The sequence below is a fragment of the Aulostomus chinensis genome, chromosome 8 (assembly GCF_037954235.1).
Source record: "Aulostomus chinensis isolate RoL2024-O1b breed Wild chromosome 8, RoL_Achi_v1.0, whole genome shotgun sequence".
Taxonomy (NCBI): Eukaryota; Metazoa; Chordata; class Actinopteri; order Syngnathiformes; family Aulostomidae; genus Aulostomus; species Aulostomus chinensis.
Genome location: NC_141327.1, coordinates 8,881,588 through 9,024,778, shown reverse-complemented (window position 1 = coordinate 9,024,778; position 143,191 = coordinate 8,881,588). Strand labels below are relative to the sequence as shown.

General features: G+C 41.7%; 7 protein-coding genes and 1 long non-coding RNA gene across 16 annotated transcripts; 6 read left to right on the top strand and 2 right to left on the bottom strand.

The window, feature by feature from the left end:
• Positions 1-7,984: 7,984 nt before the first annotated feature.
• LOC147257012 (uncharacterized) lies at positions 7,985-21,932 on the bottom strand. Of its 2 annotated transcripts, none has more exons than XR_015117545.1 (4): positions 18,683-21,932; positions 18,401-18,478; positions 18,242-18,328; positions 7,985-12,089 (listed from the first exon to the last, which is right to left on the bottom strand). It is a non-coding gene; the product is annotated as an uncharacterized LOC147257012 (long non-coding RNA). The 2 variants fall into 2 exon arrangements; XR_015117544.1 differs by having other exon boundaries at positions 21,791-21,932.
• A 5,817-nt stretch (positions 21,933-27,749) lies between these two features.
• LOC147257011 (E3 SUMO-protein ligase CBX4-like) lies at positions 27,750-36,384 on the top strand. Of its 2 annotated transcripts, XM_086210745.1 has the most exons (6): positions 27,750-27,820; positions 28,487-28,765; positions 28,938-28,981; positions 29,394-29,459; positions 31,537-31,603; positions 33,449-36,384. In XM_086210745.1, the coding sequence occupies exons 2-6, from the start codon at positions 28,697-28,699 to the stop codon at positions 34,859-34,861; spliced, it is 1,659 nt and encodes a 552-aa protein (XP_086066871.1). In that variant the 5' UTR covers positions 27,750-27,820; positions 28,487-28,696; the 3' UTR covers positions 34,862-36,384. The 2 variants fall into 2 exon arrangements, with proteins under 2 accessions (XP_086066871.1, XP_086066870.1); XM_086210744.1 differs by lacking the exon at positions 27,750-27,820 and having other exon boundaries at positions 27,927-28,765.
• Positions 36,385-40,467: 4,083 nt separating this feature from the next.
• cbx8b (chromobox homolog 8b) lies at positions 40,468-43,751 on the top strand. The gene is made up of 5 exons (XM_086210074.1): positions 40,468-40,715; positions 40,854-40,897; positions 41,173-41,238; positions 41,355-41,421; positions 42,169-43,751. Exons 1-5 carry the CDS (start codon positions 40,647-40,649, stop codon positions 43,021-43,023), a joined length of 1,101 nt encoding a protein of 366 aa, XP_086066200.1. The 5' UTR covers positions 40,468-40,646; the 3' UTR covers positions 43,024-43,751.
• Positions 43,752-44,901: 1,150 nt separating this feature from the next.
• Positions 44,902-49,872, bottom strand: c8h17orf67 (chromosome 8 C17orf67 homolog). The gene is made up of 4 exons (XM_086210073.1): positions 49,750-49,872; positions 47,209-47,309; positions 46,199-46,330; positions 44,902-45,069 (listed from the first exon to the last, which is right to left on the bottom strand). Exons 1-3 carry the CDS (start codon positions 49,802-49,804, stop codon positions 46,214-46,216), a joined length of 273 nt encoding a protein of 90 aa, XP_086066199.1. The 5' UTR covers positions 49,805-49,872; the 3' UTR covers positions 44,902-45,069; positions 46,199-46,213.
• Positions 49,873-52,083: 2,211 nt separating this feature from the next.
• dgke (diacylglycerol kinase, epsilon) lies at positions 52,084-66,347 on the top strand. 4 transcript variants are annotated; one of them, XM_086210743.1, is made up of 12 exons: positions 52,084-52,431; positions 52,553-52,773; positions 54,409-54,568; positions 54,658-54,777; positions 54,846-54,989; positions 55,071-55,228; positions 55,304-55,352; positions 55,487-55,600; positions 55,710-55,781; positions 60,500-60,627; positions 60,842-60,953; positions 62,671-66,347. In XM_086210743.1, exons 1-12 carry the CDS (start codon positions 52,429-52,431, stop codon positions 62,884-62,886), a joined length of 1,497 nt encoding a protein of 498 aa, XP_086066869.1. In that variant the 5' UTR covers positions 52,084-52,428; the 3' UTR covers positions 62,887-66,347. The 4 variants fall into 4 exon arrangements, with proteins under 4 accessions (XP_086066869.1, XP_086066868.1, XP_086066866.1 ...); XM_086210742.1 differs by adding an exon at positions 62,089-62,146 and having other exon boundaries at positions 52,084-52,773; positions 62,671-62,815; XM_086210740.1 differs by having other exon boundaries at positions 52,084-52,773.
• Positions 66,348-66,595: 248 nt separating this feature from the next.
• LOC147257007 (target of Myb1 membrane trafficking protein-like) lies at positions 66,596-91,619 on the top strand. Of its 3 annotated transcripts, none has more exons than XM_086210738.1 (15): positions 66,596-66,733; positions 70,101-70,185; positions 70,674-70,752; positions 70,867-71,016; positions 71,726-71,860; positions 72,249-72,491; positions 73,400-73,516; positions 75,279-75,412; positions 75,512-75,554; positions 75,984-76,113; positions 83,490-83,556; positions 86,535-86,610; positions 86,723-86,782; positions 86,873-86,912; positions 86,993-91,619. In XM_086210738.1, exons 1-15 carry the CDS (start codon positions 66,661-66,663, stop codon positions 87,124-87,126), a joined length of 1,566 nt encoding a protein of 521 aa, XP_086066864.1. In that variant the 5' UTR covers positions 66,596-66,660; the 3' UTR covers positions 87,127-91,619. The 3 variants fall into 3 exon arrangements, with proteins under 3 accessions (XP_086066864.1, XP_086066865.1, XP_086066863.1); XM_086210739.1 differs by having other exon boundaries at positions 75,981-76,113; positions 86,873-86,906; XM_086210737.1 differs by having other exon boundaries at positions 75,981-76,113.
• A 2,257-nt stretch (positions 91,620-93,876) lies between these two features.
• get3 (guided entry of tail-anchored proteins factor 3, ATPase) lies at positions 93,877-102,449 on the top strand. Its single transcript, XM_086210736.1, has 7 exons — positions 93,877-94,049; positions 94,709-94,856; positions 95,109-95,257; positions 95,343-95,493; positions 95,600-95,707; positions 100,910-101,107; positions 101,368-102,449. Exons 1-7 carry the CDS (start codon positions 93,907-93,909, stop codon positions 101,494-101,496), a joined length of 1,026 nt encoding a protein of 341 aa, XP_086066862.1. The 5' UTR covers positions 93,877-93,906; the 3' UTR covers positions 101,497-102,449.
• Positions 102,450-106,159: 3,710 nt separating this feature from the next.
• LOC147257005 (bestrophin-2a-like) lies at positions 106,160-113,482 on the top strand. Of its 2 annotated transcripts, none has more exons than XM_086210072.1 (10): positions 106,160-106,360; positions 106,460-106,676; positions 106,771-106,865; positions 107,845-107,991; positions 109,011-109,165; positions 109,353-109,430; positions 110,938-111,090; positions 111,173-111,253; positions 111,709-111,863; positions 112,114-113,482. In XM_086210072.1, exons 2-10 carry the CDS (start codon positions 106,525-106,527, stop codon positions 112,913-112,915), a joined length of 1,818 nt encoding a protein of 605 aa, XP_086066198.1. In that variant the 5' UTR covers positions 106,160-106,360; positions 106,460-106,524; the 3' UTR covers positions 112,916-113,482. The 2 variants fall into 2 exon arrangements, with proteins under 2 accessions (XP_086066198.1, XP_086066197.1); XM_086210071.1 differs by having other exon boundaries at positions 107,758-107,991.
• The last annotated feature ends 29,709 nt before the right edge of the window (positions 113,483-143,191 follow it).

Here is a 143,191-nt window from a genome sequence, read left to right as displayed (position 1 = left end):
TTAGTTCCACATAACAAAAGACACAGAGAAACACACAAACACCTTTTTCATGATGAAATGTCACTGCTCAATTTAACTTTCAAGTTGTCTGAAACCCTCAAGAAGATATTTGCACTCACAGTAGGAAAAGCACAAGTGTTACAAATATAGGCACCGGCGTAAGTGTGTCAGGTGGAAACTCCTAGCCGCTACCAACATCTGCCTGTCAAGAAAACTAATAACAAATATATTAAGATGTTGAATTAATTTCTATCCATCCATTTTCTTCTGCTTATCCTGTTAAGGGTCATGGGGGGGCAGGAGCCTATCCCAGCGGCTTTCGGGCAAGAGGCGGGGTACACTCTGGGCACCAGGTCGCCAGTCCATCGCAGGGCCAACACATAGAGACAGACAACCATTCACACTCACAGTCACACCTATGGTCAGTTTAGAGTATCAATCAGCTTAGTCCCATTTGCATGTCTTTGGAAGTCGGAGTACCCGGAGAGAACCCACACAGGCACAGGGAGAACATGCAAACTTCACACAGAAAGATCCCATGCCCGAGCCAGGACTTGAACCCGGAACCTACTTGCTGTAAGGCCACAGTGCTAACCACTGCACCACCGTGCCACCTGTGTTTATATATTGCACCTCCATTGCGGAATGTCAGAAAGGCAGCATTATTTGGTTCAACTATTTGAATGGGAGTTACTTTTTTAATTGAAAATAAATGAAGCCCATGTTTGCTGTGAATAAGTTGTATTGAAGTGATGTCGCTATGCTATGTAGAATGTTGTTGTAGCATGAAGAAGTGCTGCAGGTAAAGCTGGTCACAGTGTTCATTTGTACATTGCACAGTTACATTTGTCCACATCAGCAGCTCAACTTCTTAAATGACCTTGTGATAAAAGCCAAAGTAAAATAATGGAAAAAAGATCACTCAAGACGGAGAACTTTTCCCTGTCTGTCAATCTGCCAATACAATGTATTGTAAATTATTTGGTGTATATTGTACAATATATTTCTCTCAGACACCTCTAAACACACACAAGCACGTACGCACATACACACACAGACCAATATGACTAATATATCAGCAGGCTCTCTGGGAGGGCAGGAAACCCAAGGAAAGCTCAGACATGTGGAGCAGACACAGACAAGACCTCTAGTCCCACACCACCCTCTCTCCCTCACTATGTGTGGGTGTGGGTGTGGGTCTCCAGTGAATGTATGCTGCCAGCTTGTACTTGTTTCTCTCACTGGGTTGTATGGACTTACAAAAGACCTCTAAGTTATGAATCTGCAGACAGCCCTCCCTCTCTGGCCCCTAATCAAATCTCCACTCCACCTCTTGGCTTTCATACAAGCAGCACATTCAGCCATGTGTCCACGTGCAGGTGTGTGTGTGCCATTACGTGAGCATGCATTTTTTGTGTGTTGATCCCAGTCTTTTACATGCTTGTTTTTAAACAGATATTTATCTCTATCATTTTCTAACACTTTTTTAATGTTCCACACCAATACAGAGATGCGCACACAAAGGTTTGCACAGCTAAGCTTAAACTCACTTCACATTTTAATTCTAACTTTTTTATTTTGTGCCACATTAGGACATCTCTGGTGTAGGGCAAGGGGTCCTGATAAGTTTAGTGTCCAGAAAAGATCTCCAATCGGACAAAAGTACACGCACACACACACACACACACACACACACACACACACACACACACACACACACGCACACGCACACGCACACACACTAAACCCCCTCTTAACAAGCTTTTCATCGCCAAATGAGCTTGACCCCTGTTAATAGCCACCTGTTTTGGGCCTATGAGCAAACACTATGTTGTTTAACATGATTATTGCACTTTAACTGGGGAGGGGGGTGCATAAAAGGAAGCTTTTAATGATGTGTTTCAGGCTCTGACTCCATCCAGCAGCACAGAGAGGACACCACTGAAACGAAACAGCAGCAGGAGAGAGTCCTGGCGTCTTGTAAGTTTGTGTGGATAGGACCATGAGATATCTAAAGGATCTTTAACACATGAAGGGAACCAGGAGGAGGGCTGGATAGGTGAGCAGATTGTTGGAGGGAGAGGACAGTTCATTCAGTGAAGCCAGCACCAATCAGAATAGCTTTTCTCTGTCCTCAAAAAAATTCCTTCCGACTCTTGTAGCACACCCTCCTCTTCTTCTCACTCCCCATACATCTTTCCTTCTTCCAACCCAATACTTTCCACACATCTAAGGGATAATTCCTATTTGTCCTCACTCTACCTCAAAATCAAATCTAATTTCTTTCAGGTCTATTCTTGCTAATATCGCATTAATGCTTCAGTCCCATCTCCTTCTCCGCCTGCTCTCTTTTTTGTTTGCAGCTCCTTCATTCCAAATGTGATTCAAGTGTAACTTTAAAAGCTCCCACTGAATCTAATCAGATTCTTTCTCACCATCTCTCACAGTAATGTGGGTTAAAAGATCTAATACTCTCTTTTGTCTCTGTTGATTTATCTCACTCTTTGATATCCACCCCTCTCCTATTTATCTTTCTCTATAAATTTGTCCATATGAAGTAGGGATATGAGTAAAAATCCAGGTTTGAAAAAATGGGGACATGGGAGGACAGGAAATGTGAAGCTCATATTGTGTTACAGAAGAAGATTATTTTATTTGCTTGAATATTATTATAATATCTCAATTCGAATGTTTAAATCCAAAAAGACTTGCTCTGACTGTACACAGCTGACATTACTTTCAAATTCTCTCTTTTTTGAATTCTCCCTTGTTAAAATCTCTCTTCGGTCTCTGTCATACCCCCCCCCCCCCCCCCCCCCTCAACACACACACACACACAACACCCCACCATTGGGTAACCAGGGGTGCAAGATGTCTGGTCAGAGAAAATGTTCCCACATATCAAAAGACTCATGGGCTCGCTGAGTGGAAGCAGCCAAGAGAAGGGAAAGGTCAAGTCGAATTCAGTGTGTGAGGACAGAGAGATGAGGGCAAAGCTGTGAACACCATGATTAATTTCAGCAGCAGAGAGCCTGGGAACTCATGCCATGCCACTTTGTTCTTTACCTCCTCTTTGAAATACCCATTCATTGTGTTTCTCTATTGTGATTTTGCTTCCTTCATTTTATTGACTTTGTTGATGCTTATACCCAGAATTTAACTTTTTGTCCATTTTATGCCTCTCCTCCATTCATCAGTGTATACAGTCACAAAAGACTTCTTTCATGCATTCTGTAAGAAGTGTCTGTAGGACTGTATGAAGGAGTGGAATACATGGTAACCTTCAAAATAAAACTGAGAGATTATTATTTAATTCAGACCTCCAACTATTAGTCATTAGTCAGTCAGTACAGGTCATTTCAACCTGTTCTCCGTGTTTGGGTCATGGCATATTGCATGAAAGGATACAGTAAATGTTTTGTGATGATTCAATGAGGGACCTTGTCATTCGGATGTTCAGTGTTTGTCTCATTCATTCTATGTATGTATATTTGTGTATTTGCATGTATTAAATAAGTCTTGTATATGGATTGTCATACATGAAGATGAAAAGACCCCAGGAAGGATAGCGGCTGCTTTACAAAAGCTAATGGAGATCTTAATAAACTAAAGTTGTTTGTGGAAAATTGTTCACACAGTTCTGTCCTCTTCCAGCAAAGAGGACCGGTGTATTAGTGCACTCCACAACAATTGGGCAGCCTGCTCTGAAGAAGTAGTATTTAACCTTTCCAACTAAAATACACAAAATTAAAATTTTTAAAAAAGGGCTTAAAATGGGAATTCCTGTTCATGCTGTCATGATCAAACCAGAATACTGGTTAGGTTAATGCTATGATACATACAGAGCCCTGAAGTGGCAATAGAGGCAGCAAAAGAGAGAAATGTATAAATATTCTGTGGCCACAACATACAAGTTTTTTACACAATTTGATTTGTACATTCAAAAATTGCTTAGTCCCACAATTTAACTAATTTGTGTCTAACAATTTAATTTAGTGTGTGGCCAAGAGATATAACTTGTTTTCGCAATTTGATTTGTAACTAAAATGTTAATTGTTACAACAAAATGATCCATTTGTAGTCCAAATTTTAAATTATTCCCACAGTTTGGGTTAATTGTAGCCATAAAATTTATCTTAAAAGTCTACAAAATGTATGTTCTTCCTATGGCCATTTCAGGGCTCTGTAGATGCATACTTGTAAAGTATAACATACTTGGATTGAAAATTATTTTCAAGTCCTGAAGGTGATATTTGCTTGAAAAAAATGAGAAAAAAATGTCATTGTTTATATTGGAACCCTGTTCATTTCAGTTTATTACATTACAAATGACGAGTTGCAGCTGCTGAGGTTCTCAGACATGCCCATCCATGTTCACCAGGCCAGCTCATTATATCGGTGAGATTTTATCCCTGCTTTGGCATTTTGGCCTGCCTCACCTCCACCGGTGCCATTAGGTCAGCTGCAGGGTCATCAGCTGGTGGCTGCCGTTCATGGATGTTTTGCCCCCTGGACCATTATCATTGGTGGGGGGGGGGGGGGGGTAGTGGCTTGCTGGGGATGTCTCCCCACCACCCCCCGCAGCTGTGTTTACTGAGGTGTTGAACCCCAAACAATGTCTCTCTTCTGGAACTACAGCCAATAGCTTCTTTTTTCTGCCTCTTTTCCCAGCTCCTTCACAGCTTTCCACAGGTTTGACCCCTGTAACATGTCCATCATGTTTCTTTTCACTTGTCAAGGTGAAAGATGTTTAAAAAGGCTGATGAAAGAAAAAGTGCTGCTTGTTCATGCATTTGCATAAAAAGTGTCAAAGTGATTTTTAAATAACCCAGGGAGTAAATATTGTAATCTAGCAAGCTTCGGGGGTTAAAATCTGCTGGAAAGAGATGTCATTTAAACCAAAAAATTGTTATGTTCTTAGTGGCCAAATGAAGCCAACTTTTGTACAGTTGTTGGGTGTAAATTCATTGGGAGTGTGGTGCTGGACCTGCTCCTGCACTTGTGAAGTGTCATGAAGTAACTTTTGCTGTGATTTGGCGCATACAAATAAAACTGACTTAACTTCACTTTTGTCTGCTTGGGTGTGAAATCAAGACTCCATTCACAAGCATGAATTTTGAATGTAAAATCTGCCACTGCTTTTATTACCTGCTGCGTACAAGCTTGATAGATGTAGCAATACTAACTATGAAATGGTAGGGGGGCATTATGAATACTTCAGATAGAGAGCTATAGTACAATCCTCTGTCGAGCAGAGTAAGGGCAGAAGATGGTTTGTTCATTTGGCAGCTAAGTGGCCCAATGTGTTATTGACTAGCTCCTTGTGGCAACCTGAAGGATTCAACTGCCTCCCCACGAGCCTGGCAGACTATCTGTTCACCCTTCCTTCCTGCTCTCCCATCCCCCACTTCGGAAGCTCCAGGGAAGTAGTGACGTGGAGGCTCCTTGCACTTAGAGTGGAGAAAGAACGACTGGCAGGAATAGAAAGGGTGTGAGGTGAGGAGGAAAGACAGAACAACAAAAACAAGAGAGTGAAGGAGCCAGAAAGAAACAAAGATGATCTTCCCTCTCCCTGCGCTCTTTGACGATGATGCTGGGAAAGTCATTTCAGAGCAATGAGCCAGAAAACACAGAGCCACCGCTGCCATTCATCCTCCTTAGTGTGACTCACCAGCAGCCCACAATTACATTCGTCTCCCACAGAATAGCTTAGGCTGGAGCCACTGCTCAGCTCCTCTTAAAGAAGTGCCCAGGCTTAATGCAGTGACCCATGCTCAAAAAGTATGAAAGTTTGAAAAGGAAAAGTGGATTGTGCAGCAATAATTCATGAAACTACACCTCCCTCCTGCTTTGCATATCTGCATTTCTATTTTTTTCAGTTAAGAATAAAACAATAAATGAATACACACACACACACACACACACACACACACACACACACACGCACAAACAGGTATAAAATCAGTATTGACCACGTCACCATTTTTCTCAGTAAATAAATTTCTGAAGGTGGCATTGACATGAAATTTTCACCCGATGTTGGTAATAACCCATGCAACCCACACATCCAAAGAACTCAAACCGTAGATGGCCATAAATTAAATTGTGTTTTAATAAAGTGACACAGGGAAAGTATTGTACACATTTAAATTTAATACTTTGTACAAAATGCTTTGTTGGTAATAACAGCTTCAAGGGACCTCCTATATAAAGAAATTGGTTACATGAATTGCTCAGGTTTGATTGAGGCTCATTCTTCCCCACAAACAGTCTTCAAATCTTGAAGGTTTCTGTGAGCCCCTTCGATGAATTCTGATATTCAGTTAAAGTTCACCAAACTCCTCCCGAGTTGTTTTGCCTCTGCCATGGCTGCACACTGCTAGGAAACCCACAAACCAGCCACGCCCATAGGCCTCCTTCTTCAGCCTGACAGCTTCCCTCACCTCTGATGTCCACCAGCAGGTTCAGGGATTACCACTATGACTGGCCCCAGCAGCCTTTCGGCCGCAGCTCACAATAGCTGCCCCGACAAAGGCAGAGTTGAACAGGGTCCATTTGGTGTCTCCCGCTGCCCCCAGGATGCGATCAAAGCTCTGCCGGAGGTGGGAGTTGAAGATCACTTCCACCAGGCCATCTGATCCAACTTACCACCAGATGGTAATCAGTTGACAGCTCAGCTCTCCTCTTCACCAAAGTGTCCAGAACATAAAGCCGCAGGTCAGATGATAAGACTACAAAATCAATCATAGACCTATGACCTCTGATGTCCTGGTGCCACGTGCACCAATGGACATCCTTATGTTCGAACATGGTGTTAGTTATGGACAAACTGCAACTCGCACAGAAGTCCAATAACCGCACACCACTGGAGTTCAGGTCAGGCCTGCTATTCAGCCCAACGTCCCTCCAGGTCACGCTGTCATTGCACACATGAGCGTTGAAGTCCCCCAGTAGGAAAATGGAGTCCCCCAGTTGGGGCACCATCCAGCACCCTTCCCAGGGACTCAAAAAATGGTGGGTATTCTGAACTGCTGTTCGGCACATAAGCACAGACAACAGTCAGGACCCTTTCGTCCACCGAGGTAAGCCCCAACGTAACAAATAGCCCTTACACAGCCTGGAGTTGTGTTTGGGGTCATTGTCCTGTTGAAAAATAAATGATGGTCCAACTTTAGCAAACCAGATGGGATGGCATGTCGCTGCAGGAGGCTGTGGTAGCCATGCGGGTTCAGTGTGCCTTCAATTTTGAATAAATCCCCAACAGTGTCACAAGCAAAGCACCCCCACACCATCACACCTCTTCCTCCATGCTACACATCAGGAACCTGCATATAGAGACAATCCATTCACCTTTTCTGCGTTGAACCAAAACATGGCGGGTGGAATGAAAGATCTCAGATTTGGACTCATCAGACCAAAGCACAGATTTTCACTGGTCTAATATCCATTCCTTGTGTTGTTTGGCTGAAACAAGTCTCCCCTGCTTGTTGCTTTTTTTTAGTAGTGGTTTCTTTGCTGCCATTCGACCATAAAGGCCTGATTCATGCAGTCTCCACTGAATGGTTGATGTAGAGATGTGTCTGCTCTTGGAACTCTGTGTTGCATTTATCTGAGCTCTATTCTGAATTGCTGTTAACTTGTAATTTCTGGGGCTGGTGATTCAGATGAACTTATCCTCAACAGTGATTCTTGGTCTTTCTTTGCTGGCGCGGTCTTCATGTGATCCAGTTTCGTCATACCGCTTGATGGTTTTTGCAACTGCACTTCGGGACATATTCAAAGTTTTTGCTGTTTTCCAGACTGACTGATCATCAGGGTTGGCACAGTGGTGCAATGGTTAGCACTGTCGCCTCACAGTAAGAAGGTTCCAGGTTTGAGCACCAGGTCTTTTTGCGTGCATTTTGCATGTTCTTCGTGTGCATGTGTGAGTTCTCTCTGGGTACTCCAGCTGCCTCCCACAGTCCACAGACATGCAAGTGGGGACTAGGTTAATCAGATACTCTAAATTGACCGAAGGTGTGGCTGTGAGAGTGAATGGTTGTTTATATGTGTTGGCAGTGTGATTGACTGGTGACCCATCCAGGGTGTACGCTGCCTCTTGCCCAAAGGCAGCCAGGATAGGCTGGGAATTTGATTTTAGCTAATGTAAAACATGGATTTTCTATCAACATGCAAATTTAGACCACAGTATGAGTAAGTAACTTTTATAATTAGAAAGTTATACTCATCACCACTTTCATACATTATGGCTTGGGAATCCTCATCTTTCTGGCATTGGCTACTCTGCAGGAGCACCTCCCAAATGAGATGTCAGACTTACACTTGCATTGAACCAACGAAAGAATGGCCTTTGGGGCTGGGAGGACCTCTGTGGTCACTGGTTTGAGCATGTCATCTGAGTGTTTGAGGTATCCATTTTTCAGAGGATCCAGCTGTGAAACCTACAAAGCAATGGCTGCCTGTGCACACACTCTTGTTTGGACATAGACTCAAGATATGCTTAGAGTTCCAAGTGTTGGAGGGATCTTGTCACTTTCTGCCCTATGTTTGCAGAAGAGATTCCTACACACTTAAGGGATTGCCTTGATGTTGATCCCCTTGGGTGAGTAAGCCGCACATACAAAGGATTTCAGGGCTGACAGCATTCCTTCTGTCACCACTGCTTCATCCAAAAGCATCTGCAAAGCTTTGACTGACAGGACCAGGCTCAGACACAGGACACAGATGCAGGGTTCACAGCAAGGGATTTTATTGTATGATGCTCTGAGCAGAGAAATCAAAGGGCTTTGAAAATTAAACTAATCTACTCAGAGCAATGAAACAGATACAAAATGAAAATCGCTCCAATCAAGGAGGAAAACACAAAAGCTATCAAATATCATTGATAAATGAAAATCACTCCAACTGTGGAGGAAAAGAAGACAGAATGAAGGAAACTCAAAAGCACTCCTGAAAACTGGAGGCCTAAAACTGTGAAAGTTAGCCAATGAAAAATCACCCCAAGCAGAGGAAAGAAAAAGGGCTGTAAACGAAACTACTAAACCTGGACTAAGGTATAAAACTTACAACCAGAGACTCTCTCAGAGGGATGCAAACAGAAAACAACAGGCACGGCTGCGTAACTTGATCAAGGCTGTGGCAAGGGCTTTGAATCTCTGGCTTGGGTGAACGCACAAGGATGAAACACACAAGAGACAAAGACTATTTAAAGACAAAGTAAGGGGACACAGGTGGAAACAATCAAGGCAGACAATCAGACTGGCACAGGAGGAAGGGCAAGTGACCTGAAACGAGAGGAGAGTCAATATTTCACAAGAAGACAGGAAGTGACAAGACAAATAACCACCGCCTCACCGCGGTGTGACATTGACAATACCTACATCTGCTTTGAGGCATGCATAGGAAGGTTGCCTTGCCTATGCATGGGAAACTTCCTGTGCTGTCAGCCCCAGTGAATGCATGGAAGGCTGGCAAAGCTTTTGCTCTTTCTTTACCTAGAGCTTGCCACAGTGGCTCAATCTGCACAACACCAGAGGCCATAGAAATGGATGTGTTCTTCAACATGAGATCATAGTTTGCTGTGTCTAGCGCTAAAACATCTGTATCTGGTGAGAAAAACACCAACTGTACATTATGTTGGTTTCAATGTGAAGCCAATACAGCTTGATGGATCAGTGGTGTGTCTGTTTCTTCATGGTTATTTTCTTCAAAAACAAGGTCTTTGTTCCTCCTAGTGAGCCCAGATACAGATGTGATAACCAGCTTTTCATACAGAATCAGCCTTGCAAACAGGTCCTTGGTCTCCTTCAGATCCACAGTATTGTCTCTGAGTTTCAAGTCAAGTCAACTCAATTTTTTTTATACAGCGCCAAATCATAACAAAAGTTATCTCATGACACTTAACAAGTAGAGCAGGTCTAGTACCACACTCCTTCAATGAATTTACACCCAATAATTCTCCATGAGCAAGTATATCAGGCAACAAAACCTTCCTTTTAACAGGCAGGAATGTCGAGCAGATCCAGGATCACTGGGGATGGCCTTCTGCTTTGACCGGTTGGGGGGAAAGAGAGCAGGAGAGCGGGGCAGAGATAATGACAGATCATGGAGAAAGACAGATATACAGAAGGAAAGAGAGGGACAGAGATAAAGAGAGAGATAAAGGGAAGAGACTGATGGACAGACAGGGATGTGAGCAGGTGGTGCTGAGGGTGGCAGCTTGAGCCTCTTCAGGTCTGTAGCCTCCTCCGGCAGCACCCAGGATCTGGGATGTGGGGAGCCCGAAGGCTCCGGAGAAGAAGATGAGTTAGTAACACAAATAAGTATGATTTATATATGCCACATATAGGAGGACAGAGAGGAAAGAGAGGAGGAGAGAGAGGCCCAGTGTACCATGGGAGATCCCCCGGCAGTCTAAGCCTATAGCAGCATATCTAAGGGCCAGCCTAAGCAGCCCTAACTAAGCCTGATCAAAAAGGAAGGTCTTAAGTCTGCTCTTAAAGGTAGAGAGGGTGTCTGCATCCCGGACTGAAACTGGGAGATGGTTCCACATGAGGGGAGCCTAACAGCTGAAGGCTCTGGCTCCCATTCTACTTTTAGAAACTGTAGGAACCATAAGTTACCCTGCATCTTGGGAGCAAAGGGTTCTAGCTGGGTAATAAGGGACTATGAGCTCTGTCAAATATGAAGGTGCCTGACTGTTGAGGATTTTGTTTGTTAGAAGGAGAATTTTGAATAGTATTCTGAATTTGACAGGGAGCCAATGCAGAGAAGCCAGTCCAGGAGAGACATGGTCTCTTCTACCAGTTCTCGTCAACACACGGGCAGCAGCGTTTTGGACCAGCTGTAGAGTCTTTAGGGACTTACTGGTGCAGCCTAATAGAAGGGAATTGCAGTAATCCAGCCTGGAAGTGACAAAAGCATGGACTAATTTTTCTGCATCTTTTTGAGACAGGATGTGCCTGATCTTAGCAATGTTACCAAATGAATGAAAGCAGTCCTAGAAATTTGCCTAATGTGGGAGATAAAGGACAGATCCTGATCGAAGAGAATTCCTAGGTTCCTTATGGTAGTGCTGGGGACCAAGGTAATGCCATCCAGGGTACCTATCTCATTAGATAGGGTGTTTCTAAGATGTTTTGGGCCCAGCACAATAACTTCCATTTTATTAGAGTTTAATAAAAGGAAATTATGGGTCATCCAAGTTTTTATGTCCTTTAGACAGGCCTCCAGTTTAGTCAGCTGATTTGTTTCATGTGGATGCATTGAGAAGTATAGTTGCATATTGTCTGAATAGCAGTGAAAATTAATCAAGTGTTTCCTAATAATGTGACCTAGAGGGAGCAGGTATAGGGTGAAGAGGATTGGTCCAAGCACAAAGCCTTGTGGAACACCATAACTGACTACAGTGGTTCCAGCGGGGTTATCATTAGTTAGTACGAACTGTGATCGACCCAGTAAATATGACCTAAACCAATTGAGTGCATTTCCTTTCATGCCAATGACATGTCCCAGTCTCTGTAGAAGGATATGGTGGTCAACAGTATCAAAAGCTGCATTAAGGTCTAATAGGACCAACACAGAGACGAGTCCCTCATCTGATGCTAGTAGGAGGTCATTGGTAACTTTAACTAGTGCTGTTTCTGTGCTATGACGAATCCTGAAACCTGACTGGAAATCCTCTAATAAGCTGTTGCTGTGGAGAAAGTCATAGAGTTGTTCAGCAACTGCTTTCTCCAGGATTTTGGAGAGAAAAGGATCTTGTGGTATACACGTCATTAGATATTCTGGGTCATTGTCAGGCCTGCTCAGCCAACAACTCTGGTTCACTTTTCAGTTTCCATCTTTTCAGCAGGCCCAAACATGATCCAGTGTATTAAGGTGTGTAGTTCAGCTGCGACATTGCGTTTGCCGCTAGATACCTTTATGACATTTTTCTCTCTTGGTCTTGGTTAAAGTTGCAATGTTTTTCTTTATTACCTGTGCTGCTTTGTAGATTGTCCTCATTATCCTCCTCCTTGTCAGCTGTCATGGTAGTAGCCATGTCCTCTTCACATGTATCTGGGGAGTAGAGGACTGCTGGCTTCTTTCTATTTGGACAAACAGACACCAGGGGCCTCATGTATCAACGCTGTTTACACAAAAAAACTTGCATTAGCTAGGATCGGCACTCAGTTGCACAGTTTCACACCAACTCCAGAGGTGCCGTAGAAGTTGGCGGAAAGCCGATTCTTGTGTTGACTGCACTTTGGTCCATTGGGGACACTGTGTGGCGGTGTTTGGTGACTAACATTATTTGACAACCGCACATACATCGGGCACAAAAAAGCCATCAACACACTCACCTGTTGGCATTACTTAAGCAGCTGTAACAGAGCTTTCACGATTGTGCTGAATGTGCAACTTTCAACAATGGCAGCACTTGCGCTGTTGGAGGACGTGGTGCAATAAGACAGGAGCGACATTTCAGTGAGTGGGAGGACTTGCTCCACAATTCTGACCAGTGGCTGATGAGCCGGTTCCGGCTACCGTGGGCCATCCTCCTGCAAATTTGTGAGGTGCTGCGACCGGCGCTCCAGCACAGAACCGCCTGGAGCCGAGCTGTGTCAGTGCCAGCACTGCAATAGCAGTAGCTGGCGGACCATTCCGTGGTGAGCCAGTCGACCCCCAGCCGGGCCATGCCCTTGGTGCTGGACCTGATCATCTGCCTCTCCCGCAGGTACATTAAATTCCCTTACTGTGCGGTTGAACAGGCCAAGTTTTAAAGCGCAATGTGAAGCAATAGCTGGATTCTCTTATGTAATCAGAGCCTAACCCTAACCTTATCGGAACTGTTGACTGCAGTCATATCATAAAAGTGCTGTCCCATGAGGAATACGCTTACATTAATCATAAGGGTTTCCACTCAATCAATGTGCAGATCATCTGCGATGCGCAGATGAATCTGCTCAACATTGTTGCGAGGTGGCCCGGATCAACACACGACTCGCACATTCTGTCCAACAGCACTGTTGCAGGCAGGTGCGGTGATGGACAGTTAGCTGCTGGGTAAGTAAATGCTTACTTATATTATGTTATTCAAGAAACTTCACTTGTACCATTCACTTAAACCAAAAGTGTGCAACACTGTGCTTCCACTGCAGGTGACAGTGGCTACCCCCTGAGAACCTGGCTGATGACCCCTCTCCACAACCCCCACACTGACCGAGAGTGGAGGTCCAACAACCTCCACTCCCGCACTCGGTTAGTGGTGGAGAGGGCATAAACACTACAATCAAAGTAGTACCAGTTATCAAAACCTTACTCTTAGATTTGCACCACTATAAGCACAATGTCAGCCACACACTTTTTGCAAAACAATACACATAATACAACAGCAGGTGAGTTCCTCTACCCTCTGTCTTCAAAGAAAATTAGTTCAAAGAAGAGGAGTAAGGGTGAGAGGGGGAATCTATTGAGGTGGAGAAGGAGGTAGAGGGAAAGGAAGAGGAAGAGGAAGAACCCAAGCTGGAGACCCAGGAGAACCAGCTGAAAGGAGACAAGGAGCAAACCTAGCAAACATATATACATAAATCATACTCATATGTGTTACTAACTCGTCTTCTTCTCCGGAGCCTTCAGGCTCCCCACATCCCAGATCTTGGGTGCTGCTGGAGGAGGCTACAGACCTGAAGAGGCTGAAGCGGCCACCTGCTCACATCCCCTTCTGTCCATCCATCTCTTCCCTTTCTCTCCCTCTTTATCTCTGTCCCTCTCTTTCCTTCTGTATATGTCTTCCTCCATTATCTGTCTTTGTCTTTGCCCCACCCTTCTGTTCTCTTTCCCCTCAACCAGTCAAAGCAGAAGGCCTGGATCCATTCCTGCCTGTTAAAAGGAAGGTTTTCGTAACCGCTGTTGCAGGATGTGCTTGTTCATGGAGAATTGTTGGGTGTGAATTCATTAAAGAAATGTGGTATTAGACCTGCTCTACTTGTATGTGTCATGAGATAACTTTTGTTGTGATTTGGCACTATACAAATAAAACTGACTTGACTTGACTTGACTAGAAATACAAGCAACACAAGTTGGCCATTTCCTTAACCATGGGTTGTCACTGAGGGAGGCTGGACTTTGTGTTCAGCCAAATCTGTGCAGATTCACAGCGCCATCATTCATTGGGACATTCAGACAAGAAAACAGGTAAGAAATAATCTGTCTACAGTTACAGTAATCAGCTGCTCACAGTACTGTATGCATCATATCAGCACTTTTGATACCCCTTCCTGTGACATTTCAATTATGTATCTTTATCTACATAGGATTGAGGGTCGCTTAATAGAATAAGCGGAAGAAAATGGATGGATGGATGGATGGATGGATTGAGGGTTGACAACAACAGTGGAAGGGCGCCCATATTTACTCAACAACAGGAGAAGGGAATCATAAACATGGTGTCAGCCAACAATGCCATCAGACTCTGAGAGATTCAGGCTGAAATCATTTGTGACTGTAGAAGAGGTCATGCCATTCAGCAGGCTCCACCTCCTCTCATGGGGAGGAACCATCCTGCACACCTGATTCTGGTCAGGCCTGATTGAGGTGGAAGTCTATATATACACCTCCCAGGTCCTTTATTCCAATCAGCAGCACCATGAGCCGCATGGGAGGACCCCCTGCGCCTGCGCCTGCGCCTGCGCCTGCGCCTGCGCCTGCGCCTGCGCCTGCGCCTGCGCCTGCGCCTGCGCCTGCGCCTGCGCCTATTGTTGTATTGTAATTGTAATTGGATTATTTTAAAGGAAAACCATGACTATGACGATCCATCTCTCCTTTTATTTATGGCAATAAAAGGCTTCAATGGAACATCATCCTTTGCATTATTGTTGATGTACCATGGTGATGTTCAACTTCCTGTGAACCCCCCCCCCCTTCCTGCGGAGAGATTTAACAAGTGGTCCTTCGAGCTGGAGTTCGTGAACATTGCCATGGCAGAAGGGAAGTGTTAGGGATCCTCCCTCCCATGCTCTCCATGGCCCTCCTCAGGCTGATTCCAGCACAGGTGCTGCCAATCAGCCATGCCTGCAGGCAATCGCCGGGCCAGCTATAAAAGGAATCCAGGACCTTCAACCCGGGCTTGATCGTACTGACCCCACGTGGTAACTTTGCCGACAAGCTCCTTTGCTCTCCTCGCAGTTTACTATTTCATTGTTCGCTTGCTTCTAGCCATTCGTTTGTCACTCATCCCATTTGACTTTGTTTTTTTCCCAAGATTCCCCCTGGCTCCCAGCTGCCTCTGAGAACCCCTCCGTGATTTCCTCCGCGTCTCTCGTCTGCCTCCTCTACCCTCCACGACTCCACGCCATACTCCTGGACCATTCCCTATCCTCGACCCTCGCCTTCACCCCCATCTCTGTCTCCTGGACAAATCCCAACTCCCTGTCTTTGCCTTCCCTCCTCTGGACCTTCGTGCCCTCTGTCGCTAGCGGTAGGGTTCCCTTCTCCACGGACTGGTTAGTACACGCACATGCAACATTTCACAACGCACACCCACGCATACACATAGTTAAATTACACATCTCATTCTTATACAGCTACGCACGCCATTCCCCCCATTTTTTAGGTCCGTAAGTTGTTCCTTCCCCTTTTCCTCCATCCAATAAACAGCCTTCGGGTGGTTTAATCTGGCTCCCTGTGTTCTGTCTGTCTGTGGTTGTGCTACCTGGGTCCAGACCCGTTTTGGGTCGCCTTATTCTGAGCGTAACAGGAAGTCGACTAAAGTTCTTCGCCCTCAACGCAAGACTATTCCACCAAAGTATTTAGAGGATTACGAAGTAAGTTATGGAGATAGAGCCACCAATACTGAATGCACACACCCCTCACGTGAATGCTTTCAGGAAAATCAGGATGAAGAAGATGAGGAATATGAGGATTTTGATAACAGTCAGCCCCATATTAACAAGAATGAAAAGCCACCAACTTCCAAACCTGACACTAGAGGGCAAGAGAGCACCCCTGAACTCAGCCAAGCTGATATTATTAGACAATTTTTTTGAAACTTTGCAAATAGTGAAGCAACAAGGTGAAGTTTTGCAGTGTCTCATGCAACGAGATGCCTCTACTCCAGGAAGTAGTTGTTCCTCCTTGATTAGTCAACCTGGACAAACTTACCCAAATGAAATTAATCTGACACCAAAGAGGTCACTCCAAGTGTCACCACTCACAGATGATCCTGCCATATTCCCTCCTGTCCAGCTTCAAGACCCACAAAGGGAAGAAATGGCATCAAAGCAAATACGGTCAGCACCCCTTCCTCTTATTCTACAAGACCATCCCTTCCCACCAGTGCACCAAAGACGGACCTTCTTGGATCGAGCCTCTGCCAGCCAGTATCTTCTCGGCACCTGTCTCACACTCCTCTATGCCAACATATCACACAGTGTCTCAGTATCAATCAGTCTCAGCACGCCCTTCACCTTCCCATCCTGCAGCGCAGCTTCACCCCCTAGTTGACCATCAAGCTGCTTTTCCTCACGCCCCTGCCCCTTCTCAGTCCAGATCCTTGTACCCCCATAGAGGAACTTTAGCACCATCTGTTGGTCATGTTAACATAGTCACTGAATGGATCAAGAAGAACAAGAGGTCCTGGCGCTGTGCTCGTCAAAATGTTGCAGCTAATTGCACTCTAGCTAAAGACTGCAACCTTTGTAAGAGGAGACATCTCCAGGTTTTATGTGAAATCAACAGGAGGTCTGATGCAAACTCTTGTCTTGTCACATCCTCCGCGCACACCCTGTACCTTGATCGTCCAAGTCATGCAGGTCATGTCCTTCTAAAATTGGTGAATGTCATCCTGCGAAATGGTGACTATACCCTCGAGTACTTTGCACTCCTGGATGATGGGTCAGAGCGAACTATTCTCCTGCAGTCAGCTGCTCGTAGCCTTCATCTGGATGGAGAACCAGAGAACTTGGCCCTCAGGACTGTAAGGCAAGGAGTGGAGATCCTTCAGGGCACTACAGTATCCTTCATGGTCAGTTCAGCATCAAGTTCTCACGAATTTTCTATAAACCATGCCTTTACAGCAGAAAGACTGGCCCTCTCACAGCATACACATCCTGTCCTTTCTCTACAAAGAAAATACAAACATCTACGTGGACTACCTTTGCCACTAATACATCAAGTAACACCTCACTTGTTGATTGGCTCAGATCATCTCACCTATCGCCCCAGTTCGATTTGGCCCATTAGGGGCACCAACAGCAGTCAAAACTCAACTCGGCTGGACTTTGCAAGGACGAACAACAGACATGGTGACCTCCTCATCTGTGGCCAGTTGCTTTCACATTGCAAGTGATTTTTCACCTAATAAGTTATACCAGGATGTAGAAAGGCTCTGGCAACTGGATGTTGTTCCTAGTCGGAATGAGAAGGCAGCCACCCGGTCCAAGCTTGATAAGCAAGCCATGAACATGCAGGAAGCAGCTACGAAGAGAGTCCTGGTTGATGGAGTAAATCACTATGCTACACCTCTGTTAAGGATGACCAAAAACTATGCCCTTTAATGCTCCTCTACAGGCTGTCATGGCTAGGCTACGTGCCACGGAGTCCAAGTTGGCCAAGGACCTGAGGAGAGCAGCCGCCTACAAGGAGGAAGTCTCCAAGCTTGAGCAAGCAGGATATGTGAAAAAACTCGCTGCAGAGGAAGCTGAAGGCTCGCCAGAGGCATGGTATATACCTCATCATATGGTAATCCATAATTCAAAAATTAGTCTTGTTTTTGACTGTTCATTTGAATATAAATGCCAAAATTTGAACAAGTCTTTATCACCTGGGCCTACTCTGGGATCTTCCCTCCTTGGAGTTTTATTACATTTCCGAGAGCATGCCGTGGCCATAAGTGGGGATATCAAGAGCATGTTCCATCAGGTGCGGCTTTTGAGCCAGGATAAGCCCCTCTTACGTTTCCTTTGGCGTGATCTGAAGGATGCCCCTCCATCCATCTATGAATGGCAGGTCCTTCGGGACCACATGTAGCCCCTGTTGTGCAGTCTTTGCACTTCAAAGACATGTTGAAGCCAGACTCAGCCAAATGATCTGGTGCGCCACTCAGTAGAAAGAGCTTTCTATGTGGACATATGTCTTCAGAGCTTCCCCACAGTGGCTATGGCAAGACAAAATCTGGATCAGTTGAGGTCAGTACTGGCCTCTGGTGGATTTGACCTCCGTCAGTGGACTAGTAATGACCCCAGAGTAATTTGTCACCTACCTCCTGATGCCAGGTCCACTAACAGCGAGTTCTGGCTTTCAAAGACAGCGTCCCTCCAACAGAGTGCACCCTTGGTCTGCAATGGAACTGTCAAAGTGATAGCCTCGGTTATCGGGCCAGGTAACAGTATCAGCCACAACCACGATGCAATATATTTACCATGTCCTTGCCAGTCTTTTTGATCCTTTGGGTTATCTTACTCCTTACACCACCAGAGTGAAGGTTCTTGTTCAGAGGCTGTGGGACAAGAAACGAGACTGGGATGACCCCCTGTTACCCTCTGATCTCCTGGCTGCCTGGAATGCCTGGAAGGATGAATTGTCTGCCCTACCAATGGTAACTATGCCTCGATGCTACACATCTCATGGTGTGAGCCCTCTTAAGCAAGACCTTAACATATTCTGTGATGCATCAGAGTCAGCGTAGGGTGCGGTAGCATACCATCGTTCAGAGGATGAAAGAGAGCAAGTTCAGGTGTCCTTTCTGCTTGCTTGGTCTCAAGTTGCATCGAAGAGACAGCAGTCAATCCCGAGGCTGGAGCTCTGCACTGCATTAATTGGTGCATGTCTTGGTGACCTTCTGAGAACAGAGTTAACTCTATGTATCAGATCTACCACCTTCTGGTCAGACTCAACCACTGTGTTAGCTTGGTTGCAGACGGATTCTTGTCGTTTTAAAGTCTTTGTTGGTACTAGAGTATCTGAAATACACAGCTGATAACCCAGCCGATGATCTTACAAGGGGGAAATCCTTGACAGAGATCCAGCAGCCAAACCGGTGGAGCCAAGGTCCCCAGTTCCTTCACCATCCTCCTGACATCTGGCCCAAGTCCTCAGATAGTTCGGACAATGACAAAGATCAACATCAGCTTGAAGTCCGGCCTTCCTTCTGTGGAGAAATTGCGATCGTGAGCTCTCTCCCCGACTTTAACTCCTTTAAGACCTACCAAGCCTCTGTTAAAGTAGAGCCCTCTGCAGATTCTCATGTAGTTCCGACAGCAGATGACTATCGTAAGGTGGAGATTGAGGTCCTGAGGAAGGCACAGATGGATAGCTTTGGAGAAGATCTCATTTGTCTTAAAGCTCAGAGACCCTTGTTGTCAAATAGCCGTCTACTCACCCTTGCTCCAGAAGTCTGTTCAGACACTGGCCTTATTCGAGTGGGCGGCAGGTTGAGGCAGAGTGAACAGGAACCTGATGCCATTCATCCCATAATTTTGGACCCCAAACATGTAGTTTCCAAGCTCCTCATTCAGGCATATGATGAGAAATTGAACCACTGTGGCCCTGAAAGACTATTTGCTGAGCTCCGAAGGCAATTCTGGATTCTGAGAGGAAGAGAGGCTATATGAAAGTACCAACATAGTTGTGGTCAGTGCCAACGTTGGTGTGCAAAACCAGTTATTCCCAGGATGGGCAACCTTCCAGTTGCCGGTCTCCAGCTAAATAAGCCTGCTTTCTATTCAACAGTAATGGATTGTTTTGGACCATATCAAGTCAAGCAGGGACACAAGATAGAAAAGAGATGGGGCATCATCTTTAAGTGTTTGACCACTTGCTGTGTTCACCTGGATCTCCTTTGTAATCTTGACACTGATTCCTTTCAAATGGCCCTCCGCCGTTTCATTGCCCGTCGGGGGACCCCATTTGAACTCTGGTCAGATCGGGGCACTAATTTGAAGGGAGGGGAGAAGGAACTTAGAAACGCCTTCACGGTGCTATGTCCATCTCTCAAAGCAAGCCTGGAAAAACGGAGAATTCAATTTCATTTCAACCCTCCCCATGCTCCCCATTTCGGAGGCGTCTGGGAAAGGGAAATTTGTTCTGTCAAACAGGCCTTGCAGGGTTCCCTCAGCACCCAGATGGTTACCACAGAAGTCCTGCACAACTTGTTGATAGAAGTTGAGAACATCCTTAATTCTAAACCTCTTGGCTATGTTTCTTCAGATGTGGCAGACCCTGATCCTGTGACGCCAAACCTTCTTCTTATGAGGTGGCGAGATTCTTCTCTGCCATTGGTTTCCTATCCAAGCTCTGAGTTTCTTAGTCACCGGCAGTGGCGCCACAACAAAGTGTTGGCAGATCACTTCTGGTCTCATTTCGTCAAGCCTTATCTGCCACATCTCCAGGGCAGACAGAAGTGGCAAACCCATCAGGAGGATTTGCAAGTTGATGCAGTTGTCATGATCATGGATCCACAACTTCCAAGAGCCCTATGACCTGTCGGTCACATTTCAAAGGTATTCACATGTGAAGATGGACGTGTCAGGGCAGCTGAATTGATGGTGAAGGAGAAGTCCTATGTTCGTCCAGCATATAGGTGGATTAAGCTTCCTGCAATTCCGGAGGAATCCCCCGATCATTCTTCCTAGGATGACACCTTTGGGGTGGCAAATCCCCATAGGATTTGGGGGCAGCTGTAGAAGAGGTCATGCCATTCAGCAGGCTCCACCTCCTCTCATGGGGAGGATCCTTTCGCACACCTGATTCTGGTCAGGCCTGATTGAGGTGGAAGTCTATATATACGCCTCCCAGGTCCTTTGTTCCCATCAGCAGCACCATGAACCGCATGGGGGGACCCTCTGCTCCTGCTCCTGCTTAGGAACTGGATTTAATGGTTGTGCAAGCAAATGTGAGTTGCTGAACTTTAATGGTCTTTAGTCATAGTTGTTTGCCTAGTCTCTACTGATAGGATGTTATGTGTATGTGCACAGTGCATGTAATTTACTCACTGTAGAACTATGGAAATGCAAGATTTAAGACCACATTTGGATGAATTTGTTCTTTGTTTGTTATTTGTGTTTAGTACTCTTTGTCATCAATTAGGATTATTCTTCTCCTTGTAGAGTACTAATTCGTCTCAATTAGGTACCTAAATTGTGTTTGTGTTTATTGTTGTATTGTAATTGTAATTTGGATTATTTTAAAGGAAAACCATGACTATGACAATCCATCTGCATGCAGTATTGTGGCAATAAAAGGCTTCAATGGAACAACATCCTTTGCATTCTTGTCGATGTACCATGGTGATGTTCAACTTCCTGTTGATTGGCTCAGATCATATAAATATCCTATTGCAACAATTACTACAAAACTCAATATAGATGAGCAGAATGTAGTTTAACTTAAGAGTACTGGCCTTGTTTGATTGCTCTATCGCAGAGCTGTGGCAAGAACTTTTGCTACATCTTAAAATACATGGGTAATGATACAATTTTATCTTGTGATCCAATATGATATATTTGCAATACTCAACATAATTCACTCTAACTTTCAAAATCAATGTACCCAACCAACCAAAACCATTTCCTATGAAATTTTATTCCCAATTTCTTTGAACATAATTGGGCTGAAATATCAATGCAGTATGATGAAAGAAAATATTGCAATATATTGCTTTATGGATTATATTGCAAAGCCCTTATACACTGAAATGTACAAAATGACAGAAGAAAACATGTTTATCAGTTATACAGGGATATAATTCAACTATGTTGAATAACACCATCTCTACTCTTCCTTCTAGGTAGAACATCTTGTAATTGAATACCTGAATTTTCTTGTTGCTAGTACAATCCTCCTCCATTGTCTCCTTCTCTCAACAAACAAAATGAAAATTCCTTTCCATTTCCCCCAATCAACCCTAGGTAATGTGTGTATGATAAGATGGAAAACAGCGTGTTGTTAAGCTGCCAGCTAATCAGCATTTACAAATAAATCCCCTCCCTCCACCTCCATCAGACTTTCAACACAGGCCCCCATCTCTTCATCCACCAGCAATGTTGCTGTAGTCAGCCAGAGAGATAGATGGCGTAGGATTAATCACCCCCTGTGGCTGCAAGCTGCTCTCAACATTTACACCACATGATCATACACCATAAACACACACCAGGAATTGGGAACCTGTACTGTCACCTTTCTCATTCTCTAGGTTTCAACTCCCTTACCTCCCTGACACTCCACCACCTCTCTTACCATCACCTTGGAGGGATTCAGTGGGATGTACCTATATGCTTATGACTAAGGAGGTTGGCATTTTCTCAAAGAGGGGAGGGGGGAGCCAAGGGAGCTGGGAGGGAGGCAATGTTTGCATTCTGGCTCGCTTCAAGGTTCCTCTCAGGCAAGTTCCTGGTATAGACACACACACAGCTATGTGTCCACCAGCAATTACTCCAGGAGGGGAGGGGGGTGCCAGAGGAGCTGGGGGGAGGCCACTCCAGTATTAACATTGTGGCACACTTCAAGGTTCCTCACAGGCAAGTTCCCAGTCAACACAAACACACCAAATGACTTGATCTTCCTTTTAATACCTGAATTTATAATTCAACCAGCAACTGAAAGCTGATCAGCTGTTCAGGGACCATCCCTGTATGGGGTGCCGTTTGTAAAGCAGCCCATTGTAAAAAAAACAAAAAAACAAAACAGTATTTGGTCACATTTAGCTTAAAACATTTCAAAAAGTGGTGTGAATTTTTGGAAGTCATTTTTTTCCACATTTACAACAACATTTGTAAATTTAGAAAAATTTTACATTGATAAATCTAAATATTAAATGTTAAATGTAAATGTTAAATCTAAATGTAAATGTTAAATATAAACGTTAAATCTCAATCTAAATGTTAAATCTAAATGTTAAATCAGAATCTTCCGTGCGAAGCTAAATACTTAGCTAACATGCAAATTCGCACTTCCGGTCCCTTCTCTGTGTTGCGCGGGATCCTGTAAATGCTGTACTGACTACAGCTAGCCACCAGGGGGCTCACTTTGGCTAAGTGGTACACTGCACTATATGCGCTCTACTGTGTCGCTCGCGCTCCGCGTAACAGAGAAGGGACATTGAAAACTCAGTCTTTCAAATGAAGTTTCTGCCAACACGTTTTTGTTATTTTAGGTAGTTATTATCGTGATAACGTCACCCTAAGTCCCCCCCCCCCTCCCAAATTGGTTTTAATCCATTTTTTTCTATCGTAGAATTAACAATCCAACCTTCCGGCAGTGTGAATTTGCATGTTAGCTAAATATTTAGTTTTGCACATAAGATTTAGATTTAAAATTTAACATTTAGATTTAATATTTAGATTTAGATTTAACATTTAGATTTAGATTTAACATTTAGATTTACATTAAACATTTCGATTAAACATTAAACATTTCGATTAAACATTAAACATTTCGATTAAACATTTAAATTTAACACTTAGATTTAACAATGTAAGATTTTTCTGTTAACCAATGTTGTTGTAAATGTGTGGGGGAAAAAATGACTTCCAAAAATACACATCACTTTTTAAATGTTGTTTTTCAAAATTGCAGCTGATTGTCAAGCAGAGCAGGGCAGCCACAAGAGCCACTGCATTGTGTGTGTGTGTGTGTGAGAGAGAGAGAGACAGAGAGAGAGCGAGAGAGAAAGAGAGAGTGCTGAAGCTATGTCAGTATCAGACGCATTGTGAAGATTTTTATGCTGTGAGTGACTGCTACCTCACACACACGTCACACACCAACACAGGGTGGAGAGTAACATTCTTTGGAAGCAGCTCCGGCACTTCTTAAGATTTCATCTTGCTTTCATGGCCTTCACAAATACAAATCTCCCAAGGAGTGATGTTAATTTAACATTCCCCTTCTATTCATTTTTAGGGCAGGTTTGTGTGTGTGTGTGTGTGTGTGTGTGTGTGCGCGCGCGCGCACGCTTTGGAGCGATAACCATTTGTGTCTTGTCCTTTCAACAGGTAAGAGAGCACATTGACAAACATAAAAATATGAAGGTCTTACAGAGACCCCAAGGAGATAATGAGGAGATAGTGAGTGAATATTGATATAATTTTGATATTATATAAGTGTGTGTGTGTGTGTGTATATATATATATATATATATATATATATATATATATATATATATATATATATATCTCCATTGTCTTCCACTTATTCCTCTTAAGGGTCACGGGGTGGGCTGGAGCCTATCCCAGCCGCTATGGGCGAGAGGCGGGGTACACCCTGGACAGGTCGCCAGTCCATCGCAGGGCCAGTACATAGAGACAAACAACCACACACATTCATACCTATGGTCAATTTAGAGAATTCAATTAGCCTAGTCCACGCAGAGAGAGAGAGAGAGAGAGAGAGAGAACTTCAGAGTATCAATTTAAATCTTAGAAAAAACAGCTCAGGTGTTCACAGATTTGAGCCTTACAAAAAAAGATGCTTTGTTGTCTGTTGTTGCATTGTTGTGACCCACACCTGATGTAAAAAGACACAGCAGAAAATGAAACCTTTCCACTGTTCTGATAACTTAATAACAGGAAGCTCATTTCCTCTTAACTTGATATGAACTGAAAGCGTCAAAGGAAACCAAAAGACATTTCACTTGTATTTGTACGACTCATGTCTCCTCATACCAGACTTGTGCTGAATGTGACGATAAAATAGAAACATTTGGCAGTCGGTCTTCCATTATATTATCTGTGTAAATTGAGGTCTATGTTTTTTGAGGAGGTATTTCAATGTATCAAGTGACATTAGGGCTTTCCTACTCGTAATAAATATGTCCTTTATAGGGCATTATAATTAAATAAATAAACTCAGTTTAAAAGACAATCATTGAAGACAGAAGATTGTTTTAAATGCTTTTCCCGGATTGATCATAGATTAAGAAACATCATGCCAACACAATTTTCATTTGCTTTTATCTGTGTGGATGAGAACCATTCGTCTATACTTTCACTCTTTATAAGCAAGTAAAAACTATATTTCACATCCCTGACAATGAACCATATTTACAGACTCATGCACTCACCAGTCCTCTGTTTTGGCTTAGAGAAAAGAGCAGCGGTGTGATGGATCCATTAAAGAAAGGATTGGGCAAAGGCACAACAATGTCATAAGGCAAGGTCACAAACAGCAACATTCAGTGATTGGGAAAAAGTACAACATACTCACCTCACACACGATACACCACAACTCATAAATTCTGTTACTCTGTTGAAGACACCTTGTTAAGACAGTGACTATTGGAGCTGAGTATGTGCAACTTTTTCTTAAGCTAAGAAACTCAGATGTCTGCTTTCTTCCCCACCTGCTGCTCCTCCTTTTGTTTTACTGCACACAGAGAAATCTATGGCAAAAGTCTTATTTGATAACTTATATAGAGGAATTTAAGATCATCTCTGTTTAAGAGATCAAAAGACATGCAACTGCGGACAAGGCTAACTGGATACTCTGAATTGACCGTAGGTGTGAGTGTGAATGGTTGTTTGTCTCTGTATGTTGGCCCTGTGATGGACTGGTGACCTTTCCAGGGTGAACCCCGCCTCTCGCCTGTAGACGCTGGGATAGGCTCCAGCCCCCCCCCTCCCCCCCGCGACCCTTAATAGTAATAAGCGGAAGGCAATGGATGGATGGATGGATGGACATTCCTCTGTATCAAAGACTCCAAAAATCTCTGAATTGCATTCTCACTGGAACATAATAAACAGCATCTTTTTTTTCCTTTCACTCTTCCTGGTGAAAATAATCTTGTCACCCTCAATCACAACAAGAGCTCCATAGAGTTCATGTGTACCATTATCTTATCTAAATAGCGAAAGATGAAATATGTAACAACGTCACATACCTGTATATCACACCTACCATGCCTTGAAGAATATCAACTGCTCTGTCAAGAAAATATTGTTTCTTGAATGTCCTCCATTTCTCACTGGACAACCCAGGGCGATGGAGGAATGAGGGTTTTATTTTGCGTGCGATTCTTGATGTGTAATTTTGTCACTTATCTGTTGTGTAAATAATGATCCTGTACGTGGATGTAACAATTTTATTTATCTCTGGTGTTTGGGACACCCTGTCTGCAGAGTGCCTTCGGATGAAATATAAGAGCACATTCTTTTACCATAACATATGCATGTGATGCATCACATTCCATGGATCCCTGGGGAAGTGCCTTGGGTTATCTATGTTATCTTTTATATCTACACAGCATATATAATCAGTTGACTGCTGTGAGGGAGTCATGACTGTGGGCTGGTATAGGTGACATCGTTGGAGGGTTGTCAGTCATTGAAGCACACTCTATTGACCTCTCTGCTCTTCTTGTGGGAGGAACGCAGCTGCTCTGCGCCCTTATAGTTGCTGAGGCTGCTACTTGCTGCGGCCGACCAAAGCAGTACCCCACCCAGACTCTGAACCAAATGATAGACGGTCAACGAACGTTTGAAATGATATTTAGAGCAAATGCGATACACAGGGTGAGACATTTCATGTGATATTTCAGCCCAAGGGCACTCACTACCTTAAGGAAAGAGCCAGTTGTGCCTGTCCGCAATAGCCTCCATTTAACCCTTCCACTGCTAAATTTAATTTCACCAGACGACATCTATGGTCCTCTTGATATTCAATAAGCTACGTATTTTTTAATAGGTAAACATGGTGCCTGCGCCGTATTGCCGGCCCATCCAAGGTTTACCCGCCTCTCGCTCAATGTCAGCTGGGACAGGCCCCAGCCTCCTCGCCACCCTTAACGGATAAGCGGTATAGAATATAAATAGATGGATGGATGAATGGATGAGGGTAAACATGGTATGTAAGTGCGTGCGTGAGTATATGTGATTGTGTGTGTGTGTGTGTGTGTGTGTGTGTGTGTGTGTGTGTGTGTGTGTGGGAGAGAGAGAGAGAGAGAGAGAGAGAGAGAGAGAGAGAGAGAGAGAGAGAGAGAGAGAGCCTGTAGGTGAATGTCGGGCACCCCAGTCAGAAATAACCCGCGTGAAACAAAACACAGACCATTTCACTAAACAATAACATATTGCCTGCATGTTTATGTTCTTGTGCAACATGCAGAGTTAATTTGTGCATCACATGATACCTTAAACCACGCCCCAAAACATGTATTTTAAGTTCTAACAAATAAGTGTCCTGAGCCCACAAAGATGTTTTTTTTCATGCATTTTCTTTGTGACTCTTTATTGGAGGTAGAGTCAGCCAAGTATGAAAAATCGATCCATCCATTTTCTATACCGCTTATTCCTCTTAAGGGTCACGGTGTCACGATCCTTGTCTCGTGTTTCCTGTTTTATTTTGTAGTCATGTCCTGTCTTCCTGACCTCCCTCCTGTCATTACCTCATGTGTCTTACCTGGGTGATTGCACCGCCTGTGTCTTGTTTCCCCTCTTGTATTTAACCTGTGTGTCTCCTTAGTTCCGGGTTGGGTCATTGTCATCATTTGTCGTTTTTCGCTGTTACGGTAGTCGTCGTCCTTGTTGTCTGTATTCTAGTTGTCACAGTTCACTCACGTCTTTTGCTGTCATTGTCGTCATCATCTCAAGTTGTCAAGTCTCAAGTTGTCAAGTCGTCTCAAGTTTCCAGTCTCCCGTCATCCGTCACCAGCCTCTAGCCTCCAGCTCTCCCCGTCTCTAGCCTCCAGCACTCCTAATAAACGTCTTTTTGCACCATCCCTACTGTCTGCATTTGGGTCTCAATCATCCCACAAACCCGAACGTGACACACGGGGACGGGTCGCAGGGCTATCAGGACCAATTAGGGGCTCAACATTTTGTTTAAGGATACCTCGACATGGTCACTGGGGGAAGTGAGTATTGAACCAATAAACCTTCGGCTGCTAGACGGCCACTCTCTCTCCGAACCACGCTGCTTCTCGAATGAAAAATGACAACAGCAGAACAGTTCGAAATGTGAGACAACACTAAAATCTCAACTGCATCTTCCGGTTTAATCCACGTCTTCTTTTTCTGCTTTAAGCGTTCAGTAATGCAACATTGCTTTGATTTTAGCCAAAAAATAAACACTTACTGTTTGGCACTGCCATGAATGACCCTGCAGTGTGGATTATACAGAAAATGCATTTGGGAGTCTGGAAGCCTCAAACTAAATATGCATTGCTAGATTTTTCTGCATCTAGGGGTCAAAAAATACTGATGCACGAGGGGAAAACGTCTTCGGGTGTTCAAGACACCTTATTGTGAATACTTGAAAGGCAAAATACGCCTTTTTCGGTGAATTATTGTTTTAATATGAACCACGTGCTCCAAAAAACTCAATATAACCTGTCATCCTCCTATTCACACCAAATAGGCTTATGATAATGCCTTACCAAGGTCGTGATTAAACTTCCTCCGACGGTCCCTGAAAGCAGCATGGAAAACTGGTGTACCACCGCCCCCTGGTCTGACGTCACGCCAACGGCTATTTGCGTTGCGTGAATTGTTGTGTAGCTGTGCCTCAATTTGTCCTGCAGAGCCAATCTCCGAGAGGAGTAAGGCGAGGGAAGAAACACATTGAAAACAGAGGTGGAGGAGGCTCTTGTCTTCCATCAGAGAGGGAAGACGACCGCACGACCAAGCAGCACGATGCAAGAATGAGGTGAATCGGAAAATAAAACAAAAAAAAAGCAAGGAGAGAAAACAAAAAGCAAAACAGAAGGCGTTTCTCGCCTTTGGATCGTAAAATGGAGCTGCCCGCTGTAGGAGATCACGTCTTTGCAGTGGAGAGCATCGAGAAGAAGCGCAGCAGAAAGGTTTGTCTCATGGAATAAAGGAGCATTTGGCCCATTTTTTTCTATGACACGTATTGATGTCACGACCCCCCCCCCCCTCTCCCCCCAAATGATTTTGAGAACACTGTGCATACATGCGGAGTGCATTTTGCCGCATAAAGCGAATTAATAATCCAGTGTTTTGCATTTACAGGGGAGGGTTGAGTATCTGGTCAAGTGGCGTGGTTGGTCCCCAAAGTAAGTCACCTGATCAAACCCAACAACCTTTATAACAATACAACATTCACACAACGCAAGTATGTATCTGTGGGAGAGAGGCCGCGCACGTACGGGCGGTTACGGATTCTTGCTAAGGGCGATGTGGATTTAGGATAGATTGCAGATCACATTTTTTCCCCCAGTAACAGGAGGACATATATATGGCTGTACACAAGGATTAACAAATTACCTCTTGTTTACAATTCTATGGCTTTTGATTCATCCTCCCTCCAACGGTTGTGCATAAAAGTTATCGTGATCAATTATACACTCGCTGGGGCTGCGTCATGTCTACACAGAAGCACACTTACACAAATGGAATTTTGGGATCATGTCAATGAACAAACAGTGATCCTCGGGCCTGTGTGCACCTTGTCTTCTCTCTGAATAGATACAACACATGGGAGCCAGAGGAGAACATTCTGGACCCCAGACTCTTAGATGCTTTCCAAGACAGGTAGGTTTAGAGTTTGAGCCACCAAAGGTCTTAATTCATTCAATAGGGCAGTTGTCTCTCATCCATGTGTTCAAAGCAGGACCTGTGTGTGTGTGTGTGTTTGTGTGTGTGTGTGTGTGTGTGTGTTCACTGTCAGGAACTAGGTTGCCTGCTCACTCTCAGCATAATCCTTTTATGATAATCTGTCCAAAGTGTGTGTCTGTTATACCTGCATATATTGTGGGCACCTTGGTTGATATGGTTTATTAACTAAATTGACTTATACAACCCTGAAATGTCTGTCAATGCCCTCAACACACTTGTGGCCACAATCAGCACCAAATTAGCTGTATTGTCACAAATGTGTATACATCCACAGTATTTAGAAACTTTTCCTGGCATCAGAGGATTATTTTAAAAATGCTTTGCAGAAAATTAATCCTGCACATGGAGATATTAAAAAAAATAGTTCTTGTTTGATTCTAATGGAGGTGGACTGTATTAACATACTGCATGCTGCATACCTTGTATTACAAGATCAAAGTGAGGCATGATGAGTCCCATCTGGTTACCTGTGGTGTTTAGAATCCATTTTAAAATTTTATTTTTTGTTTTTAAGTCATTGAATGGCCTTGCCCCGTCATACATTACTGACAATCTCACCCGTACACCCTTCTGCACATTCTTAGATCTGTTGATCAGCTTTTGCTCCTGGTCCCCAGAACAAGGCTCATCACAGAGGGGAACAGGGCATTTGCAGTAAAGGCTCCACAATTGTGGAATGCACTTCCATTAGCAATCAGACAAGCTACCTTAGTGTCCTCTTTTAAAACTCTCTTAAAAACCCACTTTTATAGGTTGGCTTTTAACTGAGTTCTCTTTTACTCGTGCTTTTTTGTTTTATTGTCTCATCTTGTTTGTTTTGTTTTGACTTACTACAGTGTGTAAATGAATTGTGTTTTGTGTCTGTGAAGCCCTTTGTAAACTTGTTTTTTGAAAGGTGCGATACAAATAAGTTTATTATTATTATTTTTATCTGGTGTGTGTGTGTGTGTGTGTGTGTGTGTGTGTGTGTGTGTGTGTGTGTGTGTGTGTGTGTGTGTTCGCATGCATGATGGTGGTGGGGGGGTTTAAAGTGTCCCTGTTTTTTTGTCTTCCAGCCTCCCCCAGCAACCTTTCAGGTGCAGGTTGCACCTCACAGCCAAACATCTCTCTACCTCTCTGCATCTTTTTTTGCAATTACCTCTTTCTTTCTAAGCTCTCTAAGGCTCTCTGGAAAGGAGAGATTTTATTGAAACTAATTGCGTGACTCTCAAGGGAGCCAAATCATCTGAATGCCAGGCTATGAAAATACACTGAGTCGTCACTGTAATTAGATGTGAGGGAGGAGAGTGGGGGATGGGACTGACATCACTCCTGTCTGCAGTATCACAGAGTTGCTGCCTTGGACGGACTTGTCTAGAAGGAGATGGACTGTGGAGACAATACATTAAAAGGGGCGGCACGGTGGTGCAGTGGTTAGCGCTATTGCCTCACAGGAAGATGGTTCCAGGTTCATCGTTCTGTGCGGAGTTTGCATTTTCTCCCTGTGCCTCCGCGGGTTCTCTCCGGGTACTCCAACTTCCTGCCGCAGTCCCAAGACATGCAAAAGGGGACTACATTACTGGATACTCTAAATTGACTGAAGATGTGGCTGTGAGAGTGAATAGTTGTCTGTTTATATGTTGGCCCTGCAATGGACCTGCAACTCGTCCAAGGTGTGCACAGACTCTTGCCCAAAGGCAGCTGGGATAGGCTCCAGCCCCCCCTGCAACCCTTAACAGAATAAGTGGTAGAAAATGGAAGGATGGATAGATGGAAATCAAATATTTAGTAGAAAGAAGAAAGGGGAAAACAAATTTGGGTCAAATAGAAAGAAAACCTATTAGTACACCTTTATGTGGTGTGTGTTTTTTTTAGCTTATATGTATGTAAGCAGTAAATAGTTTTTTCCTAACTAAATCTAAGGAGAACACCTGTGACATTGTGCTGTCATGCAACAGCAACTCATCTCTGCCAGAAGGTTTCACTGATTGGCTGCTGCTGTCCTCTTTTACAGAGAACGTCAAGAGCATCTTATGGGTTATCGCAAGAGAGGACCCAAGGCCAAGCATATTCTGGTTCAGGTAGGACAATAGTAAGAAAGGAATATGATTGCTGCTCAAAATCAGGATGCATGAAATGTAGTGTTCTTTTTACACAAAGTGTGGAGGCTCTCAAGAGAAAGCAAAGGCAGATGTATTGTGAAGTTCCTTGTCTGTCAAACTTTGTTGCAGATAGCATAGTTGTTATTTTGCCCTAGAATTCACCTTTAACATCCAGCCAAAATAAACAACAATGAGCAATTACTAAATAGCATGCTCTGGGGATTCAATTACTAAATTGCAAATGAAATATTAAATGGCAACAGTTAGCTGGCAGCCAACACCTTTGGAATGATAAGGCACTGTCTGCACTGACTTTTTGCACACCGATTGGGCTCCTGGGATTGAATGGGTTTTCACAGTCCTTCCCTGGAAAAAAAAAATCAGTAGCTGTACTTTGTAATTTAGGATGGTTAAGATAACCCTGATGACATCCTCATATCTCAGAGTTTAGAGAAAACCTGGACAGAATACACCTGTAGCAAGTAAAGTGGAATTAAGTTGGTGGACACCGGTGGCATTTCTGAGAGAGTTTAAAAATGTATTGCATACAATAAGATATGGTGTACATTACATTTTGTAGAGGACAGGTAACTCATTACTAAAACATCTTGTCTGACATCCTACCTTATTTTTAGTTTAGGATGAAATTAAGGATTTTTGTTCTTACAGAAACATGTTTTCTAACTGCATTTAGGATAAAATCTTAACTTCTATTGGAATCCTAAGTCGGGGTTCCTGATTTAGGAGTGCACAGACACTTTCCTGTATTCACAATTTAATTCTAAAATTGGCAGTGCTCCTGTTAGGTTTGTATAATGAAGATGTTGAACAATGTGAACATCAAAATATGATGTTGGAAAGGCTTTTTTGTGGTTAACATTTTTGCCAGCAAGTAACTGTGTCTCACTAAACCCAGTGTTGTGAGGCAGTAGTCTTTATCTGGCCAGCTGTTCCTCCTTTAATGAAGAGCTGTCTTAATGTGAGCAGTGGAGCATCGGCAAATTGTCAGTTAGGAGAATGGTCTAAAAATGTTTGGAGTTTTTCTATCACCTGAAACAATAATAAAGTGAGGTAATAATGTTCCTTGATCTTACAATAGCTTTATAGAGTAAATTCCAAACACACATTCAGGAATGGCAGGACAAGTGCAGTGATGAATTGAGTTGACAGTTGCAGATCATAGGTCAGAGCTAAGATAGTAAACAGCCATGAGTTGAGCCTCTGCGTTAGGGAAAGTAGGATTTTTCAGATCCTTGGAAATTAAGAAAAGACAGGACAAGCTGTTAGGATTTTTTCCTCTATGTGGGCCCTAGTTCCCATTTGACCCAACAGTTGTAGCAAAATGACTGTGATTTGTACATTTAGCGCATCACTCACTGGTTCACAAATGCCAGAGGAACCATTGGGAGGACTGTTTTTGTTCCTCTCTGAAGGATGTTGATGATACATGGGATCAAGTCAATGATGGGACACAAAGCAGCCAGTGACATTCCTCAAAGCTGAAGTCACAGCCACAGGGAACACTGATGGTCATGCCAGTGGCTGAAAGAGCTACTGATGAACAGCAGGAGAGCTGTGTGAACATGGACCTGGCCCCCGAAATAAATGTTGAAGAGCCCCTGCACAGTTTCTTCAGAGCAGCTCAGAGGCCCCTAAGGAACCAAAGCTTTTTGTTGATGTTCGACACAGATACATGGATGATACTGAAGTCTGTGTGGCCGTTCGTCACATTCCCTATCCCTTTACTTTGAATACTTCAGGAAATGTTCATCAAACTGTATTTTTTGTGTTTTTCTTGAAACCTAATTTCTTTCTTTTTTTTAGGTACCTTCTTTTGCCCGTAGATCCAGTATTCTTGCTGATCTTCATGAGGTGACCCTGGATAAGGATGGCTGTGAGAAGACCCACCCAATCCAAATGCTGTGTCCACAGAGTCAGCAGTACCAGCTCAACAGCAAGAAGCATCACCGATACCAACCACTGTGCAGGGAGCGTGACGCTGAGCAGCAGTCACACAGCAAAACATTTTTCTATCAGCTCAATAGTAAGAAGCACCACCACTTCCAGCCAGGCCTTAAGGTGCATGAGCCCATGTTTGCTAAACCTAGAGAGGTCAAACCTCCTGAGCTATCCAACAAGGGCCATAACCCCCCCCCTGTGCTGCAGCAAAAATGGGTCAGAGACAAGGACTCAGGCTGCCTGACTAAAGTAAAGGACATCACTATGGAGCTGAAGAAGCTTCCTACAGACCACAATGGGCACAAAGAGAAGGAAAAACCCCAAAACAATTTACCACAGCGTAACGGTGTTAGCAACAGTAAACTAAAGATCGTCAAAAACAAAAACAAGAACGGGCGGATTGTTATAGTCATGAGTAAATACATGGAAAATGGAATGCAGGCGGCAAAGATTAAAAATGGCAAAACTCAAACTGGGGAAAGACCTCCACAAGGAGCAGAGAGTGTGGAGAAACACCTGGAGAAAATGAAACTTGTGAAAAAGCTTGGCCTCATGAATGGATTTTCAAGAAAACTCAAAGAAAGACCTATTCTTTCCAGCTCTGGCTTCAAAGGAGACTTTGTCACAGAAAAGGAGCAGTCCCCCAAAATGGAGCCAACTGTAATGGAAACTAACAAAAATTTTGAGGTCAAGGGTCAGGGGCTGCTTACAGCAGATCAGCCTTTACAATTGATAACCAAGCCTAATCTTGTCTCCTTGCATCTGGACAAGGGAGGTCCCTCTGTCCCTGACACAAAAGGAAGTCAAGGTGGACGAAAGCGACACCCCTCTGACTCTGGCAGTGAGGACTACAGGAGTAGCAAGAGGTTTTTGAGTTCTCCTCACACAGTTTCCTCACCCACCCAAACCATCAGCAGCGACCAAATGAGCCACAAGGGTGCCCTCGACCAGCATAGCTGTGGGTACACTGATCAGGAGGAACCTATTGACTTGAGTACAATGAAATTCAGGTCTAAAGCTGCAGCTTCCACTGTGACCCAGACAGATACACACACAAATCTTGATATCCAAACACAGGAAACAACCGACACAGACACTCAGCCCCAGGCTGACATACACAAAACTGTAAATGAGTATGATTCATTGTCTATTTCTGCCAAGGAAAAGAGAAAAGTGGAGACATTCCCCTCTTTCCAGCCCTTTCTTGGAAATATTGTCATCACAGATATCACTACAAACTGCCTCACTGTGACATTTAAGGAGTATGTGACTGTGTAAGACAGCTGGGTATCAAATGAAAAAACTTTTCAGGAATATATTTTTTATTTTCAAATGCTTGAATGTACAAACAAAACCTTGAAGTTTTAATTTTGAAAAGTTCAGAAAAAATCATTTATTTCATTTCTTGTCATAAGCTCTTACAGTAGTCATTTCTGGAGATGTATCACTTGGAGTATCTGATTTCAGTTATTTCCAACTTAGTTCAAAACGAGATAAAAAGAAATGCTGGAAATGTTTATTGAAGATGCACTTGCTTGTAAATATTCTTCCCTTTTCTATGGATGTCATTTGATTCATACATTTAAGTATCTCCATTCCCTGAGCATTTAAAAAAATGTATCTGCATCTGTGGAGAATTTCTAAGGATGAATTTTATTGAACATGGTAATTACAGTGTGTGTGTGTGATAGAGACAGAGTGAGAGAGAACAGATGGACATATAGAAAAGGGTGCACGGTGCTTGGACAGATTATGCCAAAAGGCATGCTTAAATGAGCAGAAAAATACAAACAGATCACCTTCCTGTTTATAAATGTCATTTGCAGTGTCAAAGAGGAGGGGTGGTGTTTTTACATAATAGATGATTAATGTTTAGTGTTTGATATATGCTGTTATTATGTTCTCTCTCATACTGAGCACAAGTCATTTCCATTGAAGAGCCATCATCTGCATCATGCAGCAGTGACACCAAAAAGCATTTTACAATTGAATTCTACAAGTCACAAGCTGTGTAACTCAGCGGATCAGTGCTGCCAGCTGTACCACTCGATCCAACCTTATTTGCTGTGTGCAGTCATTCACATCTGTGCACCAGATCTGTTTTCATATGCAAAGAGAAGAGCATGGTGACATTATGAATAACTTTGGGTAAATGAGAAATTTAAAGTATTGTAAAAGCACATGTTTTTGTCATCATCCAATCTGTTTCTTGTGTCTGGCGTGCACACAACTCCTTGTTTTTCTTCTTTTTAAACAATTGTCAATTCTCATGTGCACTATAGTGAAATGAACTGCTCTGAGACTGAAGATCACTTGCACTTTTGATGTTTTGTGTGCAGCATAAGTGAAAACTTCCTATGATGCCTTTTGAAATTAAAAAAAAAAGTTTGCAAGTGGTCATCTTTGTGTGTGAGTGCAAATATATATGATTTTTGTTGGAAATATCCTGCCTAGTGTGTGAGCTTCCCACTGGGAACTGATGATTGGAAGGGTGCTCAAAAACCACTGATGTGACCTCAGAAGCTGGTCAAACAGAATTTTGGTGTATTTTGTGTTATTACAGAGCCACATTGGCAGCATCTGACCCTGCAGGCGGTCTGGACTGAGATTTCCAAAAACAATTGTGAATCATTCAGTTCACTTTGTACCTGTTCTGTTTGACAAAAGGTGCACTTCTTGCCTCTTCAAGATCAAAATTGTTCATCTGAGAAGAACTTTATTTTTCAAAAGTGCACCAGCAAGACCAGAACTGTTCTTGTAGTGACCTCCATTTTTAGTGCACATTAAAAAAGAGGAAATGTCCCAGTAAAATACGTCAGATCCATCAAGAAAACCATTTTATAACAATGATTATATAAAATATCTTCATATGCTGTTTATTTTATGATGCTCATTTTTACCAGCGTCATTAAAAAATAAATTCTGAGAGCCACAATGGGACGGATTTCTGGTTCAACTTTAACGGTATTATGGAGATTGTTTTCCATCCAGCTCCTGACTCTGCTTCCTATTAATTACATTTCGGCTCCTGTTCCTCTTAGTAATCGAAAGTCGCTTCACAAACCCCAACATGCCACATATATTAGACCAGATGCGTGAGCCGACAATGAAAACACTTATCGTTAGACGCCCTCGACCATTTCCTCGGTTGCAGCCAGCGCATCAACCCAACTGTCCTCCGCAGGCGTGGACATGAGGAACAACAGAGAAAATGGCTGCCCCCCCCCCCCCCCCCCCCCCACCGCTCCTCCATCCACTTTCTTTTCAGACGGAGTCTCTCCTAGCAGCAGCTGCCGCTGAAACAGAGCATCATACAGGTTTCTGACTAAGATGCTGCCGCAGCATTTAAAGTAAAACTAGCAGTCCGTGTACTTCCCTGCTAATTTGTCATCCAGTTATCGGCGTAATAACACAATCTGTTGCAGTAATGTCTTAATGTTCCACCCGCTTTTCTTTTCTTCTTTTTTTATCTGCCAGCTCATGCTGCAAGTGTCCTTGCATCACCGAGTCAGGTCTGCAGATGTTCGCTTTCTACAACACATATGTACATGGAATCGTACACGAGACGCTGGTTATCTAATAGAACCCTGTTTCAGAGGGCTTGCAGATTTGATTTCAGACAAATATAGGTCTGAAAATTTTCCCCTTCCGGCTCATGTGCAGGATATTTTCTTCCACTAATGAAAGAGAATGTCAAGAACGTCAACCTGGAACGAACTATGCGCCTATGAACAGTCTGAATCTATTGGCCCTCTCAAATCCCTTGAAAATAGTATTTTTTTCGAAAGAACATTTTTATTAATTTTATTTTAAAAAAAATTTCGCCTTTTTGATTTTGGAAACCATATGGATAAATGACAGGACTTTTGATTAAGCGTATTAAACAAGACAACGTTTTTTTTTAAATATCTAAAGTTGATAAAGACGCAATGACTGAGCTGGTGTTATTCGAACATCTGGTTGCCTTTCCCTTTCACGCAGGTCTGTTGAAGCTTTTCTCAATGCAGTGTTGTTGGTAATGTGGAAGACACCTGAATGCGCGTTGATTCCAATGGGTCAATAGGAGCCTCCACTCGTCGTTTTACGGATCACTTTAAGGACAAGAGAGCTGATGAACACTGAGAAATGTAGCCTATAAAATAAATTATTGTCCAGTAAAAGAACGAAAAGAAAGAGAGAGGATCCGTGACAAAATTCAACAGTTTAGAAATGAGTATTTTCAATCGGCTTTGTAATGAGAACGGTGACGTGTAATCTTTTCACTTTTCATACATCTTTCCGTGTAGCTGCGTCCGTGCGTGAACAGGGATGTCATCGGTCTGGCTTGGATAAACGTCAACCAACGGTGTTGGAACGGCAGGGGTTTCGCTTAGCGCCCAGACCAACAGTTGCGGCCCCCCTGTCTGGGGCCTACAGAGGACAACGAGTGAATGTTGACATCAGAACGCACGAGGCGCAGACAAACGTGCTCCTTATGAGACTGGTAATGGGGTGCGTCTCTGTTCGTCCTGTGTTTGTCATATAGTTCTACAGTGAATCCGTGAAAGGAATGGATGAGATGAGTAAAACGGATCATTAGTTGACACTTGCCAGCCTGCTCGGAGCTGATTAAATATAGCACTATAAATGTGTCTAGATATGATCGCTCCTACAATGACTTTAAGTCACGAAAAAGTCACTCCCAATTGTGGAACTGCAGGCCTACGAGGACAATGGTTGGGATCATACTAGCATGATGGGAGGATTAAAGTGGAACTTCATTATTCTTATTTAATTCAACAATGACAATGATGACTCGGTTTGATTACTCTCGAAAATAGGCTAACAGGAATAATTATCTATTAAGAGAGATTTAACAAATGTATCAGAAACTTAAATTATGATTTGCCTTTACAAAGGCCACTTGTATTCACCTTAGGCTATTTTGTTGCAACGCATCGGACCTCTGCGGCTCTGTTTTGTAACTTTTTTGTTACAACAGTAAACTTAGCCCTTTTTATGCACGATCACATGTTTGATCGTGCATAAAAATATATTCAATATAATATATCCAATTCAAATTCAATTCAATATAATTTTTTTTAAAGTCATCATCCCCATCATTACATCAGTTTATTTAGGTGCATATACAATGTAATGAATATGTATATGTAATGTGTATTTAATGATGTTCAGAAGAATTCATAAAATTATTTTCATCATGGCAGACCATGAAGACTATTGATATTTACCAAAGGCGCATATACAAAATAAATAAGTGGTTTCATATATTATTATTATTATTATTATTATTATTATTATTATTATTATTATTATTATTAGCCTATTATTATTATTAGTAGTAGCCTATTATTATTATTATTTTGCGTAAATACAACGTATAAGCAGCTACACATTACGTACATTTGTTTACAATACGGCCAAATCGAGGTGTATACTGCGGTTTCAGAACTGATTTATTGTGAAGCAGATCTTTGTGGAAATCGCATATTAAAATCGCTGGGTTACAGGAATTTCGTCTCTTTTTGGTTTGTTGACATAATTTCGACTCTGAAAACAAGAATTTCATTGGCTTCAGTGGTAATTCCTTTGGTGTTCTTTTTTCTTGAATTGCATTGATTGGGTTCTTCAGGCCTATTTTAGGCCGATATTATGCCATACAGACAAGCTATTGACCGGGTAATCTTAGCCAACAAGGAGAAAAGATCTGATATAAAATGTATCACTGAGATTTTATGTCATAAGAAGTAGACGTCTGTATTGAACGGAAACTACCTTCTGACTTGAGGATGACGGTTAAGCTGACTCTTGTCACTGAGGCAGAAAGAAGAATCCTGACTGAGGCATATGTCCGCGTGCATCAGTCTCTTGCCAAAAAAAAAAAAAACAATTTTAATAATTCAAAGCCTCTAAATTTATTGTCGTGGCCAAGGACATAAAGTCTATGTGCTGTCATTTCACTCGACTAGATTATTTTTTAAGATGACTGCACAAACAGCATACGTTTCCGTTGACGGCGGCGCTGGAAATTTATTGTCCCATCTGAAAAACCAATTCACATTCTGAGGAGACCATCTTAATAATTTACATCAATAAGTAAGCTGTTTGTGGGCACATTCGACCCATGAGTCTGCACTACATTGTGTACCTTGCACCAATTGTGTTTTTGCACTGATCATATTTTGTACATATCTCTTTGCATAGGTGTATATATTTTCTATTGTATATATTTTCTATTATTTATGTTTATGTTATGTCTATGTTTCTTCTGCTCAGTCCATGAGTGACAACAACTGCCGGAGTCAAATTCCTTGCATGTAGTGAACATACTTGGCCAATGATACTCATTCTGATTCTGATTCTGATTCTGATTCTGACATACAATCCTGCTTTAAGTGTACAGATGATGTAATACGAGTGAAAAAAAAGTTTACTTTTGTCCGTCAGGTATTTAATTGGTCTTTGAGACGGTCTAATGCAGCAATTTTTTAGGACACAATAAGCATTAGTTTACAGACAAAAACCCCGATTGAAGACGATGTGCTGAAGGGCAAACATATCAACCGAGCAAGTTTAATGTAGTTGACATATTTGCTGGATGGAATAAACGAAAATGAAGGTCGCCTCGCGCACTCTTGCTCAAATAAACTGTCTTTTTTATCGCCCCTGGTTCTTTGTAACAAAAAAAGTCACCTACGTATAAGTAGGCTGCATTTAATACCACATTATTAACTGCTCATCATAATTTCCGCCAAATGATTGAGTCTCAAGGAGACAGCGCGGGGAAGACAGCCACCATTTCCCCTGTGAAAGAATTCACACAGACGCACGCTCCTCCCCTCACTTAGCAACCTGGGCACGTAGCAACGGCTCGGCCAATTGGCGTTTCACTGAAGGTTCCACCGCCTGCGGTTCCTTAGCAACATTGTAAAAAAAATTGCACTGACGTCCATTCTGCTTGGGAGTATTATGGTCTGTCGGGAATTCAGAGTGGTTGGGACTGGAGAAAAATATCTGCCTGACTAGCGTTAGCAAGCTAACGTAAGGTAGCACTGGAGTAAACATGGAGCTATCTGCCGTCGGAGAGAGGGTGTTCGCTGCCGAGTCGATCATCAAGCGCAGGATTAGGAAGGTATGCGATGGATGTGCCGTGGCATTTTTTCATGAAAGCCTAAATAAATAGGAGGTGAAAACACCAACATGGTTCTCTTTAATACTAGTGTTGTCCTGCAAGCTAACGAAGTCATGTTGTGTTTCTGATGGCACGCAGGGTCGGATTGAATACCTAGTGAAATGGAAAGGCTGGTCTCCCAAGTAAGTCTAGTTATAGTGAGTCTTCTGCATGTTTTGATGCTCGCTACTGGCTAAACTGCCGTCGTTTGCTTGCCGCAGTAAACTGATTAAACCTGGGGCACGATAGAGAGACATTAGCTGGCTAGCTAATGCTACGACAAGACACATCATGCGCGCGCACGTGTGTGTGTGTGTGTATGTATGTATGTATGTATGTATGTGTGTGTGTCATTGTCTGTCTGTCTGTCTGTCGTTTCCTCAATTTCATGTTCTTCTTTTTTTGTTCAATCCAACAGATACAGCACTTGGGAACCCGAGGAGAATATTTTGGACTCCCGCTTGTTTTCCGCTTTTGAACAGAGGTAAAATGACTGGGCCGGCGTTCTTGGGTAGTGCCAGTAAATCTCATGTGCGCCAAACATCTGATGTCTGTGCACTTTGCTCGCCTAACACTTAACATGGTAATTGTATGCAACAGAGAGCGAGAAAGGGAGCTTTACGGGCCCAAAAAGAGAGGACCAAAACCCAAGACCTTCCTGCTCAAGGTAGTCACAAGCCTTCCTTCATATTTTATTACTTAAATGAACTATGTAGCAATGTAATCAAGTTAAATTCCCACCCTTGTGTATTCACTTTGGGTTAACTGGATTGTTCAAGTCCATACAATTTGATCACTATTTAATTGAGATGTCAATCAATGGGGGTTAATGTGCAAATAAATTGATGAATACATTGATGGCATATGTTTTCACTGATGATTAGGTGTTGATGGTAAGGTCTCCTCTGCCTGGACTAACTAACTAACTTCACAATCAGTCTGTAGGGCTGTCTTTTCATATGTTTTGTCTTTGTATTTTTGTGACAGCCAACTATAAAACTTGCTTAATCTCCAATACAAATAAAGCAAAATACTAAAATCTCTCTTGACAGACTGTTGTGACGAGGGTAAGTGGCATTTAGGAGCACCTCTGACAGTAGCAACTGATTAACCACCTGTATGTATTATTTGCAGTTCCATTTAAAATCCTCTCAAGTGAGTATGAAATAAACAAAAGAAACAGTCAAAAGGTCTTTTTCTTATAAGATATTTTTCATGTCATTGCAGGAAAAAATGGGAAGGAATAATGGTAGAATTCTATGTAGCTTCTTTGGATTCATGTGCATGCTTGCTCACTGTTACAGGGTCATTTAAATTAAAGACTATTATTTTGACGTGGTGAATAAATCAGTCTTAAAATAAGAAAATGGAGAACTGCTATTTAATAATTTCACTCTTTGTCATTTCCTAATAGGCTCAGGCTAAAGTTACATCCAAGTCCTATGAGTTTAGGAGTGATACAGTGCGAGGGATGCACATCACCTATCCCACTCCAGAACCTGTTGTCACCCCCAGGGCCAGAGAGGGCTTGAGAGCTGTTGTTCCCACTATTTTCCCACCTAGCACCATCAATCGTGGAGAGAGCGTACGTGTAAGACCGCCAGAAGTGATCCATGAGCCCCAGCACGAGGCCCTCACACAAACCAGTCCTGCAGGGCTCATCCACATACCTAAAAAGAGGGGGCCAAAGCCCAAGCCCCGCTATAAGGACAGCAGCTGCAGTGCTGTGGTCTCCGAGCCCCACAAGAGGAGAGCAGAAGAGCATGTGAGCCACAGCCCCCACAAATTGCTCAAGCTTCAGGGTGGCGAAGATATGAGGTTGGTCAAAGTGACTCACAGATATCCAGACAACCGCCATAAACCCCACCACCACCACTATCATCAGCACCACCGCCATACACACATCCGTGGAATGTCAGGTGGAAGCTCCTATAAACAGCTGTATACAGACTGCAGCTTGCATCCACACAGTGTAGACATAGACACACACAGGACTAAAGACAGCTCCAGCTACCTGGCACCTGTACACTTCAAGCACCAGCCCAAAATAAGCCAGAGTCGCCCCCTTCAGCTTCCGCAAATGGAAAAGCCTTACTTCCTTGACAGACCGTCTCCTACCCGACTTGTCAACAACATGGACGAGGTGACATGGCGGCCTTCTCTCTGCAACGTGGAAAAGGTCCTTGTGACGGATGTGACCACAAACTTCCTGACAGTCACCATCAAGGAGAGCAGTACTTCAAAGGGCTTCTTCAAAGACAAGAGATGAATGCTAGATTGATGTGTTTATGCCGTGCTTTGTTTCCTCTGACTTTAACCAGACTCTTTCTAAAATATCCTTAGTCATAGCGTGAAGCAGCAAAGCCGCTTTTTTATGAAATATATAAAGGCTAATTTCATATTGTGTATATGTGTATATATTATAAAGGTGGACATGTATTTAATGTATTGACCAAATCAAATGAAGTCCATTTCCCACCATGCACTGGTTACATAAATGAGGTGCTTGTTTCCTTTGCAGAAGCTGGCTACTTTCTGCAGACAGCTTGTAAATTTTACTATTTTCAATGAGTTAGAATGTATTTTTTTTCCTTTCAGTTTTCATTTGTGATCAAGACTTGGATATGAAATCCATTCTGATGATTGAAAATGTTCTTAATAATTTGAAATGATTAGACTGACAATACCCTGTTCCATTAGCCTATATAGGGTTTATTAAAAGATGTACTCAAGCACTTTGTGTCACTAAGTATTAAGAAACAATCAGTAGCTTTAAGACTTAAGTATGTCCCATTTTAAAGCATGCAAATACTGAGTTTCTAATGTCATAGCATTTCTAACATTAAGGTAAAAGAATAAATTCATGAGGCAAATGTTTTCCTACATGTGTATAACTCATTTTTTCCAATAACATCCTATTTTACACTAACAGAACATGAACATTTCATGTGACAAGATAACAGAATTGGTGTGAAATTGCTTTCTAGAGCTTTTCAATAAATCTTAAGAATACTTTAATTTTTTTGTGTGACAATGTCAGCTGTTCTTATCTTTTTTTTTGGGGGGGGGGGCATTGTCAGAGCCGTTATCTTGCGAGTTAACGAAGGTGTAGTCTATTAATCACGGATCCCTTCTATTTAGTGTGGCACCTATTTAAACCGATCAAGCATGTTCAGGACCAGGGCACCGACCCAAAATTAATTATATTAATCATATCCCCTTTCACCCTGCTAAAAATGATCTTAACCACGGCCTTTGGCCTTGAAGTCAACTTCTTCATAAGGGATTCTCCAAAACCTTGTAACGTTATCGAGGCAGTCTTAAGCAATTTGAACCTTAGAGTCTGTCGTATGCTGTGTAATTTTTCAAGTTGGTTTACCGTGAAATGTTGAATATAGCGAAACAGTAATTTTGTAAGGCCTTCGGCTGGACGAAGTCACATTCAGGCTAAATGAGTCCTTTAATGAGTCGCACCATCTTCCTTCTAGGCTCCATAAACATGTCATCTGAAGACTGTTGTTTAAACTAAATCCAACTTTTTTTTTCCATAAGCGATGGGGGGGGGGGGGGGGGGGGGTAGCAGCTAGTCTGTCAAAGAACTTAAACTTTGCGTGTATTTTATCTATCTATCTATCTATCTATCTATCTATCTATCTATCTATCTATCTACACATACATATATAGATCAGAACTTTATTTCTATCATTGCGGGGAAAGTCCAACCGCATTCCAGTGTCTACAGCATGGTATCTCCATTTATATTTCATTAAATATTTGAACAGGCCTATGTCTCGAACAGATTTTGCAGGAATGTCTCTCCGTTTATCCACAACATTTAGCTTCGTGTATACTCTTGCGCAAAAGCTCAAACTAGGGGCTTACCTGACACAGCTTATTACTGCACTTAAACGCATGAGGACAGACTCAACTCAACTCGTTTCGAATGTTTCATATCAACGAGAACAAGCAGCATTAACTAAACCCATTTGCAAGAATTTTTCACTGATCAAGTTCTATTCCATCCGTCATCGACTAAACCATTATCCATTAATCCTTAAAAGGGGATATTACAGTCTCCTGCCTTCACCTGCTATTCTCTGCCACGGAAAAGAAAAAGAAAAATAAGAACAATGCCACGTGTACTGCTTCACACATGTATTTTACTTTATTTGTAATTGTATCACGTTGAACTTAATTCACTCTGATACATGATATCAATTTAGCAAAAAAGGGAAAAAAAAGTAGCCTAGGGATTAGGCCAGGATTAGGCTTGTCTCCATTTTTATCATGGTGGTGTCAATTCTGTGGTCCTTTTCTGCAGAGATAAGAAATATAAAACAGAACACTATCAAGTAAACTCAAACCTTAATCTTGAGGAAGAAAGTCAATCATTGATCAATTCTACAATAATAAGTCTATAATAATATAATAATTATAAGAATAGGGTAATAATAATAATAATAATTAGTAGTAGTAGTAGTAGCAGTAGTGGAAGTAGTATGAGAGTAATGATCAAATAGGGTTTTATTGTTACACAACAGCATCACATCCTCAAACTTGTAAATTTTGTACAGATGAATGCAAGGTGTCTCTAACATCTCTGTTATTATATTAGTCATTCATTTTGGTGATTTGTGAGTATAGGCAGAGCTGAAAGTTTCCTGTTTTGTGCTGAAAGTGTTGATTGTACAATATATGCTTTGAAAATGATAACCGTAGGAGGTTTTACCTGATGTCTTAAAAAGGGTAATTACTTGGGGCCTTGTCACACAAAAGGCCCCCTGAAATGTATCTAATTTTTTATTTAGAGCATTTTTCCTTTCTTGTCCCTTATAATCATTAAAAGATGGCACAATTCAATTGAATAGCTACGTTTGACTAAATTTTGTATGTCTCACATGTCACATTTAATGGACAGCTGCACCAAATTAAGTGACCAAATTAGCTGTTACTGTCTGAGACAGTACACTGAGGAAGATGAGGAAAAAAGGCAGAGACACTGAGGAAGAAAAAAGATGTCAAGTTTGAGAAAAGTTTGCCCATACTTTTTTGGGGGGATAGACTCTAATAGGGGGGAGTTGCTGATTTCCTCATAAGATCAGGTGAAGAAGCATGCTAAAGGTCATAGTCCCTTTTGTTCTTTAGCTATAATTGTGCACAGCCAAATGGAGAAGCACCTCTCAGGGAAGGGCCTTATCATAACCTGGAGCCTCAGAATCATTACGGTATTTCATGTTGTGAGGCCATGGGAGCTGTTTTACAGGTTTCTGAGTCCTTCTGTTATGCTGAGAAAACATCACAAAACTATCAAGAATTTTCTTTTGAAGCGTGAACTATTAGTGCTGAATTCATTTTTAGCTTAGATTTCACTCTTCATGTAATGAGAATAAAACCTAACTAAGAGAAAGTTTCATGCTCGATCTGTTTTTCTGGTTTGCAGTAACCTTTATCAACCATTATCAGACAGGGTGTCCATAGTTCCTGTCACAGCGTGGGTAGCAGTGAGGGTTGAGCCAGTGTTCCCGGTTGGTCTCCTGAGCCCTCTGATCCAGAGCCTGCATGTGGAGCAGATGCTCCTGAGGAGATATGGGGAGGAGACAAATGAAAGTCAGTCAGAGAGGAGACAATATAGCTGATTTGATTTGCTGCCAACATTTGCTCAAATGAATGAAATGGCAATAAGAGAAATCATGAAGTCAGCAAAATCCTCTGCTTTCTGTTATGCAGACATCTGCACAATCATAGCAGAAGTACAGAGATGAGTGGAGGCATGCTTTGTCTTGTACAGTGATAATTTATTCAGTCTGCTGCTTGGTTTAGAGTCTCAGCCAGCAGATTAATGAAAAATAAGCAATGTGCATCATGAATTTACATTCATTTAGATTGTAGATTAATGTCTTGACTGACAGAATCATTTGTAAAAGTGACCGCTCCCCAGCTCCTCTGGCACCCCTCTCCCCTCCTGGAGTAATTGCTGTTGGACACATAGCTCTGTGTGTGTGTGTGTGTGTGTGTGTGTGTGTGTGTGTGTGTGTGTGTGTGTGTGTGTGTGTGTGTGTGTGTGTGTGTGTGTGTGTGTGTGTGTGTGGTGGTAGTGGTGATGGTGGTATAAATTCTACTCTTGGATGAACCCCTGGTCCAAATGGGGACCAGACTGGTCTCAAAGTGACAAAAACTAATGAGAGTGCCTGGTTAAGTTTAGGGTTAGGGTTTGTCATTGAGTGGTTAAGGTTAGGAATTGTTGTTAATCCTAATAAGGATAACTGTGTGTGGTTACAGGTAATCAGTTAAAGGAATCTATAAAGTGTATACTGTTTGGTGATAGATGGTCAATATTATGTGGTTTGAGTGTGTGTGTGTGTGTGTGTGTGTGTGTGTGTGTGTGTGTGTGTGTGTGTGTGTGTGTGTGTGTGTGTGTGTCAGTTGTTTGCTCTTTGATTTGGATAAAACATACCCTCATTGGCTCGTCAGGGTGGCCAGGCTTCATTGGCCAGTCCTGCCTCTTGCTACGAAGAAGCTGCTTTGCAAAGCTTTCCTTGATGACAGGGTTAGCATCTGAGGGTGGGGTCCAGAGAGAGAAAGAGAGAAAAAGTTTCCCGAAATGTCTTCAAATAGGTGTGTCCAATTTTACTAAAGCAGGGGAGATAAAATACTCAAAAAAAGTACAGTGATGGAAAGAAGTTTTCGGACAATCCATGCATTTGTGAACTATTGCCTTAAGAATCACTCTTGAGTCTTAAAGTGTAATTTCTTTTAATACATTCAAAGCCAAAATACTAAACAAATCCTAAAAAAGCCATTGAAAAATTAAAATTGATTGGTTCCATAAAAATACATAAGAAATTCAGAGTATTAGGTCATTTTGGTAACAGTGATCCATTCATAAAAGTTGTGCTTTTTATTAAAAGACACAGTTTTTGTTGCAGTGCTTCGTGCCTATATAAAGCCACCACTCAAGGAACCTAATGCAGGAAAGATGCCTGAAGACACAGATTTTCAGCCAGGAAGGGTACAGCATGCTGCCAGATAGCCAGGAAGTGCAGATGCAGTCCTTCAGCAGTTGAATACAATGCAAACATATAGATGAACCAAGATCTGGGTGTCCATGGGTTTCTTCAGCAAGAAATGACTGCATTCTTATTTGCATGTGCAGGGAAAACCACTGAATAACGTCACAGGAGCTTCAGCAGCCAAACCAAACTGGTCTGGACTTTTAGATCATGGTTCAAGTTCCTACAAGGCTGTCAAAAAGCCCCTGATCAGTGAGAGACAGAGGTTAGGTCAGCATCGTTGGGCCCCGGCACACAAGAACTGGACAGCCAGGAATTGGAAGAAGATAGTGTGGTCAGATGAGTCCAGTTTCCAGTCTTAGCTTCCTCCTGCTGAGGTGAGAGTATGCATAAGGCCAGGCAAAGCTTTATCTCCAGCATGTACAGTACCTCCTGCCAAGAATGGTGGAAGCAGTATCATGGTTTAGGGACGCATGATGGCACATTGAGCTCTACTAAGTACTGTTCCATTTTCAGAAGCCACATGCTCCCTTCTGCATGTACACTGTTCCGTCACGGTCAAACCTGGATGTTTCAACAAAGTAATGCCCGTTGCAACACATCCAGGACCAGTAGAACTTGGCTGCAGGAGCACAGTATCCAGGTCTTAGAGTGGCGAACTCAATCCCCGGACATAAACCCCATTGAAAATCTGTGGTGGATTATCAAAAGGTGTGTTTCAAAATGTAAACCAAAGAATTTAGAAGAATTAAAAGCTGTAATTCAAGAAGAATGGGACAAGATTACCCCTCAACAGTGTGAAAAGCTCCTGGGGAACATGCCAGCCAGGATCAGAACTCTACTACATGCTAATGGCAGCACTACTAAATATTAATTATGACGTGATGTTTGTTTGTTTGTTTTTAAGCTTTGAACACATTCTCCCTCATTTGTTGACTTCGATACTGACAATGTTGAGAACTGACATGTTGAAACGGTCAAGAATGTAGTTTTGTTAGTTTTTCTCTTGAACAATAAACAAAAAATATCATTTGTATTGCTTTGTGTTTATCTAATGCAGCCACATTTTTTGAAACACAAAAAAAATTCCACAAAAATTTCATGATAATATTTGACATTGTGTAAAATTTTAAGGGTGTCCGAAAATGTTTTCCACCACTGTAAATACTTCAATGGTTTCAAAGATATGCCTAATATGTAACAAATTTTTGTTGACTCTACTATGTCTTCGTTTCTTTTATTTTATTTTTTTACAATCTGTTTACAAGAAAAGCTCTCAACAGAGCAGCTGTTTGTGTGGTGCATGGATATGGGCTGATCAGAATAACAGCCCTCTCACTGAGCCATAAATACCCCCCACCAATCCCCCTATACACACACACAAGCACACGCACACACTACACATTGACGTCTCTCTATGACCCCGACTTGTTTTTGAAAGACGAGTGTTGGGTGGAAGGTAACAAAGTGCTCATTCATCAACATTGCTCCCCAGGGACTCGGGCCTGTGCAGCACATCACGCCAGCAGGCAACCAGCTCTGTCAACACAAGGCCAGAGCTGCTACTGCTGATTTTCTCATAGTGACGTGGCAAAACACTCAATCACAATCTACCTTAATCAGTAAAATCTCATATTTGTTTTCAAGGCAAATGAGAAAATGCTAATGATGACTGCTATTTTATGACTTAAAATGTCTAAATAAGTTACGCACGTGACTTAAAGTAGACTTAGGTTAAAGTAAATAATGAAATGCAGCAACATAGTTATGAGACATTTCCCCGTTGTGATTTAGCATCTTACAACATTAACACAATGCAAATCCCTCCTAGATGACATGATCTATTTACCTCTACCTCTACAGCATCACTATCCTCAGTTGCCTCCCTTGAATGCACTTGCTGGTTCAAGTTTCTTTTCATTGGCATTTTAGATGCAGAAATGTTCTACAATTCCCTTCAGGTCAATTCCTCCAGAGATTCCTACCTGTGAAGATGCTCAACACGACCAAGTAGAACAAAAACACCACCAGCTTCTTCATCTTCTTCACCCTTTTTGCACTGCAGTCTTCCCTGCGCAGAGGTCCAGACCAGGGTTTGGAGAATGAGAATCTCCTCCTCTATCTCCTCCTCCTCCTTTTGAGCATTACCCACAAAGTGTCACATTATGTTACTAACTAACAATAATTTAAGTGAATTAATAATTGTACATAACCATCATATAAATATTATTCATATAGATTCACACTCCAGTTCCAAAATAGATCCAATTCCTTCATGAATACCAAAAGTTAACAGTCTAGGTTATGTTGATTTGAGAGTCAGATAGAAAACTGTCCACAAGATGACAGCACAAGCAGAGTCATAAGGAGATAAAGGTTTATCTTGTAATCACGTTTGAAAGGGCTCAACATCAAATTAATTTGTTTTTCCATATTATTTTTTAGGAAGATGAACTGGTACAGCCTGTGACTTTCAAATGCATGTCTGTGTGCCTCCTTATGTTGTCTGATTAATACCTTTAGCATAGAAAACTTTAGCTCTGTTAATGTAATATTCTAATTGTTAATTGTCCAGCAGACTTTGGGCTCATGATGCTGAGCAGGGCAAATAAGTAATATTCAGAAACAACAGACCATGAAACCACAATGTGTTTCCGTGATTGTGTAGTTCTCACTGCAGCAGATCAGTAAATGAATGACAGATTCAGTTTTGAGATCAACTTAAATTTCTGTAATAAACTTGGGCCCACAAGATGGAAAAAACATTTTCCCTCCTTTAATCCCATGTATATGTGTTAATTATTCATTTATCTCTTGATATCATCCAAGTATTTCCCAAAAAAATATATTTTAATTTTTTATTTACTCTAAAGTATTTTTCCATCAACATGCCTGTCCTGCCCATAAAACAGTTCAAATGCTGATGACTCATCCTGCACTAAGGAGTGTGTGGTAATTTTCCCCCCAATGAAAAAACCTCTCTCAGTATATGCCTCTTTGCCACCATCAGTAATGTACTTTGGCACAAAAGACTTTCCCCTATCATCTTGTATTGTAAAAGAAGCTGTAAAAATGGGGGATAGTTTGTTTGGAGTAGTATCACACAACCACAGCAAAATGAATCATTTTGCTACCATAATGAGAGAAATTTGGAAATTTGGTCTAATAACTTTTGAAAGGATGAGAAGAGCCTCATAATTCCATCAATCCATCCATTCCTACCCCTTATCCTGTTAAGGGTTGTGTGTGTGTGTGTGTGGGGGGGGGGGGGGGGTGCTGAAGCCTATCCCAGCTGCTTCCAGGCGAGACGCGGCGTTCATCCAGAATGGGCCGCAAGTCAATTGCAGGGCCAACATATGTAGTCAGACAGTCATTCACTCTCACAGCCACATCTATGGTCAATTTAGAGTATCAATCAGCCTCGTCCCCTCAGTCTTTGGACTGTGGGACGAAGCCAGAGTACCCAAAAAGAACCCACGCAGCCACAGGGAGAACATGGAGACTCTACACAGAAAGACCTCATGCTTGGGCCAGTGCTCAAACCTTGAACACTCATGCTGTGAGGCAACAATGCTAACCACTGCACTGTGGTGCCACCCGATGATTACATTATTTATTCACATTCAAATTGGTAAAAGGCTAACTTGAGCTTGAATGAACTTTTTCAAATAGTATGTTTTCCTTTCATTTCACGTTCAATGAAAAAATAATCTGCATCAGATACAAATATACATAGATATGGACCCATCAAATTAAAAATCTTTATTCACCGATTTTTATTATGACTCAGACTTTACATTTAATCATCTCTTCCACTTTGGTTTTGCTGAATGTTTTTGCAATCATAAGTGATGTAATTGAGTCAGCGTTGTCAATACTACGAAGGTGGCTCAACTCCATTGAGTATTAGGGTGTATTTGAAGGGAGAGAGTGATTACAGACAGAAGTAATCCACAGCAATAACTATATATATGTGTATGTATGTGTGTGTGTGTGTATATATATATATATATATATATATATATATAATCACCACTAATATATATAAAATTATAGAAATTCCATATGGAATTTCTATAATTGAATTCATATACTGACCAAATATCTATGTACTGATTGTTTTTTCCGTAACTTCCTTCCCTTTTGCCTTAACTTCTCTATTCATAAACAAGAAAGATTTATTATACTATGCAAACATGCCATTTGTAAGTTCATTGTGTTATAATCTAATTAAAAAACTAATAAAACTATATACTAATAAGTCTAAAGCTGCACGCCGTTTTGCGCATGCGCCTGACAATCTAGACTGTTACGCTTGCTCTATGCTCAAAATGAACTGATGAGGTAGCTCGTGGGACCAAAGTCACGCCCTGGCCTGCTTAGAAGGGGACTGTTTTTGTAGAGATCATTTATATCCGAGTTTTCACTGTTAGGGTGCTGGCAAACATGAGGGTTACAGAGGACGCGCGTCCTGCTTTTGCTCAGCGGTGTTATTTCCGCACCTCTTACTGACTTCCGCTCCGTTAGTGTCATTCGATCGCACTCCATTCCTGAAGCATGTACGAGGACAGAGACGACGTGCAGGATGACTGCGGCTCCCGGGAGGAGTGGTCGCTCCTGTTGTGGACCTCCCTGGCCGTCGTGGTTCCGGTCATCATCACGTTATGGTGCAGTACCCAGCGCTCCAAGCGGAAGACGCACATGAAAGATTTTTTTCGTAAGAGCAAGCACGGCTGGCATTACACGGACCTGTTCACTAAGCCCACCTACTGTTGCGTCTGCTCGCAGCACATCCTGCACGGCGCCTTCTGCGATTGCTGTGGCGTCTGCGCCGACGAGCAATGCCTGCGCCAAGCTGATCGGAGTCTGCAGTGCAAGGAGATCATGGCTGCTCCCCGGCCTGAAGGAGCCATTGAACACCGCTGGGTCCGTGGAAACGTACCCTTGGCCAGCTACTGCGTTGTCTGCAAACAGCAATGTGGGACGCAGCCGAAGCTCTGCGACTCCAGGTAGCTGTAATGGTAGTCTCTAAACGTGGAGGAGAACAAACACACATAAATCATCGTGTTTACATGGTGATCTTGTGCGTACAAGCTTTGAGTCACCCACGAACACACTTCATGTGTGTCTGTGAATTCAGAGCGAGTCACACAATATTTTGGCATAATGTACTATATTGGCTGTCAGCGGGATTATGAAACTCATGCTGATTTGCAGAAAACCTGCTGTCGAGAAAGAACCCCTTGAAGTTTGGTGCAAATCAATTGTAGCGCCACCGGCTGGCAACAGGAAATTGCATGTAAATGTGTGTTTTACTTTTTCTGATGCACTCCTTATAATGGGTTCATTTCAAATTTGCCAGAAACGCCTTTAGAACTTGACAATGGGTTACTGGAAAGACTCAAATTTCATTTTTTACCATGACAATCTGGCCAATTTGAAGATTTTGCCATAGAACAGGAAACTGATGCAACTGGACTCCATATGGTTGCATTTTTTCAAAACCTAACACATTTGAGGGAACAGCAACCCACGGTGACCTGCAGATTTGAAAGCCGGCTCATTCTAAATTTTTAGTTTTACTTAGTACACAATCATGCACAGGAACAAAAGTTCACCTTGGTGGAGGTATGTAAAATTTGAGTGCTCTCCAACTTGATTTAGTAAAACTTTGATTCAGCAGTTAAAATTTTAAGTAGTTCCAGTCTTTCATTCTTTCCTTCCTTCTGTCTTTCTGTCCTTACTTCCAGATTGAGTATATACATTGGAAACTGGTCTGGTCCCCTGTCTGTATACATACATCATACATACATATATATACACACACATATACACATATGTGTATATACGTGTATATATACATGTATATATGTGTTTATACATATGCATATATACACACACATATACATATGTTTTTATGAATGTGTATATATATGCATATATATACACACATATACATATGTATATATGCATGTATTTGTATATTTATATGTATGTTCCGATTCACCGTAAATCCCAGAAGATTTAAATAAATCTGTAAATTCGTAGATGTTATGGTAAATTTGCCTGTTTTTTGTCATAAAGGCCCCATGTTGTATCTCCTAAAAAAAAAAAACCAATAATAATAATAATGACAAAACCAAATAAAATTGCCTTGTCTTATAATGCCTTTAGCAATCGAATTGAATTCTTGGACCTGCTGCTTGAACCAGATAAGGGATGCAGGATTCTGAAATGATTTGCAAAACCAAAGTGAATGTGGATTTTTACCTCCTTTCCCAATTTCATTAAAGCTCCTAATATAATGGTGTGAGTTTTATGGGGATCTTTATCAAAGATATTTACATAAGCTTTTAGTGTGATTTGTGTGCAGGATGTCTCCAAAGCACCAAAACATGTCATTTTAAATTTTGACACAATTTGTCTTGCACTAATTTTGTGACTTCTTGCAGTTTGGCAATTTCTGCTGGCCTCATTGCAATTTCAGTTATATTTCCACAATTGTGCGGCCCTAAACTGCATTAAAGAATAATCTTATTTGTTCGAGATAATAAGGAAATAGGTCAACTCCCCCTACACTGCATTTCATTTGAGTATTTGCACATTTTATTTTGGATATGTGTGTGTTCCTAACCCATCTTCAGGTGTGTGTGGTGTCAAACCACAGTGCACGATGACTGCATGGACAGCCTGGTGGACGCAGAGCAGTGTGACTTTGGAGAGTTCCGCAGCCTCATCATCCCTCCTTACTACCTCTATCGCGTCAACAAGCTAAGCAGGAGACACCCTGATGAGTATAGCAAGGTGGGTGGGCTGCTTGAGGTTTGTTTGTCCACCAGGTGTCATGCAAGGCTCCAAGCTGTTAAAGTCATGTTGGTATTGTGTTTCTGCAGCTTGCATCTTCCTACGGCAGTGGATGGACTCCCGTATTGGTCTTAGCAAACACACGGAGTGGTAACAATATGGGGGAGGCTCTGTTGGGAGAGTTTCGCACCCTCCTTAACCCAGTGCAGGTCAGTCAGGTACTTTCCTTCCATCCCTGTCCAATCCTCAGAATTTTAATCTTTTCTGTTTCCTCCAGGTATTTGACCTGTCTGAGCTAACGCCCTCTAAGGCCCTCCAGCTGTGCACCCTGCTTCCCCCTTGTTGTGTGCGGGTGCTGGTGTGTGGGGGTGATGGCACAGTGGGCTGGGTGCTGGATGCCATTGATGCGATGAAGCTCAAGGTTTGACAAGTCTGTAACTGTGGGGTACTTTGGAAATTGTGTTATTGTCTCCACCTACATGTTGCCACTTCTCCGTGACAGGGGCAAGACCAATTTATCCCAAGGGTCACCATCCTCCCCCTGGGCACAGGAAATGACCTGTCCAACACTTTAGGCTGGGGTGCTGGTTATGCTGGAGAAATCCCTGTGGAACAGGTTTTTCGCAACATCTTGGATGCAGAGGAGGTGAAAATGGACAGGTGAGCAAGTGACAGCTCTATGTCTTCATGGCCATCCAGAATTTGCAATCTTATTGCCTTTGTAATGTTTTTCAGATGGAAGGTGCAGGTGGCTTCCAAAGGCCTCTATATCCGTAAACCAAAGGTGACTATAAAATTGTAAATATGTATGTTGTCATATTGTTATTGTCCAATATTTTATCATCGTGTTTCCCTCATGAGGATGATATTTTTTTACTGAATCTGTCACAATAACAAAATATTGCACATCGTCCTCAGGTTCTGTCCATGAACAACTACTTCTCTGTGGGCCCTGATGCTCTGATGGCACTCAACTTTCACACACATCGTGAGAAAACACCCTCCTTCTTCTCAAGCCGCATTATCAACAAGGTCAGAGCGTGAAACAAATCATGTGCAAATGTTTTCTTTGTATTTTTGTATTCATTCTGTATTGTTGAGTAAGTGATTCATTTTAATACCCATGTCTCTCCGTCTCTAGGCTGTCTATTTCTTGTATGGCACCAAAGATTGTTTGGTGCAGGAATGTAAAGATCTGGATAAGAGGATTGAGGTACAATAGATGTGTTCATGTGTTGAAATGTATTCTTACCTCCATCAAGAAGGTAAAGTTTTTGGTGATGTTTGTCTCTCTGTCTGTCTATACAGTATAGACAAAGTAAGAATGTATTAAAATTTGGGGTAGATCACGTGAAGTGTAACCTGGCTACACAAAGAAACTGCTCGGTTTTTCTTGCTTTGATGTACTCCTGCTGATGGGTTGACTAGATCTCTTTCCTGATCTAACAAATGCTTTAATAACTTGGCAATGGGTTAGTGTGAAAACTGAGGTTTGTTCAACTATGTTACCAACGTGACGGACAATTTTGATATTTTAGCAAAGAACCTGGAAAATGTTGTTCCTGGACTCCACTCCATTGACTTCATAGTCAGGTGTTTTCTTAATAGTCATGTGTGATGAGACCCCAGCCTGAAGAGAGAAGCTGAATTGATCATTGTCATCGTGCGGTAGATGATCAACTTTTTGTGTATTGACCCATCAGTATCAGCTCATCCAGTTTTAGTTTACTGTAAATTATTCCAGTAGAATCTCCGTTAGAGCAGATGGAGGTTTATAAATTCCAATAACAAAAAGGGAAGTGGCATGCCTGAGATCTACTTTAATTGCCAACAGCTAAAAATTGCTTTAGAGTAGATACAGTAATTGATAAAGATCATTTTATATTGCTTCTGATATAAATAGCAACACCACGACATATACACCAGATCTATCAAATCTCTACATGTTAAAAGTATTCAACTTGACTTCACTATATTTGATAGATTAAATCAACAAGGATTCGGAAATGACCAAAGTATCTGGACTGCTTTCTCGTACACAGATAGTTATACAGTCCATCTTCTGAATTGTGCTTTGAATAATAATATGCATCACACCTTGCCCCTTTGGAATTCACAGGTGGGATTTTAGAATGGCAGAAGAACATGTCAAGATGATCTTCAACTCCCATCACCGGCAGAGCTTCGACTGCATCCCGGGGGGAGTGGGGGACATTGAGTCCAAATGGACCCTGTTCCGCTCTGCCATTGTTGAGGCAGCTGCTGTGAGCTGTGGCCACAAGTCTGCTGGGGCCAGTTGTGGTGGTAATCCCCAAACCTGCTGGTGCACACCAGAGGTGAGGGGAGCCGTCATGCTGAAAACAGAGCCTACAGGGCATGGCGGGTCTGTGGGTCTCCAGAGGCAGCCGACTGGTTCCGGTGGGCCAAGCAGTGTGCTGGTGTGGCGGTCGCCGAGGCAAAAACTCGGGCGTGAGAGGAGTTTGGTGAGGCCATGGAGGATGACTATTGATCAGCTCCGACAAGGCTCTGGAAAACCATCCATCTCCTCGGGGGGAAAGCAGCAACTTAGCAATAATAGAAAGCCTTCTATCAGCACAAGATCTGTGCCACTTCTGATTCCAGTAAACTGTTTATGGCGTTTAACTCCTTGCTTTCTCCTCCAGTTGCTCAGCCTTCCACTGCACTGACTTCAGACATGTTTGCCTCCTTTTTTACTGAAAAGGTTGCTGCAATCAGCAACCAGTTCTCTGAGCCTGACCAGTCCAGTCAGCACCAACCTTCCACTGCTGCTTCACTCTTCTCCTTTGCTCCCCTGAGCGAAGATGAAGTCTCCAGACTTCAGACATCTCAAAACCTACAACTTGTCCTCTCGATCCAATACCCACCAGCATCCTGCAGACCATTTTGCCCACTATCAAACCTGCAGTCACACACATTGTCAATTCCTCCCTGGAAACTGGCATTTTTCCTGCTACTTTTAAGCAGGCCCGTGTCACCCCACTGCTCAAAAAGCCTAATCTCAACCCAGCCAAGGTTGAAAACTACAGGCCAGTATCACTTCTGCCATTGCTGTCAAAAATACTGGAGCGCTCAGTATTTAACCAGGTCTCTGAACATCTGCGGAACAACAACCTACTTGACTCTTTTCAGTCTGGCTTCAGGTGTGACTGAAGACTGAACTTATGGTCTTTCTAGCTTGTCCATCTGTTCAGCCTCAGGTCAGTGTCCAACTTGACTCGAGCCTACTTGCGCCCACAAACTCAGCCAGAAACCTGGGTGTCATGATTGATGACCAGCTGACCTTTAAGGTTCACGTGGCCTCAGTTTCTCGGTCTTGCCGTTATGCCCTTTACAACATCAGGAAGATCAGACCCTTCCTGACCCAACAGACCACACAGATTCTGGTTCAGGCTCTTGTCATCTCACGCATTGACTACTGCAACTCTCTTCTGGCAGGCCTCCCTGCATGCTCATTCAAGCCTCTGCAGATGATCCAGAATGCAGCAGCACGTCTGGTCTTCAACCAGCCAAAAAGGGCACATGTCACCCCGCTGCTGGTTTCTCTTCACTGGCTTCCAGTGGCAGCCAAGATCAAATTCAAGGCACTTCTCTTGGCTTACAAAACAATCACAAGAACGGCTCCAGCCTACCTGGAATCCCTGATCCAGGTCTACTCTCCTTCTCGGCCACTACGCTCTGCATGCGAAAGACGCCTGGTGCTTCCAGCCCAGCGCTGCTCCAAATCCCTAGCCAGACTCTTCACTTCTGTTGTTCCCAAATGGTGGAACAAACTACCCAACTCTGTGCGTTCTGCTGAGTCCCTTTCTACTTTTAAGAGACAATAGCAGACTCAATTGTTCAGAGAGCACCTAGGCACTTAACCTGACTCTTCTCCTCTTTAGGGTAGAATAAGTCAGAGGGTCCAAGACCCAGCACTTAGTGATTATGTAGCACTACCTGTGTTGTGTGATGTTGTATGTCTGTTATATAATAATAATAAAAAAAAGGGAGGGGGGCGACACTTCTTCTGCCACTAGATGGCAGTACCTGTGACCAAATCACAATTGAAGCACTTTTGCGCTTACTATGGACTTTTCCTTAATTAGGTCTAAATTCTTGCTTGTGTTGTACGTCGCTTTGGACAAAAGCGTCTGCTAAATGAAATTGTAGAATTGTAGAACTTGCCCACACTCTTTACTAGGGCTGTAATCTCCCAGTCGACTGGTCGATTTATTAGTTGATACGTTCTGGCTCGACCAAAATTCTGATTGGTCGATTTTTTTGCCACGTTAATTTCATCAGGAGGAAAGTACCGAAAGCACCCCTGTTTCACAGATAGCGATCTATCTTTGAACACCCCCCTTGTTTTTGCTATTTTGGACTACCCGACCCGCTAGAGACAGACAGACTGAAGAGTACTAGAAGGCCAACGTCTGGTGGTTTGATGAATGTATATTTAATTTTGACGGTTTCATTTAAAGTCAGTCCTCGTACACCATGTCAAAGACATGTGCAGCATGGCAGCATTTCATGAAAATAGATAATGGAAAAAAAAGTCGAATGCAAAGTTTGCAAACAACAGTTTGTATATCACAGCTCCACTACAAACACGACGACGTATCACCTAGAAACGGTAAACCAACTTGTCCACCTTAGGTTGCCCCCTCAGTTTTGAGTATATGAACAGATCAGAATTGATATTTCAATGTTTTAGTCTAATAATTGTTTTGTTTTAATTGTAAAAATTCTTACCGTGGACTTGCCTTTTGTGTTTAAGAGTAAAGTTTTAATTTAAAAGTCCATTTGTGTCTCAGCCGTGATGCTGAGCTCCTGTGTTCAGTCTCGCTCTGTGCGCAGGACAAATGATAGTGTCGGTCAATTATTATAACATGACAAAAACAATTGTTTAAATATTCCTCAACAGGTTTTTTGCTGATAGTTGACACAGTATATTTTTCATATGTAAAATTAGTCGATTTTTTGTCAAAATTTGAAGGCTTCAGTCGACCAAGAATTTCTTAGGCAGTTGTTGTTTCAAGGCAGTGAAACAACTCCACGGGTCCGGTTGATAGTGAAACCTCAGATTGAGGAGGAGCAATGTGTTTTTTTTGTCCCAGCCATGGAACCGTGGATCAGCTCTTTACCCTTGCAAGGACACAACAGGGGCATGGGAGTTTGCCCCAACCAGTCCACACGTGCTTTGTGGATTTGGAGAAAGCTTATGACCGTGTTCCCAGGGGCATCCTGTGGGGGGGTAGAGGTTGGCAAGAGGATGTTGTATGTGCTTTTTGCGGATGACCTGGTCCTCTTACCTCTATCAAACAACAACCTCCTTGAGAGATTTTTTGGGCATGTCAAACCAGGAGGAGGCCTTGGGGCTGACCCAGGAAACGCTGGAGGGATTATATCTCTCGGCAGGCCTAGGAATGCCTTGGGATTCCCCTGGAAGAGCTGGTGGATGTGGCTGGGGAGAGGGCGGCCTGGGTCACCTTGCTGAGGCTGCTGCCCCCATGACCCAGACACGAATAAGCGGAGGACAATGAAGATGAAGATTATAGAATGGGGATGACCTAGCCCAGAATTAATGCTTGAAATAATCCCTATTCCAAAACTCTGGGCTGATTTTTTACATGACTATACTTCATGCCAAAGCTTATCTTCCTGACACTTAAAAGGTACTCCTCAGAAAGCAGATATGAGGGATCCTGTTTCAAGATCATACATCCATTATCAGAAGTTCCCTAACTCTAATATGTTATCATTGACCTGAAACATCCAGATTGGTTTGGTTTTCTTGAGAACATTCTATGTACCCTTATGTCCTCTTTCTGTCGCGCTCTCAAATTGTCATATGTAGAAATTATTACTATACAGGGAAGAGTCATAGCAATCCTAATTACATAAGTGTGTCTGTCTGTGTTCTCACTCCAGCTGGAGTTAGATGGTGAAAGGATCGTGCTGCCTAGTTTGGAGGGCATCATAGTTTGTAACATTGGCTACTGGGGCGGAGGCTGTAGACTCTGGGAGGGAATGGGTGATGAACCCTGCCCCCCCACACGGTAAGACAAACAAGGCATGGGAAACAGATGGAGCTGATTGCTACCATTATTGCTAATCAGCTGTCTGTCAGATTATTGTTCTAACAATAAATGCTGTAAAACAATAAATAACAATAAAATCAGAAAAACTGTTATTTAGTCTTCCATCTGGGGAGGAAGCTGGGTTACTATGGCAACCAGACTTGAGCAGTAACATTTTTGTCTCTTCATGCAGGTTGGATGACGGTCTACTGGAGGTGGTGGGCGTCTTTGGGTCCTTCCACTGTGCTCAGATCCAGGTGAAGCTGGCCAACCCTGTTCGACTAGGACAGGCCCACACTGTCAGGGTGAGGAGATAGCTCACACACACTTCACGTAGTGGCTGTTGAGGAAGACAATAGCTCACCTTATCATCACCTTGTTTTAATGTGCATTTTTGAAGTATCTCAATAAGGGGGGTAGAAATTCCAAAACTAAAAAAAATCCTCTATTTTGCAAAAAACATTTTTACACTTGCTTGAGGTGGATTTTTGACTTGTTTGAAATTAGTTAATGCACAAATTGTGAGATGGAAACACATTTGGTGATTAAGTTCCAATGTAGTAAACAGTAAAAACAGATAGGTATGAAATAATGAGATCAAAGTATTCCTCTGTTTCATCGTGAAAAAAATGATGCATACAAAAACATATGCATATGTTCTCAGGGTGACTACTTGTTTTGATGATGGTTTGTAACCTCCACTTCTACATTTTATTCCAGCCATGTTAAGCTACATTGCCTATACCGCCATCATCCAACAAAAACTATTGGAGTTTATCTACTCCACCCACTTCATGGAAATGCACATAATTTATCTTTCTTTTTTCTTTTCACGTTGAGATGAAAATCAGGCTAATGAAGAAAGATTTTTTTCTCACTTTCATTGATCTCATCAAACCATTGAGCTGATTTCAGCTCATCTGATTAAGTTTTTCTACAGTCATTTCAGATGTTTAGGAAAGAGTCCACAAGTAAACAAATGCCACCGCATGGCACTACCTAGTCCATGGTTTTGAAAAACATTCCTTTGCTGCATTGGCATGAACTTATTTTTAACTTTAGGTGTCCTAGTGCATGTTATATTCTCCTTAAACTGGAGAAAGTTGGAGTATGTCTCATAGATTTAAGGCAAGTGCAGGGGACCAGTGGGCGGCGTGGCTCAGACGTAGAGTGTCTGGCTAGCAATCGAAGGATCGCTGGCTCAGTCCTCATCCCGGGTGACCATTTCCAAAGTGTCCTTGAGCAAGATACTGAACCCATAATTGGGTTGAGAGTAAATTGTATCCATTTACCATTAATCATTTGTGCTGATGATATTTATTATATGAACAGTTTTTATTTCGAAAGCAACAAATTATAACAGAAGTGATTTCATGTAGACCACACTCCCTGTACATTACAGGTGAAGCAGATTATGTGAGTACTCTTGTTTTGTCTTAGCCTCTCCCATGTGGTTCCTGGTGACTGGACTGAGAATACACTTTTCACTGAAACTTGGGTGAGTCAGTCAACTTGGTGAGGGTTGTGTGAGGAAATGTCCCATGTCCCACATGGAAGCAACATCTGGGCTGCTTACTATTCCTTTAGGTTAAGCTATATGAAGTGTTTCACAAAGGGATCTATAGGTCAGTTGAGGTTGATGATAGTAACCTGTGTTGTACAGTCAAACAGAAAACTTCTGTGTAGCAATGGCAACAAAGTTCAGTCAATCATATTAATCGTGCTGGTTGCAATTCCTTCTGAGCAGCCTGTAAACAAAAGACAAAAACAAAACCTACAACAAACAGCACACATGCCAATAAGTCTAAAGAAGGGCTTAAAAATCGAAAAGAATTTAAATGAATAAAACATGTTCCATGACCTACTGCACATTAGAGTCTTGACAGCAGAGAGGTTTTTTTTTTCTGCCAGCAGGTATGACTAAACAAATTCCCCATGGCAGCAGCGACAATTCAGATGTCAAGTTGCACCAGTTTTTGCATTAAAGATATATGACCAAATTGACAATGCCTCCCTCCTCAGCTGGTCCTGAAGAACTCCACGATGCCGATGCAGGTGGATGGGGAGCCATGGGCCCAGGGCCCCTGCACCATCACCATCACCCATAAGACCCAGGCCCTCATGCTGTACCACAGCGCCGAGCAGACAGATGATGACGAATCAAGCACCTCCGAGACAGAGAGCCCACACCCTAATGACTCCCCCAGGCCCCTGGGGCAAGCCTCAGTTTGTACTTGATCCACTGCCCCACATATCATGTGCTCTCTTTTGCTTTCACCTTCTGTCCTTTCTTTGGTTCAGAGTGAAATGACTTCTCATTTGTTACAATACCAATGATTTGGAGTCACTCAGATCCAGTTGATCACAGGAAATGTTAAATTTTTCCTGTGTAATTCCTCATTGTTATTCAGAGGGGTTGGGAAAGAGCTCAGGCAACCCCCTTCCCCAAACACAGGTGCAACTACCAGAAGCAGAAGGATGTTTTGCAGAAAAAATAAAGTTTGACTGCATGTATCCCTTGTGCCATATACAGTGAGGTATGTATGTATATGTGTGTGTGTGTGTGTACACATTTATACAGATACACACATCTCTCTCTCTCTCTCTCTCTCTCTCTCTATATGTATGTATATATATGTATGTATATATATGTGTGTGTGTATATATATATATATGTGTGTATATATATATGTGTATATATATGTGTATATGTATATGTGTGTATGTGTATATATATATGTGTATATATATGTGTGTATATATATGTATATATATATATATATATGTATAATATATATACACACACACACACACACACACATATATATATATATTATGTATGTATGTATGTATGTTCCAACAAATGAGCTGTGTGGACTCACACACAAACCTGCAGCCACACGGCCCTTTACTTAATTGGTTTGACACCCCTGATGTAGAGGCTTGGCTGAGGGGCAAGCAAAGCTTACTGCCCTGATGAGATTTTGTATATCATAAGAACACAATCCGCAAGAGTATTACAATAAACAGAAAACACATTTTCTACAGGAAATCAGACTGCTCTTGGGATACAGTGGAACCTGGTTAAAATATTTAATAATTCCTCCATTCAGGTTTTCCATGGATAGATTTTTAGTGTCTACCTAATTTTTTCCAAGATGAAGCTTTAAAGTGTTTGTGGGATGTAGCAAGATGTCTGTTTAAAACTACAATGTGTTGTCTATCACTGGATGTTTACTTAATGATGCACTGTCTCAAAAAGGTTGCCATACTCTCGACTCGTGTGACAATTCATGAAATTCTAATCTATGTTCCTGCAGCTATAGGAAACATTCTGATTAATTGATGGGTTGAAGTTACTGCCAAGTCCATGTTCTTTCTGCCGGAAATCTTATTTTACCACTCATCATATGTCTTCCTGTTTGTTTATTTTTGTTGCACTGGTTTGGCAATTCAATTGCTAAATACACTATGTAGGAATTGGGTGATGTTGAGAATAATAACTGTTGATGAGATTATGTTGTCCCATGTTTGTTCTTATTTAAATATGCAATGGACAACATTTACGCCTGTGCTCCTGCGTTTGGTGATGACACACATAACGTGTTATCAGCGTGTTTCTGCTATTGGTTCAGAGATCCTTAGCGGTTTGCCAGCTAACTCGCTGGAATGTAAATGTTATGAACATTTTGGACCTGATGAAATATTTCACCACTATTTTGGGGTAAATTTAGACTTTAATGCTGCACCTTTCTGAAAGTTGTTTGGGTGTATTTGTTTTTTTTTTTACCAGCAGGATCATTTGCATGCACATTACTGTGTCATGGTCAGGTGACATTGAACTGACCATTTAATTGTTTCTTTTTATATCTGTTAAATAGTCTATATGGAAGGAAGGAGAAGTAATTCATCCAATTAAGTTGACCTTAAATTGCAAAATATTTGCAGTTGTTGACAGCTATATTGTCAATGTCTGTAGAATGGACAGCTGAAGTCGCTTGATAGCTAGAACCTTTGGAACATGCACATTCTGACAACAAAAGCAAAGGGTCTCAATATCCCCTCTGTTTTCTTGATGAATGTCTTCTTGCTCAGTCATGTTTTCTCACTGTTACCTTATGTTTTTACTGGAGTTGTTTGGGTTGCACTGAATTTGCTTTAACAGTGTATTTATGGGCAGGATTATTAGCCATTTTGGCGGCACAGTTCTAGTTTGTTTTGTGCTGTATTTTAGAGCTATTCATGGTCCCTAGACGTTGAACAACATTGATCCTGTTAATAATCTGAGTATGCATCAAGCACTATCCACCCAAAATTTATATCTCCTGCGTGTCAGAATGACTCTGTATGACAGTAGACCAGTAAGAAGAGTAATCTACACATGATAACATGATAGGTTTCAGGAAATCAGACCTAATGAATGTTGACCTGTGACAGATAGATGTTTAATCAAGTTTGTTTAATTTCCAGAATAGCAAAGCCATATCCCACTTTTGTGATGTTCAGCTTGAGGAGTTATGAGCTCAAGTTGCTGACAACCAAGCCCACTTTATGTCAAGGAAGAATATTAGACAGCCATTGTTCTGAGGACACAAGGGCCAGTCTTAATGACTTCAGAGAGTTACTGATCTGGCTAAAGAAATGTCTGTGTGAAAAAAGATTGATCTTTTTGGTTGTTGTTCAGGATGCCCCTGATTCATTTAAATATATATTTCCTATAATTTATGTTGTATAGATTTTAAATACTACACCATTGTTCCGGTCAGGCAAATAGACTAATTGTCATATTATCCTATTGTATGCACTATCCTTGGCTGAAGTTATTTGCTCTTGCCTTATGCATTTACAGATGAGCTGATGCTTACATTTCACTGTGTTGTGAGTACCAAATGCTTAAAAAGCTATATGTACTTGTAAATGCTTTCCTTTTGGCTGTCAACTATCTGTAAACCCCAGTGACCATCCTAAAGACTGATAAGAATGTGTAGAAAATGTAAAAGTGTCTGACATCTCTTCTTTTAAAATGAGACAGGTGTTGTCACAACTGTAAAGAACAACTGTTTACAAGAACGCTAGTAAAGACTTTAGTGACTTTGCCACTATGGTGTCACACTGATTTTTGACTCAACTGAATGTACTGAAGCAATGTTTTGAATTGTTTCTGAATTTGAGCACATGCCCATAAATATTTTCATATACCAGTATCACTGTGTTTTGATTTAAGAATCAGGGAAGACTGCTCCTATTAACCTCCCTGTTAGATTAAAAGAACTATCACATAAATAACCATATATTTGGATGTGGGTTTTTTTTTTTTTTTACATTTAAAAGAAAGGGGAAGAACTACCTGGATCAAAACAGGCTGGGGGTCAATGAGGTGCTCCTCAGAAGCAGATGAACTTAAAACAAATGGAAAACTTGGCTTTAAATGTTGGTTGAGTCTGATTGATGCAGGCAACCATTTAAAAATGTATGAACCCTGTCTTAATTAGCCCTATGACAGATGTTTACTTCAATTTTTTGCTTTGAGCAAGGCAACACAAAAAGCCAAACATATGCGGACAACAGCAACATGTGCCATTCTGTCTGCAACAAAAACACAAACAATATATTGTCTTTATGTATGTTAAATAATGCACTCACATTTAAACATAGTTGGTCATCCAGGTCAGAGACCCTCAAAACATCAGAGACTATGTTCCCACTACTTCAAATAAACATGAATAAGTATGGGACTGATTTCAATTGTCATTTTTATATTCACAAGCTGTGTGTGTGTGTGTGTGTGTGTGTGTGTGTGTGTGTGTGTGTGTGTGTGTGTGAGTGTGAGTGTAAGCGTTCGTTGTTTGGGACAAGTTGAAATTGTATGTGTGTGTGTTCGTGAGTGAGTGTTCACGTGACCGCGCAAGGAGGCAGTGCAGGAACTTCACACCCTAAAGCAAAAGGAAATAGCGCAGCTTTGGTTTTATTATTAGGTTGTCAAACGATCGGGGGAAGCTTGTACCCACCAGGATGTTTTCATTAGGGGAAAAAATTGAGTTTCTTATGGGAAACGCCTTTGCGACGCCCGTCGGTCAGAGAATCGGTAAGTCGCAGATACTTTTTACAAACTTAAGAGCCCCTGGATTCATTCAAAATATCATGTTAATTTGCAAAACTATGCACGGGCATTTATACGCTTTAAAACCACAGTTCTGTTACTTACTTCTGATACTAGCCATTTACAATAATAACGTTTGTATTTTTCTCATGACTTTAAACAAAATTTGACTGAAAGACTAAAGTCTAACAACTAATCACACGCCCTTAGCAGTGGAGGTTTACAATCCACTCTATCTCTCAAGTGATTGGTTGCTCTCAGCTAAACGCCATACATTTAACCAATCAGTGATAGTGTTTTAGCCAATTTCATATATGACTACATATATATATATATATATATATATATATATATATATATATATAATAAACTAGCCAATCCTCCCTACCTGAAAGTGCTGAAAGTGAAGCCAATGCAGAAGCGACTTAAAAATACCCTATGGCATAACAAGGCTTTTACTCCACTGTTCACAAATTAAATCTGATTATATTGATACCCCAATAAAACTTTTCAAGACAAAATGTATGCTCTCAATTGTTGGTTTAAAATGTTCTCACTCCTTATGCTAAGGCAATGTATGTCTGAGCTTTTTTTCTTATCTCCTTAAGCACAGGATAGATATGGCCTTCCTGTACAAAAAAAAAAAAATCCTTGTCCAGTAACATTTAGATAACACAAACTGGCTGGACACAAAAGCAACCGCTATAAATTCTTTGAGTTTGATGTGTTGGTTTTGGCTAAATTTGTGGTGTTGCTATCTTCCATTTGCACTTGTTTATAGCATTTAACATTCAGGCCTGTGTCTCTGGTGTGGTATGTTCACAAACATATGTTATCTTTGTGTTTATAACAATACATTTTGATCCAAAAATCAAAAAAGATGATAAATCATTGAAACACTACATTGTGAAACAAGACGTACAAGTCTCATAAATATGTGTTTGCCACAAAGCTGATTTTCTGCTAAAATCCACTGCAAAAATCCCATTTTGCTTTGGTCCAGGGCACTTGTGGCAAGGCTAATTTCTGGGTTTGTTTGCAAAAACATGTCATCCCTCCAGTGCTATATTCTCAAACCTTAGTCTTTCCATTTTCTTTCCCCACTACAGCAAGTTGTAAGGGGCTCTCAGTGTGAATTCACACAGCTGGTATCAGTAGTGTCAGTAGTGTGGAGAGTCGGTATTGAAAGATGTCCTTTATGTATCCAACAATGTAGACATTATTGTTTACATATTCGTGTGCCTATATATATCTGACATTGTAAGTGCAGTGAGATTCTCACTGCACTGTTTTTCTCTGGTCAAGACTATCTGTATTCTTCTTCTCATCTTTCACTGATCTGTAACATTTTACATCATGGTCAAGGAAAGTGGTAAGATGTCATTTATTTACTGTTTGGCCAGGGCTCTGGGGGGTGACATCACAGGGGCTATGACCACTCTTTTATACAGACTGCAACTGATTCTTTTCAACAAGGACATGTCATTTAATAACACAGCTTAAAGGCAGCAGAATTCACTTTTTGGAAAAAAAAAACAAACTGCAGATCCCACGTATCAACTGAAGGCTTGAAATCAGTAAGGAATGTCAGGAAATATCATGTAATCTCAAGTATTGTAAGACAATTTTACACACCCATCACAACCATTCCTTCCTCTTTTCTAACACATGAATGTCTTCAGCTACTTCAGAGGCCAAGGGGAACAGAAGCAGCTGACAGTCACATGAGGTGGGGGGGGGGGGGGGCTTAAAGAGGGTAGGGGTGAGGGATGGGAGAGGTGTGGGTAGTGTTGATGGAAAGGAATGAGGAGATTAAAAGGTTTATGAGGAACATTAGGGGTAGAGTTCAAGCTGCATTTGAATGCCAAATAGCTCATTTTCCTGACAGATTTTTAATGTAACAATGAGCTGATTGATTTTGTCTTAGGTCTGTTGGAAACAGGTGAAAACAGTTGTCTTATTTTTTCTGTCTGATAAAACCACATCTACAGTTCAACCATCAAGGAGAATTAACTGTTTATGGTGTCACACAGCACCTGTTGCATGTCATTTGTGTGATCTCAGCTCTGGTTGAAGAAGAGTTTGAAAGAGCTCAAGACGTAATAGTCAAAGAATATCCTGTCAAGTTGCATTAGTGGAGGTTCCAGCATTTTAGGGCACTAGCTGTTCCTGAGATATTGTGTTCATGTGAGGTGACAGTGACCCTTGACCACCAGAATCTTTGAAGTTCATCCTTGAATTTCAGCAGACCCTATTGACAAATTTTGAGATAAACCCTCGAGTTGTTCCAGAATTACCCAATTTTTTTGAGGTGCCTCTTGACCTTAATCTTAAACCTTTCATCACTAAAATCGTTTCACTGAGCTAAATTTGAATACATTCCTCAAAGGTATTCCAGAGGTACCACATTAACAAAATGGAACAAAAAATCCTGTATAATAAATACCCCCTACCTTCATCTTTCACTGATGCAGAGGCATACAAAATGAAATGTAGACTTCCTGTACAGGCACACAAGCTTGTCGCATAACTTAGTTTTGCATGTAACAGCTAAAGAGACAAAAACATGATTGTAATATATGTCCTTACATTGATGCATAATGTGTTGGATATGTAAATTCACAGTTTGTGCTTGCATATTCTCCCAAATGAGACCACAACCAATTGGTTTGTGGTCTCCTGTTCTTGTGCTTTGTGATTGAATGATGTGCTTTTTGCAATTGCAGTTGATTTAGATGATTGGGAAGAGCTGGATCGGGGCAAGGGAGTAATATGACTGAGTCATCATGGCAGTGACTTGTTAATTGCAGGGCAGCCAGTCTCTCAAACATACCCTGTGTTACTTATTATTGTTTGCTATTACTTATTACACTTAATGGGACCATAATTTAAAAACTGAGCTGTATTGAGGAATACGAGAAACTCTAAAAAACTAAAAGTAGTAATTGAGGCAGCGTGTGTGAAGTCTCCCCCTTGAAAAATCAAAGTTTAAAGCACTTAACACACTGGCTTCACTTTTCAGCCATGGATGCTACTTCTAGTCAGTCCGTCTTTATATGGTTATAATATATCCGTTTTGTTGTTGTTGTTGTTGTTGTTGTTTTGAAGCATGAACAAAACAAATTCATAGTCATGGATTCTAAAGGATACAACCTTTTAAAAGCAGATTCTGAACAGATCATGCTATCTTCCTCTAATGAATATATCCCACCCTGAGCGACATATTAATGTGGTGTTGACGATGATATACTATTATCTTAGTATGCTAAAAATCCTGCATTACCATGTAATACATATATTTCTGCATTGTGTAATATTTCTATATCCATGCACGTTTCCTTTCTGTTGATAGAGCGAGCAACCAGTGGCTTTCGGGAGTTTGAGGACTGGGGGCTCAACATGGAAATATGTGACATCATCAATGAGACGGATGAGGGGTAGGAATGTTGTCATTGGTTCTGCTCAATTATGTATGCCTTGTCCGATGGAGAAAACTGTTCCATAGAAACGGATTGTTCCATCCCCATGCCATATTCTTCAAGCTCTTATTATAAGTTGAAAGAAATATGGTTAAACAGTGAGAGTGAGTTTCAACTATAGTAATTTGGTTTCAATAAATCTTTTTTTCTGACTAACTTGCAAATTTTAATCATGTCTTACTTTTTACTACTTTTACCTTGTTTACCTCTCTTACTTTTTATGGCTTTGTTGCTTCTAACTAATGTAATGACGTGGTCAGATATGGAGGAGCAGTTTGACATGTTCAGTTGGTCGTTCCTCTTTTAAAAGACAGATGCTATTTTTAGATCTTAAAACATCCTCAGTGTGCAAGAGACCATCTTATTTATCTGTGTTAATGATTAGTGTGTATTATCTTTTGCAAATTTTGAGAAATGAACATCTTATGCAAAGCTGTGTTTTTCAGGCCCAGGGATGCAGTCAAAGCTGTTAAGAAGAGAATTGTAGGCAACAAGAATGTCAGACAAATCATGCTGGCTCTTACTGTGAGTGATCATTTGGAGGGGGTCTATTTTTATTTATTTTATAATAAGTATGAGAAATAAAGAATCTGAGTCATGTGAAGGCCAGTGTGACCTTTGACCTTGCTTCATCTTCAGGTGTTAGAAACATGTGTGAAGAACTGTGGTCATCGCTTTCACATCCTGGTGGCATCACAAGAGTTTGTTGAGGGAGTTTTGGTTCGCTCCATTTTGCCCAAATATAACCCCCCCACTGCCCTCCATGACAAAGTGCTCAGTCTCATACAGGTATGAGGATCTTTTCATAGCAACAGGATAGAAATTCTTGACTCAGGTTTTAAAGCTGTTTAAACCTGACTGTTATGGCTTCATCAGTGTTAGCTTAATGCTCTCTAAAGCACAAGAACTTTTGATAGTCAATGTTGTAAAGGCTGCATGATGATTCTGCTGCTTTTGTGCATTTTCATTCAATCAACTTCTTGTCCCTTTTAAAGCTATACTTCACTAGTACCCACAAATAAGTGTCTCAGCTCACAAATGTGTTATTTCCTTCCTCCTTCCTGCTTCTTTGTGACTGCAGATTGCAAAGCCATTCATCTTAATTCAGCTACAAGAACAATTACAAAACAGGGAGGGTTATTGTTTATTTTTTCAAAGTTACTTTGCAGGGTTAGAATTAGACATGAATTAGATTAAACGATGCTCTTCAAAGTTTGTCTTGACACTTTTTTGGACTGTTTTGCCATTTTTTTGTACATAACGGCTATGGGACACCATTAGCTTCAAGATGGTGGGCTCTTTCTGCATATTGGAATCATCACAAAGTGATGCAGCAGTGAGCTCAATGTACTGATTTATGAGTGCTTGAAAAGCAAAATACACTTTTTGGATTAGGTATTGCTTCAACTAGTGCTTTGGTCTATGCTGATTCAGGGGTCAGTTAATCTCTTTATTTGATTTTCTGTTTTTCTTTTTATGTTCCCTGTGCTATTTTCAGTCTTGGGCTGATGCATTTCGTAGTTCTCCCTCCCTGGCTGGGGTGGTGTATGTCTATGATGACCTGAGGACACGAGGTCTGGAGTTCCCCATGACAGACCTGGATGCTCTGTCTCCCATTCACACTCCACACAGGGTGAGCCTATCTACATATGGACTCAATTCAACTGACTCAATTTTATATTGCGCTTTTCTTCCGTAGCGGGACTCAAAGTGCTTTACAGTGTCATCTCATTCACCCATTCACACACACACACACACACACACACACACACACACACACACACTGATGGTGGAGGCTGCCATGCAAGGTGCCAACCCACTCATCAGGAGCAATTACGGGTTCAGTATCTTGCTCAAGGACACTTCGACATGGTCACAGGGGTCGAGGATCGAACCAGGGTTGCTAGACGGATTGGTTGCTAGACGGCCACTCTACCCCTGAGCCATGCCCCCCAGTATAGGGAGTATCATCCTTCTTTCCCTCTCTGACTGGCTTCATATCTTCTGCTCTTATCTTGTAGAGTATCCCAGATAGCAAAACTCTTGAGATGACTCCAACCCCAGAAAGCAAAGCCCTTGAGATGACTCCAGTCCCAGAAAGCAAAACCCTTGAGATGACTCCAACCCCAGAAAGCAAAACCCTTGAGATGAGCCCTGATTCTCCGCATCAGTCACAACCACAAGCCCCTTCCAATCCTCCCACCCAGAATACTCCACCTCCAGCCCAGCCCAGTGACAAAGCAGTCTCTCTTTCTCCAGAGCAGGTACTAAATGTCCTAGCACAGATAGCCTGTTTGATGTATTGTCATGGCCCATAGATTTAGCTTGTTATAAGATAAGATATACTTTGTTCTCATTGTACCAGGTATAGCGAAATATTGTTTGGAGCAGGCCAGCAAATGCCCTGGAAGAGTCATGCACCAAATGCAAGTGTCAGAAGAAAGAGCAGGAAAAAAGAGCGTTATAGTTATTTTGAGGAGCGATTTAAGCTTTTAGAAGTAAACAGACGTAAGAAAGTACATTCGCTAAAATATTTAACAACTTGTAATACCTTGTATGTATTTACAATGTGTCCTGTTATATAAAATTGCTTTGACCAGTGGCAGCTTGAGAGATTTTGTTACTGGTGCTGTGGGGTTGATTCACTTTGCAGAGAGGATACTCTGTAATTTATTTACCATTAATGTGCTGCTCACTGTTTTACTCTACTGCAACACCTCTGACACACGTGTGTGTGTGTGTGTGTGTATATACTGTATATATATATATATATATATATATATATATATATATATATATATATATATATATACGGTATATATATATATATGTATAGATAGATAGATAGACAGATATAGATATACAGTAGGTATATACACATATATACATATATGTATGTATATATTTATATATCTATAGATATATAGATATACACACACACACACACAAGTGCCACATTCATTGACTGTATCATATCACCTATCATTGCTTTGTTTAAAGTAAAAAATAATCACTTTTTGAATGTTGTTAATGTTTATTTATTTTTCAAATTATGGCTGAAAAATACAGAAGGAACTTTGGTCTTGACTCAACAGAGATTTATTATGGTGATGTGGCCAACAAATTTGCTCTAAATTTGATTGTATTTTTGTTGTGGCCTTTTTTTTCCAAGGAGGAGAAGTTGCGTGGGGATCTAGCACTCGTGAAGGGAAATCTCTCTGTGATGTGTGAAATGCTAAATGAACTAAAACCTGGACAGAGTCAGCGGGATGATACAGAGTTGCTACAGGTGTGTGTGTTTTTGTGTGTGTGTTTGTGTGCGCATGCCTCTGTTAATACGATCTTTTATGTCTAATTCTTGAACTTTGAAAAATATTTTTGATGTCCTGCGAACAAAGCTAAATAGGTACATTCTTGTAGACACGATTCCACTTTGTCTATAACAATTTTTTTTTTCACTGTCTTGTGCACACGTCCCTCCCTGTTCCTCTACCGAACGCGACGCAAATTTTTTGCGTGACAAGTTTACACGTGAAGTCTATGTAGAGAGGCGATTAGACGCGAATTTGTGTGTATACTCGTCGGGCGATGCAAATAACGCGATGCGAATTTCGAGGCGACAATTTTGCTACGCAAATTTTGCGTATCCGTGTCTTCGCACAAGTTTAATATTTTCAACTCTTTTTTTCACGTGACGTTGTGTCGAGAGAGCCTATCAGCGTTGAGATTCCCCTGGCGCCAGTGAAGTCAAGTCAACGGTCCTGGCCGTGGTTGGTGTCCGACTGTGATATCCAGGCACCGATCCTTGCTAACTGTGTGTTCACACCAAACGCGAATGTGAATTGTGAATGTGTCCATTTGTGTCATTCGCGCGAATACACGAATTTGCTCACTTGCCTGAGTAGCGACTATTCCTGGCAATGTTTCTTTCCGCCATTTCACCATGGATATTCAAAGAACTATTGTGTTGTACTTGCTGTGGAAGGTCGAAATACGTTGGAAAACTAAACGCCATCGTATCTGGGTTAACAACATTATTTAGAGGCGAGCACAGCTCGGTGAACCGAGCTCCTCCAGGGGCTGCGTCTGAATAACTGCCACTTCCAGTGATATTTTCGGATGATGACTGGCCAGTTTCACGACCTGCTAGCTAGGATCGGTGACAGAATTTCACGAATGGACACCAACTTATTCAATCAGTTCTTGTAATTTTGACATGTAGTGTCATATGGCACCGGGTTCCCACACACAGCCACAATCAACTTGTCCTCCATCTTATGACACAGTCAGCTGTGACATCAGGACAACCTCAATGCTGATTGGCTGTCGTAACGTGAATTTTTCACCTAAGTTGAATATTTTCAACTTGCGCGAAATTCACCATGCAAATTTGCCTCATTCGCGCCGCCCGACTGGAAATTTGTATCACACGAAGTCTACACACGTTTGCATAGACTTTGTATGGAAACTGTTCGCACGAATGCGCGTTTGGTGTGAACACATAGTAACAGGTCATCGAACTCGGCACTCGTCAGCCTGAAGTACTGCTGGAAACGGCCATTGTCCAGGCACAGTTCCCGGAGAAAGCGGTGAAATTCACATAGCTGTGTGCGCCTCCGGACTGTGTCATGTATCCGGATACAGCAATGTTTGGTTTTCCACCGTGTCTGGGACCTCCATAACAGATACAAGCCAGCAACAGTTGTTAGGTCAGCCATGGTTGATGATGGAAAGAGATGGTGGGAAAAAATTCTCCTCGCAGGGGAAAAAAGTTTACGCAAATTTAAACATATTGATCCAGCGATCAAATTTGCACGAATAAAGCGTTCAGTGTGAGCACACCTTCACTGAATTCTTCAGATATTTTGGGGAAATTTACAATTGACTGATGGATTATAAATGGGGAAACAGACCAAAAAACAAGTACAAGTTCCTAAAATAAGTCTTGAGAAGACTATCAACAAAAATACGGCTCATTGCTTTCATAAGTCATCGTCATTGTCTGTAACTATCCCTTTAATTTCCCCTTAATTTATCCTCTCTCTAAGCAGCAGCTGTATGTGGCATGTAAGAGCATGCAGACACGAGTGGTTGAGCTCATACCTCAGTTAGTGGATGAAGGGTTCATTGAAGAGCTGCTCATGGTCAATGATGACCTCAACAACACTTTTATCCGCTATGAGAGGTGTGTAGCAGCTTACTCTTATATTTTGTGTGTTAAGTTCAAATATGAGCATCCCTACCTTTCTGATGGTTGATTTGATATAAATTGTACTTGTTTCAGGTTTGACAGATTTAACAAGGCTCAAGATACTACTCCTCAACGAGTAAGAACGATTTTGACTTTCTCTTCTCTGTAAAATAATTATTCATTTGTCATTTAAGTCCGTGGTTTCAAACCTTTTAGGCTTGTGGCTAGTTTTTAGGCATTTGTGACCAATATAAATATAAGTGGCTGGCTCTTGCTGAATTCTTGAGTCATAAAGAATTGACACAGCATCTTTTGTTAGTACCTGAAATGCATACACTTTTTCCTTTTAAAAATTGCTTTATGAACCATTTTTATAGTTATATGATTTTAACTTAATAGTGTGTAATGGTTTTCATAGCATTACTCTTAAAGATGAACCCCAGAAATGATCTTACAATGCACGTTCCTGATCTCTGGTTTTAGAACAACATACACATACATACATACGTAAGCATACATACACAGACTCATCCACATCCACTGTGTTGTGTTGTCATTCTAGCAGAGCCCAGTAAGCAGTCCGAGCCTCATCAACTTGAGCCCTGAGCCCTCAGTTTTCAGCCAACCTGCTGTCATCACAACCAGCCAGTCTGTCATCAGCACATGGGCCAATCAAAGGCACTCAGCCAACCACAGTGAGCATCAGTTTTATTTATTTAGCACCAAATCACAACAAAAGGTATTTCATGACACTTTACAAGTAGAGCAGGTCTAGTACCACACTCCTTCAATGAATTTACACCCAACAATTCTCCATGAGCAAGCATATCAGGCAACAGCAGTGACAAAAACCTTCCTTTTAACAGGCAGGAATGTTGAGCAGATCCAGGTTCAGTGGGGACAGCCTTCTGCTTTGACTGGCTGAGGGGAAAGAGAGCAGGAGGGTGGGGCAGAGACAAAGACAGATAATGGAGCAAAACAGATACACAGAAGGAAAGAGAGGGACAGAGATAAAGAGAGAAAGAAAGGGAAGTGACTGATGGACAGACAGGGATGTGAGCAGGTGGTGGTACGGGTGGCTGCTTGAGCCTCTTCAGGTCTGTAGCCTCCTCCAACAGCACCAAGGAGCACGAAGGCTCTGGAGAAGAAGACGAGTTAGCAACACGTATGCCTATGATTTATGTATAACACATACAGGAGGACAGAGAGAACAGAGAGGAGGAGAAGCCAAGTACACTATGGGAGATCCCCCAGCAGTCTAAGCCTATAGCGGCATATCTAAAGGCCAGTTTAAGCAGCCCTAACTAAAAGCCTGATCAAAAAGGAAGGTCTTAAATCTGCTCTTAAAGGTAGAGAGGGTGTCTACATCCCAGACTGAAACTGGGAGACGGTTCCACAGGAGGGGAGCCTTTTAGCTGAAGGCTCTGGCTCCCATTCTATTTTTAGAAACTCTAGCCACAAGTAACCCTGCATCTTTGGAGCGAAGCTATTTAAAACATGCACAGGCTCCACTTCTTAGTCCCCTTGTGCAGTGACTGTAGATGAAGGCCAGGAGAAGATGTCTTCAGGTGGTGTCTAATCATCATTGGGCGACTCGACCGTGAACCACAACGCCCTCAATTTAGTGGGTCCAGCAGTGATGGCCAGTCACTACCGATTCTCTCCTGGCCCCCAGCTTAGAGGTGTGCTCACACTGAACGCGACAAGAATTTTCCGCACGACAAGTTTACATGTAAAGTCTATGTAGAGAGGCGATTAGACGCAAATTCGCGTGTATACTTGCCGGGCGACGCAAACATGTGAATAACGCGACGCGAATTTCACGGCAACAATTTTGCAACGCAAATTTCACATATTTGCGTCTTCGGCAAGTTGAAAATATTCAATTTGCATGAAAAATTCGCGTGACGTTGTGTCGAGGGAGCCTATCAGCGTTGAGATTACCCTGGCATCAGTTAAGTCACGTCAACGGTCCTGGCTGTGGTTGGTGTCTGACCATGATATCCTGGCACCGATTCTCCACTAGAAATGGCCGTCGTCCAGGTGCAGTTCCCGAAGAAAGCGGTGAAATTCACCCACCTGTGTGTACCTCCGGATTGTGTTATGTATCCGGATACAGCGGCGTTTGGTTGTCCGCTGTATCTGGGACTTCCACAACAGATACAAGCCAGCAACGGTTGTTAGGTCTGTCATGGTTGATGATGGAAATAAATGGTGGAAAAAAAATTCTCCTCGCAGGGGAAAAAAGTTTGCGCGAATAACGCAAATAAAAACATATGATCCAGCGATAAAATTCGCGCGAATAAAGCGCGTCGCGTTCAGTGTGAACACACCTTTACTCCTCCCTCCTGCTCCAGAGCCAACAAGAGGCTCTCTCTGCTTCCTTCTCCACTTCGAACAGTCGTCTTTCTCTCCTTTCCCGTTATCCCCAGAACTGTTAGCATGTTCCAGACAGACTGCGCAGGGAAGCCCCTGCAGCCGACCTCTACTGGGAACAGCCAAGCCTGCCAGCCTTTGTCCCTGCACTGCTGGACCAGGTCCTGGTACTTGGTGGCTTTCTTCTCTGAAGCCTCACCGCATGCATCCTCCCACAGGACAGTCAGCTCAATCACAATGATCTTTTCCATATGACCACAACAGGCCTCAGGAAGGTTTGGATGACCTGGGGGAACTGAAGCTTCCTCCCCAGGCACTTCCTTGATGAACTGTATAGATGGTCTTGGTCTTGTGTGGACATGATACTTTTTCCATCTCTCCTGCTCCAAGATGTCTGCTAGTGCTATGAGGACCTTGTCGTAGTGCCACCGGTATCTGCCCTGGCTAAGAGCAGACAGGCACCCAGCCAGTATGTGCACCATTGTCCCTCTCTCCCCACATAGCCTACACAGTGGATCCTCGCTCAAACCCCACCTGTGCAAGTTTTTTGGTGACTGAAGCATGTCATACACTGAGCAGAGCAGGAAAGAGATGAGGAAGGACTCCAGTCTCCAAATCTCAGGCCAGGTGATCTTTCGCTTTGGCAAGTCCCACTTCATCCAGGTTCCTTATGCTCCAAGCTCCACAATCCTAGACATTCTCCCTTCCTCCTCTAGCTGTTGCCCCTCGGCTTGGATCATGTCCCTCTTCTGCCTTAGATCTGCTTTACCCCATTGCTGGAAATGGGTCAATCCAAGTCCCTGTTGCTCAATGCAGAGGTTTCCAATGATGTCCCTAAACCTTAGAAGGCTTCCTACCTGTGCCACAGATGTATCAGCTGCCCACTTGCATCCGGATCTTGTTGTGACAACTGCCCCACTGACCTTATCATCAGCAGAGTCTCTGTACATCATCACGGCCCTGCACTTAGCCACCTTAAACTCTTCATTGATGGACGACAGGGGTAGTTGTAACTGGCCAGACCTGTTGTAGAGCCCGACTGACGTGAAGCTTGACGGAATACCAAGCCACTTCAGGAGTTGTTTGTTTGCTCACCTCTCAATTCCTTCCACTATTGTCATTGCCACTTCGTAAATCGTCAGTAGCCACAAGAGTCTGGGTAGCAGACTGTGTTGGAATGGCCAGGCCTCGAACTTGCCTGGTAAGCCTGATCTCTCAATCCTTTTCCAGCCAACCCTCAGCCTGCTTCTCTGTCGTGGAGACGCTGCCTCTGTCAGTGAGGGATGAATCATACCAGTTGCCAAGGCACTTGATGGGGTTTTCCCTGATTGATGGTATATCCTCCCCTTGGACTACAAGTTGGTACTTGTTTGCCATTTTGCCATTCCTGATCACCATGGTCCTTGACTTCCTTGGTTTAAACTTCATTACAGCCCACACTGCCGTTTCATTGAGTGCCTTCAGGATCCACCTTGCATCTACATGGGTTGCTGTTGTTATGGTGAGGTCATCCATAAAGCCTCTTATTGGAGGTTGGCGGATGCCTGACTTCATAATTGGCCCTCTGAACTCCATCCCTGTGGCTGTTATGAGCAGGTTCATTCCCATTACGAACAAGATGGGGGAGATGGTGCACCCTGTTATAATCCCCTTTTCCAGTTCCTGCTACTTGGTTGTGAACTGGTCAGTCTATAACCGTAACTTGAATCCTCCAAAGTAGCTGGTGATCATTGCCCTGATGTTGTGGGGGATGTGATAGCATTCCATAGCTGTGTTGATGAGGCCATGCGGGATGAATCCATGCTCGTTGGCCAAGTCGAGCCAGATGACGGTTAAATTCCCCCTGCTCTCCTTGGCCTCTCGGATCAACTGACTTAGGATCCCAGTGTGTCCCAAGCATCCAGAGAAGCATGGGATGCCACCCTTCTGGACTGATTTGTCGATATACTTACTGTATTCTTCACCATAAAGGTAGTCATCTTCCTTGCCAGGACAGAGAAGAAGATTTTGCATTCCACGCTCGGGAGAGAAATGGTTTGAAACTGGCTGTTTTCTGAGGGGTCTATTTCCTGGGGTACAAAGCACCCTTCTGCTCTCTTCCAGGATGATGGTATTACGGCTTTCACCCATATCCTTCGCAACAGCCTCCATAACCAAGGAGGCATAGGGAAGTTCTTATATACCTCATAGGGTATGGCGCTTGGTCCGGGGGCAGATGCTGACCGGGCTTTTCATACAATGTCCTGGACTTCTCTCCAAGTGGGTTCCCACTGTGTCAAACTGTTCCTCATGGAGTTTGCTTCTTCCAATCCTTGGGTGTGCACCTAGGGCTTGGTCACCGAGAGCGTCACTGTGGCTGTCTTTCAAGAACTCTTCCATGACTTCTTTGCGGCTGGTTAATCTCCCAGATCTTGTTTCGCCCCAACAGAGTTTTGGCAAACCTGTATGGGTCTTTGATGAATCAAGCTTTCTTTGCGCCTTTCTCCTTTCTCTGCCTCAGAGATCTTTCTCCCTTTCTCAGCCTGCACAGTTGCCCTCAAAGTTCGCTGGTCAGATCTTTTATGCCTAACTGGACTGGCTTGCTTGTATTGCTTGTTAAGAGCCTTGATTTCCTTTCTCACCTGAGCAATCTCCCTTTCTCCCCTGTTAGGCTGTTTTGCACTTACTCCAGTTCAACTCCTTTTCTCCTCAGTGCCAAGCCATTCTCTGACCATTGGGAAGACAATTTTGTCATGCTATCGCTCTTCCTCTCTACTATTCCTGCCATAATAAATTTGAGAACTCCGTTAAGGTCCTGGTCTAGCTGGTTCCATGCTGTGCTATCGTTTGCTGTGGGCCACTTCACTTTCTCTCTTGTGGCTTGGTTTCCTGAAATGGTGTTAGGAGCGTCCCAGTCCCTCCTTTGGTTTCAGGGTGGAGCAGATGCTGCGATGTCTCCAGTACTGTGGGGTGCTTCCTGATGGGAATCCTCCTGCATCTCACTGTCTCCACTATGTGCTGCTTCTGATTCTCCCCTCTTCCGCAGGTGGTCTTGGATTGATGTATCTTGAGTCCCTTTGCATTTTTACAAATCCTCCCGCAATGGCACTTTACTTCCAACACTTGCCCTATTAGTGTGGTTTGGGCGAGCCATCACGTTGACCGTGTCCTTGCTGTAGCCGTAACCGTTATATCCAGCCTGTTGAGGGAATTGCAGTAATCCAGCCTGGAAGTGACAAAAGCATGGACTAGTTTTTCTGCATCTTTTTGAGACAAGATGTGCCTGCTCTTAGCAATGGTACATAAATGAAAGAAAGCAGTCCTAGAGATTTGCTTAAAGTGGGAGTTAAAGGACAGATCCTGATCAAAGAGAACTCCTAGGTTCCTTACAGTGGTGCTGGGAGCCAGGGTGATGCCATCCAGGGTACTTGTCTCATCAGATAAGGTGTTTCTAAACTCTTTTTGGCCCAGCACAATAACTTCAGTTTTGTCAGAGTTTAATTAAAGGAAATTGTGGGTCATCCATGTTTTTATTTCCTTTAGACAGTCCTCCAGTTTAGGCAACTGACTTGTTTCATGTGGATGCATTGATAAATACAGCCATGTATTGTCTGCATAACTGATCCAAGCACAGACCCTTGTGGAACACCATAACTGACTGTAGTGGTTTCAGAGGGATTATCATTAGTGGGTACAAACTGAGATCAACCTAGTAAATATGACCTAAACCAATTTAGTGCAGTTCCTTGAATGCCAATGATATGTTCCAGTCTCTATAGAAGGATATGGTGGTCAATGGTATCAAAAGCTGCATGAAGATCTAAAAAGACCAGCGCAGAGACGAGTCCTTCATCTGATGCCAATAGGAAGTCACTGGTAACGATGACTAGTGCTGTTTCTGTGCTATGATGAACCCTGAAGCCTTACTGGAAATCCTCCAATGAGGTGTTGCTGTGGAGAAAGTCACAGAGGTGTTAAGCAACTGCTTTCTCCTTTATCCAGAATTTTGGGAAGAAAAGGAAGATTTGATATTGGTTTGTAGTTGGCCAAAACGTCTGGATCCAGGGTTGTTATTTTTTGAGAAGGAGTTTAATTACTGCTACTTTAAAAGACTGTGGGACGTAGATAACAGGTGGATGGTTTGGTGGTGGAAATTCTTTTACCAAGTTCATGAAGGCTAATAGGAGAAAAACTTTCAAAGTGTATGTTTGATCCAACAGCTGCCTTGAAGGTTTCTTGGGTTATAGGTGTCATGTTGTCAGCTGATGGTAGGAGGAGAAGAATTTTCTCTCTAATTTGTAGGATTTTGTCATTGAAGAAGTCCATGAAATCTTTGCTACCCAGGGAAACAGGAATACTTGGTTCAATAGAGCTGTGGCTCTCTATCAGTCAGGCTACAGTACTGAAGAGGAACCTGTGGTTGTTCTTGTGTAACATCTGCTTCATAACTGTCCCTTTGGGCAATACCAAATCAGAATGGTCTTTAGGAAGCAGGATGTTGATTCGAGACTCATTTGGTGGTTTGGTGTTGTTTGTAGCAGAAAAAAATAATGGTTAGTAGGGCTGTAATCTCCCAGTCGACTGGTCGATTTATTAATCGATACGTTCTGGCTCAACCAAAATTCTGATTGGTCGATTTTTTGCCACGTTAATTTCATCAAGAGGAAAGTACTGAAAGCACCCCTGTTTCACAGATAACAATCTATCTTTGAACACCCCCCTTGTGTTTGCTATTTTGGACTCGCCCGACCCGCTAGAGACAGACAGACTGAAGAGTACTAGAAGGCCAACGTCTGGTGGTTTGATGAATGTAAATTTAATTTTGATGGTTTCATTTAAAGTCAGTCCTCGTCCACCATGTCAAAGACATGTGCAGCATGGCAGCATTTCATGAAAATAGATAATCGGAAAAAAAAAGTCGAATGCAAAGTTTGCAAACAACAGTTTGTATATAACAGCTCCACTACAAATACGACGACGTATCACCTAGAAACGGTAAGCTAACTTGTCCACCTTAGGTTGCCCCCTCAGTTTTGAGTATATGAACAGATCAGAATTGATATTTCAATGTTTTAGTCTAATAATTGTTTTGTTTTAATTGTAAAAATTCTTACCGTGGACTTGCCTTTTGTGGTTAAGAGTAAAGTTTTAATTTAAAAGTCCATTTGTGTCTCAGCCGTGATGCTGAGCTCCTGTGTTCAGTCTCGCTCTGTGCGCAGGACAAATGATAGTGTCGGTCAATTATTATAACATGACAAAAACAATTGTTTAAATATTCCTCAACAGGTTTTGTGCTGATAGTTGAGTATATTTTTCATATGTAAAATTAGTTGATTTTTAGTCAAAATTTGAAGGCTTCAGTCGACCAAGAATTTCTTTGGTTGATTGCAGCCCTAATGGTTAGACATCACATGGGCAAATAATACAAAATGCATATGTGCACATCTTAATAAAGCAAAATAGACACTGAAAGTACTCACCACAAATTGCTGTTTTTTTCTCGTTGAAAAAGAAAGCTTAAGGATAAATAGTCTGGCAAAGTTTTACAATATTCCTCTTAGTCGTGTAAATGTTGATTCCATAAACTACAATTAATGTCATTTGGGCAACAAAGTGGGGAAAAAAAAACAGGTTATAATTATTTTAGAGCATGTTGCTGGTACAAATCATTCAAGAACAAGGTTGTTTTACTAAATTATGTCCTTCTGTCTCACAGAAGAGGAGGAACAGTTTGATATGTTTGCCCAAACCAGAGGCTGCTCACTGGCAGAGCAGAGGAAAAGGTGAGTGCTGTTTAGAGATGACAGAGGTACACAGATCTTATCATGATTCATGATGTCACTGCATGTGGTGTAATTCTGTGTGCAGAAACTGACTAAGCTAAAACAATTGCAACCTGAAACTAGATGCACATAATATATATATCATCTATAACTAAATGTAAACATTATCATAATATATAGTTGTTGGCATCAACACAAAACAAAATGTTAAATTTGAGGTAAAGAACACATTCTCCATCCTTTACGTCTGCCATAGGAACAGTTATGCACTTTATTAGTCTCTACTGTCCTGTGCACACCTGATATTAAGGTCCATCCTGAGTGATCCGATGACAAGTGGTCCACCTTGACACCAGGTTTGCACACACATCTCATCCTGAGATCCAAGCACTGAAATCATGTCTCGACGTGGTCTGAGTCACATGTGGCCACATTCTTTCAATAGTGTGTAATCAAATGTTACCATGTGTCCTGGCCCACATTGAAGGACACCCTCATCAGCTGATGTCATCTGTGCAAGAAGAAATGCCACTGCTGAGTGGATGAATGGTGGCATCTAATCATGTGAAAAGCCTATGTAGTTATTATTACAGCTGCATCAAACATCTTTATGCATTTGGTTTGTGTCAGGAAAGAATGTTTGTTTGCACTGTTTGCTCCCTTAAGAGTTCATGTCTGTAGCCCTTCAGCTGATCTCCCTCCCTCTCTCTCTCTCTCTCTCTCTCTCTCTCTCTCTCTCTCTCTCTGCCTCTCAGCCTCTGCTAAAACACCAGATACCATCCAAATACAAGACAGTAATTCCTCAAGTATGACAAAAATGTCAGTGATAAACTGAATGGATGTGTTGAGCAGCAGGATCAATAGGAAAAAACATGTTTCATCACTGCGCAATATCAGCAGCGTATTCCCCTGTGGCCCCTGAATAATAAATACAAACTATCAATAAGTACACCAATTAACAACATTGCAAAAGAAGTAATGTAGGTGTTTCTTTTCATACAGAGTGAGATGTGAGAAGCAGCAAAAGCATGTGGAGAGGCGTTTTAAAGCCAAGTCTGAATCCACTCGTGTCCACTCACGATCAGAGCACATCAGGACAGATCAGGGCTTGTGTTCTATTTAAGCTGGAAGTAGCCCAGTTTTATTCCTCAGCAGCCACAACAGATGTAGCTTTACATTTTCCAGATTATCCATTTGTTGCACCTGTTGGGTATAAATATGGCATACATCAGTGGTTACCAACATATCAAGATAATTACTGTCAAATAAAAGTTACAGTTGCATTTGGAATTGGGAAAACAAAAAAATTTAAGAGATACACAATGTCAAACTTACTGATCAAATATAAACCGCATTAAGAAAACAAACATTAAAGAAGTTATTTTCTTGTTGTGTTGTGGAAAAAGATGACAGAGCGACCTGAATCCTGATACGACTGTTGATCAATTTTTCTAGTCCAGTCTCTGCTAAATCATGTTGGATGGGGCAGTGGTGAAGATCAAGTTTCTGAAACTGACTGTGAAGCTCAATATTACAAATGCAGTTACAACAGTGTTTCGTTTTCTCATTGGACTTCATACTGTGCAGGGTAACATGCATGATTACCAATAGAAATGGCAAAGCAGAACTATTGATCTGTTTTTGCATCAGAGCATATGCGCCTCTGCAGTAGGAAGGGTCCTCTTAAGATGCCTCAAAGACCAGTTGAGGCTGCTCGTTTCTGCTGCAGTAACCATGATTGACACAAGTTTAACATACTTGACTTTGGACCATAATCATATGCAATGGAAAAAGCTGCTCGGAATTTAATTTTCAAATAATTAACGTGCTGAAACTGAAAAGTCAAATTTGATAGGTCACCACACTCCTTCAATAAATTTACATCCAACGATTCTTCATGAGGAAGCACATCATGCTACAGGCTCCTCCCGCAACAGCAGCTGCTACAGTTGCAGTCAGGGATCTAGGAAGTGGGGAAGCACAAAGGCTCCATACAAGAGGTCAAGTTAGTAATAAAAGTGAGTAAAGGAAGACAGAGAGGAGGAGGAGGAGGGGAGAGAAGCCCAGTGTATCATGTGAGATCTCCCGGCAGTCCAAGCCTATAACAGCATTTATAAGGGTTAGCCTAAGCAGCTTTAACTTTAAGCTTGATATGAAGGAAGGTTGTAGGTCTACTCTGAAACATGAAGAGGGTGTCTTTGTCCCAGACTGAAACAGGGAGACGGTTCCATAGGAGAGAACCCTGATAACTGAAGGCTCTGGGTCCCATTCTGCTTTTAAAGACACAAGGAACCACAAGTAACTCTGTATCCTGGGAGCGTTGGGTTCTATCTGGATAGTAGGGGGCTATGAGCTCTATCAGATATAAAGGTGCCTGATTGATGAGTGCTTTGTATGTTAGAAGGAGAATTTTGAATTCTATTCTGAATTTGACAGGGAGCCAATGTAGAGAATTAGCATGCTCATTGTAATCATCAGGATTTTGCATCCAAAATCCATCCATCCATCCATTACTACTGTTTATTCTGTTAAGGGTAGCGGGGGGGCTGGAGCTGCCATCTTCCTTCAGCAAGAGGTGGGGTACAACACCTCTCAACAGACAACCATTCACTCTCATAGCCACACCTACAATCAATTTAGAGTATTCAATTATTTTGAATAATTTCTGCAAAAATGCCTTTGGCCATTATTCAACACAATGCCTTGAGGGGTTCCATTCCACCTAAAAAATATCATTAAAACCTTTAATTAAATGCCTTTACAGTCTGTACTACATCCATTATATTTGGATTTCGGGACAAATATGGATGGGGACTGCAGTTGGACTGGTTCACAAAAGCATGACTAACAACCACAGGGCTGTATATCCTGTTCATTGATTATTTGTTTTTTTTGTGTGTGTGTGTGTGTGTGTGTGTGTGTGTGTGTGTGTGTGTGTGTGTGTGTGTGTGTGTGTGTGTGTGTGTGTATGCGTGCAGTGTCAAGTATGAAGACCCCAGAGCTGTGGAGGGCCTTGCAGGAGCTCTGGACACAAGGTTGCAGGTCACTGGAGGCGTGCGTATAAAACAATAAAAGACAGTAATTTTAACCAAAATTGTTCCTTTGAAATTAATTTTAAGTTAATAAATCTCTCTGGGGGGGAACTTTTATTTTGTTTCTATTTCAGAGGTTGCCAGTTACAAACTCTGTGCCAAGTGATATTGACAAATGGCTATCCTGTGATATGGTAAGATTATCTGTCAACTGTGTTGTTTTGAAATTAATCCTGATGAGATTATAATATGAGCTCTTTGGGTTTTTTTATTTGAAATTACAGGAAGACCAGATGGCAGTTAGTGAGGGAGTTTCAAGTGAAGGTTTTTATTCCTCTCATGGTTCATTGCTTTCTTTCGAGTGTATCCATTTTAATTGACAGCTTATTAACTGTTTCTTTCAGAGTTTGATAAGTTTTTGGAGGAACGAGCAAAGGTAGCAGACCAGAGCAGCCAGATGGTGCCCTCCACCAGACTACCACCTCTGCAATCAACAAGGCAACAGGACACTTCACACGACCAACTTTTTTCACTGTGATTTAGCACATATCACCCATGCTAAAACTGACACTACTGAACTGCTGCCTAATCAACTGCTGTACTTCAACACAGTGTGCTGTGATCATCCTGCGGTTTTTTATGATACACAAATATACATGGCTGCATTTATGAAATTCATTATCACAACTTTGAAGTCAAGAAGTCTTAGATTTGAAGAAGTGTTTACACCCAAGTATAATGCTGGAAAGATGTTTGATATTTCTTCATTGTTTGCCCAGCTGATTTTATGCAGATGACAGTAAATGAGGCAAATATGCCTTGTGTCCTCTTAAGTCCCTGTGTGGTAGATTATCATGAAGAAAATTTACCCTGAAGCTTGTCAGCTGAATTATGATGTCTTTTTGTGAAAGAGCTGTTATTATCTTGTGTCTGATGTAAGTCAAGTACAAATCCCAATTCCAATGAAGTTGGGACATTGTGGAAAATGTAAGTATAAGTGGAATGCAATGATTTGCAAATCCTTTTGACCTATATTCAATTGAATACACTACAAAGGCAAGATAATTTATGTTCAAACTGAAAAATTATTATTTACAAATATTCCCTCATTTTGAATTTAATGTATTCCAAAAGAGCTGAAATAGGGGCAAACTGTGAAAGTTGATGAATGCTCAATAAACAACTGTTTGGAACGTTTTACAGGTAAATAGGTGAGTGAAATGAAATGAAACCGTCTCCCTGTTTCTGCTACAAACATCTGCTACAAACCATCAATCCTTATTCCATCTCATCAATTAAGTACTAGATTTTTAGTTTCCATTAATTCCGATTCACTTTTCCATTTCCATCATTATGATTGTCCCATATGGTACTATGTGCATCAAAGTCCCCAAAACAAATAACTTTTCCCTCAACATCTGCTGCTAATTCTTGCATTAAATCAACAAAAAAAATTTGACATGGATTGCATACATCCATTTTCTTCCGCTTGTTCCTGTTAAGGGTCGCAGGGGGGCTGGAGCCTATCCCAGCGTCTACAGGCAAGAGGCACGGTTCACCCTGGACAGATCACCAGTCCATCGCAGGGCCAACATTTATAGACAGACAACCATTCACACTCACAGTCAATTTAGAGTATCCAATCGGTCTCGTCCCCAATTGCATGTCTTTGGACGGTGGGATGAAGCTGGAGTGCCAGAGAGAAACTACGCAGGCACAGGGAAAACATGCAGACTCCACACAGAAAGATCCTGTGCTCGGGCCAGGACTTGAGCCCAGAATCTTCTTACTGCGAGGCGACAGTTCAAACCACCGCACCACTGTGCCACCAGATGTGAGATGTTGTATTTTGTGAAATGTCATTGTGTTTTGTTTCAGATATTTTTATTAGAAGCAAAGAACAAAACAAGTGTACAGGCCAGACTAGACTCATTTTGTTTTACAGTGCCCCATAGGCGCCAACAAAAGTAACTAAAAACAAACAGTCTATCAGTAAGTTAAATGAATGGAAGAGTGTAAGATAAAACAAACAAATTGACTGGAAAAGCAAAGTGAAATTAAGAATGAACAAAAAAATAAGTGAATAATAAACAAATGTCAATCAGTTGTAATTCAAAGTGATCTTGCTGCCTTAGAACCAGAATACCAACACAAAATCCCAAACCCTCCCAACAACCCCCCTTCCTTGACCCCTGACTACTAAATTAAATATCCCCAAGATAGGAGAGTAAAGGGTGCCAGATTTGTTCAAAATCATTCATATTGCCAGTGATGACTTAGCTTAGTTTTTCAAGGTGAAGTGTATTTGTAAGCTCTGTGAGCCACATATTTAATACAGGAATGTCTTTACCCTTCCAAAGCTGCAGGATAAGTTTCTTTGCAATGATTAGTGCATATGTTATAAAGCTTTTCTGAGCACGTTGTAGGCCCTTTGTTTCTATGGAAGTCCCAAAAATAATTACTGTTGGATTTGGGTCAATCTTAACTTTTAGAACATTAGACAGATAAGTAAAAATTTCACACCCAAATCCCTGAAGCTTTGGACAAAGTACAAAGCTATGTAACAAACTGCCACATTGTACCATGCATTTTTCACAGAGGGGTGAGAAATCTGGATACATTTTGTGTACTCTGTGTACAATTTTGTATTGAATCAGGCAATGGCGAGCATTTATAGAAACTGTGGTTATATTGTGTAAAGCCTCCTGCCAATTGTCATCAGACAATGGGGTCCCAAGTTCCTTTTCCCACTCTTCTTTAATAGAGACTGTGGGAGGGGTATTCATCTCCTGTAGTGTTCTATAGAATAGTGAAATTCTTTGTTCACATCCTGGACAATCACTTAAACATTTGTCTAAAGTATCAGGCTTGGCCCTTTCAAATTGTGGCAGAAGTGAACGAACATAATTTCGTAATTGGAGATATCTAAAGAAATGACTGCTTGGCAATCCAAATTTGTCATGTAACTGTTGAAAAGACATGAAGGTATCATTTGAATACAGGTCTTTGAATTTACAAATTCCCAATTCTCTCCACAAATTGAAAGCCCCATCAACACAATGCTGTGAATCACTGGGTTATGATTATAGTGAGCCCTTGTCAAAGGGGTGGGTGAGAGTAATACTGCACCAATAGAATAAGAGTGGCAATCCTCCCACTCCATCGGTAATCCTTTAGAGAGCACCGCTGAATCATCGGGCTAGAGAGAGATTATTCATAAATTTGTTGCCCAATAATACATAAAGTTAGACAGCGTCAAGCTTCCAAGAGATCCATGTTTACAGGGATGTTCTTTTTTTATTCTGTGATGTGTAATTCCATATATATGGCACAATAATGACGGCCAACTTTTTGAAAAAGGATTTGGGCAGAAGAACAGGTATATTTTGAAACAGGTACAAATATTGTGGGAGAAAAATCATCCTATACCCTTCCAATCAATGAAATAGGAAGTGTCCTCCAGTACTGAATTTTGTTTATTAGCTTCTATAAAAGAGGGAGAAAGTTTTCTTTCACAAGACCACTATATTTTTTTTGTTATTACAATGCCCAAATAAGTGATCTTTTCAGAAGTCACTTTAAATGGGAGAGATGCAAGCCACTCATAACTTTCTAATTTAATGGGTAATAATTGACTTTTCCCCCAGTTAATCCTATAACCTGCAAAAATTCCAAATTTATCAATAACTGAAAGAATTGCTGGGACAGAGATTTGTGGTTGTGTTACATACAATAATATGTCATCAGCATAAAGTGATATAGTATTAGTAGTGTATGCTGTGTCATAGTCATGTATATCAGGGTGGGTGTGAATGGTCTCTGAGGCAGAGACTAGAACCAGCTAAATATTATTAAGTCGTTGTGTCTTAGAGGAGTAGATGACATTGAATAAACGCCTAAGATTGTTGGAAGAGCTTTTATCTGGTAAGAAGCCCGTCTGATCTGAATGTACAAGTTTACTCATCACTATACTGAGTCGTTTTGCTAGAATTTTAGCCAGGATTTTTTGCTCTGAGTTTAATAAAGAAATCGGTCTGTAAGAGGCCACATCCACCAGGTCTTTACCTTTTTTAGAAAGCACAGTATTAACTGCTTCATTTAATCTTGGTGGTGAAGACTCCTCGTCATATGCATGGTCATATAACTCAAATAAATAGGGAACAAGTTTGACCTTATGGTTGTTTGTAAAACTCATTCCCTAACCCATCTGGGCCTGGACTTTTACCATTTTTTAAATAAGCCAATAGATTTATCAATTTCTTCACTTGTAATTTTGGCATTAAGGTTCTTACAATCCATCTGGTCAAGTACAGGCAGGTCACATTTGTCTCGAAATTCCTGCATGTCCTTTGGCCCAGCAATGGAATAAGAATTATAAAGAGATTCATAGAACTGCCTCAGACTGTCATTAATGTCTTTATGTGAGGTGAGGAGATTCCCACTTGCAGATCTGATTTTGAGGACTTTTCTGTCATTCTCTAACGTCTTTAACTGTTTTGCTAATAGTTTTTGTGGTTTATCCCCAAATTCAAAGTATTTTTGTCTTACATACTGTAGGTGAATGCTCTGTTGATGTTGCTGGATAATATCTGATTGAGCTTGTATTTTAATGCACATATTGTACTGAATTTATCTAAAGAGGGTACCCATGCATTTTCAGCTTCCAGATCATGTATCTGCTTTTCTAATTTTATCTGCTTTATTTTTTTTTTATTCTGTGAGGCCTGAAAATGATATTGTGCACCCCCTGATATAGGCTTTGTATGTTTCCCACTGTAGCAGTTTAGTCTTAATAGACTTCTAAAATGACGAAGAGACTCTCGATTTAACTCCGACTTGTTTACTGAAGTTATTAAATGAATACAGGTTTTTCTGGTGCAAATGAGGAGTACATGCTGCAGCTTAACTACTAGTAGCTATCTGCTAACAACGACAAACCTGAAACTTAATTCTTGACGCATTATGTCGTTCCTCCACGTGCTCTGAGCATTGTGGGTAATGCCTGTCTTATTAGTAACCACACATAAACATGTTTTCTCTTCAAATAAATTCTCAACACCCACAATAAAGCAGGTGTAGTTTCAGTGTTGTCATTTGTGTCAAAGAATAATGAGGTCTGAGTGTTTAGGTATTGTTGAAATTTTAGATTATTCAGTAACTGTGGGTCAAACCTCCAACTCCTTTGTGTTCTGGCAAGGTTGCACAGTGTGAAGGAGCAGGTGACAGGACAGTGGTTGGAGATGATGATGTTATGGTAAGTAGCATTACGTACATAAGGCAGCATTCTTCCATCTACCAAAAAATAATCGATCCTAGAGTGAACGTCATGCACAGAAGAATGAAAAGAGTACTCTTCCTGATGGGTCTAGGGTTCGCCACACATCACAGAGGTTCGTATTTTCCATATATGTTTTAATAAAGCTGCTACCCTTAAACAGTGTAATTTTCTGACTGAGTGACTTGTCTAAGTATGGGTCCAACACTAAGTTGAAGTCGCCTCCGGTTATTAATTTGGCATTAGTTGTGTCAGGAATCAAGCTAAAAATCTTTCTAAAGAATTCTGAATCGTCGTAATTAGGCCCATAAATATTCAACAAGGTAATTGGAGTGGAATGCATCTCCCCAGTAACTAGAATGTGTCTCCCATTTTTATCAGCTATAGTGGATGTTGGTCTGAAGGGCACACCTTTTTAATAAGTATAGCCGCCCCTCTGGCTTTAGCAGAAAATGTTGAGTGGTATACTTGATTAACCCATCTACATCTAAGTTTATTATAGCATCATTTTTCAAGTGGGTCTCTTGTAAAAAGATGACGTCCGCTTTGAGTGATTTTATATGCAATAGTACCTTACCTCTTTGACAGGCTCATTTACACCTTTGACATTCCATGTACAAAAGGTCAGATCTACCTTCTTCTCATTCATGTTTGCATTGTCTTGCATTGACCTAATTTATGGCAGTATTGTTCTCGTACTCTCTGTATTTGTGCAGTCAGGGCGTAGGGCCCAACCCCCTCCCCCCTCCCCAAGTAAAAATCCCTGAAAACAAAAGCAAGCAGAACACCTGAACAGTGCATCCCAGCCTTTTCAGTTGCAACCAACAATATGAACAGAAAAGCTATAGGGATGCCAGCATATAACCTAAGGTTACCTAAATACTTTATCTCGAACTTCCTTTATTCAGACGTAGTTCCTATACTCACCTTAGTAATTTATTCAGACTGTTTTTGTAAACAAACTTTATTGTATGTTTACATGATATAATAAAAGATTATTGTATAACATCATACAACTTTCAGATTGAAGTAGTCATAATAAAATAACAAAAATATAAACACGAGGTATATGACATTATTGTTGACAAAGGAAAAGAAGTAGTTATAAAGTTAAATTCAATGTTTTATAAGTGTCCAGAGTCTTCATAGCCTTTTTAAATTTTTATGGCATGCAGTGTGTTAAAATATGGTGCCATTTCAACTTTAAATTTTTGTATCCTTGTCTTCTATTTGGCCCACTTGCATTTATGAATAAAATATTTCCCTTATAAAATAAAAAGGTTTTAAAAAAAACAAAACATTTTCCTTTTCATTATCACATTTTCTAAGTTTTCACGCGTCACGTGACTCAAAAGTACCAACCGTATGGTGAATCTCCGAAAAGTCAGCTCAGAAAGCAGTAGCCGGGAAAAGTTTCAAAATAAAACATTCACATTTCCAAAAGTGTCAATATTTCAATACTTCCCCCAACAAATGGACACTTGTTTTCAGATTTCTCTTTACAAGTTTTCAGCCCTTGGAAGCACAAAAAATACATTTTTAAACTCTGAAAATGTGTTACAGAAACACTGCAAAATGAGTTTGCATCATTCATGAAGGAAAACTCAACTCCAAAATAAGAGATTTTTCAGAGATGTTTTTTTTTTTCTCTTAAGGCTATCGAAAAACAACAGAAACAGCGTGGAACTTTTGAATCTTTTGTTCTCAGTGGAAGATATAGATCGCAATCTGATTTCATACTGGACGTTTGTCCGCTGTCCTGTCAGCCTTCAGCCCTCCCCTTCTGACGGCAACAGTAGCTGGGAGCTTGCTGCTCTCCCACGCAGTTTCCTAAAAAGATTGCAATTGTTTTTCTTTTTTGATATGAGGTCTTACGTAGATAATAAACAAATATGTTCTATAAGGATGGAAATCTACACGTCTGGCAGTGTTTTGTCTTTTTTTTACAACGATGTGGATTTTGTATTGAAAAGTCCGAGGAGCCCTGAAGGTTACAAGCTCGGTTCATCCCACCTAAACTCGACGTCAGTTTATACACACAAGATGGCAGCTTCGTTGGAAGACGAGTTTGAAGATGCTCCTGATGTAGAACCCTTAGAACCAACACTTAAAAATATCATCGAGCAAAAATCTTTGAAATGGATATTTGTCGGTGGAAAAGGTGGTGTCGGTAAAACGACCTGTAGGTAAGTTGACGAAAGAACTGTCATTAGCCTTCTGATATTACACAAACGGGTCACGGCGCTAGCTAATTTAGCCGACTGCATAAATTGACGTTGTTTTTTTAATCGGCTAATTCCTAAAACAAGAATCTAATGAACTCTCTTATGCTGCCGTCATCAGGGCGGCGATAAAACGAATTAAAATTGTAAACTCAGCTCAGCTGTAAGCAATAATATGAATTCGCTGGCTAGTTGAGGGCTGTCAAGCCATACTAGCTTGCCTGCGTCATGGGTTGCGTTCACGTTTGAGGTGGTAACAGTATTAATGGACTATCAACATCATAGTTCTTCTCACACTTATTTCCTTGTTAAGGGTGGCAGCTCTATGTTGTTTACAGTAGTTATTTGACCCAGCTAAGTTAATCCTAAATGAATGAAGTTTTGTAAAGCTGAGTTGGTCTTAAATTACTCATATTAGCTCTCACATCTGCTTTAACCTGACAGGAGTTATAGCTACCCCTCTTGATTCTGCTAGCCAGAGTGAATGATGCGTCTGAAGTTATTGATGGACAAGGAACATCCAAATTGCATAACAATATTGCCAACATTTCATGCATAATTGAGGTTCATAACATCCTTGCTGTGCTGTGTTTAATGCTGTCTGTCACATGTAATTCCTATAGCTGTAGTTTGGCTGTTCAGTTGGCTGCTGTCAGGGAGAGCGTCCTCATCATCTCCACTGATCCTGCTCATAACATCTCTGACGCTTTTGACCAGAAGTTCTCAAAGGTGCCTACAAAGGTCAAGGGCTATGACAATCTTTTTGCTATGGTGAGTCAACTTGCCAGAAGAACACGTTTAAACCTTCTACAGAGAACCAAAAGCATAAAAGTGACATGTTAATATACTGTGAGGGGGGTTCGAAAGAAATACTCTACTACCAAAGATATCTTCAGGCTTCTTTGTTAAGGATTGCAAGTCTCATGATGAGTTTATATTTTGCAACATAATGAATGACCCAAGGCCCTTAGAAATAATTGCTATACAGTGAGACCCCAATGTCCTGACTGTGTATAAATATAGGAGATTGACCCGAGTCTGGGTGTGGCGGAGCTACCTGATGAGTTCTTCGAGGAGGACAACATGCTCAGCATGGGCAAGAAGATGATGCAGGAGGCCATGAGTGCCTTCCCTGGTATCGATGAAGCAATGAGCTACGCAGAGGTCATGCGGTAATGGAACACCAAATCAGGTTTTTGTTGAAAAATTTATTCAGCATGTAAATAGCACTATTTCCCTGTTTTTCCTGTAACTCAGTTTAGTGAAAGGAATGAACTTCTCAGTGGTGGTCTTTGACACTGCTCCCACTGGTCATACACTGCGGCTACTCAACTTCCCCACTATAGTGGAACGTGGTCTGGGCCGCCTCATGCAGATCAAGAACCAAATCAGCCCTTTCATCTCACAGGTGAGGTGGGATGAGTACATTCATCCATTTGTTGCCTGTAGACATTATGTTTCTCTCTTCTCTGTGAGTTCATTGCCTTAATTTCTCTCGATACCGTCATCTCTAGATGTGTAATATGCTTGGCCTGGGGGACATGAATGCAGACCAGCTGGCATCAAAGCTAGAGGAGACCCTGCCAGTCATCCGCTCAGTCAGCGAACAGTTCAAAGACCCCGTAAGTCACCAAAAAAGCAAAAGCAAATATGTTCTGTACAATCCAAGCTGGGTTAGGTTTCCAATTTGATTGTTCTGGCCTGGTATATGACCTTAAAATACTGCTGCGTGAATTGGTGAAAGTGTGGGATTGCAGCTGTGTATTATTGCAATTTGTGATCGCAATTTTAATGAATTCATAAGTGGTGTCATAAGCTTTGAGGATTACTCTCCATTTTAAGTCCTAATATGAGGTAGAAAATATAATTGTCAGTCATAATAATGAGATTGTACGTCACAACAGACATAATAATTGAAATAATGAGCTAGTAATTGTAGTTCTTTCACTTTTATCTCACAATTATGACATTGTTACATCATGATTAACTCGTGATTATGACTTGCTGTATCAAAATTATATCTTAACAGGATAAGTGGTAGAAAATCAATGGATGGATGGATGGTATCAGCTACCCTCCCAAAACTTTTCTCCTACACTGCCATCAGCAAGTTTTACAACAAATGCAGTTCTATATGTGTAGCCATAGATGTCATCTTGCAATTAGTAAATTACTTCTTCACAACTTTGTCTACCTATATGGAAGGCAACTCCTAAACTTACCTTTGATTTTAAAAAATCCTGTCTTAAATTATAATTATGAGATAAAAACTAATAATAATGAGATTAAGTTGTAATTATGGGATATTAAGTGGAAGTTATAAGAGTAAGAAGGGTCACAGGGGGACTGGAGCCTATCCCAGCTGACTTTGGGTGAGAGGCTGGGTACACCCTGGACAGGTCGCCAGTCCATCGCAGGGTCAACACATACAGACAGACAACCATTCGCTCTCACAGCCACACCTACGGTCAAATTAGAGTATCCGATAAGTCTAATCCCCTCTTGCATGTGTTTGGGCTGTGAGAGGAGGCCGGAGTACCTGGAGTGAACCCACGCAGGCACAGGGAGAACATGCAGACTCCACGCAGTAAGACACTGTGCGCAAGATGGGGCTCGAACCCAAAACCCTCTTCCTGTGAGGTGATAGTGCTGACCACTACACCACCATTCTGCCGCGGTAGCTGCTCCAAAACCCCTTTTTGCTCATTGTGTATATCAGCACCATGTCTCTTCCCAAGTACTTTGTTATGGTCTTTTTTTTAAACGTCTCCTTGAAATCTTGTCATATGAAAAAATGTGTAATTGTGCTTCACTGTTGTTTCATTTGGCTTTGACGAACTTCAGCTGTCTTTTTGTCTTTGTCTTCACTTGTCCGAGCCTTCAGTTGCATGATTTCATCATAGTTTTCGCACTTTAACTTTGCAAGTTTCTTTCCATTGAGCAGTGCTGTACCTGAATCCAAAATATCACCATATAAGAGATGTCAAGTGAAGTCAAGTCAGTTTTATTTGTATAGCGCCAAATCACAACAAAAGTTATCTCATGACACTTTACAAGTAGAGCAGGTCTAGTACCACACTCCCTCAATGAATTTACACCCAACAATTCTCCATCAGCAAGCACATCCTGCACACGGGGACAAAAACCTTCCTTTTAACAGGCGGGAACATTGAGCAGATCCAGGCTCAATGGGGACTGCCTTCTGCTTTGACCGGTTGGGGGGAAAGAGAGCAGAAGAGCAGGGCAGAGACAAAGACAGATAATGGAGGAAAACAGATACACAGAAGGAAAGAGAGGGACAGAGATAAAGAGAGAGAGAGAAAGGAAGAAAGACTGATGGACGGACGGGGTTGTGAGAAGGTGGTGCTATGGTTGGCTGCTTGAGCCTCTTCAGGTCTGTAGCCTCCTCCAGCAGCATCTGGGATGTGGGGTGCAGGGAGCCTGAAGGCTCTGGAGAAGAAGACGAGTTAGTAACAGATATGAGTATGATTTATTTAACACATATAGGAGGACAGAGAGGAGAGAGAAGCCCAGTGCACCATGGGAGATCCCCCAGCAGTCTAAGCCTATAGCAGCATATCTAAGGGTCAGCCTAAGCCGCCCTATCTATAAGCCTGATCAAAAAGGAAGGTCTTAAGTCTGCTCTTAAAGGTCGAGAGGGTGTCTGCATCCCGTACCGAAACTGGGAGACGGTTCCACAGGAGGGGAGCCTGATAGCTGAAGGCTCTGACTCACATTCTACTTTTAGAAACTCTAGGAACCACCAGTAACCCCGCATCCTGGGAGCGAAGGGTTCTAGCTGGGTAATAGTGGACTGTGAGCTCTGTCAGGTATGAAGGAGCCTGACTGTTGAGGACTTTGTATGTTAGAAGGAGAATTTTGAATTCTATTCTGAATTTGACAGGGAGCCAATGCAGAGAAGCCAGTACAGGAGAGACATGGTCTGTTCTACTAGTTCTCGTCAACACGCGGGCAGCAGCATTTTGGACCAGCTGGAGAGTCTTTAGGGACTTGCTGATGCTCATGTCTTTTCACCACCAATTCAGTGTCAGCTCACTTGTTAAGCTTCTTCTCATTGGCATCCATGTTGGTCACTCTACAGTCTGCATGCCTGATTGTCGCGTCGCTGTATACACATGCTGCACGCACATACACACACCATCAGAATATCTGACGGGCATAACCCAACTGAACCCAATCAGAGAGGTTGTAATATTTACAGACACTCACACACATTAGTTTAAATTAAATTTTACAAACTGTGGCTCTTTTATGTGTGGTTATGTAATCATACAAACTCACCTCGCTATTTGATCAAGAAGCACTGCCTGAAACCAGTTTAACTTTATGTTGGTCATCTAAACCAGGCATCACCAACTGGTGAACCGTGATCCGGACCCAGTAATGGTTTTGTCTGGACCTGTTAAAATTCTAATATTAATAAAAAGATAAATCATTAGTGCATGCACAGCTAATCTAGTTAATACGACAGGAGCGTCATCAATAGCCAAGCCAGTCAAATCAATAGTTCACCTTTCAGCAACAAGCAATAGCCCCGGCTTGAGCACGGGATCTTTCTGTGTGGAGTCTGCATGTTCTCCCTGTGCCTGTGTGGGTTCTTTCCAGGTACTCCAGCTTCCTCCCACAGTCCAAAGACATGCAAATGGGGACTAGGCTAATTGAATATTCTATGGCTGTGAGTGTGAACGGTTGTCTGTCTATATATGTTGACCCTGCGATGGACTGGAGACCTGTCCAGGGTGTACCCCGCCCCACGCCCGAAAGCTGCTGGGATAGACTCCAGCCCCCCCCGCAACCCTTAACAGGATAAGCGGAAGAAAATAGATGGATGGAATTATATAATGTGTGCAGAAATTCAAAGTAAGGCTGTACTTTTTGCATTACATTTTAATTCTCAAATTTGACTTCTCAGTTTCAGAGGTTAACTCTTAACTGGAAGGAGGTTATAAACAAAGTGAATGACAGCAAGACTGTTAGCGTACACTAACAGCTGGCTACTCAGGTGAGGAGAAGCACACATGGAGCAATTAAAAAAGCCGCAACGGAAGGGAGCAGTCCAAGTCTGTAATTGGTCTGGATTACTGGAGACTAATACTCCTGACAGACACGCAGAAAGAAGACTGAGAAAAATGTTGCTTAAAGTGTAAATGAAAAATGAAGTGAAATGTTACTCTTATAAAACTGTTGGTCGATTTATGATGGTACTTTTAACTGTATATTATTTTTATGATCTGCCATTCAGAGTCAGGTTTGATATGAAATGCTTTGCTTTGGATGTTCAGAAGAAAATTGAATTCAAATGGTTGTTGTAAGGAATAAATATACTTTTGTAACTTAATTAATTGCTTGTAGATGTATTAGATTAAGAGGTGCTTTCAATCCTCCTGGAAGCGAAAACACTCACTGGTAGAGACCATCTCTGTGTGCTGCAAATTGCATTTAAAGTTGGGTCACGTTAATGAGTATGTTTAGGTTTTGGAACTCTAGTGTCAGTGTCATGTTCCGCGATGCTCTGTCCTCTCCATAGGAGCCTATTCAACTGGCAATATGTCAGCCATGTTGTTTTTTTTGTCAGCTCGGTTTCATTAACTTGTTCAGATTCTGTTTATTTGGTCATTGTCTCTCAGTTTATGTATTTCTATCAAGTGTGTTGATCACATGGTAACATTGTTTCCTTGTCTGTCTGTTTTTGAGATTGGTATTGCATGTGGTGTTCTATTGTGAAAAATGTTTGGGTTCATTAAGCTATTCCTGTCTGGTTCAGTTTGTTCAGTGAAGTTTAAGGGCCCCCTGTCAAAAATAAACTCGCCTCAGTATATATCACTATCTAATTTTTTAAAGATTTTATTTAATTCTCAGGAAAAGGAACTTTGTTAACACTGTTCTTAAATATTAATCAAGCATATGCTGCCATGAGAGAGGATGGTGCTGCTACAATGTCTGGAATTAAGCAGCTGTCAGTCAATGATACTTCCTCATCTCTTAAGTTTAATACTTAAAGTATAGTATTGCCAAGAACATTAAAATAAATGAATAAAGCTCCATGATAAATCTAAATTGTCAAACAAACCCAGCGATCAGATTTTGCTGTCAGTGTCAGCATGGCGTTATAAATAGCCATCCAACTGTGCTCCTGTTTGTAAATCCAAATTGCGGTCTAAAAAAACCCTCTCGTGTAAATTTCAACTTGGATTTCTTGATGAGGCCTGGCTGCAATTAAATTGTTTTTAAGAAGCCTATTTCTATTGAAACATGTTGTCTGGTGTAATTTAAAATATTTCACATTTTTTAACTGAAACTGAAGTGCTGTGACAGTTCAGCCAGTTATGATAATCATTATATATGATGACCTGAAAAATCTCTTGAGCTCCTTGTTTTTTGTTCCATAACTGGAGTAATGTTATGTTGGTTTTTGTTTTTATTTTTTCTCTCTTGCACATTTAAAAAGAATTGAAGTGATAAATGCTTCACGTTTTTACAGGTGTTTTACAGATAGGCTTAAAGGGCTTCATTTCTAAATTGCTTATAGAATTAGCATGTTTATCACAGAAGAGTGACACCAGATGTCAAACTGAGAAAACATAAAACTCCAGTGTACCTGACTTTTCCAAAATATCCTTCATTTTATAGCTCTTAAAATTGCATCTCAGCAGACAACTGTTATTGATCTTTTAGGATGGTCCTGGCTCCTAGATATTGATTGCAGTTGACACACATACAGTGTTGTAAGGTCTTGAACAACTCAGATCATGACCTTGTTGTATTTACATTTTGCATTTCCTGACTTTCCCCTTATCTATCAGGAGCAGACCACTTTCATCTGTGTGTGTATCGCCGAATTCCTTTCCTTGTATGAGACGGAGCGGCTGATCCAGGAACTGGCCAAATGCCGCATTGACACACACAACATCATCGTCAACCAACTTGTGTTCCCTGATACCGAGAGACCTTGCAAAATGTGTGAGGCCCGCCATAAAATTCAGTCCAAGTATTTAGACCAGGTAAGCAGTCAGTGTTTGATAAATTGTTACACATCAGCTGTTACAGTCCTGCAAGTTTATTTGAAATATTTACATACTAGCACTTGACCCACCAAAAGTCTGATGTCAAGTGTGTGTGTGTGTGTGTGTGTGTGTGTGTGTGTGTGTGTGTGTGTGTGTGTGTGTGTGTGTGTGTGTGTGTGTGTGTGTGTGTGTGTGTGTGTGTGTGTGTGTGTGTGTGTGTGTGTGTGTGTGTGTGTGTGTGTGTGTGTGGTTGACAGATGGAGGACCTTTATGAAGATTTCCACATAGTCAAACTGCCACTGCTACCCCATGAAGTCAGAGGGGCTGACAAGGTCAACACATTCTCCAAGCAACTTCTGGAACCCTACAAACCACCCAACAAGTGATTCCCTTCCTGCAGGAGATCCCCGCCCATTGAGTTCTCAGAGATCTATTCTTGCAGCACTGGCGTCAAGACGATACCCTGAGTCCTCAGCCTCTTCCACACTAGAGCTCACTGCTACAGCAAGACATGCTTTTAATGGAAAATTGATTCAATCAACTATCCCATAATACTGATAGAAAGAGAAGATGTACTGACTGTCTTTCCCTTCACCCTCTTTTTCCTCTTGTCCTCTCTGTAGCAGTTGTACTGCTTTTAAGCATTCTTGTTAAAACAATAATAAAACCCCTTCCCTCGTCTACCCTGCCTATCATCCAGCCAAAAAGTGTCACCAGTGGAAGTGCTGCTGTGTATTCCAGGATAAAATGGTTTTCATGATCATCGATCATTGTTTGTTTACATCAGGGATTCCCAAAATGTGGTGTGCAAGCTGCCACTAGGGGGTGTGCGAGATAAAAAAAAAAATGTAATGGCGGTTTGGAGTGGGTTTTTTTACGTGAGATTTTCCCACACAGTAAAGACGTGTAAATAAACATTTCCCTCATAAAATTTAAAATCAAAAGTTGACATATTAATTCATAAATAAATGCAGGCTATTCCAAATGCACCTCATTTTAAGATGAAGTGGAGAAAAAGTTATCTTCTATGCACTGTATGCAGGCTTGTTGCATTTTTTTCCCCCCTGAAGGTATGGGGAATTGGGGGTGCGTTAATCTGGTTGGGATAAAGAAGGGGGTGTGTGACCAGAAAAGTCTGGGAACCACTGGTTTACGCCTTACTTATTCTGTTTATGGCTGTTTGATCACTTCATCACTCTGTTTTAAAAAATTCTTCTCACTCACATCTAGGATTTATATGCAGCTATCTGCAGATTGAAGGTGTGATAGCAGGCAATTAAAAGGCAATTAAAAAAAGCATAAACAAATGTATCAAGATTAACCATAATATTGCCATAATAAAAGCAGTCTTGATTGTATGAATGCAATTAACTTATGCCATTAAGATTTAGATTGCACTGATAGGGAGTGCTGCAGTAGTTGCTTTGTAATTGTGTGAATTTCTTAATGGCCTCTTTTGGGTGTTGGATTTTTTGGTGGGTTGGCCACATCACAAGTTTGGGGATTTTTCAGTGCAAATATGAGGGGTTTTAATAGTTAAATCCCATACAGAGGACTGTTTTAAGAAAGGAGGTTTAAAAAAAACAACTGTCTAATCATGAACTGTGAGTTTATTTGACCTCAGATTGGAAACTGGGTTTTTCGTTTCAGAACAGCTGATTGGAGTTAAATTCATCACCTTTGAGTAGGTTCTCTATGAGTTAAGCATGGACACCACAACATATTCCATGCACATATTCCATGGAGGAAACAGCTGGGGAAGGCCTTGGGGAGGGGTCCTCTAATCACCAGGGCAGAAGTCACAGAGGCAGTGAAAAATCTACACGGCAGCAAAGCTCCGGAGTTGGATGAGATCCTCCCTGGGTATCTCAAGGCTCTGGATGTTGTAGGGCTGTCTTGGTTGACACGTCTCTGCAACATTGCATGGATACTGAGGGCAGTGCCTGTGGAGTGGCAGACCGGGATTGTGGTCCCCATCTTAAAGAACGGATACCACAGGGTGTGTTCCAACTTTAGGGGATCACACTCCACCTCCCCGGAAAGGTCTACTTCAGGGGACTTTAAGAGGAGGGTCCGGTCAATAGTTCAACCTCGGATTAAGGAGGAGCAATGTGGTTTTTGTCCAGGCTGTGGAACTGTGGATCAGCTCTTTACCCTTGCAAGAGTACTGAAAGGTGCATGGGAGTTTGCCCAACCAGTCCACATGTGCTTTGTGGGTTCGGAAAAGGCTTATGACTGTGAACTTATGTTCCCAGGGGCATCCTGTAGGGGGTACTCAGGGAGTATGAGGTGGATGTCTCCTTACAAATGGCCATTCAGTCTCTGCAGTTCAAGGCTGAGCGTGAAGCGGAATCAGCCCCTCCAAGTCTGAGGCCATGGTTGTCAGCCGGAAAAGGGTGGACTGCCCACTCTGGGTCGGGTGGGGAGGTCCTGCCTCAAGTGGAGACTTTAAGCATCTCGAGCTCTTGTTCATGAGTGAGGTTAGGGTGGAGCAGGTGATTGACAGGCAGATTGAGGCAGCGTCTGCAGTGATGCAGCGCTAAACCGGTCCATTGTGGTGACGAAGAAGCTAAGCCAAAAGGTGAGGGTCTCGATTTACCAGTCAATCTATGTTCCAACCCTCACCTGTGGTCATGAGCTCTGGGTAATGACCAAAAGAACAAGATTGAGAATACAAGCAGGCAAAATGAGTTCCCTCGGCAGGGTGGCTGGGCTCTCCCTTAGAGATAGGGTGAGAAGCTCGGTCATTCGGGAGGGACTCAGAGTAGAGCTGCTGCACCTCCATGTTGAGAGGAGTCAGTTGAGGTGATTTGGACATGAGAATGCCTCCTGGATGCCACCCTCAGGAGGTTTTGCAGGCATGTCTTACCAGGAGGAGGCCTCAGGGGCCAACCCAGGACATGCTGGAGGGATTATATCTCTTGGCTGGCCTGGGAACATGTGTGGATAATTAATGAAATGCTTTATCATGCCACTCAGAAAATACTAAAGCATTCAGAGGTAAGATTTCAAAGTACAATGCATAAAGGAGCCATTTTCTTTAATAATTAATATTTTTGTCAAAATTGATAATAAAGGGAGCAGCATGATGGTAAAGTGGTTTGCACTGTCACCTCACAACAAGTAGGTTCTGGTTTTGAGCCCTGGCTTGAGCATGGGGTCTGTCTGTGTGGAGTCTGCATGTTCTCCCCGTGCCTGCATGGGTTCTCTCCAGGTACTTCCACTTCCTCCCACAGTCCAAACACATGCAAGAGGGGACTAGGCTGATTGGACACCCTAAATTGACCATATATGTGGCTGTGAGAGCAAATAACCATTTGCTCTCACAGCCAGTCCCACAGACCCCAGACAGTCTCACAGTCTGTCTAAATGTGTCGGCCCTGCGATGGACTGGTGACTGTCCAGAGTGTACCCTGTCTCTCACCCAAAGGCAGCTGGGATAGGCTCCAGCCCCATGGACCCTTAGTAAGCGGAAGAAAATGGATGGATGGATATGGATACATGATATTAAAGGGAAACTGTCTGTTTCCACTGACCTGTTTCACTTCATAATACATCAATCAATGGTGCCACCCAGAGAAGTTCAGGCCAATCTGATGAAGGTTGTAAGTATGTATGTGTGTGTGTGTGTGTATATATATATATATATATATATATATATATATATATATATATATATATATATATATATATATATATATATATATAAATACATACATACATATACATATGTGTGTGTAGTGTGTGTGATCATTGAGATTGATATTAAAAGGGAATTCTTTATTTCAGAAACCTGTTTCACTTCAGGTTAATGGTGCACCAACCCAGGGTGAAACCTAGAAAATTTCAGTCTTCATCTATCATAATTTGGATATTCAAAGGAAACTGTGTATTTCCACAGACCTGCTTTACATAACAGTACACCTCCCCTGGGTGCCGACCAGGTAATTTCAGTCAATTTGATGTAGATTATATAAATCAGATTCACTGTTGAATGACAATATAATATAGCTGTTGTCTGCCAGACTTTTAATTTTGAAACTACATGAGAGTGGACTGAAATGTCCCTTTCCTTTACAGCCCAACTGAGAGAGAAAAATACATCCTAAAGCCATGTTGTCATTGAAATGTATTGTTAAAATGTGTATGGGCAATGTCATGGTTTACATGAGGAAATCGCATTCATCTAATGCCTGAAACAAACTCCCACTTGAGATCCCACCTAGCCAGGCTTATTAAAAATAAATAACTCATGCAAAACAGCTGGGTCACTGCCCATAATTTCCATCCATCCATTTTCTTCCGCTCATTCCTGTTCAGGATCGCGGGGGGCTGGAGCCTATCCCAAAGGCTACGGGCGAGAGGCGGGGTACACCCTGGACAGGTCGTCAGCCCATCGCAGGGCCAACAGGTAGAGACAAATAACCATTCACACCTGCGGTCAATTTAGAGTATTCATTTAGCCTAGTCCCCAATTGCATGTCTTTGGACAGCAGGAAGAAGCCGGAGTACCCGGAGAGAACATGAAGACTCCACACAGAAAGATCCCGTGCCCGAGCCGGGACTCGAACCCTTAACCTTCTTGCTGGGATGCGACAATGCGCCACCGTTCCGCCTCTGCCCATAATTAATTCCAGAAAATACTGTAACCCAATGAGCACCACAGGCTGTGTTACCTCGTTTTAAATGTCCTGGTTTGTGGCTAAAATGGGGTAAAAGTGTTATTTGTGGACCAAGATGAGTCTCTAAAAGAAGATGAAAAAATCCTGTATGACCTGTATCATCCCAGTATTTATTCATAAGTGATTGCAAATATTTTAACTGAACATTACTTACGAGCAAAGTTTGTCATGGTGCACTTGCCGCTTTTATGTAATCCCTAACTGTACCGTGAGCTCTCAGTGCCTCGGCGCTGCGGTCTGTCGCTTGCGGTTCATCACCAAGCAGTGGTCTCTCGGTCGGGGGCAGCGCTAACGAGCTCCTCCTCCTCCTTGTTTTGGGATTTACCCCGGGGCGCACTGACCACTGGACGCACCGATGAGACTCCGATGTAGGATTACTGCCAAGCAGCCGCAAGTTAAGCGGGCTGACGGCGGGACACGCAGGGATATCAGGGTTATTTAGAAATACACAAGAGGCGAGCAGAGCCAGCGACTCAAAGAGAAAGTTACGGTCGAGGGAGGAGATGAAGTTACTTATCCAAGGCCAATTACGCACACAGATGCTCTGAGCTCTTTCCATCGAAAGAAGGTAAGGACGCACTTTGTTTTAACTGGGACTGTTGTAATTGCGCATTTTTCGACCCTTCATGGCATTTGACCCCCCCGGGCACATTTTGTCCCACTGCAGGTGTCACTGCAGAGTCGAGTTCATCCAAATATTGTATATATCCGAAGATCTGTAAAGTGTCACCAATGACTGTCACCTACACAGCCAGAGTTGCAAACGCTCGCTTCTGTGGCTTCTCAAAGCTACTTCTAGCCTGGAAAGGCAGCATCTACAAGGTACTATATAAAGAGTTCCTGGCTTTCTTTGCCATGTATACAGCCATCAGCATCACTTACAGGTGAGACTATCCAGGCCTGCATCAGTCCTTTTATTCACAAGGCTTTGTCGTTGTTGTTTTTTCAATTTAGTTTTTTTTTTTTCCATTCTTTTAGATTTTTCCTGTATGATGGGCAGAAGAGGTATTTTGAGAAGCTGGCCATTTATTGCAACCACTATGCCAGTCTCATCCCCATGTCCTTTGTGCTGGGTAAGCATGGATGCTTACTGTCATATTTAAACAAGAGTAATGCCTCTGGTTTGGGGCTCTCAAAGGTTACTTTGGGCTGGCACACAGGAAAGGAATAAATCAATTTAATCATCATTCCTGTGCTATCATCCTGTTCCATCTACCAAACGAGATAATGGTATTATTAAGTTTTCATAAAAAGTTCATGAAAAAATGGGCATCACAAGGACTGTGTTAACATTCTCTCCATCAGGGTAGAATACATTCTTTAAAGCTTCAGCAAATCCGCCATCAAACTATATTTTCCATTCAAGCCCACAATTTCCTTTCTAAAGATCGGATAATATTAAAAAAAAACACTCAAAATGTTGGTTGAAGCAACACATTATATAGCAAATGTTCCCAAAATATTTATGAAATGTAACAGTTACAAATTAATGATGTATCATGTAACAGAATGTAACATCTTCAAAATATTCCTAGATTTTAGATTAAAACATTTTCATTGGCATCATTAGAATTTGCTTCTAATGGGACGCTCCCTCCTTGTTGGGATGGCAGCAACAAACCTGGTAACCTCACAAATGATAGCTAATGTGGTTTTGTTGTTGTTGTCGTTGTTGTTGTTGTTTTGCCCTTTGGAAGCTAAGAAGGAGTCATGATTTGAACACTTTCTTACAGCATACCCCAGATGCTGACTGATGTTATCATGCGTTTCCAATTGTGACATTTTGTACTTTAATTTTTTGTTGGTTTCCTTTCCTTGTATCTCTGTCTCAAAAATAGAAGTGTAAATTATATTTTAAAAAATTACATTATGTTGTAGTGGACCATTTGAGTCACTTTTAGATTATTGCCCCCAACTTTCATCAAATGTCTGTACAGAAAATGTCTCCTCTCAATTCTGGAGCAGGTTTCTATGTGACATTGGTGGTGAACCGCTGGTGGAACCAGTACACCAGCATCCCGCTCCCTGATAGGCTCATGTGTATCCTGTCAGGAGGCCTCCAGGGCAGTGACGAGCGGGGACGCCTGCTGAGACGCACCATGATGCGCTATGCCAGTCTGTCAGCTCTGCTCATCCTGCGATCTGTTAGCACGGCAGTCTTTAAGCGTTTTCCCACCATTGACCATGTGGTAGAGGCTGGTGAGTGATAATGTGTCACCTCTGTACTGTTACTGTACATAAAAACCTTCCAGTCAATTGTTTGTTGCTCCACAATATACAGTCTGTAATGGTCCTGGTTAGGGAGCATTGTGATCAGTCACTCACATCATGAGTGTGTCCTGTTTGTTCTTATTTACATTCTAGTACGAGACATGGCAAGGACAGGCACATCCTGATTCTCACCACTGATAAAAAAGTTCTAGTCAGTCAACTCTGACAAGATCATAGGACACTAGAGCAGCAGTCCTCTCATCGCTGTTTTATAAATCAAAGATGTTGCAACTTACTGAGTTTTAAACATTTTGTTGTTGTCATGATAGAGTTGAGATATAGCCTCTGAAGACGACAAAGTAGTGCTCACTTTTGGACAAGCTTTTGATTGAGACAAACCACTTTAACGTGCCCTGCTGATCAAGGCCGGATTAACCATTAGGGCAACTGGGCAGTTGCCCAGGGGCCCTAGATCCTTAGAGGGCCCGCGGCGGGCCCTCTAAGGATCCCGCGGCCCCGCGGCAATCAGTGCAAAAGCAAAAAAAAATATTAGTCTCACTATGCTTTAAGCCTGACAGCTGCCGCTGTAGCTTTTGTCAGCGCAAGTCCAAGTTGAGGGGCAGAGCCCCCTCATTGGTCGTCAGCTCGCCATGGGGCGGGTCAAAGCAATGGTGATGCCAATCAAGGCAAGGGAGATTTCGATTAAAAAAAAAAAAAAAAACGAAAATGGAGAAACCTGGTGGTCAGCTTAGTGAGAGCGCTAAACGAAAATTAAAAAAGGACAGGGATTTTAAAAAGGCGGAAAGTTTAAAGAATATACCGAAAATAGGTAATTTTTTTCCAAACCGTTTGGGGGGTTGGGGGGGGCACTAACAGGTTGTTGCCCAGGAGCACTGTGGAGTGTTAATCCGGCCCTGTTGCTGATGTATTTGTATTCCACCATGCATGCCAGACGTGAAAGAAACTATTAACAAATCAACTATTTCCTGTTTGACACTGCTGTGCAGGATTCATGACCAGAGAAGAGCGCAAGAAGTTTGAGAGCCTCCACTCTCATTATAACAAATACTGGATCCCCTGTGTGTGGTTCACCAACCTGGCTGCTATGGCCCGCTGTGAGGGCAGGATCAAAGACGATCACACACTTAAACTGCTGTTGGAGGTGGACCTACACACACACACACACACACACACACACACACACACACACACACACACACACACACACACACACACACACACACACACACACTCAGCAGATCTGAAGTGGATAGGTTTTCACTGTGTATTCACACAGACTTAAGGACTCACTTGGGAAGGATTAATGCTGCGTGTCTGTGAATGAACAGGAGCTGAATGCCTTCAGAGGGAAATGCAGTATGCTGTTTCACTATGACATGATCAGTGTTCCTCTGGTCTACACTCAGGTAAGTGCAATCTTCAAAAAATTACAAATGCAGAGGTGAAGTTCATTTCATTAACACGTAATTGTGTTAATATATTCCGGGTTTGAGTCCTGGCTCAGGCACAGGGTCTTTCTGTGTGGAGTCTCCATGTTCTCCCTGTGTCTGTGTGGGTTCTCTCCGGGTACTCTGGCTTCCTCCCACCGTCCAAAGACTTCCAAATGGAGACTAGGCTAATTGATACTCTAAATTGACCGTAGGTGTGACTGTGAGTGTGAATGATTGTCTGTCTCTATGTGTTGGCCCTGTAATTGGCGACCTGTCCAGGGTGAACCCTGCCTCTCGCCTGAAAGCTGCTGGGATAGGCTCCAGCCCCCCCCCCCCCCCCCCCGGCAACCCTTAACAGGGTACGTGGAAGAAAATGGATGGATGGATGGATGGATGGATGGATGGATGGATGGATGGATGGATGTGTTAATATACAAAAAAACAAGTGAGGCCTTTTCTTACAGAATTACATTTGCAAGTTAACTTCAGAGAACCTCATCACAGAAACACATACTTTTTCCTTTACATTTTTAAAGATTTTATTAATCAGTTAGAATTAGAGTTTTGGTGCAAAGACTCTCAATTCCAACAGTGTGCTGTAATGACAGCTTGTCAATCCTTGAGATCTAATGCTATCTAATAAGGCAGTGCAAAAAATCGGTACAGGAATATATTGTGATGTTTAACAGATCCATGTCAAGATACAGCTGATAAAATAAGCGCATTTGTCAGATAATTGCAGTGAATAATTAGCATAATAATAGCCACAGCTGTGATGGAATGTGAAGCTTGTGTGAAATAAAGTAAAGTAAATTATGGAGAAAAAAATAATAATGGTGCTACATAATGGTACATACACCAGTGGTACTTTTCAAGTTTAAAAGAATAAAGTAGTTGTCTATCATTTGAATGCGACTAAGAATGTTTGGGGTGTTGGAGTATATGGTATAAACCCCTGACAGTTCTGGACACACATATGAAATATTCATTTTCTTGAAATGGAGTCTGAAGCTGAATTAACTACATCTTGATACTAGGCTCATTTTGTCCCAACCAGTGTCTCCCAGCTCTATTGATCTTTGGCACCTGTTTACTTAAAAATAAATAGATAGATAAATAAATGAGACTAAACCTTCAATTTCTATGTGTTCAAACTTCAGCTAGCATCACAGATTTTGACTGCATGTAGTTTTCAAAATGTAAGTGTTGCATTTCTAATTCGACCAAAATCATGCATTTCCTACAAATAGTTAAGGAACAGGTTTTGAGTTTATATGATTTTCTCAATGTTTTCAGCTAAGAAGCCTGTGCAAGTAGAATGTTTTGAAACCGTAAACCAGCCTTGAACTACCATGTGCATGGATAGTTTTTTTTCTTAATGGAGAAATATACTGTCAGCTATTACAGAAAATGGATGTCCTCATCAAAGAAACATATAAAATAAAATTTGAAAGAGTAGTGTACTCTCTAATTTGTCCTGCAGGTGGTGACTTTGGCTGTGTATAGTTTCTTCCTTGTGTGTCTCATCGGTCGTCAGTTCCTGGACCCTGGCCAAGGCTATCCAGGTCATGACCTCGACCTCTATGTGCCCATCTTCACCCTGCTGCAATTCTTCTTTTATGCTGGTTGGCTCAAGGTCAGTGGGGCCAACATCCAGTGTTCCTGGACTTTAGCGTGTCTTGTAGTTGTCTTGTGAAAATTTATGTTTTGTTCTGAAGGTTGCAGAGCAGTTGATCAACCCTTTTGGAGAAGATGATGATGACTTCGAGACAAACTGGCTGATAGACAGAAATTTCCAGGTTTCTTAATAAAGTCTCTTTTCCCTTTTTCTTTTTGATATAATTAGATTAGACTGCAATTCAATTCAGCAAAAAACGTTCACAACCGGTTATCAAAAACATGAAAACGTGTTTCACATAAAAAAAAAATCTTGTAACACTTTACATACAAGGGCAGATATTGGTTATTTAACGCTTAGTTACAGATGGGTGCTGAATAAGAATTACTTAGTGTACTTAGCCTTTTATTAATGCTCTTTCTGACCCTTATCATAACCCAGCCCCAACCTCCCCCAGTTTTTAAATCCACCTTTGCTATAACCTTTAAAGTTACTTGAACACCATTCATAAATTATTACAAGGAACATTAGTTAAATGTTAACCAATGGCTGAATAAACCATTATAACAGAAATCATTTTCCATTTTTATTGAGGAATTGTGTGTGTATTTTTGTGTGTTTGCTTTCACTGTGCAGGTATCCATGATGGCGGTGGATGAGATGCATGGAGATCTGCCAATGATTGAAAGAGACCGCTACTGGAATGATTCCAACCCTAGACCACCTTACACTGCTGCTACTCTCTTTGTCCTCCGTAAACCTTCCTTTCAGGGGTCAACTTTTGACATGGCGTGAGTCTCCTGCTTTTACACCCTCATTTCACTCAACATTGACTATGACTTTCACTTTGAATCCCCACTCTCTGGGAAAATCTTGGCACTGAAATTTAAATTATTCAGATTGCTTTGAAAAATGTTGTTAGGTCTAATAAAGAGTAAAGTCAACCCCTGATAGAGGACAAAAAACACCAAACAACAATGCGAGTGTGTCCACTGTGTGATTATGGTTGTGATCTAAGAGAATTTACAATGCCTTTGATAGGATCCCAAAGGAGGAGATGCACTTTCAGCCTCTGGAGGACATTGCTGAAAACCTGGAAGAGTCAGTGGGTCGTCACCCAAACATGGCTCTCTTCAATCGGCTACTCAGTGCAGCCCCTTCTTCAACTGGCCTTATGGGAGGGGCACTTCGCCGCACCTCAGCACAGCTCCAGAGGTTGTACCACTCCCCTAGCATTGACCAGTGTACCAGCGATGATGAGGATAATGAGAGCAGTAAGATAGGTAAAGGAGGATCTCTGCCATCAGGGCTGGGGCAGGAAACTCAGAGTACTGTGTGTAGTTTCAGGGAGGAGAAGAGCACCAGAACACCTCTGCTGGAGATTCAGTTTGGGATGGAACAGGAGAGGCTAGGAGAGAACACTGCCATAAACCACAGGAGTCAGGGAACCCGAGGAGATGGGATGGGGGATGAAGATGGCCATTCAAGTGAAGAAGGGGAGAAATCAGAGAGTAGAAGTGGGCTGATCAAACCTACTGTGTCACTGTTTCCTCCACCCTTCCAGCCCTCCAGACAGATGTTTACTCGCCTATCCTCTACCATTCCCAACACCTCCAATCATCCCTCTACCTTCCCATATCACCCCACTGGCCAGTCAAGTCTGGAGCACTGCAGTTCCCAGCCGATTATCAACCACAACAGAGCTGCTGCCACCATCCCCAAACCTCCTATGGGTGCACACAAAATGTCCTTCCTCACTGTGCCATCTTTCAACCAGCCTCAGCGTTTCCGCAGTGTCAGCATTGGATCAGAGCTCACTGGGACTTCAGGGAACAGTTTGTGATGATCCTTTAAAATCATCATGTACATTTTCATCAATGAATTAGTCACTTGCACTATACTCTGAGACCTGTCTGTCTATAACACATTTTGTAAAATAGTCTCTTCTGTGATGTGATGAAGTTAGCTGATAAGTGTATTTTGTAAATTTTGTTCAATTTAGACACACCAACTGGGGACCTGGGAAGGAAGTTTGGTATTGAAGTGCTAACCAGGACATTCAAAAGATTCTGTGATACTCTGGGAGATTCATAGTTCTCCAGAGTGTGTGACAAGACAAACCAAGATTCAACAAATTATTTTCATACCATAGCAAGAGAATGGAGGGCTCCACCAAAGCATAAATAAAAGTATTCCAGAAATGCTATATGTGTCTTAATTACCGCTGATTTATTACTCGTGCATTTTTTTAAATTGAAAAATAATAAGACAGAAGTGACGTGAAGAAACACGTAACTAAACTACCTCTTTCTACTACGGAAGTGATATCAAAACCAGTGAGAAGTGTATGTTAAGAAATAAAACAAGTTAATAGATATTTTTAATTACAAAATATTGCTTTTCTCAAAAAATGTGGCCAGAAATTGGTGCTTTGGTCTTTCATAACTGACTTTGATAAATATCCCTGAAAATAGAATGATTTCTATTACCCTATCTTGTTTTCCATATAATGAACTGAATAAATGACGTAACAAAAAGATGACATAAAATGGTCAGTCTTTGTTTTGCTTTATTCCTAACAGATACTTAGACTTAAAAACAAATATATTTTCAAACAATATGCTTTTTTAAATAGGGTGTATTCATATACATGACAGCATTAAATAGATTTAAAAACTATGAGTCATCAAAGAAGTTTTCAAAGTATGAAGTGGGCCCCCCCAAAGGGGTTTCCAACAGTTGAATGATTACTTCTAAAGATTAAATCATATCGACAAGCCCAAATGGGTTTGGTTAAAGATATGATTTAGAGATGAAGTGACTTTAGGGGGAATTTTACGATTTGTTACTCCTTCCCAGGAGTCATAAACTAATAAATGGCTCAGGAGGAACAATTTCCATGCATTTTGCCAATTCTGAAGTTACAAAAAACAGCAATATTAGACTAACTTGCCAAATAGTTCACGATTGATGAAATAACATCTCATAGTGTATAATAATACATTAATGTATAATAATTACATAATATTACTCTGATAGGGGCATCAAATAACAAAAACAGAAGTGATGTGGGGATAAGGGGTGTGCTGTATTCAAAAGTTTGTCTTAAGGCAATTATAAAGAGAGGTACATCATTGTCACCAGACTTTGCAAACCCCTGAGGATTACCTTTCTTTAGTCAGTGTATCTGAGGTCAAAAACTATAGAATTGCGTCTTAAGTACCATTTTACTCCAGCAGGTGGTGATAGCAGCAAACCTGCAGAAAGGCCCTAAATGCAAAGGGAAAAAAGAAAGAGCATTCCCACAACAGCCTTCATTTCCATCCTGCTCAGCAGTAGCCAGGTCTCCAAGTGGGCTTTGGCTCCTACCTGGGCTGCAGTGCCCTCCTGGTCGGGGATGACAGTCTGTACTGGGACATGAAAGACTGGAATGGCCCTGCAGACCCAGAGTCCTAAAACAGGTCCTGTTGTCGCAGAGCAGAGGACTGCAACATGCAATCATACTAAGCTGTTAACAAACTATAACACTTCTAAGCATGACCATCAGGTGAACCGCTGCATTCATTATGGCTCAAAACCAGAAGAGAAGTTTGTTTGTTTTTCTAACTCAAATCAAAGGGTTTGGGGATTACTGAAGGTGGATGAAATAGACATGGATTATACCTTGAGAGTATTTATCGTCAAGTTTCTGCATTCTGTAGTCTCTGAGCAACCTAGACAGTCTAATACCCTTTTCACACTGAAAAACATGTGTCAACGCAGGTTTTTGGACCCGCATTTGCTTGGCATTAGGGCGCATTCAAGCTTCAAGAAGACCCGGGTCTGAGCTCCCGCTGTGAGGACTGCGTGCCTGATTTTTTTCTCTCTCCTACGTCATCACGCTGACACCATCATCATTACACAGAAACGTGCCCCGAAACACTGAAAGGTAAACAAACAACAACATGGACGTCGTTGAGTCAAACGTTAGTGTTGCCGTTGTGTGCATTGCAATGTTGTCTCTTTTGCAAAGCATACAAACTCGGCGCAGATTGGAAAATGTCCGAGTGCTAATGCAGCGAAGGAGGATGGAGTTTTTGGCTCGTCTGGAAGGGAGCCGAAGTAGCAACAGGCAAAGCCTTGACAGGCAGCACAGTGACAAAATCAAGATGCAACAGGAAGGTTGCTTGAAACCTGAGACAATACGGGTTGCCTTTTTCACACTGCAGGCGAGCTGAGCCGAGCTGAGCCGAGCCGCTAAACACCTGGGTCACTTGGCCAGTCGGTCGAAGTGGGTCGAAATGCTGAGTCAACCCTTTCAGAGTGCCAAAAAACCCGTGTTGACCAGCATTTTTGGTGCAGTGTGAAAGGGGCTTAATGTAGCATCTTTTGTTGATGTTCTCTCTCCTCCTCCTGGGTCTGCTGATGAACTGAGATATGCCACAGCAGCAGTAAATTAAGCAATTAGCAAAACCCAGTTGGCCTCCTCAATAAAGAGACTGTTCAGATGTCAGACTGGTTGGTTGGACAGCGAGAAATGATGAAATACTCAACACTGCAGTGTTTTACACAATCAAAAATTAGCTGATTTGATCTCGTCCAGACTCCAGGGTTCGTCCAATGTGTGTATTTCATGTGGCGAAACCTCACGAATCTTTTACCAACTACAGATGACAAATAGCATTATTTAACTGAATTTTTTTAAAGAAAAAAGGTTCAAAGACATGTTCTTTGGCTCACCATGCTTTTCCAGGCTGTAAGAATGAGATTCTCCTCTTGTTTCTGTTTGGAGTTTCTTTGTCCTATTGCTCTGACAGTGCTGTCCATTTGAACACACACACGCACGCACACACACACATGCACACACACACACACACACACACACACAAATGCACACACACACATGCACACACATAATAAAAGCAAAGATATTTGTGTTAGAAGTGGTGTAGATCTGAAAGAAATCTGATGACCAAGGGACTCCTTAATTAAAATGTTTTGAATGAAAAAAGGACATGTCCTACATGGACGACTTTAAAATGCCCACGCTTATTGGTATGGGGCCTTCTTCGGGGCATTGTGAAACAGAAAGGAAAGTAGTTGTTTAAGGGCAAAGAGAAGCAGACACACAAGTGCTGACAATCAATGCTGAAGGTCTGCAGGTAATTGTTAGGACCCGCTTCCCATGGTTCTCAGCACTAAAAACTGCTGGTCACATTAATAATCAGAGACACAGGCAACAAATAGCATGCATCTACATGCATGCATACATATACATATACATATACATATACACATGCATATATATTACATTCATTCATATTCACTTATGCATATCCATCCATCCATCAACCTATTTTCTTCCGCTTATCCTGTTCAGGTTTGCGGGGGGGCTGGAGCCTATCCCAGCGGCTTTCTGGTGAGAGGCGGGGTTCACCCTGGACATGTCGCCAGTCCATCGTAGGGCCAACACATATAGACAGACAACCATTCACACTCACAGCCACACCTATGGTCCATTTTATAGTCTTATACACATCCATCCATCCATCCATTGTCTTCCGCTTGTTCCTGTTAAGGGTCCCGGGGGGGCTGGAGCCTATCCCAGCAGCTACGGGCGAGAGGCGGGGTTCACCCTGGACAGGCCGCCAGTCCATCGCAGGGCCAACACATAGAGGCAAACAACCATTCACACTCTTATCATACCTACGGTCAATTTAAAGTATCAATCAGCCTAGTCCCCAATTGCATGTCTTTGGACGGTGGGAAGAAGCCGGAGTACCCAGAGAGAACCCACGCAGGTACGGGGAGAACATGCAGACTCCACACAGAAAGATCCCGTGCCCGAGCTGGGACTTGAACCCGGAACCTACTTGCTGTGAGGCCACAGTGCTATCCACTGCACCACTGTGCCGCCTCTTATACATATCCATTTACATATAAAGAGTAAGATTGGTCAAGAAATCAAAACCAGAGTTGCTAAATCACAGAAATATGATCTAATCTACTTCCTCATTTAGTCCATCGCTTTAAAGCTCCAAATCCAAAAGGTTTCATGTTGCAATAATTGTTTTAAGATGTCACCTCTACATATTGATTTTTTAATTTCAGTACCCTGAATTCTCAGAGATGATGGGTCACTATGGTGTGTTTTTTTTTATAGTGTTTGGCCGTAGGGTAATCTTTTCTGTTGACCCTGATTGTGTAATTGTGATCATAAAACAGCTCTTTTAGTTTTCCTTTGGTCCTACCCTCATAGAAAAACCCACATGGGCATTGTAGGCAGTAGATGACAAATTCAGAGCTGCAGTTGATAAAAACCACTCGTCTTGAATTATCTCTGTGTTCTCAGATCCCAGAATGTCTTGCTTTGAATGATATCCTCACACTGTTTGCAAGAACCGCACTTATAAGTCCCACACAACCCTTTTTCTCGCTATGTTTTTTTTGTTTATAACCTTGAAAGTAACTTCTTACAAGCTTGTTCCTTATGGATGGTGCTTTCTTGAACGCAGTCATAGGTGTGCCTGTGTTGTGTTCAGAGACTGGATTTTCTAATCGTGTATTCAGGGAGCAGGCAGCTAGCAGATCAAGGGGAGATGCCTAAGATTTCAGACAAAAATTAAATTGCACTGAAACCATGTAACAAGGCTTGGTGCATCTTTAAGGGGTGCCTCAGTCATCAGATTCCTTTTCTCTACACCACTACTAAGACGTTTTACCTTGGGCTGAAGAGCACCCAACAGCACTCAAATCAAATAAACAAATAGGAATTGAGCATGCCATTCATCATGCATCTGAAAGATATTTGTGTCATGTTTGTGTGGCAGGCAGAACAATATGAAGAGTCTCTCCAGGATTAAATGCTCTCGTTCATCAAAACAGTCAAAGATGCCATAATGCTGACTATGGCATATTGATTGTCAGGCTGTCAGTCACCATGTTGGGGATTGTAGAGGAGCACAATATATATGACTTCATTTTGAAATGTAACAAGGGGCACATGTTTGTTGCTCTGGTGATCACATAGCTTTAGCAATATAACTATAATTATATATGTTCAGAAAAGTTGAAGAAATGCTGTGTATTTGTCTCTCATTGGTACATGTGCACAAGAACATTTGTATGTCTGATTTACTGAGTTGTGACCAGTTTCAGTGACCCAGAACTGGTGTAAGTTCCCTAGTTAACATCTGGGCAGCATCAAAGGCCACTCATGCTGCATATCAGACCAGATCAAGCAATAGAGAATCTCTGGCAACAAGTTGATACTTTGGATTTCTCAGTTTCCCATCTCCTGTGCAATGTTTCAGCAAAGGTAAACCCATTCAGGTCTTTGAGCTGGCTTAAGGGGAAATGTGGTTTTTGTATTTGCCATTAAGTGTAAAAACACAAGTGTGGAGGAGGATTTCAAAGAAGCATGTATGTGTTTCTCAAAAATAAGGAGCTCTTACCTCAGCAGGCATCTAATTTAAGATTCAAATCAGCTTTACAAATTGTGCTTACCACATGATAATGCATGTTTTCAAGTGTGTGTATTTGTGCTTGGGGCAGTATTTCATATTTGCTCACTGTTTGCAGGACTTTGTAAACAAGAAAGTTGTCCTTAAACAGAAAAAATAAAGGGGAAAACTAAAAAAAAAAGAAAAGAAGAAAAATTCACAAACAAACTTCTTGGAATCTGCTTCATCAGAAACCTTTGAATGTTTATTGGCCTAAGTAAACGAGGCCATGACAGACACACAGCACTACAGATTCCTGTTAATTAGCAGGGCCTGACCGTATGCAGTGAAGGTGTCCTCCCACTGAGCTTTGGTGTTGTGGCCTCACAAGTTGAGATGATTTAGGAGTTCTGCATCATCACTGCCTATATAATGATAATATAAATCATTTCATTTTAAACATCTGACATAATCTGTCATGGTACAAGAAAACAGTGTATATGCAAATCTAGTAACAGAGTAGTTAAAAACAGTGATACGATACAGCTGAAAAAACAATAGGCAATATTCAGTTTGGTTTTAACTTCCATTTATACATCTTAATTTGTTCCCTAGATCTGAGTAAAATTTTATTGTTCAAATATATGTATCTTGTGACAAGACAATTCAAAAGACTACAGAAAGCATATACTACATCAAAAGCAGTTTGAATACTGTATATTTAATAATTCTCTGTATGTACAAAAAGCACTTGTATTCATGATATGTGTGATATGTAATAAATTAGAAACTGAAAGAAATGTGTAAAAACAGACACAAGAAAAATGTTTTTTAAATGGAAAAATCTAAAAGAGCTTGACACATAATTTATAGATGAAATTCTCTAAAAACTCAAATAATCATTCACACAAATATGATGATCATTAAATATTTTTTGTTTGTTTTGTGTGGTACCAACTTCAACTCATACCCTCACACAGGGGTTATTTGAGCCAGATCCTGCCTGAACAAGATCCGGCACCTCTGAATTTTGGCCTCTCTCTGTGTTCTGGTCCCTATTTGAACAGATCCGGTATCTCTAGCATTAAAAAATGAATAAATAAATAAAATAAAAACAAAACAAAAAAAAACCCATAAATAAAAACATTTAAAAAATGTTTAAAATGGAATCATAATGTGCATATATTAATTTACAGAATAATTTACAGAGCGGCGGCCAGGTGGTGTAGTGGTTAGCGCTGTGGCCTCACAGCAAGAAGGTTCTCGGTCGAGTCCCGGCTCGGGCACAGGATCTTTCTGTGTGGAGTTTGCACATTCTCCCTGTGCCTGTGTGGGTTCTCTCCGGGTACTCCGGCTTCTTCCCACTGTCCAAAGACATGCATGCTAATTGGATACTTTAAATTGACCTTAGGTGTGAATGGTTGTTTGTCTCTATGTGTTGGCCCTGCAATGCACTGGCGACCTGTCCAGGGTGTATCCCGCCTCTCGCTCGTAGCTGCTGAGATAGGCGACCCTTAACAGGAATAAGGGAAGAAAATGGATGGAATTTACAGAACAAATCCTAAGAATGTCATGTTGTTTATGAAGATTTAACGTCATTTGAAAGAGTCAGACATCTGTTGATGCACTGATGCCAACAAACTGAGCCCCTGACAAAAAAAATACAAACAAAAAAAAACCCTTTGAAATTCGCCGCATCCGAGGAGCAAGCGGAGGAAAAAACAGTTACTATTTCAACGGCAACATGTCGAAAAGACAGCTAAATTTTTTCAAAAAGAAGGAAGAGTTGCATGACGCGTCAAAGCAAGACAGAAAAGCCTCCACAAGCGGCAGCTGCAGCGGTCATGTTGACGATCAAAATCGGCTGCAGCAGGAGGCTAGCGCTGCCACAGCTAGCCAGGCTCACCTACAGCTAGCCAAGCCAGGGCAGGAAGCAGCTGGTCAGGTTCACTGCCAGTCAGAGCAGGAGCCAGCTCCAGCGCTAGCAGTCAGCCAAGTGGGCCACCAACAGCCGGAGCAACAGGCGGGTACCCTGGCATCAGCAAGCCTGCTACAACAGCCAGGGCAAGAGGCAAGAAGCGCGACATCAGCTCATTTACAGCAGGATTCAGAGGGAGAGGAGAGCACATTGAGCAGAAAAGAGTGCTGGACGTCCAGCGACAGGTCAGGGATGGGATGATCTTTAAATACCGTAATAATAATGGAAGATTTGAGTGATTTGTTGTGAGCTCTTTTTTTTTTTGTTTTAAAAGTTAGACTTGTTGAGAAATTAATTGCTGACTGTAAACTGTAAGTCCCACCTGTGGTGATGTGGGCATTCGCCTGTGCTGCGCAGAGTAGCCTAAAATAATTGTAAATTATCCTCATAACATTTATACCATGGATACTGTTTGAAATTGAGGCTTGTCAGTCCCACAGCATGGCAAGAGGGGAGCATGTTTTCTGTATACGCTCCGAGACCAGTGCCCCTCTCTCATCCCTGAGCTGTCTTATGTATTTTGATTAATTAAGCACTGCCTTAACAGTGTCAGCCTTTAGTGTTTATCAAATGGGTGTTTGGCTTTTGTCCAAAATTAGGTGTCATTTGCATCCCTTAACTATTAACAATGTGCTCCTTTAAATACTTAAACATACGTGAAGTTTTTATTGTATCACTTCTTACATTTAGCATCCCCTGTCTTACATACCCTGCGTCATGAAAAGTACTCTTGGTGCATAAAGACCTGCCTGGGAGTGTTTAAATGTATTCGTATCATCTTTGTCTTTTATCAGCTTCTTCTCTTCTTCTCTCTCTCACTCTCATACACAGACACTCTACCAGTATCTTCTATCTACTGTCCTGAATTTTTTTTATTTAAACAATACCACTTTATCAGTATGGTCTGACCCAGAATGAAGCAACTTTTTGTTCATGGTGTATCTGAATGTAATGTCATGGAGACAGATGGCCGCACAGAGGCTCCCCAGCAGATTAAATGCTTCTCTGATTGTGTTCTCCCAATATACTTTTTTAATTAAATCTATTTTAATTCTTATATAACAAAGCTGCAGGGTTAAGAAACCATATATTGGAGCTTATTACTAAATATGTGCATGAAGTGTAACAGCTATATTTTCATGGATTTATCTCTATACTCTGGTGGCTTTAACTCACAGTTACATATAATAATTGGTTATATTTAACAACAACCATTTCCTCAGATGAGGTTCCAAAGGTCTCATTTTTAATCTAATTGAACTGTGTCCACAGCCTGATGTGTATCAATTTTTTGGGCCATGTTGAGGTGAGAATATGTTTGAAATTAAAAAGAAATTAGTTGATTTCAATATTTTATGCACTTCTTGTTCTTGCTTGCTGAAGAAATGCTAGGTGCCAATCAGACACCACTTCTCAGTGTGCTGCAAAATGGGTGAGTCTTCGTCCACAGCTTCCCTGACCAGCTACATTCCTGTTGATGTCTTGGCAGCAGCTCTGAGCGAAGACCAGCAGGAGCAAAACATATTTGTTACACAGTTTAACATTAATTCAAACAACCAGGCTTTCACATCCTTTTGCAAACTGACTTTCATTTTCAATAAGTAAGGCAAGGCAAGGCAAGGCAATTTTATTTGTATAGCCCGCTTTCACCAACAGTTTGTCTCAAAGGGCTTTACATGGCATCATAACAACATCCTCTGCCCTTAGACCCTCACATCGACTGAGGAAAAACTCCATAGAAAACCCTTTAAAGTAGAGGTATCTTATTTAAATAATGATTGAGACCACCATCCTGAAAGAAATGCTGAAATACTGAAACACTGTGTTCAAGGAACAGAACATTACTGTGACAGATTTTAGCTGTGAGATAAAAGTTAAAATTCTAATTAATAAAATATGAAAACAAAATGATCCTTGAATACAGACGTTCAAATGTGACTAATGTAATTCTGAAATTAAAAAAACAAACAAAACTGTAAAAGAGTCACAGAAGTTTGTGGATATATAATTCAAAAAAGTGACAGACAATATAAAGTTTATGTTTTTAGCTGCATTAATCAAATGAGTTGTTATTGAGAGAACATAATTGAGGTAGTATGGCATTGTCTACCCCTTAAAATAATGTACCTTTGTTAAATGACAGTGGCTCCAGTGGCTGTAGCAATAACAATCGAGCAGAGAAGGAAATCATCTGACATCCACAAACAGGTGCTACTGTGTTGGCACTGTTTTTGGTTGTTATTTCCAGTTTCAAACAGTAATTTAAGACTTTAACAGAAACCTTGAACTTCCCCACAATTGCCAACTGTAACTGCATGATAGCTGTGCAAGAATTTGTCCAGACATTTACTGTACAGATTGCCAAACATCATAATTTTGCATCGGAAGCCAAATTACCTCCAATTATGGGCATGATTCCAAGTGTAGTTTTTCCTCATCTGAAATACGGGTGGTTCAACAGCTATTTAAAGGACTGGTAAAGTAATTCAACACATTTGTCTCATACATCAGATATATAAAGAGTGTGATTTTTGGTAAACCTGAAAAACAACATAACAGAAACATAGAACAATTATAAAAATATGTTCAGAAATAAATCAGCAACACAGCTGCACATCTGCACTGAGAACAGATGGTGGTAGCGGGGTGGTGGGGACAACACACGAGTATACTTGAGGGCTGAGGAGTGACTAGTCGGCTCCTGGCACTGACCTCTCCTCCTCCTCCTCCTTTCATTATTCTTCCTCTTGCCTGTTTTCATGTCACTCCCTGGATCCCTGATGGTTGCTGACAGTAATGTCTTTCCTCTGTCCCCCCAACCCACCTCCTCAATCCCCTCCCTCCTCTCCCTCCCCTCTGTTTCACTCTGCCCCTTTGCTCTTGCCGGTTCAGCAACAATGACCTTGCTTTTGGTATCCCTTGTCCTCTGGCTTAGCTCTGAGCTTCATTTTGGGCAGAGTGTGTGACTGGCTGTCAAAAGCACATCTGAAATGAGACCCACCACCCATCCATGACTATTAAGCTCTGCTGAACTGTTGAGCTTCTGGGTGCTGCAGGCAAAACACTGCATGTCACTGACAATTTCAATTTACTGCATTCATCAATACTTACCTTATGACTCGACTGAAGTGAAAACATATGAGGATTTTTTTAGATGAGTCAGTTTGACACCCCTGCTATGAAAATGCTTACACAATGTACTCAGAGTTGAATTTTCAGCACATAAAAATCACTTCTATAACTGAGGTGTGGCAATGTCTGTGAAACATACGCATACGCACAGACTCCCTCCAACTTCCTGTTGGGCAATTTCTAAACCCATGAGAAGGCAGAACTTGTTGAGCGGGATGGAAGATGGCAGGTAATCAGCACAAAAACTGACGCTGAAAACAGAACTGGAGCAAACTTGTACACAAATACACTCTTCATGTCAGGATGCATTGGTCAGTAATGATGAAGAAAACTTTAAAAAACAGCAGATTAGGGAGGAGAAAGTGGAGGATGTCATCTTTTGGTGGGGACATGTATTATTCATGCTGTCAGCGGAGGCATGGATGAAGTCAGAAGAGTGTAAATAATAGCGTGTGTCACACAAATCAACAGTGATGATGACCTCATTTTACAACACAATTCCCTCTGCCCACACTCTTTAAGAGGCTTCAGCTGCATGCGGCCTCACACAAACACACACACACACACACACACACAAGAATTTTTTTTCCACACATGTCACTGCTTGAAGAAATTCAACAATGTAAAAATACTCATGAGGAAATCTAACTACAGTATACCCACTCAACATGCATCCAATTCCAAGTATAGAAGTGTGAGACACCCAAAACCCAGTCAGTCAACATTCGTAGGTGGTCTGGGCCAGTACTCTACGAACATTAACATCAGCATTGTGTTAGCAGTATTAGTACTAGCACTTTAATGCTCATATTATGCTAAAGTTGATTGCTTAAGTCGATGTTATTATTTTAAGCATCAAGTGCATTGCAGCTGCCACAGCATTGATGTTCAGAGGAAAACCTTACAAGGTGACCTAACTGTCACATTTCTTATTTAGGGACCCCCCCCCCCCCAAAAAAAAACAAACAAAAACAAAACGACACACCAAGATTTGATGAAACTTAGTTTATGGTTTGACGCCTGGAGAAATATTTGCACTAATAAGTTTGTAGTTTGGTCCATAGTGTAGTGGTTTAGTAGTATTAGTCTCTAGAGAGTACTGAAGCAGCAGGACACTTAACATAGCGAAGCAAGAGATGTTTCACATGCACATGTAAGAACAAGAGTTGAAGTAAAAGTATTAAAGTTGGGTGATAAGAATGATTGTCCAAGAGTAGAGAGCCTTTAAATAAACCTGTTTACCCTGCACAGTGGGGCTGAAAGATGAGAACAGCCTATTGGCTACCAAAATATCAGCCCATCTTTATTTCATAAATTAAAATATTAATGTTGAACAATCTCAGGATAAAGTGAGTGAGAACAGAGATGTACTGTTTACCATATGCCACTAATCTGGCAAAGCAGAGGAGACATAGCCCCACCAGGGGCTGAGTGAGAGGTGCCATGCTGTCTTTGTCAACTCTCAAAAAAATTCCATGCCTGGCTACCTACAGAAGACAACAGGTCTCTCCTCTTCACGCTGGAGACTGCTGCCCTCTCATTTCTGGCTTCTCCACTGGCAACAGTCCAATTCTCGAACATCATCCACCACTCAGGAGGATGACTTATGGATGATCGTCTTCTGCATCTGATTAATCAAATTATTGATATTGCATGGTTGGCTGAGGATATATTGTGGTGATGAATGCAAAGAAAAGAGGTAAAGGTCCTAAGATTAATTGATCACCTGACCATGAAGCCACATCCCAAATAATATGCAATCACCGTAATCACCACTGGTTTACAGGGTGTGCTATGCTAGCAAAGGGTAAATTACAGTTGCCAATTCTGTTTACAGTTTTTCAGCTGGTAGAGTCAAGCAGATGTTAAATTTCACAAAAAAGTAAAGCGATATCCCACACCATGGGGCAATTTTAGTGGGAGAAAAATGTAAATGAGCATCTCTTTTCCTCTGAGTGCTGTACCGTTCTTGGCAAACATAGTAGACGACTGTAGATGCTGTGCAGTTACATTTAAACTTTTCCACTCACTTGGTCATTCACTCACTCAGTGACAACTGATGTAATATGACCCTGGCATCAAGCCAAAAAACCCAGAAGAGATAGGTTTATCATTATAAAAACAAACTTCACAATTTTTTTCAAGAGTGTTTTTACTTTGTTTGAAATATCAATCTATAAAGCAACTCTAGCTGTCAAAAATTTGGTGAATAAACTCTTCAATCTTCCAGAAATGTATTGGAGGAAAAGTATAGTGTCATTAAAGGCAAACTTGTTTTTAGTTTTTATTGCACAACTGCATACAGTCACGCACACACAAACCTGCCCTCTCTTTCTCTCTCTCTCTGTCTCTCACTCACACACACGCACACACACAGCTTAAGCATGCACTGCACACTGACTTAAGCTGTTGTTACGTTCATGCAGGTGTTGTGCCTGGCAGCAAATAACACTTGTCTGACTACTGTCACACCTGGCTGGAAGTACAGACAACCACATAACAATAAACTCTCTCTATTGCTGCACGCATGTGCGCATGCACACACGCACACACACACACACACACACACACACACACACACACACACACACACACACACACACACAGGCATGAGTGTACTGTACATGGCAACACACCTTTATATGCCACTAGATGGTAACTGCAGCGCAGGTCATTGCCATTGTCATAATACAGACACACAAACAGTGAGATTGCATGGGAGATCGACAGTAGTCATGCAAATGTGTAAACTACCATAGTGTGCCCCTAAAACAGTCTCTGAAGAGAAGAGCCTTATTGTCTCATGGCCTCAAAGTCACTAACAATCATTATACAACAACTGTCAGCAGCTACTGAATACTTTCAGCTGGCAACAAACGATGGAACACACAAACTCACTGTAAAAATATGTTCCCAAATTTCTCAATCTGTGCTTTCTAAGATACTGTAGAACAGGTTCTCTTCCAATCCTTTGCCTCAGGCCAACCTGAACACCAGAACGGGATGTCAATAACTCATGCCAAGCCTTCATTTTCTGCCTTGATTCATGGCTGTTCTTGTCTTGTCTTGCTGTCTGTTGTTTTGCTGCTTGGAGGCCTCAAGAGGTGATCTCATTTGTGCCTCACTGCTCAACCCCCACTCCCAAAACAACATTGAATTTTTCTGACCAAAATAGCCACCTCTGGCAGGAAAAACCCTGGTCAAGAAGACAAATAGGAATAGGCTGAAAGTTTCCAAGGAAGCCAGTCTGGACTGGAGGTGATAATTTTGACTGACAACAGCCACAGGGCAGCAGAACAAAACTGGACATTTACTGTTATTAGGTGATGGCTGCATATGTATAAATAGAAAAAAAATACTACTATCCTTGTGATGCTAAAAACAAACAAACAAGTGAATAAAGGGGGTAGAAACATTAACTGTAACAGATGTAAGACAGTCATTATGGTGTATAACACAATTTCAGCTTAATGGAAGTTGCATTCGGTGGACAGCAGATATGTCTGTCTGCATATCTGCTGTCTACCAAACGCAACTTGTTACAGGGACTTTTTTCATGTGCATCCATTGACATTTGATGCTTCCTATGGTATGGACAGTATAATAATGTAATTTCATCTTTTTTCATTTTTAGTCGTCATTCCATGCCACTTAGTACATAATGCAATACATTGTACAGAGATACCTAAAATCTCACTCAGAGTAAAATTAGTGTGCTGATTATTCATAGACAAATTGCAAAGAATTTTTTTTTCAATTTCCCTTATACCACCATCATCATCTGCAAATCATTCACATTGTTCTTTCACAAATATCAATCACCAATGGTATCTTCTCTGACAAAAGCCTTGAGTTTGTATATCAAGCTTGTTTAAGCACTTTTTAAAAGCTATTTCACAGAGAAGTACTACATAACCCACAATCCTACAGTTAGGTGAAGCATGCTGTTACCATGAAAAGGTTAACGGCATCCCTCGCCAGCAGCAATTTTGAGTTGAACAAGTTCCTGTGATTGTTTGAGAGGAACTTGGCTGCAGAAACTTAGGCCCTGTCTACACATGATATGAACATCTGTCCTAATGTGATCCAATCACACGCAGTGTGCTCTGCTGCTTTGTTCACACTTGGCATTAAAATGCATCTCCATGTGTCTCCTGTGATCGGAACCTCACTTCCCCAGTCTGTACACAAATAAACACATACACATGAACTAGTAGAGGAGACCATATCTCTCCTGAATTGGCTTCTCTACATTGGCTCCCTGTCAAATTAAGAAAATATATATATATTTTTTTTAACATCAAAGCCCTAAACAATCAGGCACCTTCCTATCTGGCAGAGCTCATAGCTCCCTACTGTTTGACTAGAGCCCTAAATCCCAGGATGCAGGGTTACCAAAGGTTCCTAGAGTGCCCAAAGAAGCATGGGAGCCAGAGCCTCTGGTTATCAGGCTCCTCTCCTGAGGAACTGTCTCCCAGTTTAGGTCCAGAATGCAGACACCCTCTCTACATTTAAGATTAGACAGATCAGTGTTGCTGTTCAGCAACATTGAGCAACACAGATACCTCAGAACTTTGTCTCTGTAACCTGTTCAGCAAGTATGTCTCCTAGAAGTGTAAAAACAGTGCCACATTTCATGATTATTTGAGCCACCAAAAATCAATTTTACAGTGATAAAAATGTTATTTTCTGTCGTAGCTACTCATCTACCAAGCTGTGTTTTACTATAATGTCATTAATTATCTGTAACTACACCTGCTTTAAATATATCGATAAATACACTGATAACACATATATCTGTTTACAGCTACATTATTGTGTGTTATGGGGACCTATGGTGAAGTTTTGCCCATGGGGGCAAAGGCTGCATTCCAGACAATTAATTTCTTTTAAGTGTAGGAAATAGGTCATGGGTTGATTTCGCCCAAATATATGAATTCTATATTCTAATTCTACAGCACCCACCCTTTGATCATGTCATGAAAATATAACAAAACCCTTTATTAAAAAATTTATTTTAGACAGCTATGTCCTTCATCCTTTTCTCATCAGGTTACCAGGGAACACGAATAAACTTCTTTTGTCACCCCAGGCCATCACATAATCTAAAACATAAACCCTCATGAAAATGCAATTTGTCAGTTTTTCAGGTTCCAAAGAGATTAAACAAATGAGATGGAACATGCTAATTGGTGAGTGTTAGCATTGCTGGTAGGCACATTTTGTTTGCCTACTTTAAGATGAAGAAAGACTGTTTCCAATTTTATTCTGAGCTGAACTAACTTGCCTTACTGGATGTGGACTTACATTCACACATATTTTATCTTCAGTTATTTATAATTTTATAGAAGCTTTGGTTCTGTTGTTTAAACCGGTGTGTTGGACTACAACAGAAGCCTCGATGTCTTTTCGTACTCTAAACAAGATAATTTAGTCTGTCTGGCCTGAGGTATAGACTTGGGACACACACACATGAACCAGCAGACACACCACAACATTCACACCAAGAGAAAAACATGGAACCCACTGTCTGACCCTCTTCTACTCAGCAAAAGAAGAAGGAGGAGGAGTGGAATAAAAAAAAATCCCGAAAGAGTTAAAAACACATTCCATTTCCCGTAAAGCTGGGAGAAGGAGCAGTGAGTCAATCGAGCAGTTTGAAACAGGCCCTTTTTAGTTCCAGATGCATCATCTTTGAACATCTCAACAAAGAGCTTTTAATCTCGATGGGTCCTCTTAGTCAAATGTTGTTGATGGTGTCACTTTCTTTCCTTAATCTCACCTCCTGCTGTTTGTTCAGCTACTCTTAAAACAACACATTCACTGACTGTGGACAAGACAACATGTCTGAAAGTGATCATCACTCAGCTACTCAGTTAAGCTGCATGGCACATCGGTATGGCAAGATCTGAAAAAGACCATATTTAAACATATTTGCCTAATGTTTTCTTTCAATTGTTATTAAATACTAATAACTGGGTAGGTGTCTCTCGTCTCATTGTCCTCCGCTTATCCGGGTCCGGGTTGCAGGAGCAGCAGCCTCAGCTGGGAAACCCAGACCACCCTTTCCCCAGCCAATTTCCACCTGCTCTTCCAGGGGAGTCCCAAGGCAATCCTAGGTCAGCCGAGAGATATAATCCTGTGTTGGCCCCGAGGCCTCCTCCCAATTGGACATGCCCGGAAAACCTCCCTAGGGAGGCGTCCAAGAGGCATCCTCACCAGATGCCTGAACCACCTCAACTGACTCCTCCCGACATGGAGGAGCAGCGGCTCTACTCTGAGTCCCTCCTGAATGACCAAGCTTCTTATCCTATCTCAGCCCAGCCACCCTGCGGAGGAAACTCATTTCGGGCGCATGTACTGTATTTGCAATCTTGTTCTTTCAGTAATTACCCAGAGCTCATGACCATAGGTGAGGGTTGGAATGTAGATTGACCAGTAAATTGAAAGCTTTGCCTTTTGGGTAAGCTCCCTCTTTACCACAACGGTAAACGGTCCGTCTAACCCTCACTCTTGAACAAGATCCCAAGATACTTAAACCTCTCCACCTGAGGCAGGACATCCCCCAAACCTGGACTGGGCAGGCCACCCTTTTCTTGCTGAGGAGCATGGCCTCAGACTTGGAGGTGCTGATTCTCATCCCAGCCACTTCACATTTGGCTGCGAACTGCCCCAGCAAGAGGATCCCTGGAGGTTGTGGTTTGATGGCACTAAGAAGACCACATTGTCTGCAAAAAGTAGAGACGACATCCTCCCGCCACTAAACGTGACGCCCTCCATGACCCTGTGTGACCCCGGCTGTGCCTAGAAATTCTGTCCATTAAAGTCCTTCCCCGGCTGTTTCCTCCATGGAATATGTGTTGATGGAATTTGAGGAGTTCCTCAAAGTTTTCCTTCCACCATTTATCTCCCCAATTAATGTCAGTAAATGTATAGTCTGGGGGCTATCAAAAAGCCCACCCTAGCCCTCCACCTCTCACCCAGAGCAACTCCAGCAAAGGAGAGAGTCCAACCCCTCTCAAGGACTTGGGTCCTGGAACCAGAGCTATGTTGAGGTGAGGCCAACTATACAGTATCTAGCCAGTAACGCTCACCCTCTTCCACCAGCTCCAGCTCTTTCCCCGCCAGAGAGCTGATATTCCATGTCCCAAACGCCAGCTTCCATGTCTGGGGATCAGACTGCCAAGGCCCCCACCATGGTCTGCTGCCCAAACCACATTGCACCAGACCCTTCCGGTTTCTCCTGCAGGGGGTGGGCTCACAGTGGGATGAGTTCGTGTAACCTTTTCGGGTTGGGCCTGGCTGGACCCCATGGGTGATGGTTTGGCCACCAGACGCTTGCCCACGGGCCCGTACCCCAGGCCTGGCTCCAGGGTGGGGCCCTGGTAACCCTCCAGGCTGAGTACACATTCTCTTTGTTTTTGCTTTTCCCATGAAGGGTCTTTTGAACCATTATTGGTCTGGCCCTTCACCTCGGCTCAGTCTACCTTGGGTGACCCTACTAGGGGTAAAATGTCCCCAACAGCATAGCTCCTAGGGTCTTTAGGACTCTCAAACCCCTCCACCACGATAAAGAGATGGTTCCGGGAGGAGTAAGTGGCAAATGTCAAATAATAGTATTGGTAACAGTCAGATTCCTCCTAGATATACTGTAAAAACATTTTAATTGTAACTTGAAAAGTTAATGTCCCAATTATCTTTGAATCTTAAGTTTCAGAGGCTGGCGACCTGTCCAGGGTGTACCCTGCCTCTCACCCGAAAGCCGCTGGGATATGCTCCAGCACCCCCGCAACCCTTAACAGGATAAGCGGAAGAAAATGGATGGATGGATGGAATTTCAGAGGACAAGTTAAGGTGTGTAGCTTCTAAATTTTGATCCATACATGCATGACATCACTGGAGACTATCGCAAACATAAGCAAACAAAAGAAAATGACACAAAAAGATGTGCGAGAAACCCTGAGAGACTTTGTTTAAATTTTGAGCTGTCTTTCATCGAGTCACAATATGAGTGTCAGATTGGCATTTCAGAGTCAGTCTCACCAATAATGGAGTTGAGAGAGCAAAAATAATGAACTCTCCTTTTTATTTGTGGTCACTTGAGCTGTCAGTGTCTCTGAGATCGAAGCAATGTCTGAGTCAACATACTGCCTGTGAACTTAACAGAAAACCAGAAACATTCTGGGGGTTTAAGTCTATGTTTTGGGGGTTGTCTGTCTGGACTGATGGAAAAATGAAAAGCTATTATTCCAGAAGATGATGTTCACAAGTTATATATAAAGCAAAACTGTTTTCCTGGCAGCATTGCAGAAGGAAAAAACACTTTCTTTTTGTGTTTCCTTCAGTCCAGACAGACACTAACAGGAAAATTGTCAATCATTTTTAAGACTTTTCATGAGATTTATTAATTCTGAATATCTCCAGACTGATTCTTGACCAGTGTGTGTTATAAAACAAAAGAAAAATGATACTCATGAGGTAAACTTAGCAGAAAACAAGCAGGACATTTATGAGATCAGTTTGGGCTGCAGCCTTGAGTCATCAGAGGGGACTGTTCAAGTTTGGGCAGCTCTATGACACGCATACAGTCTGCCGCCTACACGCACCCCCCCCCCCCCACACACACGCACACACAAATTGTCAGATGTTATATGGACACGTGTATTGATATTCACTCATACACTCTCTGTAACACAAACACACTCAAACACAAACCAACCCGCCTTCATTGCCTTGGTCTCTTACTAGGGGTGACAGCAATGAATCAGATCACACACACACACACACACACACACACACACACACACACACACACACACACACACACTTCTTCTTTGCAATTCATTGAATAAATAAACCACATTGGGAAATACAATCTAAAAGATGTCAAAAGTGTTACATGAAATCTTGGAGTAAAGGTTAACTAAATTTGTATATATACGTGGGACTACTTTTAATATTGGAATTATTGTAAAATGACAGATGAATATAAGATGTGCCGCAAGAGGATTGTTGTATAAATATTAAGTTGTAAATGCCTGGAAGGGACAAAGAAAAAGTTTTTTTGGCTAAGTTTCCTACCCCCTAACCTCATGGGGAACTGTTAATCAGAGACAATATGAAGTCATCACTACCTCGTGGGATTTTACTGCCCAAAAAAATAACTCACATGTATTATATCTCACTTAAACAAACTTTAGCAGTTGGCTGTATACACTCTTCTGTTCTTGGTGAAATCTAAAAAAGAGAGGAGATGTCCATCCATCTATTTTGTACCACTTATCCTGTTAAGAGTCATGAGTTGGCTGGAGCCTATCACAGCAGCCTTTCGACGTGATACACACTGGACAGTATCCAGTTAGCCTAGCCAGAATCAGAATCAGAATCAGCTTTATTGGCCAGGTTTGTAACACAAACAAGGAATTTGACTCTGGTTTACTAAGCTCTCTTCAAAAAAGTTATGTAAAGGTTAATGTAAAATAAAGATAATAGAATAAGATAAAAAATAAAATAAAGATATCAAATTACAAACAAGCCAACCTATATACAATACATAAAAAAGTAAATAAGTATGTATATGAATGAAAAGTGCAATTTCAACCGAGAGTGAAGTGGTGCAAATATGCATAAGAGGCGTACATAGTGTAGAGGTTCTTCTGACACTCTGTCCCGAGTACCCAGAGAGAACCCATGCAGGCACAGGGAGAACATGCAAATCCACATAGAAAGATCCCATGCCCGAGACAGGACTTGAACCCAGAATCTTCTTGCTGTGAGACGACAGTGCTAACCACCGCACCACCGTGCCGCCAAAAAGTGATGTCTTTTATCACACCTCTTTACCAAATCAACTCAAATTGGCCACATAATAATGACTGGTGATTTGTGTGTTCTGCAGTTTTGAAGAGGTCAGAACAAAATGTGATGCATATTAGGAGTCAATCAGTGAATTAGAGGAAATGTCTAATCCAGGGAAAGCCTCATACTTTCCATGAGTAGGAAGGAATGAACATTCCACCATTCACATGGTCTGAGAGGAGAGGGGAGGAGAGGACAGATGGATGTATGTTATAATAGAAAGGGGACGCGAAAGAGGGTGGTTATCTGGCATGGTGTTTGTGAGCAAATATTTGCGTCACTGAAGCTATTCCAAGAGGCACAAATGCTCACTCTTTCTCAACACACACACACACACACACACACACACACACACACAAACATTTGATAGGCTTTTGCTGTTACCTTGACAACAGTATAGTACTTTTGGCAATCAGAGGTTGTAGTTGTGTGTTTGATCTGTCTGTGTGCGGACGTGTGTTTTTTTGTGAGTGACTGAGAGAGAGAGAGAGAGAGAGAGAGAGAGAGAGAGAGACTTGATTGTTGAACACAAGCTGCTAAAAGCGTGTTAGAGAGGCTTGTCGCCAAGATTGCAAAACATTTATTCCTGTGAATTCAAGAGTTTTGCATCACATGTGACTGTTATTGTTATTTTTGTATGATTGTTATGTATCTAGAGTTAACAAATACAGGATAATAGATTTACAAAAGAAAAAAGGGACTAGTGTGAGTGAATGCAGATTACAGCTCTTTGAACAATGCCATTGGTTTGTCTAATCTTTTTTCAGATCATATAATTGTTTATAAATTCACTGACATAATTTGGGGACAGAGGAGGCAATATCAATACTTCCTCTCCTTTGCACAATTCTCTTTCAGCAGCTTAGAATGAAGTTGTGGCATTGTGTAATAGTGAAGAGGGGCCATATCCCCCCAAATAAACCACTTGTTGCAAATGATTTCTCCGAGCATTATGTACAAAGTATGCAATAGCTTAGGGATCTCGGATGTAAATAGACTAAATGCACACACACATATACACTCTTCATCTGACACATTGGGAACGAACACACACGCGCACGCACCCACACACACGTTGTATTGTATAACCCTTGTACTAGTGCTTGATTTTATGACGGGAAATCAAGCATTTCCTGCTTCATTTGGCACAGGATGTGAGGTTAGTAACTCAGCAGGTTTCAGTGTATTATGAATGAGAGTCACTCTCACTGTGGACCACACTCACACTCAAAGCACATTTTAAGTACTTCAGTCAGTGATAACCATATTTAAAAGAAATGCTCAGGATGTAAAATGCCTCAGTGGGTACAATGCGTTCTTAAATGGAACTTGCACAGAAACTACAAAATGATTTTAAAAAGTTGCATGATTTGATGATATAAATCTGTCAGGCAATAATCTCCGGTTGATGATGGTGCAATGATCTTGTTTTTTCTTCTTCTATTTTTGTCTTTGAGGATGTGAATAAACATTGAAGTCCTGTCCATCATACCTGAGGAGAAAGATGGTTTATGTTGAATGATCAGGTGATGACCATTGAAAGAGAGCTTCGGGGCTCTACAGGTTCTGCTGGATAGAGCCGGCAACACTACGGAAGTGTGACTCCGGCTAGAAAGTCACAGAGGCAATTCAGGAGTCATGATCTTTACTGAATGTGGTTCTGTAAAATACAATGTAACAGTATGTAGCATATCAGTACTCTTCATAAGCAATAACTTACACAACCATCATGGAATGCACAACATACATGTGGCTAATCATATATAACACAATGTAATGTGAGTATAATGCCCACCGACAATAATCAACATCTGCAATTAGCAGGAGAAACGTAAACATAAGCACAACATGCATCTCCACAGTGCCCGACGACAGCACATAATCAAGAGCGCATAACTAGCTTAGTGCAGGAGCTAACAATTCAAGCCACATCCTCAGAATATAAATGGATCAAGATAATGAGTGCCCATTATGGCCAATGGGCTCCAGAGCACACATATTGAGTTTTAAGACAAGATCAGTTCTGTACATATTGGTACACTTCTGAAATTGATTCCTCTAAAGTACATTATTGGTCTTTAAGGGGCCAGAAACTCATTGAAAGGTATACAGTTGTCTTCCAAATGAGTCCCTTCCAGCAACAAACATTTGTACATTTTTTGTTACACACTGATACCTCAGTTTTGATCTTGTAAAATTCAGTCCACCTAAGAAGCTTACAACCAACAGTTACATCACTTCCAACGAAAAGGAACATCTAATTCTTTTGTGGGGTTACAGATTGTTTGAAAATGCTCCCTTCAGGACTACAACATCCACAAAACAGGAACAACCTGGAACCTGGAACCTTTTTGCTATGAGGCAACATTGCAAACCACTGCACCACCATGCTGCCCCCAATTCCTCATATAGAATTGAAATGTCCCAATTCACCTGGACAAAAGTGACAGTAATAAAAATAAAACAAGCTCCCTTTTCTGAGAGCACAAGGTCAAGGTTACTTGTTAGATATTTTATCTATATATTAATTATTTCTGTATTATTTTTTTCATCTTATTTCAAAATTTCAAGATCCTTGATTGTTAAATGCGACTCTATTATCATGTGAGGCACACATGCATGCTTTGAACAGGCAACAGAAAAACATCATTGTTGTGGTGTGCGTGTGTATGTGTGTGCGTGTGTATGTGTGTGTTAATGTGCAAGTTCTTGCAGCATAAACAAGGGTCAAGGGTTGCCTCGAGGCAGAAATTTAAATACACTGCTTGTGCCAAGAATGTCTACATAAAAAAACACCTCAAGGGCAAACGGTATGCTCAGCAAAGCAAAACTAATGCACACATGTAAAAAAGGATGGGAAACGAGACACGCACATCGATGGAAGGATAGTTAAAGAGAGAGGGTGATCTGCAGGAAAGTAACAAGAAAAGTCACAAGAAAGTAAAGATGTTTCTACACATTGCCTGATGGTTACCAACATATCCATCTGATAGAATGTTAACACTCTCTGCCTCATTTCTGGGCACACAATTCCTCCAGTAATACCCGACAGCTGGGAGGTAGAAATAAGCTAAAGTGCAGTTTAACCGTTTCACTGCCAGACAGAATTGAGCTGGCTGTGGTTGTCTGACTAAAAGCTTTCTCCGTCTGCCTCTATATATTACTGGCTTCCCTACATTGAGCATTGATGAAAGCGTGACTCGGCCTCTCCCAGTCACGCCTGTCTCTACCACCATCTGACAGATTACTGAACACTATGAGGCAGCAGTTTTCACCATCAGCTCATATCAATTGCAAGTGTGTAACTGTACAATCTGCACCTCACTAAAAACTAAGTTTCTGAAAACTCCTGATGTAATATGAGAATGAGGTTCATTTGGATAATCTCACACTAAAGTGGTAATTTCTTCTTGATTTCGGCGCTTGTGCAGAGGGGAGGTTTTTTTTGTAGAATTTATGACTACAAATGACTCTGCAATTTTCCCCTGCTTTGTTTTGTCTCTCTCCCCTTCGGTCTCATGGGAATGTAGGGTGGGTAGATATGAGGAGAAAAATGATGTAGGCACAGATAAGAAAAGTGACTCAATTGCCCGGTCTGTCTCCCATTTCAAACCAAATTTAACCTAACTAAAATTTGAGGTGATTAACGCTTGACATTAATTTCCTATTGTATGATTGTGTATGATCAGATCATACACTTTGAGTGTTGTCTGTAGAGACTTAATCACAGGCTTGGACTGAAAAGTACACTCAGTAACATGTTCAAAGAGTGATCCTGTAATCTAACAGGATTGGTACATGGGAGATCGGTTAGAGGCAAGGCAAGGCAAGGCAATTTTAGGAGGAAGATGGATGGATGGATGGATGGATGGATGGATGGATGGATGGAGATAGGTTAGGGAAGTGCCAGTAACAAGAACGTCAGCCAATATCATGGAAAAAAACAAGTCGGGTTACAATTAGGCATCACAAACACAGGAAGATATGCTGGTACGCAGTCACAGTGGAACAATATATAGTGGCTTAGCGTTAGAGAGAGGCAATCTAAACTTTGAGGGAAGGCAGACAGTGAGACACAGGTGCAACATGTTGGGGGGGCAACTTATAACACAAGAAGAAGGAGGATGAGGACAAGAAATAAGGGGCCTGAACCGAGACAAGAGGTGAGTATAAAAAAAAAAACTAAAAAAAAAAAACTAAAAGAATGAGAAAAAGTACAACAGGAGAAACAAAAAGGAAACTCAACTATCCAGGCAGGGTGTGAAACCAACACCAATGCAGGGAATTTAATAAATATATGCAGGTATTTGTACATCAGAACTAGATCTCCTTCATTCATCACAATGTCTGTGGAAATGGTACTTATGATTTCATGCTTTTAGTCAGATGTACAATGAAGAAGACTTTTGAAATGTTGCTTACATTTTAAAATCAATCAATCATCCATCCATCCATTTTCTTTCGCTTATTCCTGTTAAGGGTCACGGGGGGGCTGGAGCCTATCCCAGCGGCTACAGGTGAGAGGCGGGGTTCACCCTGGACAGGTCGCCAGTCCATCGCAGGGCCAACAAAGACAACCATTCACACTTACAATCATACCTACGGTCAGTTTAGAGCAGGGGTCACCAACCTTTCTGGAACTGAGAGCTACTTCCTGGGTACTGAGTCATACGAAGGGCTACCAATTTGAAAGGCTCTCCTGAAATAACACATTTGCTCAGTTTGCCTTGAGTTATACATTATTAATAATGATTAATGACACTCATCTATGTGAAGACACTGGTCACGTTAATGATTTGTCACAAAAATGATCAACAATGACAAAAGGTGGGAAACATATCAATATTCAGCACTTTATTAATCTCAGTAATTGTTACATTTTCAGACGATCACCTACATCACTACACATAACGAGGCTTCGGTTGCTTTTTGTGACTTTTCCGCCGGCCTCGTGAAAAAAGACTGTTGCTTACCCAAAGCTGCCTTCAGCTCACGGGCTTTTTCTGCCTGTAGTGCGCTTCCCGGTGGGTAGTTAGCATGGTAGCTTTTATGACAAGTAGTGAAGTGTCTCTCCACGTTGTGCCGCTTTGACGTCGCCACACTCGCCCCACAAATGAGACACATGCAGGTTTCTTTCACAGTTGTAAAAAAGAACTCCTCCTCTTCCCATTCGTTGTGAAAGTGATACGTTTTCTCTCTTTTTTCTGCCATGTTTTTGGGGTAAGAAACACCATCCAGCGTCCATCCGTGCTACGCCCGCTAGCTTACTCTCCACTAGCACTGGTTTTGTCACGCGCTCAATCCTGACTTTTGAACTAGAGCAGGTCGGAGTTCACCTAAACTGATCTGGAGTTCACGTATAATGAACATATTTTTAAGATATTGTCATTTTTAAATCTATATAAATGCAAGTGTGATTAAAAAAAGAATAGCGACAAAATAAAATAAAATTTTAGACGCAGCTCACGAGTGAGTTGTGCTATTTTTAGAAGAGGCCTGCGGGCGACTCATGTGGTCCTTGGGGGCGACCTGGTGCTCGCGGGCACCGTGTTGGTGACCCCTGGTTTAGAGTATCCAGTCAGCCTGATCCCCAATTGCATGTCTTTGGACTGTGGGAAGAAGCCAGAGTACCCAGAGAGAACCCTCGCAGTCACGGGGAGAACATGCAAACTCCACACAGAAAGATCCTATGCCCGAGCCAGGACTCGACCCGAGAACCTTCTTGCTGTGAGGCCACAGTGCTAACCACTGCACCACCGTGCCGCCCATCCATCCATTCATCCATCCATCCATCCATCCATCAATCAATTAATCAAAATTACCTTAATCAGAAAAAATCTCAACTCAATATTTTATACCTTTCAGAAAGTCCCAGAGCCAGGACTTATACTTTTACCCAGCTTTAGTGTACTATTTCAGGCCTCAGCAACATCTTTCATACATTCAAGAACACAAAAAGCAAAAGCAAAATGAAATAAAAACAACTAAAAACACCCCAGTAAAAGTGTTCCTTGTGCATGTATTGTGAGCGTACTTATGAGTCATGTTACCAGGAACCAGGTGGCATCAATGAGTCTTTGTTGTTTTCAAGGGGATGCATAGCTTGATATTGCCATCTAAAATGGCATGACTAATATGCCTGATTTATGCTCCTCCCCCTGCCTGTGTTGTTGCTGTCATGCCACCAGACACAGATAACGCATGTATTACACTAAAAGGTGATGACTAATTCATCAGGAAACCATTTTCCATCATAGAGTCATCAGATAAGGTAACCAAGCTCAAAGGTAAGATGTCTTGAAAACAGCACATACGGTAAATGATGCAATTGACAGGGTAGTTTTAAGCAGCTTCCTTCACAGCTTGACAGTGACACACTTCATGCCTGATGTATATACAAAACAATCATCTTTAACTGCCTTCATAGTCACTCACTTAGCACTCTTATTATGACAAAAAATACAGGTCCTGTGAAAGGTTCTGTGTGTGCAAGTGTCTGAAAACCCAACTTCAACCCAATGAAAGTGGACTATAAAACAGACAATGGTGAGTCGAAGTAAAATCAGATGAAAGTTTAAGTGGCTCAATTAACTAATTAAGGGATACAGTTAGTTTTTTTTTATGACAGAGATCCTGTATGATTATTTTATTATGAGAGTAATATTATGTTAATTCTATAGGATTGATACAGTTTGTACATTGAAACTGTCCACACATATTTGAACATCAAATGAGTTTGGACTTTACAGGCTTTTAAAGTATGGACAAGCAAGAAACCAGTCAAAGAGGACTGTGGGCATCATCAGTTGCTCCAATTTCTGACAGAAGTCTAGTAATAAATTAATCCATCCATCCATCCACTTTCTACTGCTTATCCTGTTAAGGGTCGCCTGGATGGGTTGCCAGTCCACACACACAGCCACACCTATGGTCACCCGTGCTAGGGCTCGGATCCGGAACCTTCTTGCTGTGAGGCGACAGTGCTAACCACTGTACCACCGTGCTGCCAAAACGAGATGTCTTTTATCACATCCGTCCATCGTCATCTTCCGCTTATTCCTACACATTAAGGGTCGTGGGGGGGCTGGAGCCTATCCCAGCGTCAACAGGCGAGAGGCGGGGTACACCCTGGACAGGTCGCCAGTCCATCGCAGGGCCGACACAGAGAGACGAACAACCATTCACACTCACATTCATACCTACAGTCAATTTAGAGTATTCAATCAGCCTAGTCCCCAATTGCATGTCTTTGGACGGTGGGAGGAAGCCGGAGTACCCGGAGAGAATCCACGCAGACATGGGGAGAACATGCAAACTCCACACAGAAAGATCCCGTGCCCGAGCGGGGACTCGAACCCGGAACCTTCTTGCTGTGAGGCCACAGTGCTAACCACTGTACCGCCGTGCTGCCAAAAAGAGATGTCTTTTATCACATCTCTTTACCAAATCAAATTAAGTTGGCCAGATAATAATGACTGGTGATTTGTGTGTTCTGCTGTTTTCAAGAGGTCAGAATAAAATGTCATGCATATTAGGAGTCAATCAGTGAGTTAGAGGAAATGTCTAATCCAGGGAAAGCCTCATATATTCCATGAATAGGAAGGAAGGAATGAACATTCCACCATTCACATGGTCTGAGAGGAGAAAGGAGGAGAGGACAGATATATATATATATATATATATATATATATATATATATATATATATATATATATATATATATATATATATATATATATAAAATCAGTAATTAACCCCTTCTCAAAAAACAACTCTGGATCCAGAAGTTTTGGCCAACTATCAACCAATATCAAGTCTTCCTTTTGTCTCCAAAATTCTGGAGAAAGCAGGCGCTATGCAGCTTTTTGACTTTCTCCAAAGTAACATTTTTGTAGAGGATTTCCAGTCAGGTTTCAGGGTTCATCATAGCACGAAAACAGCACTAGTCAAAGTTAGTACTGGCATCAGATCAGGGATTCATCTCTGTCCTGGTCCTAGACATTAGTGCAGCTTTTGATACATTGACCACCATATCCTTCTACAGAGACTGGAACATGTCATTGGCATTAAAGGAACCACACTGAACTGGTTTTGGTCATATGTACTAGGTCAATCTCAGTTTGTACTTGCTCAGTTTGTACTTAATTATTCCTTTGAAACCACTACATTCAGCTATGGTACATCCCCATCTGTCCATCAGTCTCTTCCCCTTTCTCTCTCTCTCTTTATCTCTGCCCCTCTACTTCCTTCAGTATATCTGTCTCTCTCTATTATCTGTCTTTGTCTCAGCCCCGCTCTCCTGCTCTCTTTCTCCCAAGCCAGTCAAAGCAGATGGCTGTTCCCATTGAGCTTGGATCTGCTCAATGTTTCTGCCTGTTAAAAGGACGGTTTTTGTCACTGCTGTTGCAGGATGTGCTTGCTCATGACTTGACTTTGACTTGTTCTAATTAGTCAATAAACAAAACAAACAAACAAACAAAAAAAACGAAAAAACACTTTGAAGATCTCTGTGGCTTAAGGTGATGTTGAATTCCGAAACATCTCAACTACCTAACAAACAACTTCTTTCCATTGCTGGACGTCTAACACAAGGCATGTCTTGGTTGTCCTGTTTATTTCTCCTCTATTTACAGCAAGAGATGATGCCACAGGCACAGAGTCTTTGTGATTATCAGCGTCAACAAGAGCATCAGAACTAGGGCCTGACCGATTAATCGGCTGATTAGAGCCATTAGAGCATAATTGGTAATTGGCCAAAAGTCAGCTGATCAACACCAATTTTAACACGCAATTTTCAGAAATAAAATGACGTTAATATGGTGTTTTTATAGAAATTATGTCCTTGTGTAGTAGAGGGCGCTCCGACTCCTCTCATGTCACACTCCACAGCAAATCCCACAGATTGAGAGTGACGTAGTGTATCAAACTGAAAAGCCAAAAGTGCATGCATACTAAGACCAAGCAGTTTGCCTCAATGGTACGTTTATAATAACTAGTTTGTGAAATAAAAAAATAACTTAATCAGTTTCCTATTTCCCACGATGTGCCTCGTTGTGTCACGGTTCAGTCGAGCGTGACATGATATGTTACAGAGCTAAAGAAAGTTAGGATAACCTAGCTTAAATATTAGTGAGCTAAACTATTTAACCAAGTCAATCATGGCACCATGAATGATGTGACCGTAATGTTACAGTTCCTAAGAGTAATATTATGCTCACTCAGGCAGTTGCATGCTACCAGACTAGATAAGACCAGAGCAAATTAGGATAATACTTGTCACCATGCGCAACCATTGTGGGCTGCATTTATTTTCAGCAGCGCACAAACTGTGTTTTTTGAATTATGTCATTGAGGAGGAAAAAGCATTTCTGGTTGAAGTTAAAACTTTATGGAGCATGGTGAGAGGACATCCAAGAGGCGCATTTCAAATCACGTTTTACTAGAGACTTAGATGCCACTGTTTATGCACCTGCCAATTGCCAACAGAAATACACTTACTGACCTCTTCATTATACACTGTGCAATGTAATGCACACCAATAACTTCCCTACCATGAATTGTACTTCAATAAATGTATTACTTTGTAAATGTTGACACTGTCAGGGAGACTTCTTTATGTTTACTGAGATGATAGCGGGTGTTCCCCTTCAATTTAAATCTTTGTAACAAGTGTTTGGAACTGTATTTAAGCAATCAAAAGCAGGTATTTTGTTCTTTTATATATGAAAAA

Coding starts and splice junctions, on each gene's coding strand:
- LOC147257011 (XM_086210745.1), top strand. CDS start 28,697: ATGGAGCTGCCCGCTGTAGGAGATCACGTCTTTGCAGTGGAGAGCATC. Junction 28,766..28,937: donor AGAAGAAGCGCAGCAGAAAG/GTTTGTCTCATG, acceptor TTGCATTTACAG/GGGAGGGTTGAGTATCTGGT. Junction 31,604..33,448: donor CCAAGCATATTCTGGTTCAG/GTAGGACAATAG, acceptor TCTTTTTTTTAG/GTACCTTCTTTTGCCCGTAG.
- cbx8b (XM_086210074.1), top strand. CDS start 40,647: ATGGAGCTATCTGCCGTCGGAGAGAGGGTGTTCGCTGCCGAGTCGATC. Junction 40,716..40,853: donor TCAAGCGCAGGATTAGGAAG/GTATGCGATGGA, acceptor GATGGCACGCAG/GGTCGGATTGAATACCTAGT. Junction 41,422..42,168: donor CCAAGACCTTCCTGCTCAAG/GTAGTCACAAGC, acceptor ATTTCCTAATAG/GCTCAGGCTAAAGTTACATC.
- c8h17orf67 (XM_086210073.1), bottom strand. CDS start 49,804: ATGAAGAAGCTGGTGGTGTTTTTGTTCTACTTGGTCGTGTTGAGCATC. Junction 47,310..49,749: donor CGTGTTGAGCATCTTCACAG/GTAGGAATCTCT, acceptor CCCCACCCTCAG/ATGCTAACCCTGTCATCAAG. Junction 46,331..47,208: donor ACCCTGACGAGCCAATGAGG/GTATGTTTTATC, acceptor ATATCTCCTCAG/GAGCATCTGCTCCACATGCA.
- dgke (XM_086210740.1), top strand. CDS start 52,322: ATGTACGAGGACAGAGACGACGTGCAGGATGACTGCGGCTCCCGGGAG. Junction 54,569..54,657: donor ACCCTGATGAGTATAGCAAG/GTGGGTGGGCTG, acceptor GTGTTTCTGCAG/CTTGCATCTTCCTACGGCAG. Junction 55,601..55,709: donor CAAGCCGCATTATCAACAAG/GTCAGAGCGTGA, acceptor CTCCGTCTCTAG/GCTGTCTATTTCTTGTATGG.
- LOC147257007 (XM_086210737.1), top strand. CDS start 66,661: ATGTTTTCATTAGGGGAAAAAATTGAGTTTCTTATGGGAAACGCCTTT. Junction 71,861..72,248: donor CCATTCACACTCCACACAGG/GTGAGCCTATCT, acceptor CTTATCTTGTAG/AGTATCCCAGATAGCAAAAC. Junction 76,114..83,489: donor AAGGCACTCAGCCAACCACA/GTGAGCATCAGT, acceptor TCTGTCTCACAG/AAGAGGAGGAACAGTTTGAT.
- get3 (XM_086210736.1), top strand. CDS start 93,907: ATGGCAGCTTCGTTGGAAGACGAGTTTGAAGATGCTCCTGATGTAGAA. Junction 94,050..94,708: donor GTCGGTAAAACGACCTGTAG/GTAAGTTGACGA, acceptor TAATTCCTATAG/CTGTAGTTTGGCTGTTCAGT. Junction 101,108..101,367: donor AGTCCAAGTATTTAGACCAG/GTAAGCAGTCAG, acceptor TGTGGTTGACAG/ATGGAGGACCTTTATGAAGA.
- LOC147257005 (XM_086210071.1), top strand. CDS start 106,525: ATGACTGTCACCTACACAGCCAGAGTTGCAAACGCTCGCTTCTGTGGC. Junction 106,677..106,770: donor GCCATCAGCATCACTTACAG/GTGAGACTATCC, acceptor CCATTCTTTTAG/ATTTTTCCTGTATGATGGGC. Junction 111,864..112,113: donor GGGTCAACTTTTGACATGGC/GTGAGTCTCCTG, acceptor TGCCTTTGATAG/GATCCCAAAGGAGGAGATGC.